Raw genomic sequence first — 123,740 nt, 5'->3', positions numbered from 1 at the left:
AGAGTATAAGGGCTCTAGTGGGGGGAGGGAGGCTATGGGAGGGTGCTACCTAGGAAGTGGGTGTATAAATAAATTTAAAAAAAGGAAAAAAAATCATTCTTCAAAGCATAAAAATTTGCTCTTAATAATTAGATGTGAAAAACATTACCAGTGAAATCTACCTGATGACTTTATATCCATGCTCAGATGCCAAGGAGCTCAGAAAGTAACCGACCGTGACTAGTAATAATCAGATATACAGAGATTAGAAACACAAGTGCATTGTAGTGTCAATTTTATTAAAAATGAATTTTTCTGTATGGTGTATATTTTAATAATGAAATGGAGATCTTTTTTAAAAGTGTAAAACCTCATTTAATTTTATGTCATATAGGGGTTATACTGAGTACAATATTGTATAACTGTATCAATTCAACTGTAAACCTAAAAATTTACAGCTAATTTTGAAAGAGATGCATCTTAGCTCTGGAAATTGTTATTGAATATGTCAATGCTGTTGTAATGAAATGCTTCTTCTAATTATATGGCTATTAAATAAATAATTAAAAAATGTTTGCTGTTTCCATATTAATTCACATGGGATAAGTTCTCAGAAAGGGGAGGGTGTGTTAGATGAATGCAAATGCCTTCGGCTGACTTGGTTTGGTGCCTCAAGCTGGGCCTCTGGTGACCTCTTAAGGCATTTGCATTTCCAGCTGGATCTTCAGCCACTTCAGCCTCCAAGGAGTCAAGATACAGCAGCTGGCTCATCCCTCCTGGCCATTGGCCTTGAAGTCTCACAAGCAGACAGTGTCTCATTTGTTTGATGTTCTCGCCATGAGTCTGCCGTGTGGGAGGAGGCAGATCTCCTCTGAACTCCAGAGCTGACTGTGGATCACCTGCTTGGCAGAACAGGAAAAGGGAAGAAACAGCCTCGAAAACTGATGATTTCAGTAAGGAAGTCAAAGACTTAACCATAGTGTATTGTGGATTGAAAGTTTGCTAAGAGTACAGATTTTAGGTATTTTTGCCAAACATACATGTATGTGTGCATGCAAACACACACACACACACACACACACACACACACACACACACATAGAGTAAAGAATTACAGAAGGTAAGAGATATGTTAACTTGCTTGTGGGTAGTGATAATTTTACTATGTATATAAGAATCAAACACATTGTACAGCCATGTAGTGGCTCATGCCTGTAATCTTAGCACTTAAGAGGTTAAGACAGAAGAATCTCAAGTTTGAGGCCAGCTTGGGCTACGTAGAGTGTTCAAGCCACCCTGTACTACATATTAAGATGCTGTCTTAAAAAATAAAAATCAAGACAAGCAAATAAGCATTAAAAATAGAAACAAAACACATTGTATACCTCAAACCTACCTAGCTGGATAAATAAAGGACTCAACGACATTGAGTCTTTCTAATTGACTGGAGGACTGTGCACTATTCCAGTTTAATTTCAGTTTAATTGGCTGAAACATACCTAGTGCAGATTAAATTAGTTGGGTCCATTTGGGGCTTGTTTTTATTTTTGTTGTAATTAAGATAGCCTGGGTTTCTGCTGAGTCTCTGGAAGAGAATGAGTGGGCTCAGAGCTCAGACCTCACCTTTATACTTCATTTGTCAGTTTGTTTTGTTTTAGGTTTTGGTTTTTTAAGACAGAGTCTCATTCTGTAACTCAGGGTGGCCTTGAATTCACTATATAGTCCAAGCTGTTCTCAGACTGATTGATCTTCTTCCTTGGCACCTGTGTCCTGGAATTATAGGCATGGAGCACCTCATTGAGCTGCTTCTACTTAGAAATCTTCCTGAAGCTAAAATCTTGACATATTCCTGTCTCAGTTTCTACATCTGTAAAACAGAGACAGGAACACTTCGTAGGCCACTGCAAGGGTTCCATGGGAAGGCAAAGGTTTTATAGTAAGTCTCAGAAATAGTTAGAAAACACTGATCCTTTTTTCCCCTTCTCTTAATTCAGTAGCACATCGGGGATGGCTTATATATTATAAACAGGGAGTTCTCCAGTCTAGCGTTTATCACTTCAAGGTCTTTACTGTCTTGAATTAGAATGTGGTCTTATTTCAAGTTAACCTTTCTTTTGGAGGCTTGGGGTGAGGTTCTTGTTTTAATTTTTTTATTTATTTTTATTTTATATGTATGAGTGTTATGCTTGCACGTAAGTACACCTGTGTCATGCAATGCATGAGGCGGACAGAAGAGCGTGTTGGATCCCCTGGAACTCAAGGATGGTTGTCCTCTACCATGTGGGTGCTGAAATTCAAACCCAGGTCTTCTGCAAGAGCAACCAGTGTTCTTAACCACTGAGCCATCTCTCCAATCCCCTTCATTTTGTTTTTGTATGTTTCCCTGTGTCACGGTTTCACATAGCCCAGACTGTTCTCAAACTCTCTATGTAGCCAAGACTGACCTCAAACTCTTGATCTTCCTGCCTGTGAAGGAAGATCTCCACATGCTAAGATTACAGGCTTGTGCCACCATACTTGGTCCAGATAACACACTCACTGAGACAGAGGGTGAATACAGTTTGGAAAATGTGAAGGGCCAGCTATCATTACCAGCTTGCACAATGTTTTGCATTGAGGAGTATCAGAAAAACAAATAAAGGAAGTAAACTACTCAAGTGATGGGAATCCCCCCCCCCATGCATGAGCTCCAACTATTGAATTCAGATGCCTTCACAATGGCTTGCATCACGATTTAGTCTCATTGTAAGTCAAATCACATTCCCAGTGCCACTCAACTTACCTTTGATAAAAAGCATCAACAGAGCAGTCTTCCCACTTACAGGAAAGGCTGCAGCTCTGGAAACTTCCTTCAGTGTCCTCTAGCATTCTGAGCAGCCCATCCTGCATCTCCCCTGTGCCTAGATAAGACAGGAATCACTGGCTTTTCTCTGCTTGTTCACGCCTGTTTCAGAGAAACCAAAAATCACACAGGGAGACCATGTAGTGGGGAAAGGGGGGAATCTCTATAATGATTGGTGCTGGGGCAACTGAGTTTCTATATCCAAAAGAATGATACCAAAAATTATCTCATGGGGGAACTGGAGCGATGACTCAGTGGTTAAGAGCACTGGCTGCTCTTGCAGAGGACCTGAGTTCAGCTCCCAGAACCCACATAGCAGCTAACAACCATTTGTAGCTCCAGTTCCAGGGGATCTGATGCCCTCTTCTAGTCTCCATGGGCATCATATGCATGGGTGTACTTTGTACATACAGGCAAAACAGTTACACACATAAAATAAAAATTATCTCAAAATGAATCAACACTCCAAATATAACAGCTAAGACCATGAAAGTTTTAGCAGAAACCTGAGTAAAATTTCACAACCCTGGATCTGGCAGTGGGTTTTCAACTGAAGTGCCAAAGCACGAGCAGCAAAAGAAATTGGTTAGATTGGGTTTATCAGAGTTGAAAGCTTCTTTGCATCAAAAGATAGTATCAAGCTAGGTGTGGCAGTGCACACCTGGGATCCCAGCACTCGGGGGGGGGGGGCGGGGGTGAGGCAGGAGAATTGCCATGAGTTCAAGTTCAGCCTGGGCTATGTAGCAAATACCAGGGCAGCCAAGGATACATAGCAACACCCTCTCCAAAAAGTGAAACAAAGCAAAGGAGCAATGAGGTGAAAAGATAACCTGTCAATGGGAAGAAATATTTGCAAACTCTATCTGAATATCAGGTCAGGATTTAGTATCTACACATACCCACAAACTTGGACTCAATGACTCAACTTTTTAAGATTTTTTTTTTTTGTTTTTTGAGTTTCAATGACAGAAAAGCTGTGTGTGTTGAAAACTGTACCTCAAGGTTTGAATTTGATCTTTTCCTGGGGAAGAATTATTCACTTGACACGCCCTCAATGCAGGCAGCAGTAGTGAGCCGTACCTCCCACTGAGGAAGGTGAGCTTCCCTCTGTGCTACCTTAGGAGTATTAGATGCATTTTTAAAAAATCTAATACTTTAAAATTATGATGGCTTTATCTGGACACACTCCCATTCTGAGTCAAGGAGTTTCTATATGAAGAGCTCTCACAACTCAGCAAAAAAGCATAACCTGTTATAGTTTGCCTGTGCCCTCCAAACCTCATGTTGAAATTGAATCGCCATTGTCAGTGTTGAGACTTGACACCTTTAAGAGGTTATTAAGCCATGAGGACTCTGCCCTTGTGACTCGATTAATGACACAGTTGTGAAATGGGTCAGTTATGATAGGAATGGGCTCCTGATAAAGGGTTAAGTTCAACCTCCCTCCTCTCTCGTGTATAGTTTCTCACTGTGTCATCTCCAACCATGTCATCAAGAACAGAGGCCCTTGACAGATGTTGGTGCCAAGCTCTTCAATTTTCTCAGCTTCCAGAACTATGAACTAAATCATTCCCTTGTCGGTGTAAATTACAATGGCTATGCTTTTCTGTTATAGCGACAAAAAACAGATTAAGACACAGCTCAATCTAAAAATAGGCACAGGTTGCTGGGCGTAGTGGCACATGCCTTTAATCTCAGCACTCGGGAAGCAGAGGCAGGCAGATCTGGTCAAGGTCAGTCTGGTCTACATAGCAAGTTCCAGGCTAACTGGGACTAGAGGGAGATGCTGTCTCAAAACAATAAAAATAAAAAATAAATAAGATAAATAAATAAAATGGGCACAGGATTGAGGAGACATTTCTCCAGTGAAGATAGGCAGACAAATAGCCATGAGAGAAGCTGCGCAGCATTATTAGTCCTGGGGAAATTCAAATTGACAACACAGTGAGCTACCACTTCCTAGGCCCATTAGGATTATGTTCAAGAAAAAATAAAATAGAAAATAACAAGTATTGGGGTCAGGATGTAGCTCCGGGATGGAGCACTTGCCCAGCTTGTACAAAGCTCTGCATCATGGAGAAATAGTATTGGTAGAAATGTAAGATGACTCACCCTCTGGAAAAAGAGTTCAGTGGTTCCTCTAAAAGGTTAAATATAGGACTGTTATACGACGCCACAATTCTATTCCTAGGTATATACTCCAAGGGACTGAGAAGAGGAACTTAAACAGGCGCGTGTACATGCATGTTCATCTCAGTGTGACACATAAGAGATGGAAATAACCCCAGAGTCCATTACCCGATGAATGGATACATAGGTTGTGCTTTACACACACTATGGAGTGTTTATTCTATCTTAAAAAGGTATTGATCCATGCCACAATGTGTATTAACCTGAAAAACATTACACTAAGTGAAATGAAAACAGAAATAAAATGAACATCAAGCTAGCGGGCTGGTTTATGCCCATAATCCTAGTCCTCAGGAGGCTGAAGCTGGAAGGATTACTGTGAGTTTGAGGCCACGGTGGGCTACATAAGGAATTCCAAGCCAGACTGAACTATAGTGTAAGACCTTGCCTCAAAAAACGTGCCTATGAGGCTGGAGAGATGGCCTAGTGGTTAAGAGCACTGGCCGTTCTTCCAGAAGACCCAGGTTCATTTCCAGCATCCCCATGGCAGCTAACAACTGTCTGTAACTCCAGTTCCAGGGGATCCTTATTCTGTTCTCTGTACGCACTGCATGGCATAGGTGCACTTAAACCTATGCAGGCATAACACTCATATACATAAAATAAAAATAAATAAGTTTAAAATTTTTTTAATTAAAAAAATGTACAAGCTGGGCATGGTGGCACACGCCTTTAATCCCAGCACTCGGGAGGCAGAGGAAGACAGAGCTCTGTGAGTTCAAGGCTAGCCTGGTCTATATAGTGAGTTCCAGGACAGCTGGGGCTACAGGGAGACCTTGTCTCAAAAAAGACCAAAAAAAAAAGTACATATATGATTCTATTACATTGATATTCTGAGCATATTAGTCTAGAGACAGAAAACAGACTGGTGGGTTCCAGTGTCTGGGGTGGAAGAATGCAATAGGTAGAAGCTGCTTACTGATGAAAAGGTCTACTTCAGAGTAAAAGAAATGTTTTGGAATGGAACAGAGGTGGGAGTTGCATAACCCTGTGAATATGCTAAATGCTAATAACTCTTTCATTTTCTTATAGTTCATTGTATAGGAATCTCATCTCAATAAATTAGGGTTTTTTTGTTTATGTTGTTTTGTTCTGTTGGTCTTTTTAAGACAGGGTCTCCCTGTAGCCCCCAGCTGGCCTGGAACTTGCTATGTAGACCAGGCTTGCCTTAAACTCACAGATATCCGCCTGCCTCTGCTTCCCGAGTGCTGGGACTAAAGGTGTGTGACACCATGCCCAGCTCAATAAATTAGTTTTAAAAAAAATAAGGAGAAGGGGGGTAGAGAGATGGTTCCAGGGTTAAGAACACTGGTTGCTCTTGCAAAAGACCCGGATTTGATTCCTAGTACCCACATGGTGGCTAACAATCATCCATTAACTCCAGTTCCAAGGAATCCGATGCCCTCTTCTGACCTCTGCAGGCATTGTATGACACAGGTGCACTTACATACATGCAGGCAATATACTCAAACACATGAAATAAAAATAATAAATAAAATATTTTTTTAAAATAAGAGGCACAAAGTTGCTCTTCAGCAAACATTCCAGCAGGGGTAAAGAGGTGAGCCCACCCTCTCTTTCTTTGTTGTGTTTTTGAGCTAGGTTCCAATGTAGCCCAGACAGTTTCAGATTCACTGTATAGCTGAGGTTGACCTTGAACTCCTGATCCTCCTGCTTCTACTTCTCAAGTGCTGAGTTAGCAGCATGTGTCACCACTATAGAGCACTATCCTTCTTCATCAGACCACCTGAGACTACTTGCAAGATATCCTCAAGATTGGGCCTGTTGACAACTGACATTCCCTCAAGGAAGGAGTGGAGCAGGTAGGGAGGCTCAGTGGACCTTCACCTGAGTAACTGCTCCTTCCTGCACCTCCCACCTAGCTGTATATGATTCTGCCTCATTGCATGAGCCTTGTAGTCTTGGGACATGCTACAGTACATAGATTTTGGAAGGTTAACTGAAGGGCAACTGCATCTATGCAGCTACGGGGAAGTTATTAGCCATGCTGGGGTGAGACTGGTGGTGCTGCTGTGTTGGAGTTCCCACACTCCTGTAAGTAACCCTTCACCTGTGCTCTATAAGTAAATTCAATAGGCTTACTGATTCTCCAAGTTGGACTTTGATGGAATTGTACCTTGGTTTGTTGTTGGTGCCCTACCTGAGGGGGAGAGACGTTTGTTTTCATTTCCCTGAGGACCACTTCTGGTGCCATTAGGCCTGCTCCCTGGGCAACATTGCATCCTGCTTTGAGGAGCCAGTGGAGAATAGTGAGCTGTCCCTAAAAAGTACTTACACAGGGCTGCAATGTGAGAAATGCCCCATACAAGGTAAATTAGTCACTTTCGTCATTGCTACGGCAAAATACCTGCTAGAACACAACTTAAGAGGGGTTTTAATTCAGCTTGCAACGAGTTCAAGGGAATACAGTCCACCACAGCAGTGAAGAAGGCATGGAGGCTGAAGTAGCAGGCAGCTGCCAGGCACATCGTTTCTACCCTCAGGACAGTTAAGAACACTGCTCTTGCAGAGGGCCTGGGATCAGTTCCCAGCACTCACACAGTGGCTAAATACCATCTATAACTCCAGTTCCAGGGGATCTGATGCCCTCTTCTGACCTCCGTGGGCACTGTACGACACTGGTGCACTTACGTACAAGCAGGTAATACACTCATATATATTTAATAAAAATAATAAAATATTTTATTTTACAAAGCTACCTTTTCCAACCTCAGTTAACATAATCTAGATAATTCTTCACAGACATACCCAGAGATCTGTCTCTGAGGTGATTCTAGGTCCTGTCAGGTAGACAATATAAACCTCCAAGCATGGGATCTAGTATCATTACTATTAATTTTTGCCAAAGGAATCCACTAGAAAGCTTCTTCAAAAAATGTTTGCTGCAATGACTTCCTCCATTCCTATTACAATTATAAAAATCAATCCTTCTTTTGAACAAAATAAAAACAAAACACACGGAACTCTCCCAGGGTGACAATCAGCAGTGCCTGCCAACCAGCTCCCAGGTTCTGCCCCCTTCACTTTCCATCTTTGGGGGAGGTATGCAGCCCCCAGTTTGCAGCTGGAGAAACTGAGACTCACAGAAGCTAAATAACTTGCTCAATATCTCTCACATGGTCAGCAGTAGACCCAGAACTCAACTCAGAACTCACATTTCCCTCCTCCCCAAAACTCTTGAGGCCTACTCCACCAGGGCCAGGCAGGAATTGGAAGTAAGGGAAGGAACTGCAGGACAAATGGAAAGTCTCTGGGGTGCAAAGCCTGTGGGCTGGTGCTCCTAAGACTGCTGACTTTCTAACTGGCCCCATCCACATCCTTTATTCCTTTCATGGCACATTAATCCCAAGTATCAGACTGGGACCAACCTGATGTGGTCTCGCCTCGCTACATTACCTCACTGATTTGAAAGGAATTCCAAACACTGGCTGGGACAGATGCCTGGCAAGTCTGAGACCTCTCCCTGTCCTCTAGTTCCATCTCACTCCTGCTACAGTCCCCCTGTATAACTCAAGCCTGGAGGAGAAGCCACCACTATTTTACTGTGAAAATTCAAAAGCCTTTAGTATGTTCACAGCACTGTGTAGTTGTCACCACTTCTATCCAGTTCCCAAACATTCCCACCATTCCAAAGTAAATCTCCAGACCTATTACTCCAGCTCATGCTGGATACAATGGATTCAAGCAGAGGGGTCCACCGCTATAGCCAACATCCCGGCCCACTACTATTCCCAGAGCCCCAATATCTGCCCAGTGATGTCTATAGTTCCCTGTATCATCAGCAACCTAAAGCTGTCCAAGCCATGAAAGAAATAAATGACTTCCACAAGGAGCATGTATGCCTTTGTGACTTTGGGCCAGGACAACCAAGGGCTGAGCTGGAGAGATTTCTCCCTTAGCTGGAGATTGGAGAAGTATAGATTCACTTTTTTTTTTTTTAATGAATGATTCCAGTCTACTAGCCAAGCCTGGTCTACTTGGAACTGGCTTCAGATCCCTAACCTTGGGCAGTCCCAGTGTGAGGGGACTCAAGACATCGATACTCATCCACCCCTTGAGTCAGCAGATACCCTCATTTCCCAAGGCTTTTCCTTTTCTTGCTGTTTCCTGGGGTCATAGGGCACCATCAGGGTACATTAGAGCTTGACTGCTTTTTGCTCACAAAAGAAGCCTGATCTCTGCTCAAAGGACTACTGGAATAGAGGCAATCCGCTACAGGTATGATGTTAGTGGGTGAGGATGATTCTGCAGTAGGAACCCCCCTCCACCCCCTGGCCCCCATCCTTCATCCCCCTCCCACTTCCTGCTCTGCTGAATTCCTCCAGACTAAGATTAGGGTGAGACAGAAGCAACAAGGGCTCAGAATTGAAAGAAGTGAGGTCCTGGAGAGGGAGAGTGTGCTTAGCTATGGCGGAGTTGCCTCTCTTTGCCCCTCCCCCGTTCCAACCCAGTCACTCCTTAGGCACATGGACTCAGAAATCTGCTGCTGCAGTTAAGCAGATTGTAGATCTGATTGACTCTCCAACCCAGGAGGCTAATGACTAAAGCTATAAATTCAGTTTATTCATTTATAGAGAGACATGGAAATGTTTTAGCAGTCAAATCCCTAATCAGCACTGCTCAATATGTCATCTCCTAAGTCTGGGAGCCAGGCCATAGTCAGAGAGTGACTGAGGTTGAGTCCCTCAGTCAGGGGATGCCAATAGTCAACCTCCACTGTAGGAATTTCAAAATGGGCCCTTGGGCCAAGTTTTCCCTCTCTCCTGACATCACTGGTGGGACCAGTGCCGGCTGGCCTCTGTGACTGACAGTAAATAAAGTGGAGGGCAATCCAGGAAGACACCTGATGTCAATTTCAGGCCTCTACATGCATGTCCACACATGTACCCATTTAAGTCCACACATACACAACAGAGTCACCCACAAATGTGTGACCAAGAGATTGTCATAGTCAGATTTGCACTTTTATAAAACCACACTATTGGCAACATAGAGAGAGGATTAGGGGATAGAGGGTGTGGTTTTAAAATGTTTACGAATTCTTTGACATGTCTGTCTGTCTTCAAGGGGTGGAGTCTAATTTTCTTTCCTTTGGCAGTCTTGCTCTGCCCCACTGAGCCCAGATGTTATGAGTCAGACTGTGTTTCCACAAAAAGATATGTTGATATCCTAAACCCCCAGTCCCATAATACATCTTGACTAAGAAACTGTTCTCACAGAGGCAAGTGAGTTAAATGAGGTTCTTTGGGTGAATGCCAACCCTTGAGACTGGTGTCTTTATTATAACAGGAAATTTGATCAGGGGAACAGTAGGTACGGAGGGAGACACCATGAAGATACATAGGGAGGATGTCTTCTGAAAACGGAGGATGGGTACAATGTATTCACCAACAGAGAGATGCTAAAGGAAGGATTACACATAATCCTGGGGACACATGTCAGGCCTTCAGCTCCTAGAGCTAGAATACTACCTAACAATTTCTGTGATTTCAAGTCACCTACATTATAGTGCTTTGTTATAGCAGCACTAGCAAACTCATACATCAGCTGATATCTAGAACTGTAGAAAACAATAATAAAAGATAACTGCCCTTGGGGCTGGAAAAATGGCTGAGTGTTAAGAGCACTGGCTGCTCTTGAAGAGGACCCGGGTTTGATTCCCATCACCCACATGGCAACTAACAACTAACTCCAGTTCCAGGGGATCTGATGCCCTCTTCTGACCTCACTGGACATGGCACAACACAGGTGCACCTTACATACATACATACAGGCCATACACTCATACACATAAAATAATAATAAAATATTTTAAAGCAAAGATTATTCCTCTTGTACACCACTGACTTTGAGCACTTTGTTATATCAGAATGGAAAACAGGAACAGAAGTTTGTGTAGCAAGGCACAGCTACCTGTGGAGAAGCATTCCCAGTAGGGGAATTGAACCCTGCTCCACAAACTGGTGCATGTGATCAGCTCTGAATGGGTGGCTGAAGGTGCTTTCCCTCACCCCCAAATGTGAGGGTCTGTAATAGATGCCTCTCCCTAGTGAATGCCTGGCATGTTAGGGACACAAAACGTATGTCCTGAGATCAGACTAAAAAGAATGACAGTCAAGGACCCGAAAAATCACAGCCTGGATTCTTCACTGCATACCTGAACTTGATGTTGGTAACAAGGTCCTGGACTACAGGCTATGCGAGGTAATGCAGCAGAAGACAGTTATGAAGGTCATGCAAGGACAAATGGGAGGAATGTAAACAATTTGTAGCTTTAAAACCTTTGGTAGCTTTAAAACCTACCTGAAGTTTCTTGCCCATCAAAAGGTAGATTCTATTTCCCACCCACTGAATAGGGCTGGCTTCAGACAGTCACTACAAATGCATAGAAAGCAACACATGTGGCACTGGGATTTCCTTATTGTTATCATTGCATAAGACAATCTTCCTCCATTTCTCAGGCTGGCCTTGAACTCTTTATCCTCCTGCTTCATCACTTGAGTACTGGGATTACAGGTATGTGCCACGAAGCTCAGCTAGTGGCATGACTTCTGCAGCTAAGTCGTAAAAGGTGACACAGCCTCATGACTTAACTGGGACATACTCTGTTGGTCCCTTATGTGCCTTCTGAATCAGTTCAGGCCCTATATCAACTGTAGCATCCATGAGGAAATAAAACCTTTAACCAACTCCAATGCCAGCCGTGGTCTACCTGTAAGCTCTCTGTGAAACTACAAGAGACTGCCATGCTGAGCCAAACCCACTCCCTGAACTCTGGGAGATAATAAGCGATCACTGGGGGTGGTTTTTTGTTTGTTTGTTTGTTTTGTTTTGTTTGGTCTTTTTGAGACAGAGTCTCCTTGTAGCCCCAGCTGTCCTGGAACTCACTATATAGACCAGGCTCACCTTGAACTCACAGAGTTCCGCCTGCTTCTGCCCCCCAAGTGCTGGGACTGCAGGCATGCGCCACCGTGCCCGTCCATTATTGTTGTTATTTTTAACTCCTAGTTTGGGATTTTATATGCAGTTGTAATTGACTGAGCAAGGGTGAACAGGTCCTGGCAGGACTGAAGATATTTTAAATATATATATTTTGGTCTTTTGGGGACAGAGTCTCCTTGTAGCCCCAGCTGGCCTGGAACTCGCTATGTAGACCAGGTTGGCCTTGAAATTACAGAGAGCCACCTGCCTGCCTCTACTTTCTCAGTGCTGAGATTAAAGACATGTGCCACCATGCCTAGCAAATTAACTTATTTATTTTTACTTTATGTGTATAAGTGTTGTGCCTGTATGTACGTGCACCCATGTCATGCAGTGCCTGCAGAGGCCAGAAGAGGGTGTCAGATCCCCTGGAACTAGAGTTACAGACTCCTGTTAGGCCACATATGGGTGCTGGGAATAGTACCTGGGTCCTCTGCAAGAGCAGCCAGTGCTCTTAACAACTGAGCCATCTCTCCAACCCCAAGACAGTGAAGATATTCAAAAGAGAACTTGTGCCCTCCCTTTGGCTATCAGACTGAGACAGGAAACTGGAATTTCCCCAGAATTTCATGCTGGGAGAAGGAAAAGTCTAGAAGCCCGGTGCCAGTCAGAAACAGAGCTCCTCTCCTGGACAACTTGTCAAACCACCCTTCCGGAGAGACTGGAACTAAGAAGATGGGGTGGGACCACACCTTGACCAGAGCTGCTTAGCTATGTACACCTCTGGCCCTCCACTTAAACCTAAATCTCAGCCAGGCATGGTGGCACATGCCTTTAGTCCCAGCACTTGGGAGGCAAAGGCAGGTAGATCTCTGTGACTTCAAGGCCAACCTGGTCTACATGGTGAGTTACAGACCAGCTGGGGCTATAGGGAGACCCTGTCTCAAAAATAAAACAAAACAAAACAAAAAACAAACCTAAATCTCATTGCAGCATCCTAAAGATGGACTTGGCATGGTGGGGCTGGGGTCCTCTTCCCAGTGTGGCCACATTAAATAAACCTCCTCTTTCCATTTTTCACTTCTCTGTTTAATTGGCCTATTGAGGACAGGTGGGTGAGCCTGACATATGTGCACTGACAGGTCCCAGGCTCTAACCCTAACAATTCCAGTGAAAAGACAGGGCTGTAATAATCAAGTCTTTTTGAGCTATTCTGTGATGAATACTGTAAGTGATTTACCCTCACTATCTCCCGTTGTCTCCACAGCAAACTTATGAGACATGTATTAACAGTTATCAGATGAGGAAACTCAGACTTGGTGAGATCGAGGCATTGGTCACTAGGAATACACATCTATCCAGGGAGAGACTGGTTTGTAGGCCAGTGAAGCATAAGAACTGATGGGAGGACCCGAGGCCTACTGGCCTTGCTTGTGGAGACTGGATCAGAGGACAGAACTTAAGAGCCAAGAAGGTGACTGGCCAATGAAACACTTGCAGCTCTTTTGAGACAAGGCAACTAATACTGGCTCATTTTTACAAAAATAAAAGGTCTAGCAGGGCATGGTGGCGCAAGCCTTTAGTCCCAGCACTCAGGAGGCAGAGGCAGGTGGATCTCTGTGAGTTCAAGGCCAGCCTGGTCTACAGAGTGAGTTCAGGTCAGCTGGGACTACAGGGAGACCCTGTCTCAAAAGGACAAAAAATAAAAATAAAAATAAAAATAAAAGGTCTGCTTCATTTGGAAGCCCCAGTTAAAGAACCAGAAGGAAGCACAGGGGGAAACAGGAAGCATGAGCCTGGTACACATAGCTCATGTCCCCCTGTCCTGAGCCACTCAGAGTCGCTCCCCTGAGATCTTCTCCAGCTGCGCACCGGAATAGAAGACTCGGCATCTAAAGCTCCCATATTTCCCCATGAGCATCAGAACGGAGTCCGAACTCCTCTGTGAGGGCAGGCACCTCTTTATCTTCATCTGCCTCACTGCTGTCCACCTCGTGCCACTACCCAGCAGATCGATGAGTGTCCTATGCTCCTGCCTCTGTCGCCTCCTGAACTTTGCTCCCTTTTCTTGGAAAGTCCTCTTTGACTTGCCTTGTGACTTCTCAGGTTCCAGTGCAGTGCAGTCACCTCCTCCTCTTTTCCCCGTTCCTGCTCTGGGGTCCTCTTACCCCTCTGTACTTGCTTCTGAGGAAGAACAGAAGTGCATCTGTCAGCCAGCCTCACGCCGGCACCCAGCCTATAGCTCAGCCCTATGGGGTGCCCTTGGAGGCACCCCAGACGCTGCAGGTAGCATCTGCTTAAACATTAAAATTCAAGTAACTGTGACTATGCATTTGTGCTGATGCTTTTTAGGAAAAAAATAAGAATCCACACCAACCCCCATGATTTATTTCATAAATATTGTTGCACAGGGTAATGCCAATGAACTAAGCGTTGGGGTTGCTGGGAGATGGGGTAAATGTTTTGTTTGTTTTCTTTCTGTTATGATGTTGGGAATTGAATATGGGGCCCTGTGTATGCTAGGCAAGTGCTCTACCACTGAGCTACAGCCACAGCCCTGGAGCAAACATTTTTAAAAATTATTTTTATTTTTTATGTGTATGAGTGTGTTGCCTGCATGTGGGTAGGTGCACCTGTGTTGTGCAATGCCCACAGAGGTCAGAAGAGGATGTCAGATTCCCTGGAACAGGAGTTACGGATGGTTGTTAGGTGCTAGGAATTGAACCCAGATCCTCTGCAAGAGCAGACAGTGCTTTTAACTGCTGTCATCTATCCAGCCCTGTGAAGCAAACATTTGAAAAGTGACATGAGGTTTGGGGAAAATCTCATTTAATTTTTCCAGCAATTCTGACCAGTAGAAATTCTGTTCTCATTTAAAATTTCTATTTATTAATTTACTTTTATTTATTTGTTTGTTTATTTATTTATTTATATTTTATGTGTATGAGTGTGTTGCCTGCACGTCTGTAAGGGCACATGTGTCTTCTGGCCTGCAGAGGCCAGAATAGGGGTTCAGATCCTCTGGAACTGGAGTTACAGATGGTTGTTAGCTGCCGTGTGGGTACTGGGAACTGAACCCGGGTCCTCTGTAAGAACAGCCGGTCCTTTTAACCACTGAGCCATCTCTCCAGCCATACTATTCTCATTTTGAGATAGAAACCTAATGATCACAAAGGTGAGGTCATTCGTCTAAGTTGACAGAACTGTGATGTGGCACAGAGTTAGCTCTGCATTACTCTTACAGAATACTGGAAGTAACTAACCTAATAAAGAGGTAAGGTTTACTTAGCTCATAGTTTAAGAGGTTCAAGTTCAAAACGGCCTCATTCATTTGGCCTCTGGTAACAATGACACACACAGCAGAGGGATAGGGATCTGGTTCAGTAGGTTAAAGTGCTTGTCACACTAGCATCAGAACATGAGTTCAGATCCTGTGTAAAAATCAGGCCCCAAGGTTTGCATCTGTAGCCACAGTACTGTAGGTGCGGGGTGCGGATCCATGGTCCTCAGCCAGCCTAACCAGATGGATGAGCTCCAAATGCAGTGAGAGATGCGTCTCAAAAAGTAATAAGGTGGACGACAATCAAGGAAAACACCCAGGGGCTAGAGAGATGGCTCAGTGGTTAAGAGCACTGACTGCTCTTGCAGAGGACCCAGGTTCAGTTCCCAGCACTCACATGGCAGCTAACAACCATCTGTAACTTCAGCTCCAGGGGATACGATTCCCGCTTCCGGCCTCTGTGGGCACTGCATGCATAGGTACACTTGTATGCAGGCAAAACACTCATACACATAAAATAAAAATAAATTTAAAAATTTAAAAGAAGATACCCAACATTAAACTCTGGCCTCCACATGAATGCACACATGTTCCCTTGTACCTGTCTACACACCTGCATATACCCACACGAGCGCATACACAACACCACACACACACACACACACACACACACACACACACACACACACACACATTAGGAAAGAGAAAGAAACTGGGTTCTAGCATCTCCTTGGAGAAACAAATGACCTGCCATTAGCCCCACCTCATAGAGGCCCATAGCACCTCTCAATTCTGCCATTTGGGGGACCACACCTTTAATATAGTGGACCCTTGAGGACACTCAAAATGCACCCACAGTAGGATGGAGGGTCTAGATGGAATATATCCTCAGGTTGGGCCCATCCTATCAAAGCTCACATCCTGACTGTTAAATCTTTGTCCCTTTCTCCCTGGACAAGTGATGATCCTTGCAAAAGTAGGAAAGTGCTTCAACTGTCTGCATATCCCCTGCATACAGCATTACCATCACCCACTGAGACTCACTAAGGTTCAGGGAAAACGATGGGCAGTTTGCCTGTGTGCAGCTTATGAAGCCCTGTCACAAGTCCTTTCATTCAGTTCACATTCATGTTGAGCAAGAGGCAGAGCTGAGCAGCCCCACCAGGATGCAACAGACCCCTAGAGACACATCGGGAAATGGGGCAGAAAGGGGCAAGAGTTGGGGGGCGGAGGGGGTGCTGAGCAGAAGAGAGAGGGGAGGACAGAAAATGGCCAGCTTTCTTTGCAGGTGACCTTGAACCTTGAAAACCTTTCTCCTTTCTAGATCCTTATTTCAGCAGCCTAAAGCCAAAGGAGTTTCCTGCTTATGACATACACTGTCATTTAAAATGCTTCTTTAAAAAATCATTTTTATTTTATGTGTCTGAGTGTAATGCCTGCATGTGTGTAAGTGTACCCATGTCGTGAAATACCTATGGAGGTCATATGAGGGCTTTGGATCCCAGGAACTAGAGTTACAGTTGTTAGTTGCCACAGAGGGGCTGAGAACTGAACCCGGGTCCTCTGCAAGAGCAGTCACTACTCTTTAACTACTGAGCCATCTCTCCAACCCTTAAAATGCTTCTTTTGAATCATAGGGGAAAAACCTGTGGAGAGAGATGAGGTACCCTTTCTCAGCAAGACTAGATTCTTGGGCAAAACCCAGTTTCCGACTGACAGCCTTCCTGCAGCTATTTGAGGCTTTCTATTAGTTATTGTATGTTCTTACTGATGAAAAATAACAGAAGTTCGTTGTGCGGGAAAGAAGAGAGGACAAAAAATACAAATGGGAAAATAAAAATGACTTTGTAACTTCACCACCCAGAAAGGATCATAAATATTTTTATGTCATTATAGGAAAAAGGAAAAGAAAGTTGAGATGATAGAGATGGAGGAGGCGGGGAGGGGAGGAGAAAATGCAGGAAATCAAAGAGAAAAAGAGAAGGGCAGAAATTGGAGGGAGAGGGAGAAGGAGAGGGCTTGGCCAGGTGCATTTAAGAAGTCTTGGGGCTGAAGAGATGGTTCAGTGGTGAAGCACACAGATACTACTCTTAAAATGTTTGGCTCCCAGCACTTAGGTTGGGTGTTTTTCAGCCCCCTGTAACTCTAACTCCAAAGGATCTGATGCTCTCTTCTGGCCTTTGCAGGCACTGCACTCACATGCACATACCTACACACACACACACACACACACACACACACACACACACACACAAAGTCTTAATTTTTGTCCTTTGCCCCTTGTTTTTACCTGACTGAGGACCACCTTCACCAGAATTACCTGGAATATTTTCTGCATATGCAGATTTCCACCTCCTGAATCACAGGTTTTGGAATGGGACCCGGGATTCTGCATTTCTATAGCTTCAGCAAAATTGAGACTCAGTCAGCTGAAATCATCTTGGAGAGATGGAGGAGCAGCGGGGAGGTCATTCTTATGCTCAGGCCCAGAAAGGAATCTATAGTTACTTTTAGTTCACTTTATTTTGAGTGTGGGGGGAGGGCACATGAGTGCCACAGTGTGCATGTGGTGGTCAGAGGACAATTTTCAGCAGTCTACTTTCTCATTCTGCTGTGGGTTCCGGGAATCAAACTCAGGTTGTTAGGCCTGTGCAGCAAGCACTTTAATCCACTGAGCCATCTCACCAGCCCACATCTGCAGTTTTAAAGGAAGTTCAATCAGCCTGTGTAGTAAAGGGTATGGATACCTTATTTGGCCTGTTTGCTAACTGATGTCCTCTGTACACATCTGTGATACAGGGGCTTTAGAAGCCTCTGTTCCTGGGCTTTGGACTGAAAGGAAGGAACTGGCCCAGCACCACAGAGGGAGGCCAAGGAGATTCAGGTGACCACATGTGACCAGCCTGTGACTTTACACGGTTTAGATTTGATGGTTGGGGGCTGACAGGAAGGAATGGACAAAATGGGGCCAAAGGAGGAAACAGCAATTCCGTGACCAGGGACTACAGACAGGACAGCTGTAGTCTGAGCAAAAGGTAACCAGTCACAACCAAGACAGGCAAGTGCTTAGAAATCCTCAGAAACTCTGGGGAGAGAACCTGAATTTGCTGTTTTAGGTACAGGGTGAATCGTGAAGGAAGAATCTGGAAGCAGTAGGAACACTTGGGTACACACATACACATACACACACACACACACACACACACACACGCACACACACACACAGTCTCACAGATGCCTTATCTCTCTCCTTGTCTCTATGAATTTTGAGACCAGAAGTTGCTCCTGCAAAAGTGGAAACGTGGGGCTGGGGGTGTGGTTTAATTGGTGTAGTGCTTGCCTATCATGCAGTGTTCCTGGGTTTGATCCCCATCATTGTATAAACCAGTCATGGTGGTTCACACCTGTCATCCCAGCACTCAGGAGGTAGGGATAGGACAATCAGGAGCTTAGGGTCATTCTCAGCTACATAGCAGGTTTGAGGCTAGCCTAGGGTGCACGAGATACTGTCTCAAAAAAACATGAAAATAAAAAATTTGACTAGAAAATAATTTTTTAGTGCCTAGATTATAGGTGTGTCTGGCTAAAGGTTCGTTCTTGTCAAGTCGGAAGAGCTGATCCCTCAAAAAGCATGGGCCCCAGAAACCCAAGGGTGTGCTAGCTGGAATTGAGGACTTTAGCCGGTCAGAAAAACCTAATCACAAGACATGCTTGCCCTCTGGTGACTTTTACAGTCCTGTGCTTATCGTCAAGCTTCCGACTGACTCACCAAGGAATTTGAACTTCAGAGTGAAAGGAGGAGTCTGCTCAGCTCTGGACTTCTGAAAAGGTAAACTGAGGCACAATAACATGTTGGTGTTTATTTGAGCAGACAAAATTCCTGAATTGGGTAACTGCAAACTGGAAGTGGCTCCAGGCTTTGCAGGATGGATGGAAACAGAACAAAGGAAACATTTCATTGACCAAGGTGTTACCGTTGCTCAGCCTGTCCATCCCATCACAAACTCCATAGCCTCTTAATTTTGTTGGCAACTTCTGGTTGGTTGGACATAGTTCCACTTTTCTTGAATGTAGACCTTTAATCAATGAATGAATGAATGAATGAATGAATGAATCTCATGTGCATGTGTATAATGGTGGGGGGCATGTGCCACAGCACATGTGTGGAGATCAAAGAAAAACTTTTATAGGGTTGGTTCTTTCCTGCCACTTTTACATGGTTTCCAGGTATTAAGTTCAGGTCTTTAGATTTGTACGGCAAGCCCCTTTACCTGCTGAGCCATCTCATTGGACCCAATTTTGGCACTGATAACAACCCAGGGGCTGAGGTCGTAGAGAATATGCTTAGCGTGTGTGTTGCTCCAGGTTCTGGTCTTCAACATATAAATATTAAATGCATAGATAAAATGGAGCGAGGTGAGTTTTGCCTAAGTACATGTAAATCAAGCAAGGCTTGGGTTGCTTCTGATGCCTGATTAGCTTTGTCTGCTCAAGGTTTCTCCAGATCTGAACTCTACTTCATTAACTTTAACAGTGCCCACTTTTCCATCACTTTCTCAGCATGTTGAGAATGCAATCAAATAATATAGTGTTCTTCCCAGTCACTACAACTGGCACAGTTCCTGGACAGAAAAGTCACAATGATTTTTGTCACAAATAGTGTTTGAGGAGTTTATCAGCAGGTGCATTGGGATATAAGGTCATGTAGCCGTCTTTATCTAAAATTACATGATTATTGTAGGGCTTGACTGATAGGGTCATTGAGTTCGTCAAAGTGTCTAATCTGGATGGTAATCGTTTGACAGGTGATTTATCGGCAGGTGCATTGGGATATAAGGTCATGTAGCCGTCTTTATCTAAAATTACATGATTATTGTAGGCTTGATAGGGTCGTTGAGTTCATCAAAGTATCTAATCTGGATGGTAGTCACTTGACGGGCGAGTAACACTGGGAAGTATTTAAACCTTTGGTAGCATGCAGCTCACAAGGAAGGTAAGCACAATGACCATAAACAGAATAATGCCCCAAACTGAAAAAGTCCCTCAAGCCCAGAATCCCAGGAGCAGCAATTCAGCCAAGTAAATAAATCAAAGAGGATGGAACACCTCTTTGATGAAAGATTAGAATTAGTTCCTTAAGTGCTTTTAGATGCTGAGTCAATATCTCTAATTTACTAGTTTTGTGTGATGTTGTCAACCTGACAGGATCTAGAATCACCTAAGAGACATGTCTATAAAGAGCATGTCTATAAAGGAATTTCTTAGTGGACTGATTGAAGTGGAAAGACCCACCCTAGGGGTGGATGACACCAATCCCAAGGACTGGGCTTCTGAACTGAATGAATGGAGAAATGAGCTGAGCACCAGCATTCATCTACCTCATCTGCCTGGGAGTGGGATGTGACCAGCTGCCTCAGGCTCCTTCTTTCATGCCTTTGGCATCATACTTCCCCACTGTGATAGCCTGTGCCTTTGAATTGTGAGCCAAAATCAACCCTTCCTTCCATCAGATATTTTTGTCTCAGAAACAAAAGTAACTAATACACCTAGATTTTTTTTTAATCAACGAAACAACTGCTGAGGCAGCAAGCATTTCCTTCCTTCCTTCCTCCCTCCCTCCCTTCCTTCCTTCCTTGTTTCCTTCCTTCCTTCCTTCCTCCCTCCCTCCCTCCCTTCCTTCTTTTTTCAACAAGCATTTCTATTATGGAGAACCACCATTGCTGTGCTGTGCATTTCATGTATGTGGTGCTTGAAGGGAATTCTAGGTATCAAGCACCACCTTAGGAAAACCAAAAGAGAAAGTTAATGTTTGGAGCAAATTAGGACAGCTTTTGAGTCTAGAAGGCAGGTGGTTGAGATTTGTGAAGCGTCTTGGGGTAGTGGAATAAGGATGGCAGGTGCGTTCTGACAGATTGGACTCCGTGCAGTTTTGGTTTGGTTCCTGGATGTTCTGGCAAACTCACGTGAGTAATGTAATAGCTGTCAGGAAGATTATCTATATATGATCCATAAAGTACATCTTAGAATGCTTAACACTATTCAGTTTTAGCTTGCATAACTCGCTGAAAGGAATTTTTCCAATTTTATTATTTATTATTTTGTGTGTGTGCCACATGTGTTCAGGTGCTGCTAGATGCCCTCAAACTAGAGTTACAAACAGTTGTGAGCTCCCCAGTGGGGGTCCTGGGAACCCAGCTCAGGTCCTCTGGAAGAGCCATTTCTCTAGCTCCCCCAAAGCACAGTTTTTAGATTTTATTTGTATTTTGTTGGTTTTTGCTTGTTTTTCTTTGTTTGCTTTGAGATAGGGTCTCGCTATGTGGTTCACTTCAGCCCTGGTATTACAAACATGAGCCACCGTACCTGGCCTGTTTTAGTCTTTAATAAAACTAAAGAAAAAATAACTACAGTATGCAATTTATTTTACCAAGAGGTGATAATAAATGCTCAAAGAAAACGACCGTAACCAGGACGTTACACTGGGCACACTATGGTTTTTCTATTAAAGCAATATTTTGTGATTGCTTTACAGTCACTCTCATTTTAACCAAACAAAATCACAGTAGGACCATATTTTTGCCAGAACAAATTCAGTCTTATTAAATTTGACATGATTATTTACATCATGAAAAACAATACTAATTTCCCATATTTTAATGCATACAACAGTGAGCTGATAATGATATCCATTAGATTTTTCAAACTTCCCTAAACTTAAAATCTAAACCAAGGAGTTCCCAAATTACATATACTTCTATGAGAATAATAGATTATTTATTTATTTATTTATTTATTTATTTATTTTGGTCTGTTTGAGACAGGGTCTCCTTGTAGCCCCAAATGGCTTCAAACTCACAGAGATCTGCTTGCTTCTGCCTCCAAAGTGCTGGTATTTAAAGGCATATGCCTTATTGTAGCACACAGGGTCAGATTTAATTATTACGAATTTGTCAAGGCCTCTTGGGATTAAACATAGTAAATTGGTCTCATCACTAATAAGAGTTATTGAGGAGAGACTTCCTACATTTTCATAAGGTTAGATAGTTTTATTGATTTTAGTTTTACATTTAATCTTATGAAACTTTTTTATTTTATGTATGAGTGCATGTAAAAGTAGGTGCACCTGCAATGCCCGAGGAGGACAGAAGAGGGTGTTGGAGTCCCCAAGAACTGGAGTTACAGCTGGTATTGTGGCACACTCCTGTAATCCAAGCATTCAGAGACAAACGGATGGTCACAAGTTTGAGGCCAGCCTGATCTGCATAGAGAATTCCAGGCCAAACAGGCCTATAGACTCTACTATCTCAATAAAATAAAATAAAATAAAAATAAGAAGTAAAAACTAAAAATAATAAAGTCTGGGATAGTGGAGCACACCATCTAGAACATGGTAGGCTGAAACAGGAAGGCTGACAATCCAGATCAGCTAGGCTCATAATAAGACCCTATCTTAAAATAAGCTGGAAGGGCTGGAGAGATGGCTCAGTGGTTAAGAGCACAAATTGTCTGCTCTTTCAGAGTACCTGAGGTTCCCATCTCCCACATGGAGGCTAACAACAGTTCTTAACTCCAGTTTTAGGGAATCTGACACCCCCTTCTGGCTGCCATGGGTATTGCATGCAGAGGTACACATGTAGGCGAGACACACACACAAAATAAAAATTAAAAATTAATTTATAAAAAATAAGGTGGGATTCTACTGTATTTTATTTGACTCAACACATTCAAAATCTACCATTTTAACATATACTCAACATAAAATCCATTAGAAAGATTTGTATACTCCAGCGTATATGTTACATTACAGCACATTTCAGTTCAGGTGTGACTTAACAGGTAGCTTCTTAAGTCATAAATTTGATATTTTAACCTAACTGACTGGGATATCTTCTCTCATATTAAAATTAATTACTAATATTGTAAGGGATGCTATTTACTGATTTCTAGACTCCAACAGAGTGAGCCCTGCACCTCAGCACTAGCAGGCTGGTCCCAGAATCCATTTGGTTCCTATGTAATTAACCTGGGTCAAATGAGAAGATATGGTTTTACCTCATGGCAGTATAATTTATGCTTTGCTCACAGACCACTCTAGTCAGAGCCCAAGGAGCAGGATTTATTCTAATCTGGACACCGTGACATTATGCTGCAGCTAATGAGTAAATTATAGAACCTAAGGGGACTGCCCATCAGCCACCTATACCAGGAGGCTCAATCTCTGAGGGAATTTAATCAAAGAGAATCTTGCCCTGGCAAGAACTGGTTTGCATTGAGGTTCCAGAATTACATCTGACTTAATCCAGTGTCTACACTTGAAAGGCTGTACTCTGAATCAGTTATCTTATACTGTGTAATGAACAGCTTCACACATTACTATCTCATTTATTCACTCTGGTTATCAACTTGGTATTGGATTTGTTGGGCTGCTCTATTGTTCTCTCCTGGTAGAAAGGAGATGGCTAAATACCGAGTTCAAGGCCAGCCTAAGCTACCTGAGACCCTGGCTGTAAACAACAAAATTGCAAATAGACTGAGCACACAGACTTTCTTCTTGTCACTGTTCCCTAAAGAACAAAAAACTGAGGCTGGAGAAATGGTTCAGTGGTGGTTAAGAGAACTGATTGCTCTTCCATGGGAACCAGGTTTGGTTCCTAGCACCCACATAGTAGTTCACAACCATCCTTTACTCCAGTTCCAGAGAATCTGACTCTCTTCTGGCTTCCACAGGAACTGGACCAACACAGGTGCACTTACATGTACGAAGGCGAAATACACACATAAAAACAAAAAAATATAAAACTATTCAGACTATTTATACTGAATTGTGTATTATAGTGACAAGAGTTCAAATCATGTGTAGATATGTAGTAGATATGTAGTAGATACACTAATCCAGCGCCGTCTTATATATTTTCATGCCAACTTTCAAAGCTCAGTAAAGAAAGCAATGGGAATCAGAAACATAGCAACCAGGGAGCCTGATCTCTCCCTTCTCAGACCCATCACCACTAAGCACCATGGATTACAAAGGCTGACACAGAAGCTGCACAGAAGCAAGGCAGCTCCTTGTTTCTTCTTTCAACTCTTCCTTACTCTTCAGTAAGGTGCTGGTAGAAAGTGCAGAACACAGTAGAAGGAACAAAATGCAAGTACAAGCTGCAGAATGTGAGCTTCATTATTCGAACATTCCATGAGTTAAAAGCTCTGTCTTCATCCAGACCTGACACTGCATACTGTGAGGATGAAGGTTAACATTTTCAGTGGACCTTAAAATTCAGCGCAAATTCCCATGATGAGACAGACACCAGAAGTCTCTAGTACCCTTAATGGCATGGTTCTCTTGAATTTTTAAACCAGGAACTATTATGAAGCTAAGTCTGTTGGTGAGTAGTGAGGTTAAGTGAGGAAAAACACCTTACGTTTTTAGGAAATCAATTCAAGGAAGGCTCTATTTCCCTGTTAACTGGAAGCAATATACTCCTTTTTGGGGTTTGATTCTTTTATTTCTCTCTTCCCTCAACCAGTAAAAAAAATACAATCAATACAGGTACAAGGATCAAATTAAAAAAAAAAAAAAGATCAACAGTGCAAAGCCAACTGTAGCCACTGCCCAGGGTTTAACTTACATATTTACAGGGACTGGCCTGGCCTCAGAGGCATGTTTAAAGGTAGTATTACAAAATATACAAAAGTGCTCTGTCTTTTACAGTGAAGAACCCTGCCTCGTTTCCAAATGAGACACTATAAAACAAATCATTTGACTGATTACTATATAACTTATGAAATATGCTGTACAGATACATGACTATAAATATGCAATATAAATGGCTGTCTGTGAATGTTATCTACATAGGGGAAGGCCTGAGGGGCTCTGGTATCCCAGCCTGTTCAGAGAGTAAAGACGTCAGTTAGGAGAGGATGGGAAGGACAATTCTTGGGATGCAGCCTCACTGCCTCCCCTGAAGCAAGCTTGTTTTTGCAGGGGGAATTGTGACAGTGTGAATAAATGGGGCCTCCAGAAGGCATAGAATACACCCTTTCCCTGCAGCCACCCGTGATGAACCCTGCTGAGCACGGTTCTGTGGACATCCAGCCATGCCATCACCTCCCTCCTGAGAAGTTTGGAGCTTTGCAGGCATGAAGAAGAGGCTGGAAGAAGGGCATCTATGACAGAATGGGAAAGTTTGAGAGGATGCCCGGACACCCTGGTGGAAATGTGGGTGGATGGATGAAACTGACCACTAAAGGTTGGCCCAAAGAGTGAGAACAGGGGGAGAAACAGGAGCAGCATAAACTCTGTGGCCACAATGCCTAACAATTTAGCTTCTAGATTTGTCTAGTGAACCAAGGAGGAAGGCAAGTATGTCCTTCAGGTGTGACTCCCATCCAAGAGAGCTGCAGAAACACTGAGTGGACTTCTCGGACTGGTCATACCTGTCCAGATGAAGTCTCCCTGAAAGGGAAGAGTTGCCCTGGGAAGCTGAATAGGCCCACACCTGTGGATTTTCACCCATTATTTCGTTTTGTCTTTACTGGCTGCTGGAGATTTGGGGTGATGTTCTGGAAAAGCTATTTGGGACAGGGAGCCTTTTGTAAAAAGAAAAGGGTGGCTGCGGCTTTATAGCAAAAGGGAAAGCTTTGTACACATATACACATACTTTTTTCATGGAGCCCTTCCAGAATCTTCCTTAATATCTCCCTTGGGACTTTCCCTTTCTGAAAGCAGATCCTGGAGCAGGAGTGGATGGGGTCATCTGTGGGGCCAGCATAATGGTCCTAATTCTCCCCTGTGCACCCTGTGTCTTCTAGGAGCCTGGTCTGAGATAAGGTTGATTCCCCCGTAGGCTGGTATTTTGGGCAGGGGAAGGAGAGCTAGATTTGAAGTCAACTGAGTCAGCAGGAGGCACTGGGAAGCGGCAGATCATAAGGGACTATCTAACCTCTGTCCCACCCTAGAACACCCTAGAACACTGTGGTGGTCTTAATGTCCAGAGCATCCACCTGGCCCTTGCCAGAATCTTGGGCGTCCTTGCTTATGGATGCGTTGTCAAAAGCCCCGAGAGCCTTGACAGGGACATCCTGCTCTTCTTCCCCCTCCTCCATGTCCCTGCAGCACTTGCTGCAACGGCAGCACTTGCAGCCACACACCATGCAGCACACGCGGCAGCAGACTCGACAACAGCAACAGCAGCGCCTGTGGAAGCAGGTAGTCGCCAGGGAGATGACGTTGTCCCAGGGTTTCAGGGAATGCATCCACGAGGGCAGGAAGTTCCAATCCCGGAGCCTCAGGGGCAGGATGCGTGGGCATCGTGACTGCAGCATCCGGAGACACACGATCAGGAGCACCAGGAGAACGATGGGCACGCCCACGCCCACCAGCACCGGCCAGCCTGCCAGCGACAGGCCAAACACAGTGAGTGGGGTCAGAAGGAAGAAGAAGATCAGGTAGAAGACTGCGAACCAGCGGTACTTGGCAGAGATGTTGCCCAGGCCCTTGGCAAGGCGGATGGGAAGGCGGGTGAATGGTATCGGGTACCACAGCAAGATTCCAGAAATGTTGAAGAAAAAGTGGCACAGGGCAATCTGTAATGGAAGATGTTGGACAGGTGAGAGGGGTCAGAACAGGGGTCACCTAAGGTCTTCCATGTGTATAGCTAAATTCAGATGTGCTTTCTAAATTCAGATCACTTTACTGTTGGGGGAGAAAGAAAGGAGGGGACACCAAAAAATCACAGCTCAGCTTTCAGGACCTGAACTCCTTTAAGGTTTGCCTGCTGCTTCCTCATGCCTTGGTTCTTTTGTCTCAGCTAAGTGATCAAGAGCAGGTAGGCAGTAAGCAATGCTTAATCACTAGCTTTGTCTACTCAGAGGCCCTAGAAGGACCTCTACTGACCACTACTGACAATTATGCTCCATACAAGGCAACTTTTGTATGTACTTAAAGTAGACTATCTCAGGCTTCAAAAATGCCCCACAAGCCATGTCCCTACAGTCACACAAGTGACTGTCTGGTTGCAGACCAAACATTTGTCCACACTCACGGATGTGGACACCATTCTAGGTGCTTTGGACCAACCCTGTTTGGACCAACCCTGTCAAATACACTAACCACAGGTGCCCACTGAGCACTTCAAGTTGGGCGGGTCTGCACTGAAATGTACTCAGATGATAAAGTGCACACTAGAATGAGAGACGTCTCACCTATTTAAAAATACTGATTATATTGGCATGGTAACCAGCTAAACCAAACACATTACTAAAAATGAATTATCGTTAATTTTCACTTGTTAAAAATGTGACTCATGAGCTACCTGTAGCTCTAAATCACATGCTATAGACACATTTATAGTTGTGTGGGACAGCAATGGCTTTAGATAGTGCCTTCCTTGCCATCATCCTAATGGGAAGAGGGACTTTCATTTAAGGGTACATGAAGGTCACAGTCTATAAATGGTGGGACAGGGAGACAAATCCCAAAGGTGCTCCAGGCCAGGCAGTTGCCCTGGAATGACACAGATTGCCCTCTAGCCACTTTTCAGGCAGAGTTCCTAAAGAGGGGTGGGGAGGTAGATGGTGTCTGGACTGATATCATTCTTTCCACCTCTGCCTAAAGGCTACCTCACCTTTGTTTAAATAATTCCCTCTCTAAGGAGATATCGCTGACTTCTCACATTGAGCACCCGAATTCTAGAGCCCTCTGACTTCTCCCAGTATCTTAGCTCTGTTCTTTGGATAAACACAGCAGAGTTTGGCTCTCATTAGAAAAGAGTTTGCAAGCTGGGTATGATGGTGCACATATATAATCCCAGCATCGTTTGTGAGTTTGGGGCCAGCCTGTGCTACAAAGACTCCAAATCAAAACATTAAAAAGGGGCAGGTGAAATGGCTCGGTGGGTAAGGGTGCTAGCCACTAAGTCTGATGACCTGAGTTCCATCCCAAGACCCATATGGTAGAAGGAGAGAACTGAACCCTCACAGATTTCCCTTTGACCTCTACACAGGCACATCCATACACATAATTAATAAAATGTTTTTAAAAAGATTTTTAAAAACAAACAAATAACAACAAACCACAGATGGGCTATATCCCACCCAGACCCCTGGAGCAGGTCCTAACCTGGAGTGAACTTCTCAGTGTATTTCCTGGGCTGGCTAAGGCGGCCAGGATGGCTGTGGTGGTGGTACCAATGTTGGAGCCTAGCGTGAGTGGATATGCCCTCTCAATGGTAATCACGCCAATACCTGGTGGGAAAGCACAGAGCACATGGCATTAGCCCATGAAATGATGGGAAATGGCAAGGGAGTCCGAGGGAGAGCCCAGGGAGAAACTCACCGATGAGTGGCGTCATGGCAGAAGTAAACACAGAGCTGCTCTGCACAATGAAGGTCATCCCTGCCCCGACAAGGATAGCCAGGTAACCAGTCACCCAGGCAAAGGGAAAAGGGAAATCTGGAAGACACAGAAGGAGAGTTTCTGCAAGTCCTGAGGAAGGCACAGGCAGGAGGCCTAGCTGGCATCTCATTAGAGCAAGTAGCCAGAGTGTGAGGCTATGCTCTGCATATGGCCTGGAGATGAATTATTCACCCTCCAAAGCCACCATCTTAGCTAGCCTGGTCTGAAATCAGTGGACACTTCCAACTTTTGTTTCCACCTACAAAGCTTAGAAGAAAGCCATCAATTCAGCCTTTCAACCTAGCTACCCAGGATCAGGCCCTGTTCAGGCCAGGTCCCTCTCATGACAGCTTGAAGGGGGTGGGGGCAGATGCTATGGGCCACATTCTATTGAGATTCCAGGAGTGTCATGCTTGGTGAGCTCTCATTGGTTAGGATGCTTTACTGGCAAAGGAGCTCCTGTTGGCCAGAGTCCTTCTGGCTGACATAGTTATCAAAGCCACATTTCCTTCCCAACAGGAAATAGAAATATAGAAATTAGAATATAGAAATACAGAAATTCTGCCAGGGAGAAGGCCTAACTCTAGAGTTGAGCTAGCTTTCGCAGGGCATTCCCAACCCACAATTGTGAGTCTGTACTGCTCCCCTCCCAGACCCACCCATGAAATTTCCAGGGTGAATTGGCATCTTCTGCAGCTTAAGAGGTCCAAGAAAGACCTCTCTGCAGAAGCCATTGCAAGAGAGAAACCAAAGAGCAGGATGCTACCTTAAAAGGCTGGGACATGGTGGGGAAGTATTAGGCCTACCAGTATTGAGGGTCTTCTTGATGACAGCAGCAACCTGTCCCTTGAGCACAGAGCCCAAGAGCTTGACTATCATAATCAGACAGCCACAGAGGACCAGCAGTGAGACAATCAGCAGGATGATGCCCACAGCAAGATCTGGGAGGTTGAAATTCACGAAGATATGCTTGCCTGAAGAGATATAGAAAGCCTTGTCAGGACGTCAGGGGCTACCCTGGCTAGACATTATTTATGCCCCAATATGACTTCCTCAGACTAACACAGTCTCTTGATAGGCAGGTAGACACATGGCAGCACAGAACTTATGGTAATGGTATAAGAGATATAGATATTCAGGAGAATATGGATATATGGCACCCTGGACTAAGAAGGGACTGAGTGAAAAGACCTGTCCAAAGGACCATACTTTGTCCTTCAAACTGGCCATCATCACCCCACAGAGGGTTACTGTAACACACCAAGGAAACACTGTGGAATCTCATGACAAGCTCCTCAGAGATGGTATGGTGCAGACCTGTGTGAGTCTGCCCAGGGGATCTTGGACCATCATCTCAGTCTTTAAGACTTAGCATCCTATGCTCTGAAAACAATACCCCAAGCCTAGTCTGGGGGTTGGCCCCTTCCTGGCCTCCTTTGCTGCACACACTGGGCTCCCCACAGATAATAAATGCTAGTCAGCACCTCAGACCACCACCCTGGTGACCAGTTGAAACCCCAACTCACATTTAGCAATGTTCTCCACATTGGTCACATTCTGGATGGTCCAGGTCTGGTTGCCATCCATCCAGCAGAGAGAAGAAGAGGTACAGTTATCAGGTGAAGGGACGGTGACATTCACCTGAGTCTAATGACAAATGAGAAAAGTTCATGGTGAGAAAAGCCAGGCAATGTGGGATAATGTGGGGCAATGTGGGGCACTATCCTTTCGTCTATGGAGTGGTTCTATCATATAGTATGCCTTCCGTCTCTTGAGGAAGAGCTCTTGGAACAACTGGGACAAATAAACCTTCATCATGTAAACATGGCAACCCGCCAGGACTCAGCAGTCCAGCCACATTCCCAACACTTACCACGGTAGTTAAAGTTTTACACCAGGTCTTGACCAGACTCTTGTTCCGGGCTGTCTCATCATTCATTGCAATTTGCTGGATGACCTTTTTATCCAGCTGATGAAGCAATACAGAAGAATGGTCAGCATAGTCTCAGAAGTGATGGGAGACAGGAGCCGTTGCTGTTAGAGCACCTCTCAGGAGATGAACTTGACTGTGACCCATGAAGGTGTGGTTTTGAACACTCACACTATGTGCAACCCCTACTGCCCCCAAACTTCCCACTGGGGACAGTAGAGAATGACTGTATGACAGGGGCACCGAGTGTAAACACAACAGGGACAAGAAAGACAGAGTGCAAGTTCAAGGTCTCAGGTGGCTTTCTCCCCAAGGCAAGATCCACAAAGTATTCTTTGCTTTCAGTGATAACACTAGATACCTAGAACAGAGGGCTGAATTAGCCTCAGGTGGGAAGTGTAGTAATCCTCTTTGGCTAGGAACCAGATAAAACTTTCTCAATCAGCCATATTGAGGACTGTATTAGGAACCAAGTGGTCACAATTACACAGTGGAGAATCCTTCAGAAGCGCTCATCACCCCAATCCCAACCTAAGTCCCCACCCCATAAAGAGGACATACCATGCTGGTGTCAAGGAAATAAAGGTGAAACTCCCTGCCCAATGTCCCTGAACTTCTGCTTCCTATGGCTTTTCCAGAGGTGGCCATGGAGCAGTGTTCCAGCCTCCTTAGGCTCATTGTGATGGAAGTTTGGAGTAGGATGTGAGCAATACTGATAAAACAGCTACCTGAATGACAAGCTTTGTGAATGGATCTGTGATGACTTTTAAAAGGTCTGGGGCATCTTCTCCATTCTTGAACTTGAAGGTGTCCACCACAAGGTTGGTCAGGATCTCGAGGTAGTGTGTGGCAGCCTCCAGGGGCAAAAGCACCAACACAGAGAGCCAGTTGAAGAAGTCATGAACAGTGGCCCCTGCAAAAGCCCTATGGGAGGAAAGCCCCAGCATCAGATTAGACTCTCATTGTAGAGATGACAGTCAGCTCAGGTCTTTGCATTTACCAGGTGTCACTCAAATGAGTGCACACAGAGAGGAAACAGTCAATGTGTTATGACTGAAATTATTTTTCACTATATAGCAGAATTGCTCTGAGACTACTTTTGAATCCCTTGTAAAATCCAATCAGCCCTTAGAAAGGTATAGAGAAGTGGACAGGCATCCAAAACCTATGCAATTGAACTCACAACAATTAAGAAAAAAAAGAAACTTCAAAATTCTGAGACACAGCTGGACGTGGTGGCACATGCCTTTAATCCCAGCACTCAGGAGGCAGAGGCAGGCAGATCTCTGTGCGTTCAAGGCCAGCCTGGTCTACATAGTGAGTTCCACGACAGCTGGGGCTACAGGGAGACCCTGTTTCAAAGAAAAAAAAAAAAGACCAAAAAAAATTCTGAGACACATAGGTCTACAGATTAAGAATCTGTCTCAGTTCGGCATGACTGCACAGGTCTATAATCCCAGCATTTGGAGAAGCAGAGGACAGCCTGGGCTGTACAGTGTAGGAAAGGTAGCCTCAAAAAAAACAAAGAAGATAATAACAAAAACAAAACACCAACCCCCCCTGCAACAAACTCTGCCCCAGGCTTTTTCCTCAATGAAAATTGAAAATGTTTCTTGCAGAAATATCTAATACCAGATGGTCCTTGTGACAAGAACAAACAGAAGGAGTAAAATGCAGATGGGGAAATATGAATCTTCACTCATAAAAGAAATTTAAGTGCAAACATTTCCCTTATATTATCTAATATCCTTTAGGTATTCTTGCATTTCCTAGGGAAGGGAATTGAAGGCACTTTCATGTACTGCTGATTAAGTGTCCACAGATATTTCCTGCTATTTGGCAAAATGTATAAGCTTTATAAAGGTTTGATACAGTAATTACAGAAATCTATGAAAATAATCCAAATCACTGAATGATAAGACATTGCAGAAAGCATATATATAGCCCACAGGAGGGTAAGCTAAGTCACTGGTATCCCAATGTGCCAGTACCTCAGTAGATATTAGGCTTCTATTTCACATGGAAACAACTAGTGTAGCCATGAGAATAATCCAATTTTTCCAGAAGGAAAACCTAGCTGGGATCCAGACTATGCCAGTCAGTGATACCACCATGCTTCCTTAGTCTGCAGCATGAACACCATCAGGGAGTGAAGCCCACCTGGCTTCATGAGGTCAAATTAGAGAACATTAATGTGTATTATTGTGTCCATCAAGACATGTCATCAGGGACCAAATGAGGTGGCTCAGGCAGATGAGCGTCTGTCTCCTTCAACAGCCCACTGTAGTAGCACTGTAATATCAACTGTCCGACCGCACAGTGATCACATCACAGACAAGTTGGGAATTGTTTCTATATTTTAATAAGCTCTGGTAAACGTCTATCACAGGTTAGAAAAGAAGCTGGGAAATTTGCTTACTTCTCTTCTCACATTAACCTTTTGGAAGGAAGAAGATTCCTTTGCCTATTTGTCTATTTCTAACCACTTCATTTTTTTCATGCCTTACACATTACCATAAACTACTTTGGGCCTTTTATTGACTTGTAGGTAAAGAACGAAGAGGGAGGGTTAGTTGAGCTAGCCAAAAAGGGAAGTTTTAGAAAGTTATAATTATGTATGAGTAAGTGAGACAGTAAAGCCTACCCCAACTGGTCTTGTTTCATTCGGGGCCACCACCTACCAGTACATGTCTAGCTAAGTGCTTGCCTTTTGAGGTATCAGGTACTTGCTTGCATGGCTCTATTTAACCCTTAAAATAATATAGTAGTCCTGGATATTATTATTATTATTATTATTATTATTATTTTAGCTCTGCAGATTTTAATCAACAAGGATACCATATCCAACTCCTTCTAAGTTAGCTGCCAAGCATACCCTCATGGCTAGCTAACGGTGTGCTTCAAACAACAGACCCGATGAGCACAAAGATTTTCTAATCCCCTACCTTCTGAACTCATTCCGGTCCCCCGCCTGCATGAGTGCCACAATGGTGTTGGTGATGGAGGTCCCGATGTTGGCCCCCATGATGATGGGGATGGCAGTCCGCACAGTCAACACTGGAGGGTGAACAAGAAACATTAGAAAGTCAGGTTACAGATGAAACTCACTGGCTGTTCTTAGCTTCTTTAGGAGTCATGCACAACTTATAGCTTTTAAGTTCTTTTCTAAATTCCTCTGTCCTCTAGGACAGAGATGATACCATCTCAAAGAAGCCCAGAAGTCGGTCAGTCTTTGAGGAGGCAGGGGCGTCCTAGAGTCAATAAAAACATTAGAGTCAGTTGTACATGGCATAAAGACTCCTGTTAAACCACTGAAGATAGATGGAATTGAGTCCCCACATTTGTTTGATGGCTCCGAGAATTCGAAAGTTTATTTGCAGATTCACTCATCCACATGCAAAGGGGGATACGGCCTAAACTCCCCAGGTAGATGGATGCATGTGAGCTCCTGGGTACCCTAACTTACAAGAGGAGGCCACCATGCTGACAATGATGGACGAAGACGTGCTGGAACTCTGCACCATGACGGTCACCAGCACCCCAATCACCAGCCCTGCCACAGGGTTGGTCATGATGGAATTGTTGCTGAAGAACTCGCCCGCCATCTTTCCTGAAAGAGAAATGATGACCACACAGTGAGAGGGGGAGGGCAGGGTTAGGGTCACTGGGCCCTGCTAGTCTATCAACACAAGTCTAACTACTTGTGAGTACCTAGCTGGGCCTGTGGAATCTTGCTTCCCTCTGCTTTTTCCCTCCATTGTCCTGAAGAGAAACTCACTGGCTGTCAACATGAGCGTCCCGTTCCACCTCTGACCTGGTTCCCTCTGGCATCTACCCTGTGGCTGCTCACCTTTAGCCACTCCCTGGTCAGCTGGCCTTTTTCCCTAGCCTTCTCTGGTAAACCTGGCTCAGTTTATGCCTAATCCTGCTTCTTGGATGGATTCTCAACACAAAAGCTCTGTCTTCCAGAAGTGGGTCCCTTCATTCTTCTCTCTCTCCACTTCGCTTCAGTCAGGGCTCCTCACTGAATTCTACAGAAATCTGAGAGCACTTGTTTCGCCTTTAATCCTTCCCCTAATCCATTTTATAACGGATAACAAAAGAGGGACTGGGTATGAATTGCCTAAGATAATAACCAGAAAGCTAAGCCTCACGCTGCTCTGCTCCCAAGAGTTAGAGGGACTTAAAACATTCGGAAAATCCCTTTGCCCCTCAGTCTCCTAAGGACTGACTAGCGTCACATCTCCCAGGTCAAAAACAGCAGCTCATGAGAGCCAGCAAAGGAGGTAGGTAGGAATCCACAGGCTTGACTGCTGTAACACAAGGAGGCTACAAAGCTAATTGAGCACATGTCACACGTCTGGGCCCCTGGAACATGGGGAGACATTGGGTCATCTGCTGAGGGCACAGTTTGGAAGGTTGGGACCTGTTTCCCAGTAAGGGCCAACTTTGATCTCTACTACTCCTTGCTTTGGCCTGGGAAATCATTCTTTCTCCATAATCTCCAGATACAGAGTCCAAGAGACAGCAGGGATATCCCAGATAAGGGGAAGTCAAGCAGTTTCCTGCTAGGGCTTAGGAACAAAGACAGGGGCCTGATAGCTGGAATCAGCTCCAGCCCTGGCTCCTGACCTAAACCACCTGAGCCATCACAGCTGTTTAGAGACTTTAGTTTTCTCTTGTGTACTATGGGCAGGGGCAGGGAGTTAGGATTATCTTGTTGTCCCTCACCAGGTTGCTGGTTGAAAAGGCTTGTGAGCTGTGACTGTCTGGATGGAATTCAAGAGTCAGAAATACCAAACCTCTAGTCCTGAACCCTCGGGGGTCATACCTCCAACCAACTGGAAAGCGCTGCTGAGGATATCCAAGGAGCACACGAACAGGTAGAGAAATCCCAGGAGTAGAATGAATTTCCCCACCCCTTGGAAGACGCAGAGAATCTTCCCTTTGGTGTCTCTCTCTGTGGGGGAGAGGAGATGGCACAAGGCTTTAAAGCACGTAACAAGAAAGATTGGCAAGGGAGCTCACAGCCTTCCATCTCCACTGGCTCCCACATCAAGGTTTGGAAGAGGGGTGCATCTACAGTTTCACCGGGGTACATTTCCTTGGGCCCTCCTGTGTATTTCTAAAGGATTTGCATCAAAGAGGAGGGTTCATTTTAGTCTGAGACCAGAGAGGTAGCAGACCAAGTTCCATGCTCACCTGAATCAGTCACTGAGGGAGAGGTCATTAAGAGCACTCTTTACCTAAGTTCAGGGTCATAGGTAATTACCTTCAGAACAGCACAGGGTCCTTCCAGGAGATAAACCCAGTTTAAGGGGCCAGGTCTCATATATACAGGGATGTTTCTCACCCCTACTTCCCAATTCCCTTCCCCTCCTACTACCTATCTGATTCACAAGCTGACCTTAGCCCTAAATTTGGAAGAGAAGTGAGCTTTTGTTTGCGCCTCCCTGGCCCCCCGCTGTCTCTGAACTATTAGATGAGTCTGTGTGTGCAAAGCTGTAGCCACAGCACTTCTTATAAAGCCTACAACCTGGTTAACTTACACTGAATTCTAAAGTTCAAGACAGCATCTGTCTGTTATAACCTTGGTCCCTGGGACTTTTGGAGAACACTCAAAGGGTTCCCAAGTTACTGTGCTTTGACCAATCCAAAAAGCATGTGAGTGGCATTACTAGCCAGGACCCTGGTTCTAAGGGCATCAGAGCCATGATAATGGATGTATGACACAAAGGTGACACTAAACAGGATGGTACCCCTCTGGCCCCTGCAGGATTTATTTACCTGACCACTTGATCCCAGTGTCCCGGAGTTCAGGCAGGTCCCAGGGGTCATCCTCCTGGGTGCGTTCCTCTATCAGGGCCACAGTTGAATAGGAGGGCAGAAGTTCAATCTTGGATACAGGAACGCCACTGTCATCTGCCCAAACGAGCAGCAAAGGCCGTGAGGAACAAGTCTCGAATGTCCACGGGTCCTTGCAAGGACCTAGTTAGTGAGCAGTACTTACTTTTGCTAGTCTCCTTGTCCTTGGCTGGTATGGTTGTCTGTGGACTCGAGGCCCCTTCAATGAATTTATTGGGATTTGGCTGGGCATTTTCCAACTCAGGCCAAGGAGCCATAGTCTGCGGAAGATAAGACAGGGGTTAAGGAATTAGCCACAGAAGGATTCTTGTACCCATGTGCTTCTGATGGATAACCATCCCTTGCAAAGGGTCTATTCAGGGACTAGAAGGAAGGGAAGAGGGTCACACTTGCACCTGGTGCTCAATTCCTCTACCACTCCCCAGGCTATCAATGGATCAAGCCACCTCTTATCTAGCCTAGATAAATCTGGTTCCTCTCCTTTTTGTCCCAGCTTTATTGATTCTCAACTTTGTCAGCAATAAAATCATGGCTCACTAAGTACTTACAACCTTCCAATGGGCTCCCCATCCTCCTCTTACATGAAGATACCTAACTTCACCCAGTGGTCTTAACATCTATACATGTGTAATACACACACTCCTAGACAGCCCTCCTTTCCCTACTGTCTTCTATGAAAGTATCACATACTGTGCCATGTGCAGGCCAATAGCACTGCTCATGAGTGGGTATGCATCAAGACCAAGTCCCTTTATAAAGCCTCTAAGCATGGTGTCAGCTTCCTGTCTGTAAAATAAAGACAATTCTTCACACCTCCTGGGCTGTGAGATTGGTGGTGAGGTCAAAGGTCTAGCATCAAACAGACTCGCAGTGAATCACAATTATCACTGGGTTACTCTGCCTGACCAATGCCCCTTTATCAGAGATACATTGTTTCCAGGATACTTCCTCATAACCCATTTTCTCTACAATGTCTCTCAGCTGTGTGCCATCAAACCTGGCTGGCCACTCTGACACCAAGCATACAAACAGAAAATTCTCAGAAAAGGAAGTTCCAATGTCTAAATTCTAACCAGAGCCTACGATTGCCTCATTAGCAATCCAAGATGTGAAAATTAAAAGTGGCACTGAGAGGCCACAAGTTTGGTCACAACTCAGGTTCCAAAGCTGAGTTCCAGGGTAGCCTGGGCTACAGGCAGAGGGGGGTGGAGATGTTGTGGGAAGGCACTACTAGAAACCCTGGAAAACCTTTCTCATCTTACATCTCTGACCCACTCACTTCTGGGAATTTGGAGCCTATGAACATCTGTTCTCAGAAATACCTGCCCTGTTGTGATGTCTTCTGAGAGGGTTTCCCAGAACCTGGATCAAACTGACATTAACCTATTTCTTGACTATCAGAGCTCAAGCACCACTAAGAAAGGGGCTTTGTCTTGTTGGTCACCTCAGGCCTGAGGTCACCTCAGGTTAGCTCTACCTGGACCTGGGACAATCCAAATAAATATTTATTGAGGAGAGAAGGGAAAAGCCTATTTGCTGTTCTGCTATTTACAGATTTGTAAAATAAAATAGGGAAGTTATTCTAAGAAGGGCAGACCAATAAATGTGACAGCAGGTTATTAAAGATAAGGAATCAGCAAAAACACAGAAGGTGACCTGCTAACTTTCCAGCATGATCAATAAGCTAAATTGTTCCATGGAGTCCAGAGTAGCAGAAACTTCAGGATTTTGTTTGTTTGGTATTTCTTTTGGGATAGGGTCTCACTATGTAGCTCTGAATGGCCTGGAGCTTGCTATGTAGACCGGGCTGACAGTCAGCTCACAAAGATCCACCTGCCTCTGCACCCTGAGTACTAATAGAGGTGTGAAACACCATGCCCGGCTGAAACTTCCGAATTTTGCAAAGATCCTGTCCACAAAGGGACAGTGGTTCTGCACCTCTCAGATGGTTTCTGACATCCATATCCATCCAGTATTAATTTAAAATGTCAGGTATGATGGCTTATGGTGATTTCCAGACAAGCTTACATGTTGAGTTCCAGGTCAGTTTGAACTAATATTAGACCCCATCTTAAATTACCCCTACACCATACAGAGAGAGAGAGAGAGAGAGAGAGAGAGAAACTGATTCTGGACTGGAGCTTAGGTTAGCGGCACAGCATTTGCCAAGCATTTGCCTCCATTCCCAGAAACAAAAATTTATTTTAATTTGATAAAATTCTCTTGGCTCATGTCAGACCCCATCACTCCAACAGGTGACCCCAACGTGGGCTACTATTACGTCCATTTTGCACAAGAGAAAACTGAAGCACAGATGGGAGAAGTTAGTCACAGCCACAATCTGAGTTTCTCCCACTGCAGCGTCTGCACACACCACCCTCTGAACTGATGCTGGGTGTGTAGTACAAGTCCCGGAAGGTGAGGGTGAGAAGGCTGTGAGTTCAATATCAGAGTGAGATATAGTGAGACCTTGCCTTAGATCCCTCTCCCCCAAATCAGTGACTCACTGGCCTACTTACGAATAGACCCATCCTGGGTATATGGAATCTCCTAGGTGAAGGGATAAGGGACTGGAGGAATGACCAGAATCTAATGGTTCTGACTGAAAGTCCAGCACAAGGCAATGGAGAATGCCTCATGTCATCTGCTCACAAGGAAGATTGAGTCAATGATATAAAAAGTGGTCAGGAAGGACGTCTGGGAACCAGGACTCAAAGCAGCACACCCTGCCCCCAACGCCCCTAATTCGACCTCCCTTGTACCTGAGACCTGTGGTGTTCCTGAGACCACCAGCCTGTGTCAACTGTTCTTGAACACTGGTAGCAGTCTCTAAATTCACCCTTGTCACTCCAGTCTTACCTCTGCTGTGGAGCAGGCTTCAATATAAGGCCCTCCTCAGCATTTTCTGTCCAGCCCTGGTGCTCAATACAGGGGCTCCCTCCTTCCTGCTTGCCCTTCTCCCTGTTATAACACATGCTACCATGTGTGACTCATCTGGCACTCCATCACACACCAGTGGACACCTTTTAATTGATTTTTTTTTTATTGTTGGGGTTTTTTGTGTGTGTGACAGGGTCTCCTTGTAGCCCTAGCTGGCCTGGAACTCACTATGTTGACCAGGCTGGCCTTGAACTCACAGAGATCTGCCTACCTCTGCCTCCAAAGTGCTTGGATTAAAGGTATTGATTTCTAATAATATCTACCATTTAATGAGCAAAGAGCTACCTGGTGCCAAATTGGTGCCTGACATACAGAGAGGGACAGGAATAGGGGAAGGGGAGGGGAGCCAGTGCTTGCGTCCAGGCTGCGGTCTCACCCACATGACTTGTCTTCCTCCAGCATAAATTTACTCGTGGAATTGGGAAAGAGAATGGTAGGTTGCTGGACTAGTACATGATTTATGTTTCAGATATGGTATTTACATAGGGCAACTTGTTTCTTAACCTTGACATTGACAACTGGGGCACAGTTCTCTGATGTAAGGATTCGGGGACTGTGCACTGGGCAATATTAACATCAGTCTTTCTGTCCCTACTGCCTAGACGCCAAGAGCACCCGGCTTTGACCACCCAAGGATTTTCAAATATCCTTAGAGTGAAACTGGACCTTAGAGCAAAAATGCCTGGGTTCAAGACCTAGTTGTCCCTCTATGACTTTGACCGACTCATATACAAAATGAGGACCACAGTGCTAACGGAGGGTTACTTTCATGATTTAAAAAAAAAAATCTTTAAAATTATTAAGAAAATGGGGCTGGAGAGATGACCCAGTGGTTCACAGCACTGTCTACTCTTATAGGACCCAGGTAACACATGCCTAACAACCACTTGTAACTACAGTTCTAGGGGACCCAATGCCCCTAGCCTGGCCTCTGACACTGCATGCACATGGTAAAACACTCATACACATAAAATAAAAAGAAATGTTTTTTTTTTTTACTTCTCAGAAAGTGTCTAGAACATTGTAAACCTTGTGATTACTATCTTACTAGACTATGGTGTATTTAAGACTTTTAACTTTAAAGCTGGGTATGGTGACACACACCTGTAGTCCTAGAGGCAGAGGAAGGGTAACAAATCCAGGCATCACAGTGAGACTCTCAAAAAAGGGAAGAGGAAAGGAGGGAGGAAGGGAGGAAGGAAGGAAGTCAGTCGTACTTTAAGCTGGGCAGGGTGGAGAATACCTATAAACCCAGTATTTGGGAAGCAGAGGATTCATGAGATCAAAGTCAGTCTGCATGTCATAGTGAAACTGTCACAAACAGAAAATAATAAGCAGGCAGGAAAACTCTCTCGCTTTCCCCCCTCATGAACACTTACACCACCTTCCCCCGTAAAAAAAAATAAGCTCTCAGAGGGCGGCAACAGTTTGTTACATTTTTTTCTTCCAATGCCCAAGGGAATTAACTCAGCAGTCAAATGGAAGGCTCTGTACTTAGGGCTAGCTGAAGGAATATATTGATCCATGTTGATTATGACTTAGTAGCAATTGGAGTTTCCTGATGGACAGCTGTCCCTCATCACCATATGAAAGTTTGATTGGCCAAGACTTGTCTGGAGCCATTATCTCTTGAAACCATAGCCTGATGCCACAGCAGCCCTGCTGGGGATATGACCAGTCAAGTGATCACTGTTTTCCTGTTAGCTACTTGATGACTCGCCAGGACCCAGCCAGCAAGAATGTTTTTGGTCTCTGGGGGAGGTCTACGCTGGCTTCATCTCCCTCCAGAACCACATACTGTTAGTCTGTGCCACTAAAGGGAGTGCCACTTTTTTTCTTAATGTCTGTACCTCTCCTTCTTGGAAGGCTTCATTTCCTTATTCTGAGTCCAGCTTCTTGGTCCCCTTTACAAACACTTCCCTGATGAAGCAATGACTTCTCTGCTCTCTGTAGCTCAGTTTCTGGCATTCTCATCTCCCCACCACTGGAACCTCAGGAAGGGGACCACAGATCCATGCACTAGGCCCTACCCTCTTAGGCAAGGCAGGGACAGAGCAAGCAAATACCCTACAACTGGTCCCAGAGCTAGGTAAGCATTCCCAGGACCCTTCACGGGTTGAGACACAGAATCATAATAGAGGAGGTTTGCATAGGCTCACCTCTCACTTCTGGCCTTTGATGCCATCTTAAAAATGGGACAGTGCCAAGTCCTTCACAGAACTGCTCTGAGGACTGATTATTAAACATAGGTGAATCCTGAGGACGATGCCTAGCAGAGTTATCACCCAGGACTTTAGAAATGTGTGTTGCATCATGAATTAGTCTAAGCTTCACTTTGCTCTATACACAGAGGCCATTGTCAGCCCTGGACACAGTAAGTAAGTATCTGCTTAATAAACAATCCCAAGGAACATGGACAATGTCTTGTAACATGACTTATAACAAACATGAGTCTTATAACAAAGAAGGCGTTCTCAGGACAGAATGAAACAGAGGTAGAAAGGAGAAACCTACCTAAAGTCACACAGTGTCTGGGGGTGACAAAAAGGAATTTCTTTGAAATAGAGGCAAAGAGAAGTGAAGAAACCTTCCCAAATCACTGGGCTATGAGGCCTATCTTTGGGACGCCACATGGCTTCATAAACCTCACAGCCAGCGAGCATGGGGAGGAAGAAGTCTCCGGCTCATACTCAAGCACCAGGGGACACATATCTAGCTCAGTAAGGACTTTTCAGGTTCCTGAAAAGATCTGGCTTGGGGCACAAGACTGAAGGGGTCACTCCTGTGTGGTCAGATATAGTGAACAAGATGTCATGACAGGCTATTGGACCCCACAAAGACTTCAGACACAACACTGCCCTATCATGAAAGAGTCTTCACTGAGCAAGGAAGAACGTACTGAAAGGACAAAGCATGCAACATGAAGCTGAGGTCACTGTCCGCAGGAACATACCAGACACCTAGCCTACTTCCTGAAAGAGGGGCCCCTTTGCAGCCCTTGGGATCCTCCAAGGCTTTCTCCCACTCCTGATGTCATCATTCCCTCTGCCTTCCAGTCCATGATCACATTCCATCACTTCCCTGCTACCTTCCAGAAACAGAGAGCAAGGAGGGGGAATCCAGGAAGGAGACTGGAATGGGGGGTGGAGGCTGCTATGAGAAGGCCCCAGGTCCAGCATGAACACATACTTGTCCTAGCCACATCTCTACAGCTGGCTGTGGGCCTCTCCCTCTTGGCTACACTTCAGGCAGTCCCACATACCCAGTGCCAAGAGGAACTCTCATTCTTCCTCACAGGCCAAAAAAGAGGAAACTTTTGGGGCTTTTCTGGGTCTCAAAAAACAAGGAAATGTGGCACCTGGCAGTCACCCAGACCTTCCCCTTTGCTTCTCCGACCAGGACCTGACTTGGGCCAGCTGTGCTTTGGAATCCTAGGCCCAACAACAAAGTGGAAGACCACCCAGGGCAGTAGTGGAGTGTCCTCCCACCAGACTTGGCCTCCCCATCCCAGGGAGGATGACCACTGAATCCCTGATTAGAATAACAGGGCTTGGCACCAATAAGCAGGCAAATGTTTATTTTGTAAGTCATCTGCACAGATCCACTCATTTGTTTTTGAGACAGTCTCACCATGTGGCCCATGTTGTTCCTGAACTCATGGCAATCTTTCTGCCTCTGTCTCTCAATTGATGGGATTATAGGCAAGTACCACAGGTCAGAAACAGGGAGGGTTATGTTATAAATTTATGAATAAATGATAATACTAAGTTTATGAACATACAGTGGAAGGGGACAGTGAGGTACAGAAAAATTGCTTAAAGAAGAACTGCAGCTAGAGATAATTCACAACTATATGCATCCAACATACTGAAATTATCTAATTTTCTTTACCTGTATATGACAGAAAGAAAAATAATCCCAAGGGCAGGCAGGGGTAGAAGGTAGTTGTGATGTGTTCAAAGAGATAAGGTGGGTGTAGGAGCTGTGGTGTACGCCTGCAATTCCAGAACTTGGGAAGCTGAGAACAGTCTAAAGAGGGTCTGGGCTATACAGAAAGAACTTGTCTCAAAACACCCAAGACTATCACTTTTTTTTTTCTTTTCTTTTTTTCCTGTTGTTTTGACACAGGGACTCCCTGAAAGCCCGAGCTGGCCTTGAACTCACTATGTGGACCAGGCTGACCTTGTTTTCACAGATCCACCTGCTTCTGCCCACCACCCCGCCCCTCGTGCTGGAATTAAAGACATGTCCCACCATGCCAAGATCAGCCTCTCACTTTAAATCTGGGCCCAATTACCAGAAAACTGTCATAATGCCCTTTTAATTTGTATTTATATTTTAAATAAATTTTAGCCAGATGTGGTAGGGCAGATCAATAATCCCAGCACTTGGGAGGCTATGGCAAGAGGATCACTAGTTCAAGAGTAGTAATAGTGAGACCAATCTGTCTCAAAAACGCAAAGACTGCTAGATGTGCTGTGCACTTACATCCATGCAGGCAATACAGTCATACATAAAATACTTATTGGTGACCCACGCCTTTAATCCCAGCACTTGGAGGCAGAGGCAGATGCATCTGTGAGATGGAGGCCAGCCTGGTCTACCCAGCAAGCTCCAGACCAGCTGAGGCTACAGGAAAACCCTGTCTCAAACAAACAAGCAAGAAACCCCCAAAGTTTCAGTAACAGTGCTTACTTAACATGGACAAGGTTCTGGGTTCGATCCCCAGTGTTGTAAATAAATGAACCTTATAACTAATGAGTAACTATATTGATAATTTTGCCTTATGATAGGGAAATTAACAATTTGTAAGTATAAGTATCATCATCTTTTATTGAAATCTTTTTTTTCAAATTACAGATCCCTAAAGGCTGTTTCCTTCACTGAATTCAGTCTACTTTATGCCCAGTGTATATCTAGTAGCAACAGCCTTCATACCCTGGGGAAGGCTTAGGGTAGGGTCGGGGGTAAACCCTGTGTAGTATCCAAAACTATTACAAAGCCTGCTCTTCTTGCCACCCATTTACAAGCTTATAAGAAAACAGAAAAGGTCATTATCAGCTAGCGTAGGACAAAAGATCCAGTCTCTTAATCCAAAACAATGGCCACTGCAGTGTTTTCCAGGAATGTCCAACATAGAACAAGTTACATTCTGGTAGAACAGGAGAGGAATGGGAGGAGGGGGTGACAGACAAGGCCCAGAGCCACCTGGCTAGCACAAAACCTTTCTGGTGAAGGGGAGAGGACAGGGCTGATGGAATGCACATATAACTAAGGGAAATAAGTTCTTCCCTGTGCTCCCTCAGGTCCAGTGACCTAAAGGGCTGGTCATCTTCCCCAAGGAATTAAAAAACAGGTGTCTAGACTTAGCTTGCTTGGGTCACCCAACACAACTACCTCTGTGTGTATATTACTCTTTGTAAGTTACCAAAACCTCACTGCCTGGTACCCTCTGCCTCTTAAAACAGAAATCAAATTGTGGGTTTGGTTGTCCTGGAGAAAACCCTTGGCTCAGTCCCCATCCAGGCACTGCTAGTCAGCAGCAGCCATCACAAACCTAGAATTCTCAGCTAGAAAAGAACGGTGTTCTCAGGAGGGAAACTGCATTGCAGGAACCTGAAGGGAGTCACACAGGTAGCCATTTGACACAGAAAAAAGTCAGTCGGGTTGGTGAGATTCCCCCCAAGCCGCACTCAGACATAGCTATGAACCTAGAAGCCTCAGGTGGGACTTGTAGTGTGACAGTTGTCCTGACAGCAGTTGCCTTCAGAAGCCCAAAGCCAGCCAGGTCCCGGGAGGGGTATCTACAAGAATGAAGCCACTTTAAAACGCAGTGAAGGTCCTGGAGGGCAGAAGCCAGCCGGCGGAGTGGCGGCGGGTACTCACCAGTGCAGGTAAGGGACCGCAGGAGGCACCCAGGTGCAGCGCTGCTGCGCGCCTGGTATATATAGCGAAGGTGTTGCGCAAAGAGGCCGGCGGCAGTCGCTGTCATCACGCCCCTCGCACATTCCAGGACCGCCTGCTGCCGCCACCGAGGCACTGCCTACCAGCCGGCTTAAGGAGCCCATCTCGACCTCGCGGGCTGCGCAGAGTGGGGTGGCCCGGCGTACCGCGGGCTGACGGTAGCAACCTTGGACCCGGCCGGCAGCACGAACGGCCGAACCGCCTGCGTCCCGGCGACGCCCCGCGCGCCACAACTCAGCCACCAGCCCGCGCAGAGATCCCAGCGATCCACGGCCTCCTGAGTTCCCTGCATCCTGCCTTGACCTCCCCCGGAGCCTGCGCCTTCCAATCTCGTCCCACCGGGGCTGGAAAAAGGTCAGAGCCGCCCAGCTACGGATAAAAGCTCAAAACTCAAGGGCAGTTCTTAGCAACAAAGTCAGGATTGTTGGCGGCGAGCCTCTGCCCTGAGACCTGTCTGGCCAGGGGAGTTTGAACAAGGCCAGCGCGGATCTGAGGCTGTCTTGGATAAGGGTGGAGTGGCCCAGGAAAGAGCGGCTGTCTCCACTCTTCCTGAGTATCCTCGGTTTGCAGCGGCCCTTTTCAGTTCTGCTCTGCCCTGTGTGTAGTACTCCATGTGCACACATCTCCCCGGATCCGGCTGGAAAATCTGTCTTGGGAAGCCCCCACGCTGGTGCTGAGGCCGCAGGACCCTGGCTTAACCAGTGGACCTGCTGCCCTACTGCCCCCCGTGGAGATAATCTCGGGATACCCACCCAGGAACCTCAGCGCCTGGCTCTTGCTCAGGCTAATCACAATGCCATAGGTGGGGGTTAAGGCCCTTACTTGCCTACCTGCCTTGAATTCCCTGCTCCACCCCCTTGCTTTTCCAGCCTCAATCTGCTCCTTTGTAAAATGGGAATAGCCTCTGTTGGAGTAAAATGAACTCAAATATTTAAGCACAGGGAACAGTAGTCCCTGGCTCTCCTCAGCTAGCACCTCTCCAACTTGGAGAGCAGAGTCCAGGAATCCACTCCCACGTGTTCAAGGAGCTCAGCCTTGCTTGTAACTCCAGGTGGACAAGGCAGGCTGCACACTCCTGCAGTTCACAAGAATCCCAGGTCTTCACTGGACATCCTCCTGTGAGCCTCCCCCAGTGGCTAAGGGCTATCATGTGGGGCACAGACCTAATCACCTTCCTCTTGTTTTGACATCACTCCCCAAATGCAGCCAAAATACAAAGACCAACATTTTAAAAAACCTTGGGAAGAGGTTTTATGTTCCAGTGCACAAGAGAAAACATAGGTTTATTGAACTTTATAATTAAAGAGGTCATGATTTTGAACAGGGGTGTTGGGACGTGGGTGGAACTAGAAGAAGAAGGAGTTGGAAATGATGTAAGTACAATACTCATGCATGAAATTCTCAAGAAAAAGTTTTGAAATATGTATACTTTGGCAAGTCTTTAATCCCAGCACTTGGGAGCCAGCTACCTGGTAAGACTTGATCACAACAAAAAAGGGGAGAGGGGCTGGAGAGATGGCTCACAGGTTAAGAACACTGGTTGTTCTTACAGAGGACCCAGGTTCTGTTCCCAGCACCTACATGGTGGCTAAAAACCATCGTAACTCCAACCCCATAATTTCTGGTCTCTGAGGGCATTACACTTACACATGCACACGCAATAAAAATTAAAGAGTTTGTGTGTCTCTCGGTGGTGATTCAGGGGTGAATTGAGTGCCATTCTTAGTTTTCCTTCTGTGCAGTGTGGAGAAAGGTAAACTGTATTCATATTATCACTCTAATCGTCCCTGTCATCAGAATGCAGCCAGCTGGAGAACCCTTCCCTGTTTTCATTTGATCTCAGCCAACATCATTATTTAGTACTTTTAAAAGCATAAATTTATGGTTACATGCCAACTTCTAAAATGCTTTTCATCACAAGTGGAGACTCTCCAATTTACCTCAGTTAACTTAGTACTGTGTTCTATGGCAGCATTTGGTAGAGCATATGTCAATCTGAAATTGATGACTCAGACCATTGAGTCTTCCCAAAGGTACATAACTGAAGATGGTTAAAGTTCTCTGTAACTGGTACAGGTCCAAAGACTCTGGGGCTAGGTGTGCTTCACAATCTTAAAATCCCCTTATTAGTAAGATGGAGATACCTCGGTGCAATGAAACACATGACAATCATATCCATTTTATTGTAAAAATGTATATACTGAGTGCTATAAACTCGAATTTTGCATATAAACTTCGGTTTAACTTTGGCATCAAATGCATGCATAGGCACTAACAATTTTCATATAGTCAGTACTAGGAAGTGGTCAAGCCAGTTGTGGTGGTGGCACCGGTAGGATACGCTAAAGAGTCAGAGGCAGGAAGATCACTAGGAAGTGGTCAAGTAAACATAACCAGTGTCACTCATAACCTGCAATGTTCTTCTATTTATTTATTTATTTATTTATTTATTTATTTATTTATTTTTAGAGCTTTCATTCGCCAAAAGGACTGACGTGTAGAGTGCAAAGGAATAGAATACAGAAGAACCCAGAGTCAAGTGTTATGGCTTACACTGTAATCCCAGAATTTGGGGGGCAGTGGAAGAAGAATCAGGAATTCAGGCCAGCCTAGGCTACATGAGATCCAGTCTCAAACATGGGTAACCAAACAACAACAAAAAATAGATATATAAATGGATGCTTGATTTACAATAAATCACTGCTAGGGAAAAGATAAATAAATGGGTATTACAAGTGAGACACACCACTACCTCACACCACACAAACAAGGCAAAAGAATACAACTTTTGTCAAATGGAGGTGAAGGCCTTTAATCCCAGCACTCTGGAGGCAGAGGCAGGTGGATCTCTGAGTTCTGAGCTAGTTTGGTCTACATAGCCAGTTCTAGGACAGCTGGGGCTACAGGGAGACCCTGTCCCCCCCAAAATTAATGAAATATATAAAATGAATTTTTAAAATTTACTTTATAGGAAAATATTCCTGGAAAGGCAGAAGGTAAATTAACAAACACTTTCAAGAAAGTGAAAGAAGCCAGGCGTGGTGGCACAGGTCTGTAATCCTCAGCACTTGGGAGGGGGAGACAAGTGGTTAAGAGTTCAAGGTTACCCTCTGAAGGTAGAGAAAGTGACATTCACTTCTGGTGAAAAGTATGTACATGCTCACTAAAAAAAGCCACAGAATATTGCAGCCCTTAAGTTCATTTCCATGAATAGAATAACAATGAAAATGAACAACTTCTTGGACTGAAAAAGTGCACCTTACCAACATAATGTTAAGCCAAAGAAATGAAAAAGAGTTCCTGTTTAATTTCACTTTTGTGAAATTCCCAAACCAGTGCAAACTGAAAGTGTGGCTGAAACTGTGACCTGATCTGAGAGCCGATCATCAAAGCAGCCCCTGGTTTCATCCCTAGCTCCACACAAGTAGCCAAATGTAGTGGCATGTCTGTTACCCTGTCAGTTGAGAGGTAGAGAGGATCAGGAGCCTCAGGCCAGCCTAGGTAACACAAGGCTCTGTCTCAAATAAGACTAAATAACTGAATGGTGAAGGAAAGACCAGTGAAGAAGGTGAGCCCTGGGCTGCTCCAGAGTTCCAACCCCTTAGAAGTCAATGGGTTTAAACTGCTTGTTGGTGCTCTCTCATAAATGGCACCATTATCCTCAGCATTACTATGAGTTATGGCTATAAGTACTCCACACGTTGACTCATTTATTCCTAGGAGATAAGATTATTCCATTATCTCTATTTTACTCATGAGCAAACAGAGATACAGAAAGATTGTCTTGCCCAAGGTCACAGTGAGTGCCAAGGCCAATCTAAACCAGGCCGTCTGGCTCCAGTGTTTGCATTTCCATCTAAAGTCTTTGCTGTTTCTCTGCTGCCATCTCTGGGATTTAGTTTTCAATAGCTAACTTCCCTAGATAAGCTGAGCCTTAGCATCATGCAATAAAGCTTTAAAATAGAGAAGAAGGGCCCACGAGCCAAAAGAGGGCATCAGATCCCTTAGAGCTAGAGTTATGGGCAGTTGTGAGCAGCCTAGTTTGGGGGAACCAAACTCTGGAAGAACAAGTACTCTTAACTGCTGAGCCACTTCTCCAGCCAACTACACAACTTTTGAGCACAGTATCTAAAATAATAAGGTAAGGAGGAGCTCACAGCTCTGAACTGTGGTCTAGCAGCCATCTAGGAGATTTTCATTTCCTCTCTCTGTGGAGTCTAGGTCCATTTAACCTATGAAGAGATTGAGTAATAGAGCTTACTATGGCTTTAGCTACAAAAATTAAAAATTAGGTATGGGTGTGTGTGTGTGTGTGTATGTGTGTGTGTGTGTGTGTGTGTTTTGTCTAAGAACACAATGTTCAGCCTGTGACCAGTGGTTAAAAATGGTCTTCCTGGCAGGTCTAGGGATGCAAAGGCAGGAAGATTGCTTTAAGTTCAAAGCCAATCTAAAATATATAGTATTAGGCCAGCCAAAGTTACAATAAGAATATCCCTCCCATCCACCTAACCCCCAAATCTATTCTCTTCTTTCCTAATGACCCTCTTCCAAACATGTTTTGTATTTAGATATTGCCAAAGGTGATCATCACTGGAAAGAATTAAAAGAGTATAAATTTAACTCCCCACACTTTAAAAAAATTGTATTACCAAGCTTTAATACTGTGAGTATTCACTGTTGTAATGTGAGTTTGCCATTCACTCCTTTTGCAAATTCTGTAATCATTTTTTTTTAAAGAAAGCAGTACTATAAAATTTTAAAGGCTGAGGAAAAAAAGGATCACGGAGGATCACAAGTTCCAGGCCAGCCTAGGCTACATTGTTGAAAGAAACTCATAGCCCTATTCGCACTGATATATTTTGAGACAAGGTACTAATCCCAAAAGAGGCTATGTAGCCCAGACTGGCCTTGAATTCCAGATTCCCCAACTTCAGTGTAAGAGTTGTGGGCCTGGCTATCCTGCCGTGTACACTGAGATAGACCTAATTGTAATATGAGATAATCAAGGCTGTGTCTTCATGAATGAATTAATCTACTTAGGTAATTAGTGGATTAATGGTTAATGGGTTCTCTGCAAAGTGGCTCTGCAATAAAAGCCAGTTGACTGGGTCCGTCACAAACTTCCATCTCTACCTCTGCCAAGGAAACCGTCACCAGATGTGGCCCCTGAACCAGAACCATAACCAAAAGGAACATTTTCTTTGTTATTGAACCAATGTTTGGTATTATATGTTAGCAACAGAAAAAAGGCTAAGTATACTAGACAATGCATTTCCTGTTTCATAGCTACATGATAAAATCTTTATAACAAGCCAACCAGAGCCTGTTTCCATCAAACAATAAATACTACAGCCATGGAAAGGGAAGGGTAGTTGATACCAACCTGAACACGGAAAACCCAGGGGAAGATTAATATTTTATCCTTATAAAAATACATATCCAAACACACTAATATTGAAATCAAAAATTTTAAATTGTTCTTACCCATCCATTTAGTTGTTATGCAGCACAGACAAGCTAGTTAATGGGAGCTTCAGTTTTCTTACCTATTAAATGGGTATAGTGTGCAGACCCCTTACTTAAAAGGTAAGATAACATCACAGGCTCACAGGCTTGAGAACTACAAAGAGTTACATGGATACGTTATAGTTACCCTATACCAAATAGTATAGATGCATATGTAAATAGTGTTAAGATGAACATGTAAAGTAGTTCTAGTTTGTTGAAGGGCATACCCAGGTGACTGGCACAGAGAGACTAAGTAACCTATTGAAAGGAGGTGGTCTTTCCTTGCTCCTGAACTATTTCCCTGTCAGTTCACCCTGCTGAGGCATCCACCTCACACCTGACCAGGTAACAGCAAGTCTGTCAGACTAAGATCTTTCTTTAGGTCCTTAAATAGATCTTTAAAATGATCTTTTTTTCCTAGAAATCCATTTTCAGAGAATTTGCCTTCCCAAATGCCCCCACCTTCTAATTTGTCCCGTCCCCAGCCCCTGCTTTGGAGGTGGAAGTAGTGGTGGGGAAGGTGGGGTACATGGAGCAGGAGAGGAAGGTAGCTTATCTTTAAACAAGATTGGGCTGGCTTAGCCTCTGCTAAGTCCAGCTGAGAAGTCGGGAACAGCCCAACTGAACAGAGCAACAGCTACTACCAAAGACTGTGCTCACATCTCTCCTCTTTCAGAGGAAAAGACGTGGGAGGAGCCAGGAGCTGCTGGGTGGCAGACCCAGCAAGATATGATCTGATCTGTTAGATCTTTGGACTTTGCTGCAGAAGCCAGATACCCAAGCTTTGTGAAATCTATAACAAATAAATTAATACTGCCCTTGAGGTGGTAATTCCAACACTTGGGAAGTCGGTAGAAGTGGAGGATCTGGAGTTCACAATCATGCTGGGCTACACAGTGAGTTCAAGGCCAGTCTGAGCTCCAAAAATCCTGTCTCACAGAAAAACCAATAAAGTAAAACAATAAAATAATGTGGGATCAGAGTGCAGCTCAACGCAGCCTTGCCTAATCTAGGGTATAGGGTTTAAGCCTCATTACTGAAAAAAATTTAAATGCTGGGAAGGATAAACAAAGCAGGTGTGGACCACCAACATCCACGCTGACCATGGGTGCATGGACCTTGGCCTGCTGTTCCTGCCTGATGCTCCTCCTATGAGGCCACTGGGCAAACTGCTTATCACTTTACTGACCACAGCAGCTGCAGGAAAGGGCATGAAGTGGATCGCATCATATCAGCCAGAGACAGTAACTCCCTAAATAACACCTTAACAAACCCATTTTGAATTCTGCATTCATCAGGAGCTTCCCCCAGGTCCTAGGGAAGTGTTGATAATCTTAGAATTGGTCAGGCTCATGGCCAGGGAATTCAAGAAATGTCAAAGAATGCATTGCATAGTCACAAGAAAGCCCTAGACTTCAAAGAACAGGGCTCAAATGAAGCAATGTGAAAGGGAAAGAACACAGGGCTGGCACAATGGTAATTAAATATGTTCCTAAATATCCTGAAAAGCAAAACTCAAAAGCATTCTTAGTGGTGCTGTCTGCTAGTGGGAAATGCTGCATTTGAATTGTTGCTGCAACATGGATTTAAGGCAGCTTACAAGAAGATAAAGTGTAATAGATTCAAACATGGGAAGGAATTGGCAGCAGAAAGAAATGTCACAAGTGAGGAATGGGGTGTAGCTCCATGGTAAAGCATTGTCTAGCATGTTCAAAGCTCCATTTTGATCCCTAGCACAGAAAACAAAACACCAGAACATATTTGTTTTGTTTGTCTTTTTTGAGACAGGGTCTCCCTGTAGCCCCACCTGGCCTAGAACTCACTATGTAGACCAGGCTAGCCTTGAACTCACAAAGATCTGCCTGCCTCTGCCTCCCAAGTGCTGGGATTAAAGGCATGTGTCACCACACCCAGCTACCAGAATATATTTGTAATTGAACTAAAAAAATTTTTTTGTCTTTTTGAAGCAGGGTCTCCCTATAGCCCCAGCTGTCCTGGAACTCACTATGTAGACCAGGTTAGCCTTGAACTCACAGAGATCCACCTGCCTCTGCCTCCCAAGAAAGGAGGCAATAGGTAACTTGGATTTTCAAATGAAACTCTGGAATCCTTGGGGGCTTCAAAGAGGTCCTTCCCTCCGTCCCCGGCCCCTGCCCCAGGATGTCCCAGGGAGATTGCTGGGACTACAGGCATGTGCCACCACGCCCGGCTACTAAAACTTTTTTAAAAAAATATAAGAAACAGAACAGAAGCTGATTGTGGTAGTGCATGCCTGTAATCCCAGAACTTGGGAGGTAGAGGCAGGAGGATCAGGAGTTCAAGGCCAACCCCAGCTACAGATCAATTTAAGGTCTGCTGGGCCGAATAGCAAGACTGTCAATAAAAGTTCAGGGATTGTCCCATCCTGTCAATCTCAGAATCCCCGCAGCCTGGCACAGGCTGGATTGTAATTCAAGCAAGGAAAACATGAAAAACCAGAACCTGAGTAGTTTTTCCAGGTAGTACCAGTCACCTTGTGCTCAGACACCTGTTAAAGGAGCCAGATGGAAAAAAGTTCTCAGTGTAACACATGGCCCCTGATTTCCTTCTAAGCGGAACAGCCACTAAGCTGGCATGGTGGTCCATACCTGTAACTGCATTAGGACTCTAAGTCAGGAAGACTAACAGTTTGAGGGCAGTATAGAGTTTATGTCCAGTTAAAGGCTAGCTTGGGCTACATAGTAAGACCCTGCCTCCAAGGAGGACAGAGTCATTACCCAACTTCAACTGATTGTTACAGTTGAGAACTGAGGCCTGTGGGGCTAGTTCTCATATTCTAGAGGCCAGAAATTAAGACTTTTAGGTAAAATTTCAGAACTTTTCAGTGCGGACTCAAAAACTTTGTGGAAGAAAAAAATACAACTGCAGAGGCCAAATAAAATATAAACCATACACAACACCCCAGTTGCCAGCTACCTGGTTCTCTCACCTGGCATCAGCTAGTTGGTTCACCCACTAGGGATGCTCCTGAGGACACAGTAGACTACAGATGTTTCCCAATTTATTAAGGTGTTACATCTGGATAAGCCTAACTGACATAAGCTGAAAACATGGACAGTCGGGAGGAGCTGGGTCTATGACTTGGTGGTAGAATTTGCTATTCCCTGAATTTGATCCCTAATACTATTTACAAACTAAGAGTGGAAGCCAGGCATGGTGGCGCACGCCTTTAATCCTAGCACTCGGGAGGCAGAGGCAGGCAAAAAAGGTCACAGACCCCACAGGTGACACCTTCCACCCCAGCCTCTGAAATACTGCCACTCCTGCCACTGTCCCATGACAGAAAGCACAAGCGGCAAAAGACCAGAGAATGTTGGACAAACCGCAACCAACTACCAGGTAACCAGAACAGTTCAAGCTCTTTGACCTTAACAGACTCAACATTTCTCTACCTTGCCGTATAACACTTGAGAAAGGCCAAGCTTTCATCTTTATCATAAATCTGATTAAATTTTAGTTTGTTCCAGAAACCTCCAGAGTATATCACCTTGCCTAATGACCCCCTTCTTATCAGGGCCCTATCAAAGCAAATCTCCTTTCTCCCAGGCATTCAAAGTACCATCCTGCATAAAATAATAATGCTAAAAGCATAGATTCATTGTAGCACAGTAATAAAATCCTTAAGTTAAGACAAGCCTCAGGGTTCATCTGGCCCCAATGATTTTTTTCAGTGCAAATAATAAATGCAGAATTATTTGGCTTGACACCCCCATCCTTCACCTTTCTCTCTTGTTCCATATCTCCCAATCTCCTTGGGACATCCTGGGACAGGGGCCGGGGAAGGAGGGAAGGACCTCTTTGAAGCCCCCAAGGATTCCAGAGTTTCATTTGAAAATCCAAGTTACCTATTGATGAGTAGCCACGATTATAATTTGAAAATTTTCTCTCTAGTTTCTATACAGGAGTTTAGTGTAGTTTTCTTCCCAGAACTATGTCCAACCAAGTTCAGATCATCACTTCCTAATTCCTACAAAGATTTTGCTTCTTGCACTGGGGAGATGGCTCAGTAGATGATGTGCAGACTGTTCCTGTAAAGACAAGTTTGGGTCTCCAAGCACCCAAATAAAATATGGCACACTCATGCTACACTTACACACACACACAGGCAAAATACTCATACACATAAAAAATAATTAAAATTTAAAAATAAAAAAAACCTGGTATGAACCTATGTTCATATGTGCACATGAATTCAAAACACAGGCACACCCACACATGCACACATGCACACCACACACACATACCAAGAAAAAAAAAGATTTCACTAATAATGGCGGTGGAATGTCTCACAATGGTTAGACTGAGTTGCTCATTTGGAAACAGTCACCTTTCTGGTGAGCTCGTTTTTCAGTGGGAATGAGCTGAACTGGCAGATCCAGGTCACCTGGGGAAGATTTTGATAGGAAAGTACACCATGCACCCTGGTGAACACCACAGCTGTAGACATGTGGGCATCCATCAGGCCTCTACAGTAGTGAGTGTAAAGGAAGTGAGGGAAGGATGTGTCTAGACAAAGGCTGCAAGCCCAGAAAGTCAGTCAGTCAGTTAGGTTGGTTGGTTTGAGATAGGGATATCAAGTAGCCCAGACTGGCCGACAAAGATCTTCAATGTCTGACCTTCTTGATCCACCTCCCAATTGCTAAGATAATAGGTGCATATTCTTGTTTAGTCGGTACTGGGGATGGAATCTGGGTTCTTGTGTGTACTCACAAGCACGCTACACACTGAGCTACGTCACTCAGCCTGAGACCGTTTTTGGTAGAGCAGTTAAGCTGGGACCCAACTCCCTTTTCTTCAGGGACGATGATGCTGTTCCTAACCGAATCATCCATCCTCCTACCAAGTGAACTGATCCTAATCCTGAACTGTGTTCTCTCCTCTCCCTTGTGGTGAGCAGATGAATATTCTTGGCTCATACATACAGCCAGGCATTAGCCTCTCTGCCCTATCATGGGTCCCCAAGTGTCCCCTCTCCCTCCTAGACCACTTTTCTGGCATACAACTTGATGGGTTTCCTCCTTCTTTAGAATCCCCACCCCTGACTTGGAGCCTATCTCTCTTCTTCTACCACCTGGCCTCTTGTTCCTCTCCATAACAAAATTCCTGAGTCTTCTCTATTTTCCCCATCCCATTGTCTCCCAACACATCCTAACCAGTCTTTTGTTCTCAGTGTACCAGTAAGATAGCTTTTACCTGTGTCACCATTGGTTTCCAGTGGCCGAAAGCATCTCACTCAGTATCTGAAGCTCCAGGCCCTCTGACTGGAATCGCCTTCCTCATATTCCTTCTACATCACCTGCTATTCTTTCAAGTCCCCCTTACTCAATTCTCCAGATCCCTACACACTACAGGGCCAAGGCCCTTGGATTCTCTTCCCCTTACCTCATAGGTCAACGGTTTAAGTTTTTCTGAACATAACTCATAGTAAGAAACACATTTCACCCTTGCCCAGCTTGTGTACATACTAACAAAATAAAATACTTCACAAAACACTTACCAGCCTGATTGTAAAATGTACTCTGAAACTTTCGGTTTTCTATCCCCACCTTTATTTCTTCTATATTTAAAATGTTGCTCAAGACTATCACTAGGTCATGAAATTTGATAGTCAACACCACGTTATGAAAAACATTGCCTTACCTTAAGTGCTTTTAAATGCCTTCTATATGTTGACAACCCCCAAATCCATCATCTCTAGCCTGGACCTAAGCTTTATTTTACTGCTTGTGACAGGGTCTCAATGTAGCTGGGGCTGGCCTTGAACTCTTGATACTGCTGCTTCCATCTCCCAAGTGCTAGGACTATAGGCAGGCTTGCACCACCACACCCAGTTAGGCCTCAGGGTTAGAAAGGGATCTCCAATGCTCCCTGGAAAGTTCTCTGAATTCTTCTGAAATTCTTCCCAGCACTTCAAGCTTGGCTTGCCCCAAACTGTTCCTGACTCATTCCCCAGCTTTCCCCATCTCACCAGTGCATCATCTACCACAGTGGATCAAAAGCCTTACTTCAGAGCCGCTGATTTTGCATAGGTTTCCTTTTGCAGTCCATATCTAATAATCAGGACATCCTTGAATGGCTCTGTCTTTAGATGATACCTCTAAGGCAATCACCATACTAGTCCAGCCAACTTCCCCGACCAGGATTATATCTAGGGTCACCCTGATCTTTCTGTATCCATCACTTTCTCCTCTAATACAATAGCCAAAGAACCCTGACAGAGCTCTAAATTACATTATATCCTTTCCTACTCAAACCATCCAGTGCTTGTCCTTGCACATACAAAGCAAGCTGTCTACCACCGAGCTACATCCCCAACCCTTCCAACCTTTCTTTGTTTCCCTAAGAGTTACAACATAGTGGAAAACCTTCTAAGACCAAACATGGCTGATCCACCCTCCCTCCAGTTCCTGCCAGTCACAGCCTTCCTGCTGTTCCTCTCATGCATGCCCCTGGCCCAGGGCCATTGACCTTTCTGGTCTCCTTTTCTGGATGGTACAAAAAGCTTCCTTGACCAACTCAATTCTCTTTGCTCAGGTATCACCAATAGTTTCATTGTTTTGAGACAGGGTCTCTTGTAGCCTAGCCTGCCAAAATTGTACTGGATGACCTAAAGCAGATCCTCCTCGAGTGCTGGGATTACAAGTGTAATCACGGCCTTCTTCAGCCTCTTACTTTGCCTTTTTCTTCACACCAATTACCACATAATTCTGCCGTGTGTTTTCTACTCCGCTACAGTCTATAGCCCATAAAGTCCTTAAGGGGACTTTCAGGCTCTTGGTCTTTCTAAGAGCCTGATAAGTGCTCAGTGAGATTTTGTTGAACCTGGGACTTGATCTGGTGGCATAGGCCTGTAACCCCATTTACTGGGAGGATTCCAAGTTCAAGGCTTACTACAGAATGAACTCAAGGTCATTGTGGTCAACTGAGAGCCTATCTCCAAATAGAAAGAACTGGGGATACAGCTTAGTGGTATAGTGCTTGCATAGTATGCATGACACCTTAGGACCACCACAAAAGAAAAAGAAACGGACTTCAAACACCTTCAGTCCAAGCAGGTCAACTTCTAAATGCCCAGATGGTGGCTGATAGGAAATTTATGGGACAGAGAAATGGAGAGTTTGAGGCAAAGTAGAAAGCATGCCCTGCCTTGAAGCATTCAAGTTCGGGAGCAAAACAAAATCTAACTCAAAATATAGCTGGGATTACAGACCTTTCTATAACGGTGGTAGGCGGGGCTCTGAGTACTGACTTACAGACTCAGAACGTTCCACCAAGGAAGGTATAACCGTCCTCCAAGCCTAATCTAGGGCCATCTTTCCACTGAAGGTGGAAGCTCTTCTCTAAGATTCCTTATAAGGACATAAAGTTAAGGTGAACTGCTTAAACTTCAGAAAGTCCTCGGCAGTCTAGGCAGCTTGGTTGGGTATGGTGGTACACACCTTTCATCCCACCACTAGGGAAGCAGAGGCAGGTGAATCTCTCTGTGAGACGGAGGCCGGTTTGTTGTACATATCGAGCTCTAGGCCAGCTACAGGAAAATCCTGTCTCAAAAAATAAAAAATTAAAATGAAGAAATAAAGGTGCAGCACTGTGTAGTCATGGCACCTGTAGAAGGTAGGGTTAGAGGACAACTGTGGCAGGGGTTACATGTTTATGGTCCTCAGGTCATCACCACACTTCCAATCAGGAAATGCATAAGAATTCTCTGCTTTGAATCAAAGCTGAATTTTGCTGAGACTTATGCATTTGACTCAGATTATAGGAGACCTTTCCTAAAATAAAAAACATTAACTCCACATTCTTTGGGGATTCTTATTCTCAAGTTGTTGCTCTATAACCTGGGAAAATCAGAGCTGGTAAGTACACATCTGGATGGAACCTCGAATATATGAGAATTTGGGTGGCACCAGCATTTGAATGAGAGGCCATTTGGAGTCATTAATGGATCCTGCCGTTCCCTATTCCCCTGTCCCCTCCTGATCTATATTCCCAGCGTTTTCAGTTTTTCCTCTTTGGAGGAAGTCTCATGAAGCCCAGGCTGGTCTAGAACAGGCCAAGGAGAACCTTGAACTCCAGAGTCTCCTGCCTCTACCCCCCAAATGCTGGTTTTCAGGCATGCAAACACACCTAGATGATCTGAACATTTTGTAACTGCATGTTCTCTGAAACTACTGGACTACCTCCACCCACTTATAAATGCTTTCCAGTCCGGTGGAGAGCTCAAAAGAAAGGTGAGATGGTACCCCTCCCTCTCGTCTTTCATGGAGTTATGGGGATCCCTGCACTGAGGAAGGAATTTCTTCCTGCTTAATAGGGTCTTGGGATCCTTTCCAAATGAGGAGGTAGCCCCACTACCACCAAAGCACACTGCTTCTCTCCCCATCCCAAGTCCTCAGCAGCAAGAAAGCAAAGCAGCCTCAGACCGAGCTGAGCGGCCATGCTACCGGCCTCCAAAGGTTCAATTCATTTACCATCCACCCCATCTTTGCCTGAGAAAGAAGGAAAAAGACATCTTACTGAGCAGATGGACTCTATCTGGGGTTCTAGAAACCATATTTGCTAAAGATGGAGTGACACTTGGGCTGGGGTTCATCCCAAGACTTGAGTTGATCACCTTTAATCTTCAGCCACCCAGAAGTCTGGCTAACACCACCCTCCCTCCTGCAGATTCCCGGTACCATCCGGTCAACCCAGGCACCAGAACTTTGTGCCTTACATCTCTGAACTTTGCAGGCCACACACGTATTGTTTAATCTCAACAACAATGTAAAATTATTTGGCAGTTTTGCAGATAAGCACAGGCTCAGCTCAAGTTCATGTTCTGCCCAAGTTTCAACATAGTTTCTGATCTGATCAGGACTCAACCCCAAACCAGCCAGTCTCTCACAGGCCTGGGCACGAATCCATGCAACCCTCTCCCTCGATCTCTAGTAGGCAGCTTTGGCGGGAGCTCATGACATAAAAACACTCCATTATACCAGGCAAAGAGACCCACCTCAACACAGGCAGAACCAGCAGGGCTGGAAAACAAGGCCCTGTTGTCTATACCTGGCTTTATTATTTCACGCCTCCCCCATTCCTTCCACTTTCCAAAGACCACTTCTGTCTTCTCAGGATGAGGAAACCAAGTGCCCTGTTGGTGGAGGATCTAGATTCCCTAAAACCCCAAAGCAGCCTACATACCTGGTAAGAAGACACCCTGCTTGGGACTTCTGAGGACTACTGGGAACAGCTGGGGACCACTGAGAATCACTGAGACCAGCTCAGAAGTCTCTGGGAGCAGCTACTGCCTGACAGCTAAGACACCAGCCTTTATATAGCCAAGCCATGATGTGATTATCTCCATCCAGTTCACCAACCTTGCTTATCTATTCAATTTAGCTCCCACCATAGAGCTGGAAAGCCCTACCCAGGCCAGCAGCCTCCCTAAATCTGATCATCCCAGCTTCCTCCCTAGGGTGTATTTAGCCCTTGCTTCTTTTTTGGAGGGGAGGGGGAGTCCTGGGGATGCTAGGCAAATGCTCTACCACTGAGCAATATTCCTAATTCCAAACTGGTTTGAGATTTTTTTTTTTTTAAGACTGTCTCTCTATAGCGCCAGCTGACTTGGAATTCGCTGTGTACACCAGGCTGGCCTTGATCTCACAGAGTCATAGAGATCCACCTGCCTCCCAAGTGCTTGGATTAAAGGAAAGTCCTGCTGGGCTGAAATTTGTACCCAGCTGAGATTTTTTTTTTTTTCCCTTTAAGACAAATTCTTGCCAGGAGTGGTGGTACACGCCTTTAATCCTAGCACTCAGGAGGCAGAGGCAGGTGAATCTCTGAGTTCAAGGCCTGCCTGGTCTATGTAGTGAGTTCCAGGCCAGCTGGGACTACCTGGAACTCACTATGTAGCCCAGGTTGACCTCAAATTCAGGAAATTCCTCCTGCCTTAGCTTCCTAAATGCTGGAATTACAGGTATGAGCCACCACACCTAGCTCCCAAATTGTTTTTATAAAGTCATTTATGCCGAGGTCATGACAATGGAAACACACCCTGAGATTGCTCTCACAACCTGAGATCCTTTACAGACTACCTGGAACTCACTATGTAGCCCAGGTTGACCTCAAATTCAGGAAATTCCTCCTGCCTTAGCTTCCTAAATGCTGGAATTACAGGTATGAGCCACCACACCTAGCTCCCAAATTGTTTTTATAAAGTCATTTATGCCGAGGTCATGACAATGGAAACACACCCTGAGATTGCTCTCACAACCTGAGATCCTTTACAGTCCAGAATGTGTGTGTGTGTGTGTGTGTGTGTGTGTGTGTGTGTGTGTGTGTCTGGGAATGGAACCCGAACATATTAGGCAAGTTAAACATATTAGGCAAGTACTCCACTGAGCAGCCCCCAACTTGAAAACCAATTTTAAGGTTAAGTATTATGCCAGATAAGGTGGCCCTTGCCTATAATCCTGACACCCAAGAGGCGCTTGGGCTCCAGTGTGAGACCCAGTTCCAAAACAAACAGGCCTCAGAGCTGGAGAAATGGCTCAGTGGTTAAAAACACTGGCTGTTCTTGCAGAGGATAGGTTTGATTCCCAGCACCCACATGGCAGCTAACAACAGTCCATAACTCCAGTTCTGGAGGAAGCCAATACCTTCAGACCTCCACAGGCACTATACAACATGGGTGCACTTACACACATGTAGGCAATACACTCATACACAAAAATAAAAATAATAAATAAAATTTTTTAAAAAATCAGGCATGGTGGCACATGCCTTTAATCCCAGCACTCAAAAGGCAAAGGCAGGTAGATCTCTGTGAGATTGAGACCAGCCTGGTCTACGTAGAGAGTTCCAGGGTAACTGTGGCTAGGACACCCTTTCTCAATTATATGTTCTAGAGTAACCAGTTTACAACTAGGGAAGAATGAACTTGGGCGCTTTGCCTGTCATATCTAGAGAAGATTGTCTTTAAAACTCTGATCACAGAAAAACCAGAGGTGAGCTAGACAAAAGTTGGGCATTCGCTATTCAGCTATGTCAAATTAAACAATATGGTGAGAAAAAAGATTCCCACTGAATATGATAAAGGCCAGCATAGTTTTTTAGATATTTTTAAAGTTCACTCAAATTAGTAAGCCCTGCATGGACAGTCATGAATGAAAGGAGTGGATCTAATGGATTCACAATTTTAATCTTCAAAAATGCAAATACTGTCAGTCCGGGTTTTCCAGGTTTGTTTTTGTTTATTGAGGCTGGGTCTCCTATAGCCCAGACTGGCCTTGAGTTCCTGATCCTTATGCTCTACCTGCCAAATCCTGTGGTTACAGGCATTTTGCCACCATACCCAGCTTTACTACCAGGTTGTCTCACTATGAACTTCCAGCCTGGTCTGGAATTCACTGCCTCGAACTTGTGGCAATCCTCCTGCCTCATCAAAGCTCCATGCCTGGGCTTACAGGCATGTACCACCATAGCCAGCTCCATTAGTATCTGGTTCCATGAAACTTTTGCTGTTGTTGTTTTCAGACAGGGTCTAACTGTGTTGACTTAGCCGGCCTTAAACTCTCTATGTAGACCAGGCTGGCCTTGAACACAGAGATGGCCTGCGTGGGCCTCCTGATTATTGGGATTAAAGGAGGTGTGTGACACCAAGTTCAGGATTTCTCTTTTCTTTTTCTGGTCTTTTTGAGACAGAGTCTGCCTGCAGCCCCAGCTGGCCTTGAGCTCACAGAGATCCACCAGGCTCCGCCTCCCAAGTGCTGGGATTAAAGGTGTGGGCCTTTATTTTCTATCCTTTTTTGTATCCACTATGATTTAGTTTTGAAAATAATACTAATGATTAATACAGGATGATCCCTTAGTCATACACATGCAGTTTCATGCCGGGTTTTCCGGGTTTGTTTTTTTTTATTGAGGCTGGGTCTCCTATAGCCCAGACTGGCCTTGAGTTCCTGATCCTTATGCTCTACCTGCCAAATCCTGTGGTTACAGGCATTTTGCCACCATACCCAGCTTTACTACCAGGTTGTTGTTTTTTTGTTTTTATTGGGGGGGGGGCGGTGGTCCTTGTCTGGTTCTCTGGTTTTTATTTTTCTTACTTACTACTGGGTTTTTGTTTGTTTAGAGACAGGATTTAATTATTTCACCCTGGCTAGCCGGGAGCTCTCCATGTAGACTAGGCTGGCCAGGAATTCTCAGAAATCCCTTTCCTCTGTCTCCAACATTCTGGGATTAAAGGTGTGGGCCATTACACCTGGCAGTTTCTATCAGTTTTTGAGGTACATATTTTGGGGGCATTGGGGGGTGAGAATAAAGGGGAATGAATGACAGTTTTTTTGGTCGTTTTGAGACAGGGTCTCCCTGTAGCCCCAGTTGACCTGGAACTCACTATGTAGACCAGGCTGGCTTCAAATTCACAGAGATCTGCCTGCCTCTGCCTCCTGAGTGCTGGGACTAAAGGCACCCAGCCTGAATTACATTTTTTTAAAAACTATATTATAACATTTATTTGGGCTGGGTGTGGTGGCACATGCCTTTAATCCCAACACTGAGTTTTCAAGTTGAGACTAGCTCAACTATGATTGAGATCCTGCCTCAAAAAAAGAGGAATGAGGGAGAAGATAAGAAATAGTTTCTTCCTTCACCTTAGTAGCTACATTTCTAAAAACCCAAACAGATGCATGCAGACAATCATTACAGAATAAAGAACAAAGCAAATTGTATTCTCAGAATGGGAATAACCTGCAAATTGTAACCCTTTCCATTTGATCAACTAGACGATTTTTAGTTCCAGGAACTTAGCATTAATGAAAATGTGTAAGATAGAGTGTAACAAAGAAATCCTGAAATCAAATATGAAATCTGCGGTGCTTCTGTCCGTCCATCTGTTTTTGTTTTCTTCTCAGTGTCTCACTATGAACTTCCAGCCTGGTCTGGAACTCCCTGCCTCGAACTTGTGGCAATCCTCCTGCCTCATCAAAGCTCCATGCCTGGGCTTACAGGCATGTACCACCATAGCCAGCTCCATTAGTATCTGGTTCCATGAAACTTTTGCTGTTGTTGTTTTCAGACAGGGTCTAACTGTGTTGACTTAGCCGGCCTTAAACTCTCTATGTAGACCAGGCTGGCCTTGAACACAGAGATGGCCTGCGTGGGCCTCCTGATTATTGGGATTAAAGGAGGTGTGTGACACCAAGTTCAGGATTTCTCTTTTCTTTTTCTGGTCTTTTTGAGACAGAGTCTGCCTGCAGCCCCAGCTGGCCTTGAGCTCACAGAGATCCACCAGGCTCCGCCTCCCAAGTGCTGGGATTAAAGGTGTGGGCCTTTATTTTCTATCCTTTTTTGTATCCACTATGATTTAGTTTTGAAAATAATACTAATGATTAATACAGGATGATCCCTTAGTCATACACATGCAGTTGTGTGTGACTCCAAATGTATTTACTGTTTGTTTAAAAAATATTTTGTTCTTTTTAATTTATTTTAATTATATGTGTATGAATGTTTTGCCTGCATGTGAGTGCATCATGCTTGTGCAATGCTCACAGAGACCAGAAAAGGGTATTGGATCCCCTGGAACTGAAGTTACCGAAGGTTGTTAGCTAGTATATGGGTGCTGGAAACCGAACCCGGGTCCTCTGGAAGAGCAGCTAGTGCTCTTAACCACTGAACCATCTCTCCAGCCCAATGTATTTACTGCTTGAGCCTCATGACAGCCTGGGACTGTAGCATTCGAATTCCCATCTGTAAGAGACACAGAAAGTTAAAGAAAACCAAACTCAAAGAAACTAGGTAACTTGACCAGAACATGCACCAACAACTTGCAAACAGTGACACCTCCTCCCCACCATCAAAATCCTTTGGAGACTAGGCTGAGGTGTGGACAAGTAAGCACCTCTCTCCTCTCTCAGGACCATGCAATGATAAAACTGGCCCAATGATGACAGCAGGGCCTGGAAAGCAGCAGTTCTAATATATTCCTGGAGTCCAACCTATGCCCCCCGTGTAATTGATTGATTGATTGATTGATTGATTGATCATTGACTGATATTTGAGACAAGGTCTTGCTGTGTAGCCCTAGCTAGCCTAGTACTTTCAGGAATCCTCCTGCCCTAGCCTCCCTGAGAACATTGGGATTGCAAACCTGTATCACCACGCCTAGCTACAAGCATGGTTCTGAAGTAACCTTTATTTTGTTGTTCTGAGATGGGGTCTATGTAGTCCAAGAGGTCCTTGAGCAGGCTAAGGCCTAAATGATCTTGAAGTCTTGACTGTCCAGCTTCTGCCTCTGGAGTAGCTGGGATTACAGGCTTGTGTGCCTCCAATTACCCAATCTTAGATAGTGCTGAGGATGGAGCCCAGGGCCCCTGGCATGCGAGACCAGTCCTCTATCCATTGAGCTACATCCTCAGCAAACACACGGTTCTAAAGGCACCTCCTTCCTTGAGGGGTTATAGTTCAGTGGGAGAATGCTTGCCCATATGTGTGAAGCCATAGGTTCAATCCCCAGTAGCACCTGAGGAAAAACAGAAAAGAAAATTGTTGACTTTTGAGGTTGCCTTGAAAAACCCCTTTGGCTTTAAGCTGAGCAAGGGGAGGACATTTCTGTCCCTGGGGGACATTTGACAAAGTCTAGAGGTGTGCTGGACAGCTTTAGTGTCAACTTACACACCTGGGTTGAGGGAGCCTCAATTGGGGAATTGCCTCCATAGGACTAGCCTGTGGTCATGTCTGTGGGGCATCTTCTTGACTGTTGAGTGATGTGGGAGAGCCCAGCCCACTGTGGGTGGTGCCACCCTTGGGCAGGTGGGCCTGTGTTGCATAAGAAAGCAAGCTGGGGGGGGGCGAGCAGGGGAGCAAGCCAGTAAGCAGCATTCCTCCACAGCCTGTGCTCCAGCTCCTGCCTCCAGGTTCCTCCCCTGAGTTCCTACCTTGGGCTCCCTGATGAACTGCGACCTGGGAGATATAAAGACAAATAAACCCTTTCCTCCCCAAGTTGGTATTGGTCAGAGTGTTTTGTCACAGCAATGGAGAAACAAACTAGGATAGGAAGCATTTGAAATTGTTACATGTAGGACCAGAGGTGCTACTGTCATCTAACAGACAGAGGTCAGGGGTGCTGTGACTATCCTACAATGTATAGGACTGGCCCACATCAAAGAACAGCTAGCCACATGCCATTGTGCCAAGGCCATTGTGCCAAGGACATTGTGCCAAGGTCAAGAAACTCTGATGTATAGTGTTTCTGGTCTCTTAAAAGGGTGCAGGCTGCTTCTTTGCAATTTTGGCCTTGAATCTCTCTCCTCTCTGCCACATTACTGCTTTTACTCCTGCTCAGAAGCTAATGAGGAAAAAAAGTTAATTCTTGTCTCCAAAAGAGACAGAAAGAGAGACTTTCAGGAAAGCCAAATGATCAGTTTCCTCTTCTAGTCCCTGCAGTAACAGAATAAGGGAGTTGGATGAATGTTTAAAAGACCTGGGCTGACCAAGTGGTCCTGAGGACAGCGATATTCCAGTATCTATCAGGAGGAATGTCTCTGCAAAAGGATGCTGGCCTTTGAGCTTGGTACTGAAGTGTTTCAGCCAACTATCGGGTTCTAAAACCAAGCTTTCAAAATCCAAACTGCAAGCTAGGCATGATGGCACACACCTTTAATCCCAGTACTTGGGAGGCAGAGGCAGGCAAATTTCTGTGAGTTCAAAGCCAACCTGGACTACATGGCCAGTTCTAGGTCAGCTGGGGCTACCGGGAGACCCTGTCTCAAAAAGCCAAAAAAAAAAAGGAAAGAAAAAGAAAATCCAAGGGGCTTCTGGCCTTTCATAAGTCCTTGTGTTGCCAACCTACTTGCGGTTTTGACATTTTAAAAATATATTTTTAAGTCTTATTTATTTTATGTGTATATATCTTTACTTGAGTGTATGCCTATGTATCACGTGCATGCATGAGCCCACAAAGGTCAGAAGAGGGCTTCAGAGCCCAGATAAAAATAGGTATAAACTGAACCTGGGTCCTGTGCCACAGCAGCCAGTGGGTTTTTTTTTGTTTGTTTGTTTGGGGGTTTTTTTGTTGTTGCTCTTTTTTTTTTTTGTCTTTTTGAAACAAGGTCTCCCTATAGCCCCAGCTGGCCTGGAACTTGCTATATAGACCAGGCTTGCCTCAAACTCATAAAGATCTGCTTACCTCTCCCTCCTGAGGGCTGGGATCAAAGATGTGAGCCACCATACCCAGCTTGCAGCCAGTGTTCTTAACCATGGAGTCATCTCTCCAGTCCCTGATATTTTATTTATTTTCATGTGTCTGAGTGTTTTGCCTTCATATATGTAAGTGCACCTGTGTGTGCAATGTCACAGAAGCAGGAAGAGGGTGTCAGATTCTCTGGAACTGGAGTTATGAGTGGTTGTTAACTGCTATGTGGGTGCTGGGAACCAAACCTGGGTCCTCTCCAAGAGCAGCCAGTGCTCTTAGTCACTGAACCATCTCTCCAGCCCCAGTTTTGACATTTTTGATGCATAACTCTTCTGTGGCTCTTCCGTGGCACTCTCTTCACCCCTGGCCCTGTGACACACTTCATTCCAGTCTCCCTCCCCGCTATCTGCTCATTTCGTGCATGCAGCCATTGACTGCTTAGTGGTCCTGTGACTTTCCTTCCTCTCTGTGAGCCAGTTTTCAAAGCTGCTTGCTTTCAACTCAACTGTTAACAATACTTGGGGTCCTAGCTTTGAATTGGTGGGCGTCTTCTAACCTTGCCACTGAGACCAGCACAGCCTGAGATTTATGTGACTGTGAACTTGCCTGGAGATGCAACCAGGCAGGAGTATCTTGTCTGAGCTATGGGGCCAACAGACTTGAGCATCAAGAATGAAAAAAAGATTTCCATCAAGTTCATTGTCTTTCAAGTTCTACAGAAAGGACGTCTAAAACTATCCTAAGACCAAAAATAACCCCAAAGCCCACAAAATCCAATTTAATTTGAAAACATGAAAAAGAAAATATCACCTAACACAATGCAGGCTCCTGGATGGAGAGGAAGAAATACATGAGAAATTATTCCATTTTGAACACTGGGGCCCTTGACATGACTATGCAAAAGGCTCAGCTCTGGAGTGATATGCTTTATACTTTTATGGATGAGCAAACTTGGCCCCAGGAGAGATTCAGAATTAAGCATAGTGCCAGCCATAGTAGCACATGCCAGTAGACAAATGTTGAAGATGATGAGGCAGGAGGATTGAGAGTTTAAGGACAGCTTGAGCTACACCTCCAGCTGGACACTGTGGCTCAAGTTTGTAATCCCAGCACTTGGAAAGTGGAAACAGGAGGACCAGGAGCTCAAGTTCATCCTGGGCTACACTATAAATTCCAGACCAGCCTAGACTACAGGATATGTTGTCTCAATAAACAAAAAACAAACATTAAAAGATACTGGTGGCACACACCTTTAATCCCAGCACTCAAGTGGATCTTTGTGAGTTCAAGGCCACCTTGGTCTACATACCAAGTTCCAGGCCTGCTAAAGAGCCTGTCTCAAAAAGACCAAAAAAAGTAAAGAAGCTGTTGGGTATGGTGCTATGTGCCTGTAATCCAGGACACAGGAAGTCGAAGCCAGAGGATCACTACAAGTACCAGGCCAGCCTACAGAGACAGAGCGACAGAGAGAGAGAGAGAGAGAGAGATTAAAAGTATAAATGAAGGGCTAAGAATGTAGTTCAGTGGGTAGAGTACTTGCTTAGCATGCACAAAGCCTTAGGTTCAATCCTCAGCACCACGTAAAACTGGGTTTGGTGGCATACACCTATAATCCCAGAACTTGGGAGATGGAGTCAGGAAGATCAAAATTCAAGGGTATTCTCAGCTACTTATGGAGTTTAAGGCCAGTGTGAGCTAGAACTGGGGATGTGGCTCAGTTGTGAACCTTAACTGTACAAGGTCCTGGATATATCTGTAGCAGTGTAAGAAACAGAAAACAACAGTCTATATGAAGTTTATGATGGAAATTGTAAATAAAATTATTTTAAAATTGTTCAAACTATTTCCATAGGTTTATAAATCATGCAAAGTTATCTATAAAGTGAATTCAAGAGCTTGGGATATAGCTTGGATATACCTTGGTTGGCAGAGGGCTTGCCTAGAATGCGTAAAGCATTGAATAAAGGGAGTGCGGTGGTTCAGGTCAGCATAACCCCAGTACTCAAGAAGTGGATGCAAGAGGATCAGAAATTCAAAATTCAAAGCCATCCTCAGATAATGAGTTTGAGGCCAGCCAGGGCTACATCAGACCCTGTCTAAAAAAGAAGGAATAGATATTTGTTTATTTATAGACAGGGTTTCACTCTGCAACCCAGTCTAACCTGGAATTCATTATGTAGCTCAGGCTAGCCTCAAAGAAATCTTTCCAGCCTTAGCCTCCAAGTATTGGCATTATAATTGTAAGCTACCACACTCAGCAAGGCTACTTAAATAAATTTTATTTAATTTTTTAGATGTATTGATTTAGATGAGCACCGGAGCATGTATGTGTGTGTGTGTGTGTGCACGTGAGTGTGCAAGGCAGTGTGTGCATGTAGAAGTCAGAGGACTTAAAAAAAATTTATGTGTATGAATGTATTGCCTGCCTGTGTGTAAGTGCACCTGTGTTGTGCAATGCCCGAAGAGGTCAGAAGAAGGTGTCAGATCACCTAGAACTGGAATTACAGACAGTTGTTAGCTGCCATCATGTGGGTGCTAGGAACCAAACCCAGGTCCTCTACAAGAGCAGACCTACCGCTCTCTGCCTCCAGAGTGCTGGGATTAAAGGTGTGGACCACCCAGGTGAAATATTATTTTAAATGTATTAAGGTTTCAACTTTTCTTATTTTTTATCCTCCTAAAGTTTCAACTTAAAAAAAAAAAATCTTCTAGGGGTTGGAGAGATAGTTCAGTGGTTAAAAGCTCTTGCAGAGGACCCAGGTTCGATTCCAAGCACCCACATGGCAGCTAACAACCTCCAAAACTCCAGTCCCGAGGATCTGATGCCTCCTTCTGACCTCCTCAGGCACTGCATGACACAGATGCACCTACCAACATTCAGGCAATACATGCATACACACAAATATATGTATTTGAGACAAGGTCTCCCTGTAGCCCCAGCAGTCCTGGAACTCACTCTGTAGACCAGGCTGGCCTTGAACTCACAGAGATCCTCCTGCCTCTGCCTCCCAAGTGCTGAGATTAAAGGCATGCACCACTATGCTCAGCAAAATAAAATATACTAAATAAAAAAAAAGTTTTCTAAAGCCAGGCATGGTGCATGCTTTTAATCCCAGTACTTGGGAGGCAGAGACAGGCAGATCTTTGTGAAATTGAGGCCAACCTGTTCTATATAGCCAGTTCCAGGCTGGCCAGGGCTACAGGGAGACCCTGTCTCAGTAATAATAATAATAATAATAATAATAATAATAACAACAACAACAACAATATAATTCAAAAACTGAAATCATCTGGGCATAATTGTACACATGATGGCACACATCTTTAATCCCAACATTCTTGAATTCGAGGCCAGCCTGGTCTACATAGCCAGCTTCAGGTCAGCCAGAGCTACAGGGAGACCCTGTCTCAAAAATGTGGGGAAGGGGATGTCTTAGCAGTTAAGAGCACTGGGTGCTCTTCCAGAGGACGTGGGTTTGGTTCCCAACACCCACATGACTGTTTATAACTCCAATTCCGGGGAATCCAATCTCCATGGGCTCGTCTGTGGACTTTTACTTTATTTTATATTTTATTTTGTTGTATTTTTTGTCTTTTTGTCTTTTCATGTGTATAGGTATATGGTGTGCCAGCATACAAATGCACATTTGCATATGTGTGGGCACACATATGTACACATGTGTGTCAGGGTCCAAGGTTGATACTGAGAATCACTCTGTCACCTTATTTTCTGAGGCAAGGTCTCTCAATCAAACCCAGAACTTGAAAATGAAGACATAACTAGTCAAGGTAGCTGGCCACCACCCTGGAGAGATTTCTGTGAATTCTGGAGATCTGAACTTCTTTCCTCTTGAGCTTTAACTGCTGAGCCATCTCCCCAGCCATGTGCCATGCCACCCATGTGGAGGTCAGAGAGAAACCTGTGGAAGTTCTCTCCTTCTACCATGTGAGTTCAAGTTGCCTGGGCAACTTCATGACCTCCTGTCTCAAAATAAAAAGTAAAAAGAGGGTTGGAGATACAGCTCAGTGGTGGCACTCTTGCCTACCATGTATGGGACTTTAGGTTCAATCTACACTGCTAAATAAATAAATGGTGTGCAGAGTGGGGCAGGGAGGTCAGCAGGTAATCCATTGGCTAGATTAGGGTAGCCAATGGTTATGATTTGACTGGGACCAAGAGTTTTTCCTGCGATATGGGACCTTTGATGTTAACTGGGGAAGTCCCTGGAAACAGTTGGCCACCCCAGGGCGCTCATGGGTGACCAAGCCTACCTTACTTGTTGATGGAAGGAAAAAAAAGAAGTTCACTGGGACAACATAACTGGAACAACTGAGCAGTGGGCAGTCAGCAAGGATGCAGGAGGGAGGCAGAACCAGCTCAGATCAGATCAAGAGGTCAGCTTTCTGAGATCCCACAATGAGCCCTGTAAATCTAGCCAAGTGGCAACACTGCTATTAAAGCACTTAGACCTGCAGCTCACCCAGATCCAGAGATGGAAAGTCGATACAGAAATAGACACCCGAATGAAAACAGTCACTCGGGGATCTATAATTGCTGGTCACAAATGGGCCATCCTTCCCAGAGGGGAGCATCCATTTCCTGTAAGGAATGGTGTGCATGAAATCCAGGAGTGTGCTAGGGCTGTGTGGGCTCTGGCCTCTGCAGTTTCGATGCAGACCCCACCCAAAGCAATCTGCTATGGTGCAAAAGCAATCCAGGTTAGGGAGGGGTGGAGAGAGAAGGAGGGTACCGATAGAGTTACTGCACCCTATCTCTTCCTCTATCTCTGGCCCTTCCTACCCCTGCCCCACATCCAATACAGCCCCCTCTTTTTTCTGGGAATACAGTGCCTTTGTTCTGACTAACCTCGCTGCTCTGGCACTGGGCCTGTGCCACTCCAGCAAACAGGCTTCTCAGAGCCTTTCCCAACCCAGCACAATGCTGTCTCCTGCATGGTCCTTCCTTACATACCTCCTCCTGGGGAGCTACCCTTTCCATTGGAGGGCACCCTACCCTTACATTGCCTCTGACAAGCCCCACTGACTCCTGGCAGATTTCTGGCTGCCCCTTACACCTGTTGACCATCAGTCCACAGCAGGGGAAGAACAGAAGGTTTGCTGAACTCCACTAGGAGGGGAGAGGAGAGGGTGGAGCCCATGCGTGTCTCTCTCACCTGCCTGAGACCCCTCCTGTTTTTCTTCATTGGGTCTGCTGCCCAAACTTCTCCCATCCAAGCACCTTAGGAAAGTGATGACATTTTGTTCACTAAAAGCAAGGGTCTTTGAGGGGCGGGGTTATAATTTTGTTTTGTTTTGTTTTGTTTTGTTTTTGGTCTTTTTGAGACAGGGTCTCCCTGTAGCCCCAGCTGTCCTGGAACTCACTATCTAGAACAGGCTGGCCTTGAACTCACAGAGATCCACCTGCCTCTGCCTCCCTAGTGTTGGGACTAAAGGCATGCACCACCACACCTGACTATAATTTTGTTTTTTAAATACTGCATCAAAATATTTGTCTTGATTACTGAGCTTTTTGGCAACCATGCCTGGAACAGGTGACACACCCCACCCCCTTCTTCCTAGGCTGAGGACTTTGGCTAACTCTTCTTAGGAGGTAGAACTTTCAAATTTAAAAGGAGAGGCTGGGTGTGGTAGCTCATGCCTGTAATCCCAGCACTCACGAGGCCAGAGGATTGTCATGAGTTTGAGACTAGCCTAGGCTATGTAGTAAGACACTGTCTTCAAACAAACAAACAAGCAAGAAATAATCTTAGGAATGGTGGCACATGCCTTTAATCCTAGCACTCAGGTGGCAGAGGCAGGCAGGTCTCTGAGTTTGAGGCCAGCCTGGTCTACATAGCACTTTCCAGGCCAACCAAGGCTACATAGTGAGACCCTGTCTCTAAATAAATAAAACCAGGAGATTTCTGGGGAAACCAGGAGGAGCTCATCACACTGAGATGCCAGCAGTGTCATCCTGCATGGCTGCCCCCTCCCTGTGCTTTGTTTCCTCATTTGTACAGTGGGAAGGGTGGCTGTGGTAAGAACTGGGTTAATCCAGTGAACATGGTACAGTGCCTGGCCTGATGAGGACTTCGGAACTTGAGCCAGATTGTTGTGATCATTGAGTATCTGCCTGTGCCAGGAAGTGGAGCTTAGGACAGACTCTGCCTAGCTCTGAAGTAGCTCATATGGTAGCAGAAAAGTCAGACCATGAACAAGTATTAGCAAGAATTATATGCGCAATACGTGTGCCTGATCACAAGCCAGGAACATGTAGGGACTTTGGTAGTCCTCTGGAGAAACTTGGCAAAGGACTGTCGTCGTCCTCCCCGGCTCCCACCCCTATCCCCAACCTTCTCCCACAGCTTTGCTGAGAGAGGCTAGGACTTACCAGAGATCCCAGAATTCATGAACTAGTTTGGGAGCTGGTCCCTGCTCTCAGAACGGGTCTTATGCTTGTGGCCTCTCAGCTACTCAGGTGCCTGCCATGGCTGGGGCTCAGGAGAATAAACGCTACCAACCATTTAGCTTACCATCAACTTGTGGTCAACAGGAAGCTTGGACAACACTAGCAGTTACCAGTGACTGGGGGAAGGGGGCTGAGAGACTTCTTTACTGTGCACACTTTTGCATTTTTGAACTTAGAACCCTCTGAATACTTCTTTTTTTTTTTTTTTTTTTTTTTTTTTTTTTTTGTCTTTTTGAGACAGGGTCTCCCAGTAGCCCCAGCTGTCCTGGAACTCACTATGTAGACCAGGCTGGCCTTGAACTCACAGAGATCTGCCTGCCTCTGCCTCCCACTGCTGGGGTTAAAGGTGTGTACCACCATACCCGGCCCCTCTGAATACTTTTATTACCAATTAATAAATAAATGCTAACCTCCAAGGGTGGGAGTGTTTGTCTATAATTCTAACATTTGAAGACTGAGGCAGAAAGATCTGAAGTTCAAGGTCAGCCTGGACCATATAGAAAGACTCTCAGAGGGAGGGAGGGAGGGAGGGAGGGAGGGAAGGAGAGAGGGAGGGAAAGAGAGAGGGAGGGAAGGAGAGAGAGAACAGATAAACATCGTATGTACCTAAGTTCCAGACACTTGGAGAACTGATGCAAGAGGATCCCATAAGGTCAGCCCTTGAGTTCAACACCAGCCTGGGCTAAACACACACACATACACACACACACACACACACACACACACACACCCCTCACAGTGGCCATACCAGTAATTGTAATTCCAGGGTATGGAGGTAGAGGCAGGGGAATGAGGAGTTTAAGGCCATCCTCAGCTACATATCAAGTTTGAGGCCAGACTGGGGTACATGAGACCCTGTCTCACATCCCCTCCCCCCCAAGTAAGTAAAGAAAAATATAAAATAAAAATAAACACAAAGACTGTGGGTTATTGTTAGAACACTGGAGTAAACATACGAAGTTTCAGGAAAGTTTTGGGGACCCCCCCCAAATGGGTTCTCTAACTGGCAAGGTAAACGGATCTCCCAGGGGCTAATTCTCTTAAGCCTGCATTCAGATCACCTAGTTGTATGACCTCCCCCTGGCAGCACTGGGTCTAGATGCTTTTCCTCAGGGCCCCATATGGTACAGACCCCAAAATAACCTTCAGAACAGCCCCGAGAATGTGCTGAGAGGGTGTAACCTGCCCAACCAATCAGTCCTTAATCCTCTTTCGGTCCATTGGAGAGGAAAAAAGGGCTGTGGCAGCCAGCTGCTCACATCTGGGATTAACTGTGGAGTCCAAGGGGCACAAAGCCCACAACCCTTCTACCAGGAGTTCACTTATTCCCTTCTGGTTGGGTCACAAGTTTCGGAATAAAGCACTATTCTACAAATGAGACACAGGATAGTGATTAGGGCCAGCAGAATCCCAGTTGTTATTGTCTCCGACTGGGACATCCAGAAGGCCTCAGCTCCCCAAACCTCTGCATCTGTGAGGGTCAGGGATGGGACTGATATTCCTGAGCTCTGGCAGTCCCCTTTCTCAGCTTTTCCAGTTCCCTTCTCCTTCTCTGGACCGAGTTGAAGAATCTGAGAGTAGGTCCCAGCTAGTTAGCAGTGCACAGGTCACCTCCCCACAAGACAGAGTTCTGGACCTTCATTCCTTCTCTGCATCTTGTGGTCCCCAATTCTACACAAGCTGCTTCCACCTCCTCCAGTTTTCTTTAGGGTTGCCAGGGTTACCTGGACCGGTGACAATCACTCTTGCCTCTTACCTCACATGTCATGTGTCCTACTGCCATCTCTGCCCTGCTGTGTAGCTGGAGTCTCTGAAACCCGGATACTTGGGGTGGCCTCAGGCAAGGCCGGCCACCTTGAAATTAGCCTGGAGTTCTCAGTGTGTCGTCCCATTGAGGACAGACAGTCCAGCACAGGCAGAGACTTGTAAGCCATGTAGCCTGGGGCTTAAATGCTATAGGAAGTTCTAATTTTGCTGTACAAAGTGCTCTCCTCTGCCTGTCCATCCCAGGGGGAGGGCTCAGAGTGTGTTCTCCCCACCCCAACTGGTTGGACGAGAAGAGACATCAGACCTGAGCTGAACTAATGAGCCCCTGTCTTCAACTTTAAAATGGTGCTCAGAAATTGCAGTTCCACCATGCCTGGACAAGTTAAAAATTCTGAGGTCTTTGGACATCCTTTCCCTACCCTAGGAACCAGGGTTCAGAAGCCAAGCACAGTGGCACACACCTGCAGCCTCAGCACTTGGGAGGTGGAGCCAGAAGGAACTGGAGTTGAAGGCAAACCTTGGCTACATATGGAGGTCTATGCAAGCCTGGGGTACATGAGACTATTCTTGTACCTATCACCTGACATTTCCACACAGGCATGATGTCTTGAGCTGGCCTCTCCTAAGATGTGAATCCTGCTCAAGTGACTAGTAATGTATTGCTTTGGCCTTGGCAGTGGCTGTCTGCCCAGGCTGTCTCTGTTGGGCCCCTACTGCTTGCCCTGTGGACTACCAACAGCCCTTTCCCAGGCAGTCTTCAGATCTGCGTGCCTCAGCCTTCTTCAAGTTTCCTTTTGTTTTAGTAAAACCCAAGTTGGTCTCTGTTCGCTGCATCTCAGAGGTCCAATGGGCACACTCACATCATGTTCTTGGGCTCTCTGAGAGCCCTGGACATAGCCTCCTGAGAATTCCAACAGGCTTTGATAGCTAGTAGTCAAGGTCCCTCCTGAGCCAGGCATGCACACCTATAATCTCATCACTCAGCACTTGAGAGTCTAATACAGGAAGATCAGGAATTCCCGACTAGTCTAGGCTACATAGTGAGATCTTAGCCAACCTAGGCTACATATCTTATGAAATTTTGTCTCAGAATAAATAAATTAGGTGTCGTGGTAAATGCTTGTAATCCTAGCACTTAGGAGGCAGAGGCAAGAGGATCATGAATATAAGGCTATACTTAGCTACATATTGAGCTAAAATGCCAGCCTATACTACATCAGACCCTGTCTCAAAAAACACACCAGAAAAAAGAGGGAGGGAGGGAGTGAACACGTTGATAGTGCTACAGTGCTCCACAGATTCCACATCCTGTGCGTATATAACCTGGCCAACCCTCACAACCTGTGAAGTAAGTGATTTTTACCTCATTTAAAGGTTAGTAGAAAACAGGGTCAGAGAGGCTGAGGCTTAAGCAATGGAGTTTTTAGAAAGCTTTCCAGGTGACTGAGGTACAGCCAAGGCTGAGCAGGTGTGGTGCCTCAGGGAACGTCTTGTCCAGATCAGTGTCTCTGATCATGCAGCTAACTACCCTGATGTTGGACATCATCAAGGGGAACCAAGACAATAAAGTCAAGGAGCCGGGATCCTGGGGACACTGGGTGAGTGGACAGGTTGGATGGATGCCTTCAGAGGATTTTGTTTTGAAAGCCTAGGCAAACTAATATGCATTCATGGGCAAACAAAAAGATTTCCATTTATGATAGCACTGAGGAGGCTGAGACAGGAGGATTGCTGAAAATTCAAGGTCAGCTTAGGCTATAGAGAACCTAAAGGAGATTCTCAGCGGGACCTCACTATGTATTTTTTTTTGTTTTTGTTTTTGTTTTTGTTTTTGAGCTCTCCTTATTTGGAACTCACTTAAAGACCAGGCCATTCTCGATCTCACAGAGATCCACCTGCTTCTGCATCCTAAGTGCTGTAATTAAAGGCATGTGCCACTATGCCCAGCATGTTGTTGTTTACTTTTTCTTTTTTTCAGTTTTTGTCTTTTTGAGATAGGGTCTTCCTATAGCCCCAGCTGTCCTAGAACTGTCTACGTAGACCAAGTTGGCCTTGTTCTCACAGAGATCCTCCTGTCTCTGTCTCCTGTATGCTGGAATCAAAGGCATGCATAACCACACCTAGTGTTGTTTGCTGTATCTTAGATAAGGTAGATCTGGCTGGCCTAGAACAGGTTATCTAGACCAGGCTGGCCTCAAATGCACAAAGATCCATCTGCCTCTGCCTTCCAACTGCTGGCATTAAAAGTGTGTGCCGCCACACCTGTACCTACTTCTATTTTACATGAATTTCTCACAATGAGCTCAGCTGTGTAGTTTCCATTGGCACTGGGAATGAAATAGGTAAAAGAATAGGTATGGCAGGTGCTCTGATGATAGAAAAATAGGAGCTTAGAGGCTTGGCAAAGAGGAAGAGGTTGATATACAAGACAGAGCTGAGCACGGGGCATTCACAATGGTCTGCAGAGAGAAATATAATTTCACAGGCTCAGTAACCAGATGACAATTCAGTGAAATCGGTGCTCATAAAGATGCCCGGAGCATTCAGAGGACCTATTTTCAGATGATACAATCATTTTAGTAAATTTCTTTTCCCTTTATTTTTTTAGAAATGGTCTCAGATATCCCAGGCTAGCCTTGAACTCACTATGTAGCCCTACATAGCTGAGAAAAACTTTGAACTTCTGATCCTCCTTCCCTCTGCCTCCCTAGTGCTGGGATTACAGGCATGCAATGCCACACCCAGTTTTATTTGGTGCTGGGAACTGAACCCAGTGCTTCATACATAGCAACTAGGCATACACTATACCAACTGAGCTGCATCTCCAGACCTCATTTAAATAAATTTCTAACACAAATGTCTAGTTTTTAAAAAGGCATGGTGCTAGGCATGGTAGCACACACCAGTGAGGTCTACAAAGTGAGTTCCAGGTGAGCTGGGGCTACAGGAGACCCTGCAAAAAAAACAAAGGTATAAGGTGCTATAGAAGGATCATATACAGTTCATTTGTACTGTTATCCACTTCTTTTTCTTTAATCAAAAAATTATTTATTTATTTTATGTGTATGAGTGTTTTGCCTTCATGTATGTAAGTGCATCATGTGTATGCAATGCTCACAGAAGCCAGAGAAGACGGTGTTAGATTCCCTGGAACTGGAGTTATAGATGGTTGTTAGCTGCCATGTTGGTGCTGGGAACCAAACTCAGGTCCTCTGCAAGAGCAGCTAGTGCTCTTGTTTTGGTTTTTTTTATTTTGTTTTGGTTTTGTTTGAGACAGGGTCTCCCTGCAGCCCCAGCTGTCCTGGAACTCACTATGTAGACCAGGCTGACCTTGAACTCACAGAGATCTGCCTGCCTCTGCCTCCCAAGTGCAGGGATTAAAGGCCTGTGCCACCACGCCTGGCTTATTTATTATTTTTATTTTATGTGTATGTGTGTATTGCCTGCAAGTAGGTAAGTGCACCTGTGTCATGCAATGCCCACCGAGGACAGAAGAGGTTGTCAGATTCCCTGGGGCTGGAGTCACAGACAGTCATTAGCTGCCCTGTGGGTGCTGGGATTTGAACCTGGGTCCTCTGCAAGAACAACCAGTGTTCTTAACCGCTGAGCCATCTCTCCAGCTCTCATCTACTTTCTTATTCAACAAAGGTTTATTGAGCACTGTCCTGGGTGCTGAGGACAGAAGGTGACAAGACAGATGAGATTCCTGGCATTTACATCGTAAATGGGGAAAAGACCATGGGCAAGTTATAAAAAATATAAAGGCAGTTATAAAAAATGGGGTGTGTTGTGATACATAGAGACATACAGCAGAATGCTGTGCTAGGCAGTGTGTGGGCTTCAAAATAAATGCTCTTGGGTGTTCAGAATAAAAGCTCCTGGGTGCTCATGAAGGGCCTCGATGAGGAAGAGGCATGTGAGGCCATTTCCTCCCTGCTTCCTGAGTTTCAGTCTCACCCTCTAGGACCTCAGAGTCTTTGCAGATGAATACTTGTGGCAGGGGAGCTGGAGAGATGGCTCAGCAGTTAAGAGCACTGCCTGTTCTTGCAGAGGTCCCAAGTTCAGTTCCCAGCACCCACATGGCAGTTAACAATCATCTGTAACTTTGGTTCCAGGGGATCTGATGCCCTCTTCTGGCCTCTGAGGACATTGCATGAACACAGTGTACTTACATGCAGTAAAAACACACACATAAAATAAAAACATTTAAGCCTGGTGTGGTGGCACATATCTTTAATCCCAGCACCCAGGAAGCAGAGGCAGGCAGATCTTTGCATGATTGAGGCCAGCTGGGGCTACAAAAAGAAAATAAAAAATATTTAAGAGTCCTTGTGGCATAGAGTCAATGGCAGCTTCCCTGAGCTGGGAAGAAGAAAACAAACCAACTACATTCTCCTGCCAATGAGATATTTGAGGTAATTCTGGCTTCTAGAAGGAATTACTGCAGTTCCTCACAGTCAATGGAAAGGCTCTCCTGTGGGACCTGGAGGCTATGTCAGCAGTGGAGTTAAGGCAGCTCATAGAGAAGATGGCTCTCTTCCCTTTGGCTTAGCAACAAAGGACTCTGCCCTGAACACCAGAGTTGATAACTGAACACTGACTGTCACTAATTCAGTGGAAGGTTTGGAGCTGTTTTACCCTGATGGGGCCGCCATCCTGAAGTGACCTATGTTGGAGGCTTCCTATGGTCTGATTCTGACCCAAAGCCAAGTGTCAAGAAGCCTCTGGCTGATTGCTCTAGAGACAGCAACTGTCCTACTTGGCTCCAAAATACAACACAAGCCACTTGCTCCCTCTGAACTGCTGACATTTTTCGAGTTACTTTTTGTGCATTTGAATACTTGGCACCTTCTGCTAAAAGCTGGCTATAAAACTTTCACCTGCTTTGAGCAAAATAATCCTGGGACAGATTCCAGTTCCGCTTCAAATGCCACAGGAATGTATGCAATCCTTTTTAAGAAGATGCTTGATTATGTTTTTAGTACCCAAGTCATTTGGTCAGTCTTTAATCCCCAGAGCAAGACCCATCATAAAACAGAAATATTTCTGTGTAAATGTGTGTATGTGCACGTGTGTGCACATGTGAAAGCCAGAGGTCAATGCCAGTGTCTTCCTCAATCTCTCTCTCCACAGTATTTTTCAAGACAGGATCTCTCCCTGAACCTAGAGCTCATTGATTGACCAGGCAGCAAGTCACAGGGACCCTCCTATCTCTACCTCCCCAACACTGGGAATACAAGTTGTAAATATCTGTGTCTAGCTTTTTACTTAGGAGGTGAGGATTTGTACTCATATCCTTATGCTCTTAAAGCAAGCACTTAATGACTGAGCCATCTCCCCAACCCTAGATAGAAACATTCTACATCAACTACTGTCTTAGCGGAGACTTGACTGGGCTGTTGCTAAACACATAGAGGTAGATTCCTTCCTGTAAGAATTTGAAGCAACATGTGAGGCATGGTGATACATGACTGTTAGCTGTGATCCAGGTACTTTGGAGGTAGAGGCAGGAGGATCAAAAGTCCAGGTTACTCCTTGACTATATAATGAGGTTTAGGCCAGCCTGGACTACATGAAATTCCATCTCAAAAAAAAAAAAAAAAAAAAAATGGCCGGGCATGGTGGTGCACACCTTTAATCCCAGCACTTGGGAGGCAGAGGCAGGCAGATCTTTGTGAGTTCGAGGCCAGCCTGGTCTACATAGTGAGTTCCAGGACAGCTGGGGCTACAAGGAGACCCTGTCTCAAAAAAGACAAAAATAAAATAAAATTTAATAAAAAGAAACCATAGCAGCCACTGAAGACATAGCTCAGTATCAGAATGCTTTCCTAGCAGGCTCAGTCTCTGATTCTATCCTCAACAATGATGTGGGGTGGGGGAGGGGTAGAGAGAAGAAGAGGGAGAGGGAGAGATTTTTCTCACACATAAAGTTCAGGTCCCTCAGCCTTCTGGGAACATATTTGTTCTAGAAGACAGGTGACCTATGACAAAAGTAACATCCCCAAGGCAGAAAGAAGACCAGTGACCTCAGAATCCACCGTGTAATTCATCATTCAGTGCCCTGCCTTGCACCTGTCTGACAACTGTGCCACTACGTCACTCAACAGACCAGGAGAATCTGTGTCTCTTGGGCTAAGGATCTGGCTCCATGGTAGACCACTTGTCAAAGGAAAAGGACTTTGTTTTAAGACCAGTGCTGGGCAACTGGAAAATTGATGAGAATTCCTTGGTAAATTCTCTCACAGGCTGTTCCCCTCCCGAAAGTCCTTGGTGTGATTTGGAATATGTAAATACCTAAATAGTTTCCTTCCATTACTACTCAAGTGGAACTAAGGGGTCTATAAAGTGTGAAATGAGAAACAGGCTCAGGGGCAGCTTCATGCTAATTACTGCCCAGGCGAGTGGCCCAGCTTCAGAAGGTGATTAGTGACTATTTTAAGACTGCATTATAGTCTGCTCAAATGCTCCCTAAATAAGGAGAGTGTTATGGGCCTTGCCAAGCTTTTCTTCCTGCTAATCATTTCAAGGACCTGTGTTATGTACATGAGGTGACTATTAAGCAATTAAACCATTAAATACTCTTTCTTTTTTTGAGACAGGGTCTCCTATGTAGCGCTGGCTGGCCTGGAACTTGCTATGCAGACTAGTTTGGTCTCAAACTCACAAAGATCTGACTGCTTCTGCCTCTGAATACTGGGATTAAAGGTGTGGGTCACCACTCTAAGCTTAAATGCTTTTCCTATAAGACAAGGTCTCAGGCCAATAGATGGTTCAGTAGTTAAAGGTGCTTATCACCAAACCTGACGACCTGAATTTAATCCCTGGCATTTACATGGTAGGAGAGAACTGAGTCCCCAAAGTTGTCCTCTAGCCTTCACCCACACTTTTCCATGGCACATACATGCCCATACACATAAAAGCATAAAATAATTTTTTTAAAAAGATAGGATCTCATGTACCCTAGGCTAGCCATGATTCTCCTGCCTCTACCTCCCAAGTGCTGGATTACACATATGAGCCACCATGTCCAGCTGGAAAGAATTTTAAATCCAACTTTTCCTTTTCCTAAATTGTGCTGTTGTTATCGCCTCAGAGGCAGAAAAAAAAATTCTATTCACTTTACTTCAAAGTTTTCACTGTCTGCTAAAAATGGTGATTCTTCTGGCTTTGGGGGGGGTGTGGTGATTGGGGGAGGGCCTGACAAGGAGACCAAGCAAGTGGAAATGGGGAGGAAGAAAGTATTTAGTGATATAGTTCTTCTCATAATGCCTTTGTTGATTTACAAAATTACTAATAACCTGCATAATTTCCCTTCAAATTGCCTTTCAGGGGGCTGGGGATGTGGCTCAGTTGGTAAAGTGCTTACCTAGCATGCAGAAAGCCCTGGGTTCAATCTGTCCCCCCTATAAACCTAGGTATGGTTGCATATGCCTATAATCTCAGCACTAGGGAGGTGAAGGCAGGAAGGAAGATCAGCGTTTCAAGGTCATTCTTGGCTATATGGCAAGTTCAAGAACAACCTGAGCTACAAACAAACAAACAGCTAGGTATCAAAAAACAAACAAATAAACTAGGTTCAGCCAGATGGCACAGCAGGTAAAAGCACTTGTCATACAAACCGGATGATCTGAGTTCAATCCCAGGAACCCATGTAAAACAGCTGGATATGGTAGCATGCATCTGTGATCCTAGCACTCTTAAGGTGAAATAAGAGGTGGAGACAGGAGAATTTTCCAGAAGCTGGTACGTGAAACAATAGACACCCTGCCTCACCAAGGTGGAAGGAGAGACAACACCTTAAACTTGTCCTCTGAGCCAGGTGTGGTGATGCAAGTCTTCAATCCCAGCACTCAGGAGGCAGAGACGGGCAGATCTCTATGAGTTCAAGGCCAGCCTGGTCTACATAGTGAGTTCCAGGCCAGCTGGAGCTACAGGGAGACACTGTCTCAAAAAAGACCAAAAAAAAAAGTTGTCTTCTGACCTTCACACATGCTCCATGGCATAAGCAACACACACACAGACACACACACACATACACACACACACACACACACACACACACACACACACACACATTTTAAAAATTTAAAAGCCTCTCCCCCATCCCCCCAAAAAGTCCTCATTTTGTGACTGTTTCTCTGATCAAGCATACAGCCAACTAGCCATCTTGGACTCCTCTTTCAACTTTAATACCCACGCACTTCCACCCAATCCTATCAGTCACCAATCCAGTCTGAATCCTGGTTCCTTTTCCCATGTCAGGTAGTGACGCTCAGCCAGGACCTGGCTGCATCTCTCTAGAGCAGCATGACTCTATGCTTCTAGCCCTAGTCTGGCCTGCCCCCACCTGTCCCACTGTGACTTTCTAAAACACAAATCAGATCCATGCCTCCCCACTACAGACGAAGTCCACTCTTCAGAATGGCCCAACAAGGGTCTCTTCCTGCCTCCCAGGCTGACCTGGGACCCCTCTGCACACAGACCTCCCTCACACCAGGGCTCCCAATTGCTTACAGAACTATATACCTCAAATATGTGGAATGTCTCAAAGGCTGGAGCCCTGCCCTGTCCAGGGCCCTCCTACACTGAGGACCTGTGCATAAATCCCTATAGGAAGGAAAAACAGAAAAAAATGCAATGGGCTTCCTGTCCTCTATTTCCTACAGGAATTGCTTAGCACTCTGCTTGGCTCAAGAACCAAGAAAGCGGGATTGTGGTCATTGTCCAGCGAACAAGGTCCTCTCCTGTTTGTGGGGAGCCTCCTGCTTCAGGGCCTGCTTCATGCAGGTAAGAGTAATCTAGGATCCCACTCTTAAAATGTCTTCACACTTGGCTTAACACTCTGTTACTATCTTGAAATTCAGAGTAAATTTTTACTGAGGTGGGGGCACATTTTTCTTTGGCAGAGAGCCCAGAAACTTTTATCAGAGGCTCCTCTAGGCACATGGGGGAAGTCCTGGAGACTAGGGCCTCAACCCTTTTTCCCTCTAATCCCAGTGTTGGGCCCCCAGACTTGGGTACCCAACGTTCACGGGAGGTCGCACCCCAATAACTCAGTCCTCAAATCAGGAGATGCAACAAGCATGAGGATTTATTGGCGTTTTGCAAAACAGACTCCCACCTCACTCGGAAGTCCAGAGCCCAGTTTACAGGTTTCTTTTAAAGACAAGCGGTGGCTATGTGCCAAGCAGAGGTAGGGGGGGATTTCTGGGATGATTTCCAGCTTGGGCAAAGGAGCATGAAAAAGGTCAGCTTAGCTTGTTCTTAGCATTCAGAATTATTTTTTATTTTTACTTCCTTGTACAGTTTTTCTCAGGCCTGGGGGATTTTAGTTTAAATCTATTATTCTGGGGGCTTTGGATCCATCACCAGCCCCAAGGAGATGAAGACCAGGTTCTTCTCCTTAGGCAAGCACTCACTATCTGAAAGTTAAGAGCTTTCTGCCTGTCTGCTATTTCTTTTTGTAAATTTTGAGACAGGGCAATTCCAAATAGCCTTGGCTAGTCTAATACTCAATAGGTAGCACAGACTGGTCCCGAATTTATGACATTCCTCTTGCCTCAGCCTCCAGAGTAGTGGGATTACAGATGTGAACTACCATGTCTGGCTACTGCTATTTTTTCAAAGACATGTAGTTACTCACATTTAATAAGGTACATATTTGCTTGAAAGAGTTCCTGTATTCTGAGGAGAATTGAGTTATTGCATATATTTTGTGTGAAAGAAAGTCTCAGTTGAGTACTGGCATGTCTTAAACAATTTTCTAACACTTGTTAAATTCCCTTTGTAAATGAAACTGAGACTGTATGTTCAGAACCTGCTCTAAGCAGAAATATCTGGTTCAGCCAGCCTAGGGCTACATAGTGAGAACCAGTTCATCCTGGGCTACAGTGCTACAGTATGAGACTGTCTCAAAACAAACAAACAAATAAATAAACAAACAACAGCAAAAAAAAAAACATAAAAACAGGGCTGGAAGCTGAGAAAGAGAGATGCTCAGTGGTTAAAAGTACTGGCTGCTCTTGCAGGAGACAGTTTTCAGCACCCACATGGTGGCTAACAACCATCCTTTACTCCAGTTCCAGGGTATTTGACACCCTTAACTTCCATGGGCATTGCACACATAGGTGCATTTACATACATGTAGCAAAACACTCATACACAAAAATAAATGAATGAATAAGTAAATAAATAAATAAATAGTAGGACTGGGGATTATATGGTGTCATGACTCGTTAGAGTGCTTGCCTAGTGTGCACAAAGCCCTGGGTTTGAAAAGGGAAGGGAAGGGAAGGGAAGGGAAGGGAAGGGAAGGGAAGGGAAGAACCAAAAATCCTATCTGGTTTAAGCAGTCCTGGCACTTTCCACCCCATCCGGAGCCAGGGAATAAAGATATTTGCCGCTAAGCCAGGCAACCCGAGTTTGATCTCAGGGCACACATGGTGCAAGGAGTGACCCGACTCTGACGGGTTGTCCTCTGACCTCCACATGTTGGAAGCTCTTCTTAGGAGACTGTGGCCATGGGCTCAACCAGAGAAGCAAAGCTGTGGTCTCCAGGGTTTTGTCTGTGAGGCTCCTCCCCTTCTCCCAAACATTTTCTAGCCTGAATCTTTGGGTACCCAGTGATGGAGAGAGACCTACAGATTTCCACTGGATTCCACTTCCACCTGGACCAGTGGGTGAGCTTGCTACTACTTAGAACTCTGGGCCTTGCCCCATCGCTATATGAATCAAACTGATTTGGAAGCTGGAATTGGTGGTGCATGCCTGTAATCTCAGTACCTGAGAGGTTGGGGTAGGAGGATCAGGAGTTGAAAGTCATCTTGGGATATACTCAAGTTCAAGTTCAACTTGTGATACTAGAGGGCTTGACATAAGACAAACAAACCCAAAACTGATTTGGAAGCTGCTGAGTGTAGGCACAGTCCTATAATCCTAGCCCTCAGGCATCTGAGCTGGGAGGATAGTGAGTTTGAGACCATCAATAACAAAATAACACTAAAAGACCAGATTAGTTGTAGGCTTCTCTTCCTTCCATGTGGCCCACCTCATGTGGCAGATATGGACAAAGTGTGACAGCATTGCTGGCTTTAAAATCCACCCAGCTATGTCCTAGCCCCAGGCTTACCTGTAATACATGCTTAACCTTTGACTGGAGAGGACATTGCCATTAGCTCTCCACCCTTTCTCTTGCTACCTGCTCAACCTAGAAATAACAGTTAAACGAGCTTAGTCTCACCATGTGCAGAGTCTGTGCTGAACCCTCCATTTGTATGTTCTCAGAGCAGCATCACATACTGGTCATGGGCACAGGATCTGGAACCAGACAACTCGGGTGTTTAGGGGGGTGGTTTTTGTTTATTTATTTATGGTTTTGTTTTGTTTGGTGTTTCACTATGTAACCCAAATTGGTCTCCATCCTCCTGCCCCACCTCCTGAGTGTTGGGATTACAAACCAGTGTCTGCTAGAAAGTTGGGTTCAGAAATGTTTCCTAAGGAGCTGGAGGGATGGCCCAGTGGTTAAAAGTGCTGGCTACTCTTGCATAAGACCCAGGTTTGAATCTCAGCACCTACATGACAGCTAACAACCATCCGTAACTCCAGTTCCAAGTGATCCAACGTCTTCTTCTGGCCTCTGAGGGCACTGAACAACTCCGGTGCATTTACATACATGCAGGCATAACACTCATACACATAAAAAAATTAATATTTTTTTAAAGCCCTGGGGAGGCAGAGGCAGGTGGATCTTTGTGAGATAGAGGCCAGCTTGGTGCACATAGTGACTTCCAGGTGGACTGGGTCTAGGCTGACACTGTCAAAAATAAAAAATTTTAAAATTTAAATAAATTTTTTAAAAAAGAAAACAGAAAATATTTCCTGCACTGAGTGTGGTAGTGTGTGCCTGTAACCCCTGCACAATGGGAGGCTGGGCAGAAAGACTGCTGCAAGTTCCAAACCATCCTGGACCACAGAAAATGAGCTTGTTTCATTCTACACAGTGCTTGCCCAGCATGCCCTAATCCCTGACTCCTGTTCCTGCTCTCCAGCTTCCCATCATGACAGACTGTACCCTTGAACTTCAAGCCAAAATAAACCCTTCCTTAAGTCACTTTTGTCAGGCATTTTATTACAGAAATGAGGAACACAGCTAATATAGTGACATAGTTTAACTTTCTGAGGTCTTGGGGTGACATTTCAATTGTCAAGTACCTGACTCCCAGTACATGGGAGGTAGAGATAACAGAATCAGAAAGTTCAGGTCATGCTCAGGGACATAGTGCATTCAAGGCCAACCTAGGCTACATGAGACCCTGACTGGAAAAAAAAATGCAAGTGGGTTGAGCCAGTACGGTAGGTGTGGTGGTGTACTCCTGGACTCCCAGCACTGAGTAGGCTGAGGCAGGAGGATCACTGACAGCTTGAGGCCAGCCTAGACTAGACAGTGAGTTCCAGGATAGCTTGAACTACAGAGTAATACTCTTGTCTCAGAAATTGAAATTGAGAGAGGGGCTAGAGGGGTGACTCAGCGGTAAGAGTGCTTCCTGCTCTTCCAGAGAAATGTGTGAAGCTGTGCAAAGACAACAGAGATCATGTCCTGGGTGACTGAGGCATTCCCATGTCTGTCTTAAACTATTCCTGTGAAACATGCCCCATGCCTGCCTCGGCAGCATCTCAGGCCTGCTCGTGTCCCTACACTGGACCCACATTGTTGAGCCTGCTTCACACAAGGACCTATGCTATGCAGCACCAGATTACTACCAGGAAATGCAAGTCCCACAAAGGGGCAACTGGCTTCCCATTACAGCCTCCCCTCCCCAAGTTCTGGGAAGATGCTGATGGGTCCCTGGCCAATCATGGAAATGGCCTGTCGCTTTTGCCAGGAATTCTAGATGAAACAATTCAGGGGAGTTTATCAATCACTAGGGCTTAACACTGGTTACTTTGTCACTTACAGTTACTGAGTCATTGAAAGTGGAAATGCCCTTGTTACCGTTCAGTTCCAATCAGCAGAACCTCCCCAGACGCTGTGGATATGGCTTTGTGATCAAGCACACACACCCCTTGTCTGTTAGTGGGAATTAAAAGAGGACAAGTGGGGCTGGGGCTCAGTAGGCATAGTACTTTCAGGAAGCCCAGGGTTCAATCCCCAACACCCACACCACATAAACCAAGCATGGTGGTACATACCTGACTCCCAGTATTTGAGAGGTAGAAATAACTGGATCAGAAAGTTCAAGGTCATGCTCGGGGACATAGTGCATTCAAGGCCAACCTAGGCTACATGAGACCCTGACACCCAAACTGGGGGAAAAAAAAAAAAAAAAACGCAAGTGGGTTGAGCCAGTACGGTAGGTATGGTGGTATACTCCTGGAATCCTGGCACTGAGGAGGCTGAGGCAAAAGGATCACTGAGGGCTTGAGGCCAGCCTAGACTAGACAGTGAGTTCCAGGATAGCTTGAGCTACAGAGTAATACTCTGTCTCAGAAATTGAGAGAGGAGCTGGAGAGGTGACTCAGTGGTAAGAATGTTTCCTGCTCTTCCAGGGGACCCAAGTTCTATTCTCAGCACCCATGTTGGGCAGCTCACAACTGCCTTTAACTCCAGCTCCAGGGGATCCAATGCCCTCTTCTGACATCTGCGAGCACTCACACAGTGCATCATGGCACACACACACATACACACACATACACACACACACACACACACACACACACGCACACATAAATAAAAATAATAAAAATTTAATCTTTTAAAAAACTGGGGGGGGGGTGGAGAATCAGCTCAGTAGTTAAGAGCACTGGCTGCTCTTGCAGAGGGCCCAGGTTCAGTTCCTAGCATCCACATAGTAGCTAACAACCATTCATAACTCCAGTTCCAGGGTATCCAACACCACCTTCTGACTTCCACGGGCAATACATGACATGGGTGCACTTACATACATGCAGGCAATACTCTCATATACATGAAATAAAAATAATAAATAACAATATTTTTAAATTTTGAGAGAGGGAGCTGGAGAAATGGCTCAGCAGTTAATGGCACTGGGTGTTCTTCTAGAGCATGGGGGTTTGGTTCCCAACACCCACATGGCAGCTAACAACTGTCCATTAACTACAGCTCCAGCACCTTCTTCTGGCCTCCATGGATACCGCATACACGTGGTATACTTACATGCAGATAAAACATTCATACACTTGAGCAAGTTGTGGTGGTGCATGCCTGTAGTCCCAGCACTCGGGAGGCAAAGGCAGTTGGATCTCTGTGAGTTCAAGGCCAGCCTGGTCTGCATAGTGAGTTCCAGGCCAGCTGGGGCTAGAGGGAGAACCTGTTCAAAAAGGCCAAAAAAAAAAATTTCATACGCTTGGAAGGAAGGAAGGATGGAAGAAAGATTTTAAAATATATATGAGAGAAAGAAGAGAAAAGAGTGGCTGGCTGGCTGACTCAGTACTCCATCCCTCCTCCTTGGGACACCACACCTGGATATCCTTCTATGATGGTACCTCTTCTTCCCTCAGAGGCCATGCATTTTGGGTGGTGGTGCCACCACACACTTAGCTACAGAGGCAATATGGGGTTGGGAGTTTGGCTTGACCAAGTTATTTGTGTTTGGGCTGGAAACATGGTTCAGCAGTTAAGAGCACTGGCTGCTCTCGCAGAGAACCTGGGTTCAGTTCCCAATACCACATGGAAGCTAACAACTGTCTATAACTCCAGTTCCAGGGGATCTGACACTCTCTTCTGATCTCCATGGCTATTGCATACACATGGTATGCTTTTACACATGCAGGTGAAATGCTCATACATATAAAATTTTAAAAGTAATTAATTTTTTAAAATTACTTATGTTCCTAGCCCAGCAAGTTCAGAGGCAGATGTGTAATGGAGTCAAGTAATATAAGGAGACTCTTTGGATGGCATGGGAGAGATGGCAGGGGTTAAGATAGGGCCTCAAGTAGCCCAGGCTGGCCTCAAATTTTCTATGTATTAGTGGGTAACCTTGAACTCCTGATCCATTTGCTTCTAATTCCCAAGTGCAGGTGTGTGCCACAGCTCATCTATAATGAGACTTTCAGCCTCGTTGGAACCTCTGGTGCTCTATTCTGCTGAACTGGAATTTGGGAAAATATGAACCTGGATTTTGAGTAGTCACCAAATTTTTAACCAAGAATGAAGGCAATGCAAAAAAGATTGCCAAGACTTATTGGCATTGAGTTCCTAGATCAAATTATACCAAAGGCCACAAATAACTCTCAAGATTTATAATACATATAAAGGAACTCCAGCTCCTTATCAATGTTTTTGCTAATTTGTTTTGCTTAAGCCGGTGTGAGTTAGGTTTTCTGACATTTACAGCATAGTAGGTCTTGACCAATACTGTCTCACTGGGAAGCTGTGAGGATTAATCAGGATGGCAATGGCATGAGAGGTTCTTAGTGTGAGTTTAATGTCTTTTTTCCTTCCTTGGGGTGTGTGTGTGTGTGTGTGTGTGTGTGTGAGAGAGAGAGAGAGAGAGAGAGAGAGAGAGAGAGAGACTGTGACAGAATCTCATGTAACACAGACTGGTCTCAAACTCATGATCCTTGTGCTGGATAGCTTCAGTGTTAACTTGACACACCTGGGTTGAGGGAGCCTCAATTGGGGAATTGCCTACATTGGCTTGGGCTATGGCCATGTCTGTGGGGCATCTTCTTGATTGTTGAGTGATGTCGGAGGGCCCAGCCCACTGTGGGTGGTGCCACTCCTGGGCAGTTGGGCCTGTGTTGCATAAGAAAGCAGGCTGAGCAGGGGCCAGGGGAGCAAGTCAGTAAGCAGCATTCCTCCATGGCCTGTACTCCAGCCTCCAGGCTCTTGCCCTGAGTTCCTACCTTGTGGTCCCTGATGAACTGTGACCTGGGAGATGTAAGTCAAATAAATCCTTTCCTCCCCAAGTTGGTGGTGGTCAGAGTATTTTGTCACAGCAATGGAGAGACAAACTAGATCAATCCTCCTGCCTTGGCCTCCGCAGCACTGGGATTACAGGTATAAGTTTTTCTGACCCCACTGATTCAGAGCAGCACACATAGCCAGAACACACAGATTCTTCAATCTATGCCCCATGTTGCTTACAACATTTGTGGGGAAGACGTTTGCAACATCATTGATGTTTTCAATGTCATCATTGTCACATCTTGTGCACACATATACTGTTCTGAGTTGGGGGATAACTGAGTCACAAATAGGGAAGATGGTATAAAATTAAAGCTGTGCATTTAGTTTAGCTTGTAAGAGGTAACTACATCAGGATTCCAAGTCATTCTACATTTGGTCTTTTAAAGGAGTATATAGTTCTAAATGTTCTTAAAACATGACTAATTTGGTTTACAAGGTTATGTAAAATTTCAATTTGTAAAGTCTTGTAACAGTCTTTTCCAGAAAAGTCATTCCCATAAGAAACCATGTCTATCAGAAATATGAAGAAATTAGAGGTGCTTAGCTTAGAAAAGATTGCTTTGTCAGTAGTGACTCATGACAGAAATCTCAGACCTTCAGAGGCTGTGGCAGGAGGCTTGCCATAAATTCCAGGCCACCATGGGCTACCAAAAGAGACTGTCTCATAACAAACAAAACAAAACAAAACAAAAAAAGATTGACTGGCAGTATAATGGTTTTCTTGACATATTTAAAGGGTGGTGATATGGGAAAGAATAGTCCTCAGACTGAGAGAGCACAACTTGGCAACTGGCACACTTCGGTTTTTGTTATTTATTTACTTATTTATGCATAGAGGGCACTTACATGCTATGGTGGCCATATATAAAGGTCAGAGGACAACTTATGGGAGTTGGGTCTCTCTTCCCACCATGTTGAGGCAGGGTCTCTGCTGCCACTGTGTGCTGTTCACTCTCCTGTCTCCACTTCCCACCTCAGAGTTAAGAGTGCTGGGAACACAGATTCATTCACGCCAGGCTTTTTAAGGGTTTCAGAGATTGAGCTCAGGTGGTCAGGCTTCTGAGGAAAGAATTTTCACTTGATGAGCCATCTCCCAAGCCCACTTTGTTTCCACAAAAGGAAGAACTTTTTAGAAATCCCACTTGCTGGAGTGCATCTCCAGAGGTAATAGGTTTCCCATCTCAAGTGACTATAGTGTTCAAAGTGGACACTGACCTAGTATCACCTGAAAGAGGTTTCCTATTTCAATAAGAGAGTTACCTGGATATTTTCCCAAAGCCCTTTTGTTTATAGGCTGTCAGAATTCCCAATAAAGCCCCAAATACAATTCCTATTCATACGCCTAGCATAAAGGGAACCTCTAATTCAGTCTCATGAAGAAAACATTACGCAGGTGTGGTAGCACACACTTATAATCCAGACACTTGGGAGGCAGAGGCAGGAAGATCAGGAGTTCAAGCTACCCTTGGCTGCATAGCAAGTTCAAGGCCAGCCTGAGCTATATAAGACACAGAGAGAGAATGAATACAATTTCCATAGAAGATAAAAAGCCTTTGAAGCCTGTGGCACACACCTATAACCCTGAGATTTGGGAGGCGGAAGGATTGCTGTGACCTGTAAGTTAGAGAAGGGTCTCACTAAATTGATTCTCAAATGTCTGGAGGTTTTTGTTGTTGTTGTTTTTATTTTGTTTTTATTGCTAAATTGCACGTTTGAACCACTCTGTTCCTTTCCACTCTGCCTAGTCTCTCCATTACCCCACTGTAAAGTTAGTATTTAAATCATTATTTCCCAAACTATATCCCATGAAAAACAAATCCTATTAGAAGCTCTGTAAAAACAAAGGGAAAGAGTTCCATGGCTCAGTGTGTTTGAGAAACACTGTCTTAGTTATTCATCCATCTATTCATCCATCCATCTGAATTCCCACTGTCCATTAGCACTGAAGTCCCTGAGTTCTGTGGTCTGCTAAACCAGTCAACTTCGCTCAGTCCATCATTTTCCAAGCACATGTGGCCATGTAGCCCTTTGTGAACACAACTTCCATCAATATGCCACTGCTGTGAAGGAGTGGACCCTGGAACACAGACTCAGCAACTGTCATCTAGGCTATTTAGCGTCTTCAAATAGAAAATCCTCTAAGCTACATAGATGCCAAGTCACTTTTCTTAGAGAAAGAGACTTTGGGGGTTGTACTGGATTAGCTTTAGCATCAACTTGACACACCTAGGTTGAGGGAGCCTCAATTGGGGATTGCCTCCATTGGACTGGGCTGCGGCCATGTCTGTGGGGCATCACATCGTCTTGACAGATGAGTGATGTGGGAGGGCCCAGCCCACTGTGGGTGGTGCCACCCCTGGGCAGATGGGCCTGTGTTGTACAAGAAAGCAGGCTAAACAGGAGCCAGGGAGTAAGCCAGTAAGCAGTGTTCCTCCATGGCCTGTGCTCTAGCTCCTGCCTCCAGGATCCTGCCCTGAGTTGCTACTTTGGGCTCCCTGATGATCTGTGACCTGGGGGATGTAAGCTCAATAAACCTTTTCCTCCCCAAGTTGGTGTTGGTCAGAGTATTTTGTTATAGCAATGGAGAGACAAACTAGAACAGGGGTTGCAAGCAAATACGCAGAAGCTGAGGGATGCCAGGTGGGGTACTGGTAGGTCCATGTCACATAGTGATAGATGACAAGTGTGGGGCTCAGGTCACACTGGCTTCTAGGAATAGGCTGTGCAATTTCTTTTTCTGTTTTGTTTTGTTTGGTTGGTTTGGTCATGATCTATTGCCCTGATTGGCCTAGAAATTTATATAAACCAGGCTGGTCTTGAACTTGGGTCACTATGTGTAGGATTACAGGTAATTTTAAAAAATATATTTATTTTATGTGTATGAGTCTATTGCTGAATGTATGTAAGTGCACCTATATCATGCAGTGTCCTTGGAGGTCAGAAGAAGGTGTTGAATCCCCTGGAACTGGAGTTGCGGATGGTTGTTAGCCACGATGTGGATGCTGGTAATCAAACCCTGGTCTTCTGCAAGAGCAGCCAGTGCTCTTAGTTGCTGAGCCATCTCTCCAGTCCACCACACATAGGGTCTTTTAAAAACTTAATTTTTTTTGCAGTACTAGGGATTGAACCTGGAGCCTCATGCATGCTAGGTTAAGTGCTCTCCCCTGGACAACTTGGTTAACTTCGTTGTGCTTCAGGTTCCCCAATATAAAATGGAATTACAGTGTTCCCTTCTCCAAAATGTGTACAGACAGTAAATGAATTGGGTGAAATGGAGACAACTTTCTGGCATACTAGATGTTCAATATATGGATACTGGCTATTTTGCCCACTTTCTGCTCACTCCATTTGTTCATGGGTGGATAACAGTGAGGGTTGTGATTAATGTAATTGTCTACTATGCTTTCACAGCTAGTACATACCAGAAACTGTACACAAAGCTGCCTGTGCCGAACAGCATGCTTATCTCCTCAAAACAACCGTACAAAGTAGATATCAAGATAACATTATGACCATTTTACTCATGGGGAACTGAGATGGGAACTTGATGTGGCTTGAGCAAGATTAAAGAGCTGGCTTCAGGAAAACAGGGATAAACCCTGCTGGCTGTCCTTGAAGCCCTGCCTTCATAAATTGTTCCTTTCTCCTTCAAAGGCCCAACTTCGAGCAGGATGGTGGCACAAGCCTGTAATCCCAGCACTTGGGAGGATCCTGAAAGTCACACCAGGCAGGGCTATATAGAAAGAGCTGCTGGAGAAAAAAGAAAAAAAAAAAAAAACCAGATCTAATGGCCCAAACCTGTAATTCCAGCAATTTGGGAAGCTGAAGCAAGGCAGGGGGATCACAAGTTCAATTCCTTCCTTGACTACAGGGTGAATGAAAGACCAGCCTCGGCATCTTAGTGAGGCTCTGTGTCAAAGAATAAAGAGAGGGCTGGGAATCTAGCTTAAGGGTAGAGTACTTGCTTAACATGAGTGAGGCCCTGGGTTCAATCCCTGGTACTGAAAATACAATAAGAAAATAAACTAAAAGCAGGGTACATGTTTTCCTTTGTGAAAGAAAGTAGCCCCATCGTTTCTGCAGTATCAGAGAAAATGGACAGTTTGTCACAGAAGACAGCACAGATGTGAGCCTGTACAAATGAGCCTTACAGAAATAAGCCCTTATCTTCAGCTAGGTCCCCACAAACCCCAAACCTACCTAGCTTACAATCACAAAGCCCTTCCCTTACTGTGTCACTTCTCCACAGGTTTATCATTCACAGCTAAAAGGCTCTATAATCTCTCAAGCCTAACCACTTTGAGGGAGGCTTTTCCTTCCTTCTCTCTGAGATACCCATGCACACATAAAAATTCAACTATGGTGACATCCACTTACAGTCTCAGCTATTCAGGAGGGTGAGGCAGGATCTCTTGGGTTCAGAAGTTTGAGACCAGTCAGGGCCACACGAGACCCCCATCTCAACAGCAAATTAAAATATTGACTTAAATTTTTTGTTACTCTGTGTGTGTGTGTGTGTGTGTGCGTGCGTGCGTGCATGCTTGTGCACGTGCGCTGCAGTGAACATGTAGAGGTAAGAGGACCATTCTATTTGTGGAATTCGGTTCTCTCTTCTACCATGTGAGTCCTGGGGATTGAACTCAAGTCATTAGGTTTGGCAGCATGCACTTTTACCCACTGAGTCACCTCACCAGCCCTAAAATATTAATATTAGGGCTGGAGAGATGGCTCAGCAGTTAAGAACACTGAGAAGTGTTCTCCAGGTTCTTGGAGAAGACCTGGGTTCAAATCCCAGCACCCACATGGCAGCTAACAACTGTCTGTAACTCCAGTTCCTGGGGATCTGACAGTCTCTTCTGTCCTCCATGGGCATCGTACAACAGGGATGCACTTACCTACATGCAGGCAATACACACATACACATAAAATAAAAATAATAAATATAATAAAAATAGTTTAAAAAATATTAGCATTAATAAAACACGCATGCTTTTTTCCTGCTAATCTGATTGTTTTGTTCTTTTCTTTGAGTCAGTATCTCACTGTGTAGCACAGGCTGGCCACCAATTTATGATGCTCCTGCCTCAGCCTTCCAAGTGCTGAGATTACAGATATGTACTACCATGCCTGTATTTGTTTTCTGTTTTGTTTTGTTTCTATTCATTAGCAAGACCCCAGTCAGTGAACCTAGGTCTTTCCTCCCTCACAGCCACACCCATAGGAAAACCTGGTCATCTCTACCACCATGTGCATTTTCTATCCTGAGAGCCACCTGGTCCCCAACCCTGCCTTGTTCCTCACACCCTATGTACTCTCCAAGCCCCTCAGCCCCTTCCTCCATAGCACCCCATCAGTATTCAAGCAACTTTTATTTGGGGAGAAAGGCGGCTGAGTCAGGCTCTCACTCTGTAGCTTGAACTGGCCGGGAACTCACAGTAATCCTGCCTTAGCTTCCCCAGTGCTGAGATGACAGGCATAAGTTAGTAGCCCAGCTCAGCCTTGCCCTTCTAAGCTAGCCTCCATACACTACAGCCAGAGCAAATCTGATCGTGTCTTTCTACTTAAATTCCCTTCCACAACACTGCCCTTTGCTCCCAAGTCCAAGCTTACAATGTCCTTGCTGGGCCCAGCCCCATGCCGGACTGTCAGACCCTCCAGGTCAACCAGCAGCCTTCAGTTTCCCAAGAATGTCATTTCTAAGCATTCCCCACAGATTTTCACATGTGCTGTTTCCTCTACCCGTGGCACTCGGTCCCTCTTACCTTCTTCCCCTACTAGATCGCCTTTGCTTCAGGTCTTTCCCTGAGTCACCTTGACCCTCACCTCTTGGTAAGGCCCCTCCAAAGAGCTGCGGTGTACCTCATATTCACCCCAATCAAGGCACTCAGTGTATGGAATTGCAATCCCTTTCCCCCATCTGTCTCCCCAAGAGAATGGAGCAACCTGAAATCCAATGGGTGTCTTTGCATACTCAATGTCTGGCACAGAGCAGTGGACATGAATCACTTTGGAATGAATGCACACTGAACAGACAATATACACTAATTTATACCCTGGTGTTTTAGATTTGCCACCACCTACCTTCTCTCAGCAATTGCTATTTTTATCAGATCACATGAGCTGTGTGTCTAGAGTGAATGGCACCTGCTCAGTTTCTAAGATCACTTACCTCCATGCTTCTCAGAATGTGCTATCTACAATATTTCCACAGAATTTTATATATAGTCATTTTGCTCATGTTACCTGCTCCCAGGAAAAAGATCTTTCCATGTTCAAATTCTGGGTTCCCAGTTTCCATGTGGGGAGTACGTCATCAGTGTATACCTGCAAGGGAGAGGAGAAACCAGTTTGCTCACTCAGAAGAGATGCATTCATGGAAAACTGGCTCAGCAACCAGGAGGTGAGGACGTGTGTCTGTCCATCTGGGACTTTAACAAAGGTCATGACACTCTACTGGCTGGAAGCCCACATCAGGTCCCATGCCCTCACCTCAGACATCCTCACCAAGGGAAGGCCTGTCGCTGGGAGTTTGGGTTGGTGATTAAAACACAAGACACCTATGTTGGAAAGATGGCACAGAGGTTAAAGAGCATACACTGCTCTTCCAGAGGACCTGAGTTCAATTCCCAGCAACCACGCAACATAGAGCAGTTCACAACTGCCTGTAACACCAGCTCCTGGGAGATCCAACACCGCTGACTTCTAAAGGCACCTGCATTCACAGACATATGCACAGTTTTAAAAACAAAAATTAGCTGGGCGTGGTGGCACACACCTTTAATCCCAGCACTCCTGAGGCAAAAGCAGGTAGAAGCCAGCCTGATCTACATAGCCAGCTCCAGACCCGCAGGGGCTACAGGAAGACCCTGTTTCAAAAAACAAACTAACTTTAAAAATAAAAAACCTAAAAGTTCTATTATGGAGTAAAGGTTGAGAATCACTCATCTACTGTCCCTCAGGCCACATGCTGAACCCTTCTCCTTTGCAGAGCTGGATAGACTTCATTCAACTAGCAGGTAGTCATGGAAGCTTGTGACTAATTCATTTCACCCTAATCCATGTCTGCTATCTGATGTCAGGAGGATTAGAGTTTCTGATCCCAGTTGACTGCATTCTGGTATGGGGCTCTGGGCCCCAGGAGGCTTTAGCCTGTAGGGTCTTGATGCTGTTTGGGTTGATTTTGGGTTTTTGTTTTTAAAGATTTTACTTATTTATTTTTAATTATATGTTTCTCTCTCTGTGTGTGTGTGTGTGTGTATGTGTATATGTAGGTGTGTGTATATATGTAGATATGCACGCATGAGTGCAGGTGCCAGAGGCATCAGATCACCCAAGAGCTGGAGTTGTGAGCTGCCCAACGTGGTTGCTAGGAATTGAACTCCCTCGGAAGAGCAGTAGGTGCTTTTAAACATTGAGCCATCCCTGCAGCCCTTGTTTATTTTTAAAAATGTATTCATTAGAGCCAGGTGTGGTGGTGCATGCCTTTGATCCCAGTACTCAAGGAGGCAGAGGCAGGCAGATCTCTGAGATAAAGGCCAGGCTGGTCTACCCAGTGAGCTCCAGGTCAGCCGTTTTTTTGAGATAGGGTCTCATGTAGCCCAGGCTGACTTTCAATTCACTGTGTGGCTGAAGATGACCTTGAACATTTAAGACCTCCCAACTTCTAGAGTTATAGGCATGACCACCACACTCAGTTTATGTGAACTCAGGGCTTTATGCATGCTAGACAAGCAATTTACCAACTGAGCTACATCCCCAACCCTTGTTTTTTTGTTTGTTTGTTTTATGGTTTTGTTTTTTGTTTTTTCATTTGGTTCTTGCCTAGAGGCAGTGTGTCTGGCAGCTGAGGATGACCTTGAACTTCTGATCTTCCTGCCTCCATATGCCAGGTGTTGGGATTTGGGAGTACACCACTGCAGCCAGCTCAGCTTTTAGTGTATAGAACAGAACTAGTCTGTCTGGGATGAGGCTGCAAGAGCATGGCAAGGTTAAGAGCCAAAAGGCATAGCACAAATAAGGTCACTTTAAATGTCTAGGGAGTTTGATCTAGGTCACAGTAGACATGTCACAGGCACACTGACAGCCTAGGGGGCCCAGGGACAATCTCCAAGTAGAGACTAAGGAGAATCAAAATCTAAATCAGAATCTGCATTTTAACAAGGAAGTCAGGTGGCCTGTAGGCACATTACAGTCTAAAACTTTGTACTAGGATGCAAATTTGGATTCAGCAGACCTTGGGTGGGTCCCTGAGAATCTGCATTTCCACCAATGGGGTAACTCTTAGCTATACTGCCCCCTGGGAGCACAGCAGAGGCTACAGGACCCCACTCCAGGGTGATCTGATCAGAACAGAGGGGCCCGCTGGCATGGGCAGTTAAAGAACAACCAGGTTCATGGAGGATGTGGGAGACAGGCAGGTCCTGAAGCCCTGGCTTGAAACATCATAGGCAACACCTGGCTTGGTTCTGGTCCATGGTCCTGTGTCCAGATGCTCTGAGTCCAACTGAGAGTCCTTTGGTGATAGATGAATTGTCACCTTCCTCCCGTTGCTGCTACTGAAACTCATAGATCACACTCAGGTGACGGTGACTCCAGGCCTACACCAGCACTTGGCCAGTGCCCCTGACCTCTGTGAACTAGAAATATTTTAACCCTTGCATCCTCATCTTTGCCAGGAACTGAGCTAACATTGTAGGGCACATCTACTAGTGGTACTCACAGCCATCACCACCACCAAATTTATTTATCTTGTTTTATTTTTCTCTGTGTGTGTGTGTGTGTGTGTGTGTTCATACATTTGTATGGGAACATGCACGTGTAGGGGTGTGAATGCATTTGGAGGTCAGATACTGATGTTGGATGTCCTCCTCAGTCTCCACTTTATTTATTGAAGTAGGGCTGTCACTGAACCCAGACCTCACTGATTCTGCTAGTCTTGCTAGCCAATTTGCCCAGGGAGCCCTGTCTCCCCAAGTGCTGGGATTATAGATGAGCTGCCATGCCCTCCTGGCTTTTATATTAGTTCTGAGGATTCAAACTCAGATCCTCACACTTCCATGCTTTAATGAATTAATTTGTCTTTTTGAGACAGCATCTCCCTGTAGCCACAACTGGCCTGGAACTCACTATGTAGACCAGGCTAGCCTTGATCTTACAGAGATCCACTTACCTCTGCCTCCCAAGTGCTGAGATTAAAAGCATGTGGCACCACACCCAGTATACAAGGTCTCATTAAGTAGCCCAGGCTAGCCTGGAACTCACTGTGTATCCCAGGTTGGCTTCAAACTAATTACAAGTATACTGCCTCAGCTTCCCAGGTGTTGGGATTATAGACACAAGCCACAAACCCAGCTGTTTATTTGCTTATTTATATTTGTTTGGAGACAGTCATTCTATGTAGCCCAGCTGACTTTGAACTTTCAGTCCTCCTGCCTCAACCTCTGGAGTGCTGAGATCACAGGCATACACCACCCTACCCAGCATGGACTGCGCCTTCCTAGTGTCCTAACCCTGACTCTGCTCCCAGCACTGCACTGGTGGCATGAACAGGGCATTCTTCCTCTGGAACTTCTAATTAGTGTGCAGAAAGAGTTCTTTGTGAGGCCCAGATGAAAGGCCACTTGCTGTGCGATGTCATTAGAATGATTAGTTACTCCGTCTGTAAAACGGACTGTAATGAGACAACTTGTTTACAAAGCTGCTGAGATAAAAGGCTTGCAGAGGGTGGGGCAGGGGGGCAGAAACCTAGCTCTGTGGCCTCCACCCTACCACCCAGCTAAGCTCCGTGCTCATATGAGGGGCACGTGTACCCTGATCAGCCAAAGAGGAGACCAGAAGATGAGCTGGGCACAGAGTGGACTGGGTATGGGGAGAAGAAAAGTGAGGATCAAAAGCAAGGCTCACTGGTGGCCCCAGAGTAACACCAGGAGGGGAGGGGGGCTGGGGGTGAGTAGAGGATTAAGGGTGTGTGTGTGTGTGTGTGTGTGTGTGTACTCATTACCAAGGAGAAGATAACAGATAAGTTCCCAGCCTTAAGGTCAGGAAGAAACCACATGCTTTCCTTCCAAATTCCATGAACTCCTTAAGCCAGAGATGGAGTCACCTGTCACTCAGGTGATACTGCTGTTAGCTCTTCGGCTAGCACCCCTCAAGGCCCCAAAATGCACCAACTGGGGAAAAGGAAGGCAGGCAAGGGACCAGGCTGCTGCACCCTGCTGTCCAAGTGCAGCCCAAAGGGCTCTTGTGGACATTTCCATATTTCCTTACCAGCTGCACCGAAAGAGAAGGTGCCACGGGAATGGGGGATTGCAAATGCTTCTAGTGGAGAGGGGGAAGGGGTTGGTGTCCCCAGTATCAAAGCAGCACACTCAGGAGGAGTATGAACTTCAGGGACAGATGAGTCAGTTTTGTGACCTTGGTGAGTTGCTTCTGGTCCTGTGCTGCTTTCCGAATAGTAAGAGGTGGATCCAATTCCAGCTGCCTGCGGAGTCCCTTGTGAGGATACAGAAGCTCCAGTATGTGAAGTGCTGAGGGCTCTGCCTGGCACATGGCCCACCCAAGCACAGAAGTACCCTCTTAATTGTCAGGAGGTGGATTTTTCTTGTCAGACTTTCTGGGGGACAGGGCCTGATATTTTTACACAACTTGGAACCTTCTTCTTGTTCTTATTTGGTTGGTTGGTTTTTGTTTGTTTGAGACAGGGTCTCACTATGTAACCATGGCTGACTCGGAACTTGCCATGTAGACCAGAGTGGCCTCAAACTGAAAACAATCTTTCCTGCCTCTCTCTTCTGAGTACTTGGATTAAAAGAATGAGCCACCACACCAGCTTCTTCACGAAAAAATTAAAAAAAAAAAATTAAACATGTACTTATTTATTTATTTTCATTATGTGTATATGTTTGTGTGTGTGTGTGTGTTCACACACACATACACATATATGAAGATCATAGGACAACTTTTGAGAGTCAATTGTCTCCTTCTACCATGTGGATGGATACTGGGAACCGAATGCAAGTCATCTGGCTTGGCAGCAAGCACCTTTCCCACTGAGCCACTTTGCTGGCCCCATGGAACCTTTTAATGACCCTCTAGACTGAGAACGTGTTGATCCATTGTACAGGTGGGCCCTAAGGCCTGGAAGGGCCATGGTCAATTCCTCAAAGGACCCTCATCTTAATCTCCAAGGCCAAGTAGAAGGGACTGATCAAAGGCACAGACTGTCCCCGAAAGCTAGCCCTTGATACCATGCTCAGTACACCCTGGCAAGCGGGCAGTTCGAAGGATGAGCTCACTTGTCTCCAGAATAGTGGAGACAGGAAGCCCAGTGGTGACACAAGGAACTGGAAGACTGCACAGTTTGGAGGGGCCTTGGCAGCCAGGATCAAGTCCAAGTGTTAGTCTTTGTTGTTTCTTAAGGCAGAGTCTTGGTCTGTAGCACAGGCTGGTTTCCAGTGTGTGATCGTACTGAGTTTCTCCACCAAAGTCTGGGGTCTCCTCTTTCCCATCCTCCAGGGCTCCCATCATAATGCAGATTTCTTTTTTTTTTTTTTCAATTGTGCAATGCAGATTTCTTGACAGCCTCCCCGCAAGCACTGACTCCCAGTCTCTAGAGGAGGGTCCCAGAGGTCTAAATAGGCCCTTGGGATTCTGATGATCCAAAGGTAGAGACCAGCCTGGACCTGTGCAGGGTCAGATGGAATGGGCTTGTTCACCTAAGTTGCTCCCTGCATTGCCTGGCACAGCGTCAGGGTTGAGTCCCTCACCTGTCACCTTGGCACTAGAGGAATGGGACCTCTTGCTGATGTGTAAAGCCAGCTCAGTTCGTAAAACTGTCTCATGCAGGGGATGGAGCAATAGCTCAGGAGTTAAGAGCTCATACTGCTCTTGCAGAGGCCAGGAGTTCAATTGGGGCGGCTCACAACTGCCTACAACTCCAGCTCCAGAGGATCTGCCACCCTCTATAGGCACCTTGCATACACCCACATACAGACACATACACATAATTAAAAAAATAAAAGTGAAATGAAAAAAAAAAACTTTGGTGCCCTGGGCATGCACATGCCTTTAAGCCCATCATAAGGGAGGCAGAAGTAGGCAGATCTCTGTGAGTTCAAGGACAGCCTGGTCTACATGGCAAGTTCCAGGACAGCCAAAACTACATGATGAGAACTTGTCTGAAGAACAAACAACTATCTGGCACATGTGGACCGGGACTGAGGCTCCCCTAAGTCAGTTGCATCTTCCTGATCCAGGCTTGGGTTTGGCCTCCAGTCTTCTTCCTCTTGGCCTCTTCAAACCTCTTCAAAACTCTTCCACTTGGGCTAGAGAGATGGCTCAGCAGTTAAGAGCACTGGCTGCTCTAAAAGAAGACCCAAGTTTGAATCCCAGCACCTGCATGGTGGCTAACAACCATCTGTAACTCCAGTTCCAGGGGATCTGATGCCCTCTTCTGGCATCCTCAGGCATTGTACAATATAGGTACATTTACATACATGCAGGCATAACACTCATACACATAGAAATAAAGTTTTTTGAAGTTTAAACAACAAAAAAAAAACCTCTCTCTCTTCTTCAAACCTCCTTCACCATGGTCCTAACTACCATTTCTCACCTGCCCTTGCAGTTCTCTACAGCCTTCCCTGCAGACATCTAAGAAGGTGGTGGCCAGTATCTGCTGGCCGCTTTCCTAGGTGGGCCTCTCTCACCTATTTTCATGAAGTGACTATGGTTGGGCTCCACATGGCCACTGGAGGGAGCTGAGTGTATCCAGGGGTTTCCAGTGTCTAGGCAAGATCAGCAAGGGTTCTGGACACTAGATTGTGGCTCTTAGAGGAGTATTGAGGTAGTCTAGAAGAGAAGGTATTCCAAAGAAAGAGGACTGGAAAGAAATGGATGGGAAGAGTTTCATTAAGAGGAAAAATGCAGGGGCTGGAGAGATGGCTCATTGGTTAAGAACACTGGTTGTTCTTGCAGAAGTCCTGGGCTTGAATTCCAGCACTCACATGGCAGCTAACAACTGTCCGTAACTCCAGTTCCAGGGATCCAACAGCTTTTTCTGATCTCTGTGGGCATTGCACGACATGGGTGCACTTACCTACATGCAGGCAATACACGAATACATAAAATTAAAAAAAATTAAATTTTTTTTAAAGTTTAAAAAATAATTTTAAAAAGAAAAATGCAAAGGGGATCTTCATTGAGTACTTTGTAGTACAAGTGGCAGGTGCTTAATAAAGGTAGAATTCGAGTCAACTTAATACAGGTGCAAGTCTGGGGGCTCCAAGGAGAACAAGCAGAAAGTTGTGGGACACAGTATGTTAAGGCTGGGGCTCTGGTGTAGGTACAACCTGTGTGACCTCAGGTATCTGATTTAGCCTCTTGGAGCCTCTATGTCCCATCCATAAGATGAAAGCAAACATAGTACCACTTTATAGTTTTATGGCAAATACCACATAGGATCATGTATGTAGTATGCTTAGCATGGTTGAATGTCCCATATACCATGATTCTGGACCCCTGAAAACTAACAGCACAGGAACTTCTAGATGTAATCATTCAAAAGACGATTGCAAGCCAGGCCCTGTGGCACACTTTGGAGTCCCAGCTACCAGGGAAGCTGAGGAGAATTGTCTATGGCCAGGAGTTGGAGACCAAGAACAGGAACAATCTAGCCTAGGCAACGTAGTGAGACTTTGTCTCAAAAACCAACCTACCAACAGACAAACAAAATGATCATTTCAGGGCTGGGGATGCAGCTCAATGTTACAGTGCTCGCCTAGCACGTACAAGGCCCAGAGTCTGATAGTGAGCACTAAAAGGAAAAAAGAATGAAGAAGAGGTAGAGGAAGAAGAAAAAGAGCAGGAGGAAGAGGAGGAGGAGAAAAGGAAGAGGAACAGGAGGAAGAGGAAGAGGAGGGGGCAGAAGAAGAAAAGGAAGGTAGAGGGAGGAAGACAGATGGAGAAGGCAGAGGAGACATCAATCTAAGGTTCTGGTCTCCAGGTACATAGAAGATGTGTGATTGTGAACAATGGTGAGACATGGAATACTTCACAAAATACAGAATCAATGATGGGCTGTGGCTTGGGCTTAGACCTTCCCCAACAGACTTCAGTTTGTTTTGTTGTTGCTGTCACTTTGTGTTTTGAGACAGGATCTCACTATGTACCCCTGACTGGCCTGGAGCTTGCTATGTAGTTCAGGCTGGCCTGGCACTTACAGAAATCCATGTGCCACCACACTAGGCAGGCAGCAACTGATTCTGTTCAAATATTCCAACCTATCCTCAGGGGACCCCTTTGTTGGCGGTATCTCTCTGCCTCTTAATCTTCTGCAGGGAATTTGGACAGTTTCAGCAATAACCACATCCATAGACATGACATCAGGACCTGTGCTGTGACTTAGATGATGGTGGTCTCAATCCTCATGACTCCTGTGAGTCCTGTGAATGGAAAGTTCCCAGAAAAATCCTGCATTTTGAGCTAAACTTCTTGCAAGACTGACTAATTGATCAACATGTCAAGGATTCTGGAGAGTTTGGAATGTTGCAGATCCAGAACTTATTTACAAATTATCTAAGGGCACCTTTAGCCCCCTAAACAGCCACTCCTTGCCCACCTCTTTCTAAATTAACAACTTGTGACTAGTAAAATGTATTAACAAAAGAATCTTCCCACCAATCAAAAGGCTAAGAAGCCATCAGATAGCATCTGAGATTTCTTTTGCTGTATCTACCTACTTACTGTTTCCCCCAATGTTACTTGAAAAGTGTCTTGATTTATAACTTTTCTTTGTTCTATTACTATAAAAACTTCATGAAACTGTTACCATTGGAACACGGGATTTGGGGTAACCTGAATCTGTGTCCCTGGGCCATGGTCACTTATATTTGGCTCCAGAATAAACTAGTTCTTATCCCCTTTGAGGTGAGAGTTATGCTTTTGCATCTTCATGTCCAGTGCTCCAAGAGCTCCTTACCCAGCATGTGACACAGTCGGCACCCAAACCCAGGCTTGATGAAGGGCAGACCTCAGAGTTCCTAGGTACATAGCCAACTTCAACAACAGAGCCCGAAGGAGTATCTTGGCCAGGGAAATGGAGCGAAACAGAGGAAGAAAGAGCCTGAGAAGCAATGGCTGCACAATAAACAGTCACCTCAGATTAACAGAAATCAAGAACAGGAACAATCTAGACTAGAATGAGCAGAGAACATGGCCCGGCAGGCTTTGGGCCAGGGGGAAGGTGTCCTCTAATCTCTCTGATGTCCTGTTTTTCCTTATGAACCTCAGGATTTCCGTGCCTTTCCAAAGAAGTCAAACACATGTCAAGCAGGTTAAAAGCTAGATCAGATGTCCAGGGCTAGAGAAGGTAGCAATGGCCGGAGGATTAAACTTAGTCTCCTGGAGCAAAGTTTGACTGTGACAGCTTGTTTACACAGGGCTGGTATGCAGAGACCTGGGGTCCAAGGACAAGAAGGCCATGTGCCTCTGTGGGCCAGTGGCCACGAGTTAATCATGCTGCCAGAGACCTTCTGAGTGGGACAAAAGAGACATAGAGTGAACCTGGACACAAAGGGCAACAGCATTGACCATTGACTGGGAGATGAACCCTGACTTGGTGGGGGGGGTCATAGGAAGGAGGAATTTTCTGGGATTAAAGCATTGCCTGCCCTGCTGTGACTTTGTGAAGAGGAAACCCCACATGGACCCCACATGGCTCTGGGAGCCCAGGATCCAGACTTCTGCTCACTGTGGTGCAGATGCCACCTCCCAGGTCACTCCAAGGAGGAGGGCTTTCACGCTGTCTTTCACGGAGAGGGACCAGTTCTGCAATTCTGTAAACCTGAGCAGCGAGGAAGGCAAGAAGACTAAAAGGTCTTCCATTTAGAAACAAAGTCAGTTATCAAGTATTTTCCACAAAAAAGTTTCAAATTTACTGTCTCTGTCTCTCTCAACAGGGTCTTATGTAGCCCAGGCTGTCCTTGAACTCAATATGTAGACATATTGAGTCTGATCCTCTTGCCTCCACCTCCTGAGTGCTAGGATTACAGGTTTGCACAGTTTATACAGTGCTAGGATTGAATACTCAGCTTCTTGCATGTTAGGCAAGCACTCTACCAACTGAGTGTGTGTGTGTGTTACTGGGACATGGATCCAGGGACTCCTGCATGCTAGGGAAGTGTTGTACCCCCAGCTACAATCCAGTCCCTTGCAGCTCTCTTTAACAAGAAATGATTGTGCTCCTCCACAGCCTTTGCTCAGAGCTTCTTTTTATTTATTTATTTATTTATTTATTTATTTATTTATTTGGTCTTTTTGAAACAGGGTCTCCCTGTAGCCCCAGCTGGCCTGGAATTCACTATGTAGATCAAGCTAGTCTTGAACTCATGCCTGCCTCTGCCTCCCAAGTGCTGGGACTACAGGTGTGAGCCACCACACCCAGCTTTACTCAGAGTGTCTTAACTACACTACAGAGGGACCAAAGACCACAGGCACCTGAAATTCACAGATGATCTCAAGCCAGCAGAGATAGTGTAGGGCACTGGAGAGGGGAACTGGTAATGCTGGCTCAGATCAATAAGGATTTTGGTTATGGGACAAATCAAAGAATCTTCTACTGACTACACTAGAAAACAATGTAGAGAATTCCTACAGATATAGCCAAAGCTTTCAGGGAAGTGGGGGTAAAAATATAGTACAGCTACCTGAAAAGTTATAGATGAGCTGCCTCACATACATGAGGCCCTAGACATCAAGAAATTTATTTATTCATCTATGTATTTGTGTGGGTATGTGGGGTATGTGGTGGTCAGAGGGCACTTGCAGGAGTTGATTCTTTGTCCTTCCACCATGCAAACCCCAAGAATGGAAACTCGGGTTACTTGGTGGCAAGCACCTTTACCAGCTACGCCATCTCACCATGCACTCCTTTTTCCAAAAAATATACAACAGGAAAACAGACCCACTAGGATTATCAATGGCTCTGAGAATCTTCTACACTTGGAAACCACTGTCCTTCCCTAAAGCAATCCTCAGAGCCACCACCAGAATCTAAGAACCACATAAAGTGGCCAGAATCTAAGAGCTCCAAATTCAAATTCAGAGCCCCTTGCTTTCACTAGAATCTGACCTCGCATAAGTGCTTCTGCCTTGGTTAAGGCTCCAGATTCTCAGCTGTGGAACTGGGCTTGCAAAAACCTCAGGAGAAAGAGTGTTGAGTATTCCTCAAGCACCTATCCTATGATACACCCTGTTTTAAGTAATTGGACTATAACATGATAAGCAAAGATCTGTGGACAGGGAACATAAATCCATACAACTAAGATGGCGAGAGGAACAAGGTACACATAAACAAAGGAGAGTGGGCCAGGCACGGTGGCACATACCTTTAATCCCAGCACTCAGGAGGCAGAGACAGGTGGATCACTGTGGGTTCAAGGCCAGCCTGGTCTACATAGTGAGTTCCAGGACATCTGGGGCTACAGGGAGGCCCTGTCTCAAAAAGACCGAAAATAAAAAATTAAAAAAAGAGTAGCAGGTAACACAGGATGAGGAGGAAAAGTAGACAGACAAATGCTATTTCTTTCTTTTATTTTTAATTTAATTTAATTTTATTGTATATATGAGTGTATTGCCTGCATGTGTGTAAGTGCACCCATGTCATGCAATGCCCGTGGAGGTCAGAAGGCGTCGGATCCCTTGGAACTGGAGTTGTAGATGGTTCTTAGCCGCCATGAGGGCTGAGACTCGAACTCCAGTCCTCTGCAAAAGTAGTCAGTGCTCTTAACCACTGAACCATCTGTCCAGCCCTGAGACAATGCTATTTCATTTTTTTGTTGTTGTTGTTTTGAGACAGGGTCTCACTATAGCCCCAGCTGGCCTGCAACTCACTATGTAGACCAGGCTGGCCTTGATCTCACAGAGATCTGCCTGCCTCCCAAGTGCTGGGATTAAAGGTATGTACCACCACGCTGGCCTAATTTGTTTTATTTACTCTAGTGAGGGAACAGGCTCATTCAGGACAAGGAGACATGAGGCAAGGAGTCAGGCAACTACCCGGGGGAAGAGGGTTCCTGGCAGATAGAACAGCAAACACAAAGGTCTTGAGGTAGGAATCTGTGATAGCCAGGGGAGGAGACCCGTGAAACTTGGAGCCACATGAAAGAAGGTGGGGTTAAGGAGAAGATAAGATCAGGGAGGTATCCCAATAGGAGGAAGCAAGAATGATCTGGATTTTACCTACAGTAAGCTGGAAAAATCAATGAAAAGGAAACCATTGACTTATACTATGCTGTAAGCACAGAGCAGAAAGGTCAAGAACAGACCCACTGAAAGCAATCCAGGAGAAGTGATGATTGTTCTAATGGGCTGGGGTAGAATATTCAAATGTGAATGCATTAGAGGCATTTCACCAATAAACTTTTTGACTGATTACCTGTGTGTCAGGAGATGGGACACAAAATACTGTAATATGATGGTCCTTGACTTACAATGGTCCTGCTGTAACTGGCCTGACAGGAATGAAGATTATTCTGTTTGCTTGTTTGTTTGTTTGTTTGTTTGTCTGTCTGTCTGTTTTTGAGACGGGGTCTCACTAAGTAGCCCTGGTTGGGCTAAAACTCACTATGTAGACCAGGCTGGCTTGGATTTCAGAGATCTGCCTGCCTCTGCCTCTGCCTCTTCAGTACTAGAATTAAAGGTTTGTGTCCCCAAACCTGGCAAGATATTCTAAAGAGACCCTTGCTATCAGACTATTGAAACAACGGACCCCAAGAAATAGGAATTTCCTCAAGAATTCATGCTGGGGGAAGGAAGAGGTGGCATCCAGATGGGGAAACTTCTCCCAGAAAACGTTTTCTTTCAGCTCAACAACTTATCAGACCACCTTACAGGATGAGACTAAAGCCCAGATAATGATGAATCAGTGGTAAGCAGGACCATACTTTGACTTGAACTGCTTAGTGTGCATATCCCTGGCCCTCTGTTTAAACTTTAATCCCACTTCAAAACTACAAAGATGAACTGGCGGGGAGGAGGGGCTTGCTGAATCTCTTTGTCTCTCTTCCCAATGTGGCCACATTGAACAAATCTCCTTTTACTATTACTTTGGCTATTTGAATTGGCTTCTCAAGGATGTGTAGCCAAACTTGACTTCTTGGGAGACAGACTGACACCACCAACCATTTTCCAATTTCACAATGATTCAAAAGCTCTCACTTTCAGTATAGTAGTCAATACATTTTTTTTCCTTTGTTTCTAGTAGTCAATAAACTGCAAAAGTCAGCCCTTTAATACATAGTAGTTTTATGTTGGATAGATTTGCCCAACTGTAGGCAGAGGTACGTGTTTGAGGCAGGCTAGGCTAGCCAGTATCCTCCATAGACTAGGGACACCAATGCAATTTCACCTTGTAATACTTTCTACATGGTGGGCCAGAGGTGCACCATGTGCATTTGCCGAAGCAACTAGAAAGACCAAGTTTCTTCTAACTTAAGTGAAAACTGAAAACAGCTGCTAGGGGTGCAAGTTGGCAAACACGTCAGCTTCAGACACATGAAGCTGAAGAAGCCGTTTGAAAATCTCAGTAGAGATGTTGGGTCACCTGGTGAATCGATGTGCCTGTAGTTTAGAGGGGCTCATATGTCAGCCAAGTGTGGTAGGGCATGACTGTGATCCCAGCACTTGCGAGGTAGAGGCAGGGGGATCAGGATTTCAAGGCCATCCTCTGTGACATACTGGGTTTGAAGGCCAACCTGGACTACAAGAGATCTTTCAGAAAGAAGTGGGAGACGGAGGGAAAGAAAGAAGGAAGGGGAGGGAGGGAAGGAGGGAGGGAGGGAGGGAGGGAAATTACTTGAGGCAGGTTTGTCCTGGTTACAGCAAGCCCATTCTTGATCAGAATGTTCCATCCTGAGCTCCGACAGTAGCCCATGCAATCCTACCATCTACACAGCCAAATGAGTTCCTTGATAACTGGGCTGAGTTATGAGCATGGGGTTCATCCAGTGAAGAAACCTAAATTTATGCCATACTTAGCTTCTTGGGGACACCAGACTATGTCATATCAATTACCTCATTGATCTCTGAAGTCCTCCCGTGAGATTCATAATTATTATTTCTTTTTCATCTCAACATTCCACCCACAGAAGGATGATAAATATTACCTCTAAAGGTTTATGGTGTGGGACCCAGGGCCATGTCAGGGAACTTCAGTTGATGGCTTTTACCTCTCAGAGGAGTCCTGGAGAGAGGAGAGAAGTTAGAGAGGTTTGGTCTTAACAGATTGATCCTGTTGCACGTCCCTCAACAACTAATGAATGGGCTGAGGACAGACCTCACCCACAGGGCAGTCTATTTGTTAGCTTCCAGGAGGCCAGTGTTGATGCCTGGCATGACATGGTCTCTCTCTGTCTCTCATTTAAATTTTTGTGTGGTGTTTAGTGTCAAACCCAGAGCCTGGTATATGCTAGGGAAGCCCCATCTGACACAGTGTAGGAGAGGGCAGACCTGCAGGAACAGCCTGTGTTGATGGTCAATCCTGAAGACCTGGGAATTTCTGGGTGCAAGAGGTCCCTGGTGCTGACTTGATTTTGTTTGTTTGTTTGTTTCAAGACGGAATCTTCTTAGCTATCCCAGGCTAAATAAACCTTGAACTCAACAATTCTTCTGATTTAGCCTCCTGAGTGCTGGAACTACAGGCATGAGCCACATACCCAGGCTCTCCATGAGATTCTCCCGCATAGTTACAGTGTGCAGAACCCTGACAAGGCTCTCTTTCTTCGTAGAGCTCTAGGTGACTCTAGGTCCTTGTGACTGGACACGCTCAACTCACACCCTCATTGGCCAAGACTGTAATGCAAATGACACTGCAGCATGCACATTGTTCTTGCAGTTCTGTCTGTTTAAAACACTGGGAGGGCTATAGGCAGCAGGGGTCATGAACAGCAGGACTCTGCTCTGTCTTTCTTCTCCCTGATCTTCTCTATTAGTCTAGTCCATCTCTGGGTAAGGCCCAGAAGCCCAGCTTACCATTTTCATGTTTATTCAACAAGTACTCCCTAGTGCTCACTTTGTGCCTACCATACCAGGTACTGGAACTACTAGTGTGGGAGAGACAGAGCCATCCCTGCATCCCTCAGGGTTACAGTCTGAAAGGAGAGACAGATGGCCAAATAGACAAGTACACTGACAGAGGCCAAAGTTGGAGACAGGGCAATGTGAGTAAAGGGAACCATGGAGCAGGGAACCTCCCTTTCTGTTCTGAGGAAGTCAGTGGGGTGAAGGAAGAGGCATCCTGGAGAAAGTGGCACTCAAGGGAAAGCCACAAGGGGAGCTGGAGTCACTAAGGGGGAAATAGAAGGGGGGATCAACACAGAGGACTGCATGAGGAGAAAAGCCCAGGTCAGGCCTGGAACTCATGGAGTTCCTCCTGCCTCAGCCTCCTAAGTGCTGGAATTACAGGTGTGAGCCAACACATTCAGAGAGGCGTGATCCAGGATACAAGGCCACCCAGAATGGGGAGACGTAGATCTGAATTTCTTGGGTGGAGGATGTGTGTGGTCCTGAGGTTCATATTCTCACTGCAACATCCATATACCCTCCATATCCATGCCAATGGGAAGAGCAGTGTGGACTGAGTTCACATTATGATTTTCTCAAGTTCAGATGGGCTAGTGAGGGGAAGACAGCTTGAACCCATCTTAGGCTATAGCCATCAAACTATATTCCTGCCTAACAAATAAGTGTTCATCTTGAACCAGACAGGTATTATTGTTATTATTATTATTATTATTATTATTATTATTATTATTATTCTCTCTTACAGATGAGAAGACAGAAGTCCATAGTCACCTGGCTAGGATGTGAAGAATCTGAGATGTAGGTTCTGATGATGCCCTGCTTAAGGTCAAAGATTAAATAACCTCTAAGTCTTTCTGTGCAATCTGTATCTTAGCACAGTTGGAAAATAGGTGATGACTGTATGTTGAATAGATTTTTTTTTTTGAAACAGGGTCTCATATACCCCAGGCTGGGCTCAAACTTGATATGCAAATGAGAATGACCTTGAACTTCTGATCTTCCCCCCTCTACTTCCCAAGTGATGGGATTATAGGTTATGTACCACCATACCTAGTTTACATGGTGTTAGGGTCTAACCCAGGGCTACGAGCATGTTAAGCCAACAACGAGTACTGTGTGGACTTAGATGCATTTCCAACTTATTATATATATTTATGTTTATTTATTGTTGCTGTTTTGAGACAAGGTTTCACTCTATAGCCCAGGATGGCGTGAGTCATACCCACTTTAAACAGCTCTTTAATTCTACTCTACAACTTTAATTGTGTGTAACCAAGACACTAAATAAAACTTAATGGTTTCAATTTCAAATGTTCATGGAATGAATTAATGACTGTGTGCAAACTGTTAGGCTCTCTCTTCTCTTTCCACCTTTTACACTTGGCTCTTCTCTCCAGCCAGCCCCTCCACCCGACCCTGAAAGTTCCTCTACAGTAGAACTCCTTTATTTCTGCTCTGCCCATTCTATCAGCCCTTCCCCTCCCTCACTACTCCTTCAAGTCCCAGCCTCAGTGGGATGCTGACCTAAAGGGCTTGCTGCTTTCTAGTTCTGTGATCTTGTACACTTGTTTCAAAATTTTTCTGAAGTTGGGGCTGAAGAGATGGCTCAGTTGGCTAAGAACACTTGCTGCTCTTGCAGAGGACCCAGGTTCAATTCCCACCATCTATATGGTGGCTCACAACCACCTGTAACTCCAGGTCTAGGGGACCTGATGCCCTTTTCTGGATTCCCTGGGTAAAAGGGATGAATGTGGTTGCAAATACATACATGCAAACAAAACACTCATACACAATAAACAAAAAAATTATTCTTTAATTTCTGAAGCTGGACATGATGGTGTAGGCCTTTGATCTCAGCACTCAGGAGGCAGAGACAGGCAGATCTCTGTGAGTTCAGGACTAGCCTGGTCTATATAGTGAGTTCCAGGCCAGCTGGGGCTATATGATGAGACCCTGTTTCAAATAAATAAATAGCTAAATTTTTTCTGGCACTAGGGATCAAACCCAGGGCCTTTTGAATGCTAAATAAGTGCTATATCTGAGCTACAGTCCTAGCTCTAAATATGTTTACTCTTTTTTTGGGGGGGGGCACTATTGGGAACCAAACCCAGAGCCTTCTTCATGCTAGGCTTCTGCATGGTTCTACCATCAATCCCCAACCCAACCCCAGTGCATTTTTTGAACTTTTCTGAGCCTCCACTTTCTGGTCTGCTAAAAAAGAACAAGGTCTCTACCTCCTGAGGGCAGTATATGAAATAGAATTCTGTACAGTATCACTTGACAGGGTAACATGGTGGCCCTAAAAGACACTTATGGGGAGTTTGTCCTCAGCTACACAAAGGTAAAGCCTCAGAAGTGGAATCTAGGGCTGTTCCACATACAGGCATGTTAAACATCCATTTTTAGCGTGAGATACAGGCTTTGCAGACAGGCTTGCCTGGAAGTCAAGATCTTCTTTCAGGAACAAACCTTTAAACCTCCCTTTTGCACTCCAAGGTTAATTTCTTGTCTCTCAATCCTAAAGGCCAATCACTCTTTGATCATAGCCCAGAACTAGTGCTAAGTCAACACACATAATTGCAAAATCATAAAACAATTACCAATAACTCTGCTATCAGATAATAATTACCAGGGAGTATAAAAATGTGCCTAAGTCCCCAGCTTATCCAAAGCCAAAGTGAGGGCCCAGAAGCCTGTAGTTTTATGAAAACTCCACAAAATAGTTTCCGGAAACACAGTCCTGACTATGTCCTAGACTTTGGGTCATCAGGAAATGACCTCAAAGTGACTGAGACTCGGTCTCCAGACACTAACACTACCCAAGTCTTACTAGGGCCAAAAACTTTCTGGGGAGTTGGAGGGGCGAAGACTTGTAATAGGGTAGGTAGGTTGAGTGACAGGCCTAGGAGGTCACAACAGCAAGAAGATCCTGGGAGTGGAACTCAGACTTGTGTTTTTAGACTTTAGCCAAGGGCCACATCATTCCAACAGTCTGAATCCTTGGAACCATCTTCAGAGGTTTACCAGTTGGACAGCTGGCTTCACTTGTCTGCTAATCAGCATCAGCATCAGAAGGACCCTCTCCCCTGCTGGTCCTGGGTCCTTCAGGGTGCTTTTCCCACTGCTTTGGTTAAGCTGATACCAAGGAGGACTCTTCACCTTGGTTTCCCTAAGAGTAAATATTTAAATTGAGCCTGGAGAGAAAAGGAAATGTTGAAGTTAAGAGGACACTTAAGGGGTCATGACTCCGTTCAACTTCTCATCAGGTCAGCTCTTCAGCTCAGAAAGCAAATATGTTCATGTGTCATCTTATTCTTACTTAAGCTCTCCAGATTTCTCATCTTTAAGAAAAGGGGCTGGAGATAAGTTAAATGGTTTCTGTTTACTGTAAGTCAATAATATAACTCAGTTTAACTGGAAAGCCAAAGAGTGAGTTTTAGATTCAACACTCCAAGACTTTTGTAGAAGAATGGGTGTTGGCTTCCGAGTAGCTGCCTTCCAATGCATCCCAAATTGGAAAGTGTTTCTGTAACCCCCAACACATTCTGGAATTCCTCTTGCAATATTGCCTTTCAAGGCCAGAATAAGACACACACCAAAATCTGTTTCCCAACACAAAGTGTTACATGGTTTATCTGTCTCATATTGCTGTTTTTCATACTAAGGATGGAGCCCAGGGCCTCTTGCATACTCTTGCATGAGAGAGTGTTCATGCACATGTGTGTGTGTATGTGTGTGTACATGCACACACATACACACACACACTAAATGTAATTTTAAATAAAGAAAAGATTCAAATCGGCTACTGCCAAAATTATATGGAAATAAAAAATACCTTCCAGGCTCTGAAGGGAATTCTCAAGAACAGTTGCTATAGTCTGTGAGTGGGGAAACTTTCCAAGGGGGTGATATTCATGGCCACATGCTTCATCTTTTTGCAATGACCTCACTGGAGAGTAAGGCTCTTCTCAGACTGTGTCGAGGTGACTCACACGCCCAGTGCCAGGTCCAGCTCAGCATCATCACCATCTAACATACCTGCAAGCAGCCTTTCCTTCCCTACTTAGATGCTTTGTTAAAAGTACCAAAGTATTTGACACTCATATCTCATGAACATAGTTCTAATTTTGGGATTTTTTCCCCCTTTTTTTTGAAAAAGGGTCTCATATAACCCAGGTTGGCCTTGAGCTCTCTGTGTAGCCAAGGATAACTTTGAATTCCTGATCTTCCTTTCTCTACCTTCTAAATGCTGAGATTACAGGTGTATGCTACCATGTTTTATGTAACACTAAGGATCAAACCCAGGGCCTCATGCATGCTAGGCAAGCATTCTACTGGCTGAGCTACCATCCCCATGTTCTAAATAATGATAAGAGCTGAAAAAGAGACAGGCCTATGCTGGACATGGCACCCCACATAACCTGGAACAGTGCTTGATAATGTTGGGTATGGAAGGAAGTGACCATCATCCCAACACTCATGAGACAGAAGCCCAGTGAGATGATCGAAAGTTCAAGGACAGCCTATACATAGCATCTCAGAACACCGTGGGTTGGAGATATATATAGTTTAAAGGTGGAACACTAGCCTAGCATAAATAAGGTCCTGTGTTCCATCCCACACACAAGGCAGGCTCAATAATGTTAAAATGAATTGGATTCAAGATGTGACACTAAGAATACTTTTGGTTTCTTTTTGTGATAGTATCTCACTATATAGCCCAGGTTGGCCTCAAACTCCTGATCCTTCTGCCTCAGCCTTCCATGTGCTGAGGTTACAGGCATGTGCCACTACTATAAGACACTATTTCTGGGGAGTGTTGAACAAATGTCTATTCACTTCAGATAGGTAACCAACAACAGACCAAAATAATGATACCACCTAAGTCCAGCTTTGTGAACCAATGAATTTATCGGGTTATTTACAGGAATATGGGTGGAGGGTTACTTGCAAGAGCATGGAAAACTCAGAAACAGCTGCATCACTGAAAGCCACCCCAGCATGGGTGACAACCCACAAAAGCTGGAACCCCAGAGCACATGGCACGACTTGTGGTCAGCTCAAGAGGTAGACAGGTCAGTGAGTCACCTTAGCAGTCTTTAACTTCTTATATAACCTTAGGAAGGAAGGGTCTTTGTGAATCTGCCAAGTTTCAGGGATCCCCCTGAGACTTCTGAGTTATGTCATTACTGAGTCTAAAAGAGCCTCCCTTTAGAATTTTCTAAGACTTAAGGATCTTCTCATCAGGATAGAATGTTTCAGTTAGGAGGAAATTGTTATACAACAGCCACCACTCCTTGCACTCTAAGAAACGTATTATTACTATTGTTATTATCAAATTCCATGCATACGTGTGGATTTGTACGTGTCTAAGTATACTCTAGGCTAGCTGGCACTCTAGCCTCTGGCCATTTCTGTCTCTACCTCCCTTGTCTCACCTTTGGTGGGCTGAGATGACAGATGTGTGCCACTCCATCCAGCCAGTTCAGATTGGCCTCCTGCCTCAGTCCCTTCCCCTACTCACCCCCCTCCCCACCACCACACACACACAATGCTGGAATTACAGGCACAAGACACTGTACCTGACTCCTAAGAAATACCTCTTGACTAAGAAATGTTCTATAACTACTGTCATTGCAGTGTTCACCACACAGCAGGCTGTCCAGGGACTGATGAACATCATAATATTACCCCAAGCACACCAGTTTTTTGCAAAATTCTTGGTTTATCTTTAAACTTAAACTGCTACTAATATTGGTTTGCCTGAACACGGACCTGTTATCAAAGTACCTTGCTCCATGGATAATCATTAAAACTCGGGCCTGGCCAAACTAGAAAGAAGTGATGGGGGAGGGAAGCCATGTCTGGAATAAGGAAGATGCAGGAAGAACTGGGAACAGACTTCAGAAAGCGCTGATAGATCCAAAGGAACGCTGTCCATTTGGAATAAGGGTACATTGGCCCTCTGGGAAGAGGCGGGAGGACCCTGTGCAAGACGGGGTACATAGAGGGGCTTTTTTAGGAAGCAGCAATGTTCTTGGGTCCCCCTTGAAGTTGAGATCCCAGAATACTGAGACATTGATTAGAAGAGAAAGAACATTATAACACAGAGGTTCACAAATGCTTTTAAAAATAATTAGTGCGTGTGTGTGTGTGTGTGTGTGTGTGTGTGTGTGTGTGCCACTGTGTGCATGTTCTCCTTCCACTGTGGAGTACAGAAACCAAACTCACGTCATCAAGTTTGCATGGCCTGAGTCATTTTGCCAGCCCAAGGTCCACACATTCTTGACTGGAATGTTATTCTCTCCACTCCTCCCATTTCGTAGAGTGAAATTTCTTTGCTTCTTTTTAAACTCAAAAGTCAAATCCTGTCACTATTGAGAGCACTTCTGATTAGCCAAGGGAAACGCTGACCTCTTACCTATTTCCCAACTCCATGGAACAGTCTTTGCCTTTCCATCAGGAATTCTGATGGACTGAGATAAGGAAAGGCACTTGTGTCCAGGTAAAGCTTTTAGAATACTCTGATAAGCAAAAATTCAGGCCTAGGGTATGCAATAAGGAAACAGATTCACAGAGACCAAGAGACCCGCTCAGCTTGGAAGATGTGGTGTGTTATCCTAACCAGGCCAGACTGATCCAGAAGCACGGGTTCTCTGTTATTACAGAAGTACTTTATGTACCCACATGTACATCGTTCAGTTTCCCTGCCTTCTTTCCTCCCTCCCTCTCGGCACTTGAGGCAATCCTCCTGTCTTAGCCTCCCCAAATGTTGATGTGAATCACCATATCCAGTTGTTCATTTTCCATTGATTGCATCTCCACTCCTCACAATACAATTCAACAAAAACAACTGAGCTTTGTGGCTGAAGCCCTGGGGCTGGGTGGGTTCAGACTCACAGTACCACAAGCAACAGGGCCTGTCCTGGTCCCCATGTTACAGATAAAGGAACTACGGCAACTCGTTTGAGTCCTACAGCTACTCAACAGTAATGTTTATACCCAGACTTCCTGCCTTCGTTACATATTTTTTTTTCAGTCTTTTTGTGACAGGATCTCTCTGTAGCCCCAGCTTTCCTGGAACTCACTATGTAGACCAGGCTAGCCTTGAACTCACAGAGATCTACCTGCCTGTGCCTCCCAAGTGCTGGGACTAAAGACGTGCGCCACCACACCCGGCCTGCCTTCATTACTTCTACCCTCAGCCACCAGGCCACCAAGCCTTCCTGATAGGTGAGGAGTCACTTTACAGTCAGGCATGGTAACGCATGCCTATAATCCAGCACTCATAAGGCTGAAGCAGGAGGATTACCAGGAGTTCAAAGCCAACTACGGCTACATAGTAGGTTACAGGACCACCCAGGACACCCTGCCTCAACTTTCCCTTGTCCCCATGAAAGTCACTTTACTATTCTCTAAACCACCAACTGATGTAGCTCAGTACTATGTCTACAGCAGCAAATCAGTAAACACTACATCAACTAGTAACCATAAAATTCACAAGAAGACCTGGCTACTAAGTAGGTAGTTAACTAGGACATCAGGTACACAGATCCAACATGCCTTAGGGCTATCAATCCCCCAAACAAGATTATCTCAAAATTTGGTACTCTGGAGGTGGAAGTAGGAGGATCTTGAATTCCAGGTCAGCCTGGGCTAGATAGCAGGGCCGTCCCTCAGAACAACAACAACAAAACCCAAAACCAAAACAAGGTGAATATGCTTTAACAAAACCAGTAAGGAGCTTGTAGCCCAGGCTGGCCTCAAACTCAGAGATATCTGCCTGCCTCTGCCTCCCCAGTGCTAGGATTAAAGGTGTATCACCACACCCAGGCTATAGGAAATAGGAAACTTTTAGCTCTACTATAACCTTATGGTACCACTGCTGCATGCGATACCCTTTGTTGACCAAAATATCATTGTGTAGCATAGAGCACCATGCCTAGCTCTGTTGTTCCCATCAAAGAGGCAGAAGCCCTAGTCTTTCATGTCCCATGGGCATAAGATAAGAGGAAGTTTGCACCCCCAGGGCAACACAATTTTTGCCTCTATGACTGGGTCTCAGGGACCTCTGCCCTTGGGAACAGCAGAGGAAAAGTGGTCCTCTGGTCTTTCCGGCTCAGTCTGCAAAGTGCTGGTCTCCAAAGATTGAGGACCTTCTCGGAATGGTGGCGTGCTCCTTTGATCCCACCACTTGGAAGGCAGAGGCAGGCAGGTATCTGTGAGTTCCAGGCCAGCCAGGTCTACATAGTGAGTTCCAGGTCAGCCAGTGCTACACAGTTGAGACCTTCTCTCAAAGAAACAAAACAAAAGAACAAGAACCCAAATTCAATCCCCCTAGAACCCATGTAAAAAGCCAAGTGTGGTGGTGCACACTTGTAATTCCAGTCCTGGGGAGGCAGAGTCAGGCAGATCCCTGGGGTCTCATTGCCCAGCTCTAGATCAATGAAAAGACTCTGTTGCTTATTGCAAATACACACACACACACACACACACACACACAAAGGTAAGGGAAGCCCTTTCCCTATTCTTTTGATCAAATCTCCTTGAAATGAGGGAAATCAAAGATCTTAACCTAGATTTGGCAATGCCTGGAAGGCCACGCCCTCTCAGGGTCTGGGCGCCAGTTTCTGCTACTTGGTGGTGGGATTATGGAATAGTTTCCCCTCAAAATGAGTCAGGTTCAAACGACCACTTCAGCCCAACCTCAAGCTTCTAAACTACTGCAAGATCAATAATATCTCTCTCTCTCTCTCTCTAATGTAGCCCAGGCTGGCTGGCTTTGATGACCTTGAACCTTTTACTTCCTGCCTCCATCTACAGAATACTGGGATTATAGGTGTGAACCATCATGCCCAGTTTATGCAGTTTATTCCATTGCTTCATGAAGGCTCAGCGAGCACTCTACCAACTAAGCTACTTCCGCAGGCCCAACCCTCATGTTACCCATGCAGCAGCTGGTTTAGTGGACAGAGCCATTCACATCCTCCTTCCTTCACTGATTCACTGAAGATGCCTGATGACGGTGCACACACATGCACGTGTCAGGCGCATGCTGGGGCTGCAGCACCAAACACGGGGACATCCCTGCCCCCTGTGGGGCCTGTGACTGCCTCAGGAAGATGTGAGCAAACAAGTTAGGATGTTGGCTGTGACAATAAGAATTACAAAAGAGAGAGGGCACTGAGGGATTGAGCGTGGGAGGGACTGGTTAATGTTCACAGGACAGACAGAGGTGGGATTGGTCACATTGAGGAGAGAACATCGACAGTAACGGCTTTAAGATAATTCTCCATGGTCAGACTTGGGAAAACTCAAGTAAGCTTACAGAGATAGGCATATGACCCATAGTTATAAACCCAATCCTGTTTTCCCACTAAGGGACATGATAGTTTAAGATATATACTCTTTGAGGTTCTAGGTTCAACCCCCTAGCACTGCCAATAATAAGAACTATGAATAGCACTTAATCAAAACCTGAACCATAATCCTCCATCAGTCTCTCCTGATAATTGTTGAAAATGGTCACACAGGATAGCAATGCTAAATGCCTCTTCTTGCATGAAGAACTTGGGATTTATTTTCTTTTTTGCCTCAGAACTTTCTAGAGTACTTTGTGCTGTCCTCTGTCGTTCTCTAACCCGAAGCATTCACTTGGAATTTGTCCACATGCATACAGTCTGACAAATCCAGAGAGACCTCGTGGGAAACCACTGGCCTGGGCTCTCTGAGGATCTGAATGTCATCAAAGACACACACAGCCAGGGAGGGACAGGACACTGGTCAAGATTAAAGGAGGGCCAGAGGCCAGGGGCGTGGTAGTACACACCTTTAATCCCTGCTGTAGAGAGGCAAAGGAAGAGGGATCTCTGTGAATCCAGACCAGGGAGGACTACATAGTGAGACTCTGTCTCAAAAATAAAAAAAAGTAAAGGAGGCTAAAAAATCAAGACAATAAACTTCAATGTCCAGGGGTGAGAGAGTTGGCTCAGTGGTTATGTGCTCTTGCAGAGGACTCACATGCCAGCTCCCAACCATCTGTAACTCCAGTTTCAGGGAATCAGACACCTCTTCTGGCCTCCACCAGCACTAGGTACACACATGATGTATGTATATACATGCAGTCAAACACTCATACACATAAAATATAATTTTTTAATTCAGTGTTCAGTTCTTTATTGGATTCCAAACAGCCATAAAAGATAGCACTGGAGAGGTGCACCCATGAACTGTTGTTAGATAACTGTGTATAAATGTGAGAGTCACCTGTGACAGTGGATGTAACTAGTGGATTATGGGTAGTGGGAACATCGTTGTTGTCAGGAGGTACTCACTGAAGGATTAGGGGTGAGGGGATCCACCTGTTCACAAGTACCTCTCTGATGGTGCAGCAAAAACAAACCATTTAAGGAAATAGGCATGTATGCATGTGTACAGAGTGAGGCTATAGAAAAATAACAGCAGATGACATATACAGATGGGGGGAGGGATTTATTGTCCTCTTTATAAATTTATTTGAAGATTTGAACTTTTTGAAAAATTTGAGACAGGCCTGGCGTGGTGGTGCACACCTTTAATCCCAGCACTCAGGCAGATCTCAATGAGTTCAAGCTCAGCCTGGTCTACAGAGTGAGTTCCAGGCTAGTTGGGGCTACAGGGAAACCCTGTCTCAAAAAACAATAACACCCTCCCCCCAAAAAAACAAAGCAAAACAAAACAAAATTCTCAAGACTTCTGTATCAGCCTCCCAAGTGCTGGGATTTTAGGTTTGTACCACCATACCTAGCCTTTGGACTAATTTTTTTTTTCTTGGTCTTTTTGAGACAGGGTCCCCCTGTAGTCCCAGCTGTCCTGGAACTCACTATGTAGACCAAGCTGGCCTTGAACTCACAGAGGTCCGCCTTCCTCTGCCTCCTGAGTGCTGGGACTAAAGGCGTACACTAGCATGCCTGGCCCTGGACTAATTTTTAAAGTTGAGACGAGGGAATCCTTGAATAAGTCTTCCCTCTGGCTGTAATTCCTTGTGATTTTTTTTCTTTGTGTGACTTCATTGGTGTCTTAGATCATTTTTGGATAAGGAAAATAGAATGTAAATAATATCAGAATAACAACTTCTAGACATTCTCAGTGAGGAGGGTAAAAGTATGATTAAAACAAAAAACTAAACACAAAAATCACAGATGCCTTGTCACTTAAAAGTAAAACTAATGGGAGCTGGAGAGACTGCTCAATGGTTAAGAACACTTGCTGTTCATCCAGAGGACATAGGTTCAATTCCCAGCATCCCAGCACCTGCATGGCAGCTAACAACTTTCTGTAACTCCAGTTCCAAGGGATCCACCACCCTCTTCTGGTCTCTGTGGGTACTGCATGCATGTGGTGCACTTAGACACAGGCAAAACACTCATACACATAAAATAACCAATAAAATAAAAATTAAATATATTTT

At 45.1% G+C, this 123,740-nt stretch overlaps 1 protein-coding gene across 1 annotated transcript; it reads right to left on the bottom strand.

The window, feature by feature from the left end:
• Window positions 1-26,192: 26,192 nt before the first annotated feature.
• Slc34a2 (solute carrier family 34 member 2) lies at window positions 26,193-75,333 on the bottom strand. Its single transcript, XM_008837352.2, has 13 exons — window positions 75,272-75,333; window positions 36,564-36,678; window positions 36,341-36,475; window positions 35,385-35,513; window positions 34,020-34,163; window positions 33,499-33,610; window positions 31,282-31,477; window positions 30,497-30,592; window positions 30,150-30,270; window positions 29,430-29,597; window positions 28,564-28,680; window positions 28,348-28,472; window positions 26,193-26,813 (listed from the first exon to the last, which is right to left on the bottom strand). Exons 1-13 carry the CDS (start codon window positions 75,296-75,298, stop codon window positions 26,193-26,195), a joined length of 2,106 nt encoding a protein of 701 aa, XP_008835574.2. The 5' UTR covers window positions 75,299-75,333.
• Between the last annotated feature and the right edge of the window lie 48,407 nt (window positions 75,334-123,740).

Source organism: Nannospalax galili, unplaced genomic scaffold (assembly GCF_000622305.1).
Source record: "Nannospalax galili isolate Female #2095 unplaced genomic scaffold, S.galili_v1.0 scaffold777, whole genome shotgun sequence".
In the NCBI taxonomy this organism is placed as follows: Eukaryota; Metazoa; Chordata; class Mammalia; order Rodentia; family Spalacidae; genus Nannospalax; species Nannospalax galili.
The sequence above is the reverse complement of the archived record's forward strand: the minus strand, read 5'-3'. Positions and strand labels throughout refer to the sequence as shown.

Coding starts and splice junctions, on each gene's coding strand:
- Slc34a2 (XM_008837352.2), bottom strand. CDS start 75,298: ATGGCAGTAGGACACATGACATGTGAG. Junction 31,478..33,498: donor GACCGGAATGAGTTCAGAAG/GTAGGGGATTAG, acceptor TTCCTCCCATAG/GGCTTTTGCAGGGGCCACTG. Junction 26,814..28,347: donor CACTGAGAAGTTCACTCCAG/GTTAGGACCTGC, acceptor CTTCCATTACAG/ATTGCCCTGTGCCACTTTTT.